This window comes from Zootoca vivipara, chromosome 1 (assembly GCF_965207765.1).
Source record: "Zootoca vivipara chromosome 1, rZooViv2.hap1.1, whole genome shotgun sequence".
Taxonomy (NCBI): domain Eukaryota; kingdom Metazoa; phylum Chordata; class Lepidosauria; order Squamata; family Lacertidae; genus Zootoca; species Zootoca vivipara.
This window is the reverse complement of record NC_142582.1, coordinates 24,364,593-24,508,771: the sequence shown is the minus strand read 5'-3', so window position 1 is coordinate 24,508,771 and position 144,179 is coordinate 24,364,593. Positions and strand designations below refer to the sequence as shown.

At 43.2% G+C, this 144,179-nt stretch overlaps 2 protein-coding genes and 1 long non-coding RNA gene across 3 annotated transcripts; 1 reads left to right on the top strand and 2 right to left on the bottom strand.

The window, feature by feature from the left end:
- The first annotated feature begins 28,568 nt into the window (after positions 1-28,568).
- LOC148687503 (uncharacterized) lies at positions 28,569-82,321 on the top strand. The gene is made up of 5 exons (XR_015946744.1): positions 28,569-28,847; positions 51,045-51,203; positions 51,686-51,851; positions 69,925-70,006; positions 82,068-82,321. It is a non-coding gene; the product is annotated as an uncharacterized LOC148687503 (long non-coding RNA).
- A 3,446-nt stretch (positions 82,322-85,767) lies between these two features.
- Positions 85,768-93,802, bottom strand: LOC148687501 (uncharacterized). Its single transcript, XM_088660624.1, has 2 exons — positions 91,039-93,802; positions 85,768-87,622 (listed from the first exon to the last, which is right to left on the bottom strand). Exons 1-2 carry the CDS (start codon positions 91,772-91,774, stop codon positions 87,039-87,041), a joined length of 1,320 nt encoding a protein of 439 aa, XP_088516750.1. The 5' UTR covers positions 91,775-93,802; the 3' UTR covers positions 85,768-87,038.
- On the bottom strand, positions 88,761-91,030 carry LOC148687502 (uncharacterized). Its single transcript, XM_088660632.1, has one exon. It carries the CDS (start codon positions 91,001-91,003, stop codon positions 90,152-90,154), a length of 852 nt encoding a protein of 283 aa, XP_088516758.1. The 5' UTR covers positions 91,004-91,030; the 3' UTR covers positions 88,761-90,151.
- Positions 93,803-144,179: the final 50,377 nt, after the last annotated feature.

The window sequence follows — 144,179 nt, the reverse complement described above, 5'->3', positions numbered from 1 at the left end:
AGGCGCTTTAACTCTCCAATGCTTCGACTTCACCTCGCAAAGGTGCACATCTCCGTTGTTTCCCGAGACAGCTGCCAACAGCTTATCAGGCAAACTTCACAAAGTAGTTACCATTAAAAAAAACCCCAACCCCCCCAAACACCCAGTAGTTTTGATGGACCAATCCATGGTGACCCATCACAAATATATATGAATGAATGCTAGATTGTGTCACTTTTCCCAGCAGTCCTGAATAGTTCTCTGGTGGCACATGTGGCAGGAAGGACATTGCAGTTCACCAGGCTATTTCTATCACAGTCCTATGCATGTCTACTCAGAATCATGTTTAATGGAATGTACTCCCAGGCAAGGACAGAAGAAGAGCCTACTGGATCAAACTAGTGGCCCATCTAGTCCAGGATCCTGGTTTCACAGTGGCCAATCAGATGTCAACAGGAAGCCCACAAGCAGGACCTGAATGCAGTAGCAGTTCTGTGGTTCTCAGTAACTGGTATTCAGAATTCTACTTCCTCTGACAGCGAAGATACATGTGTTATAAGATTGCTTTACCCATTCCCTTTCTGCTTCCTGCAGGACAAGATGGTACTCAAGTTGGAAGTTTAAAGTGCATTAAGTGTTTAGTATATTTTGCTATGGTGCTACTTGCTGAAAAGTGTTATGAAATCTGTGCTAAATATAGCTGGAATTTGTTTTCCTGTGGCATGAGAATATAGTGAACAAACGAGCCCCTCCCCTTCTCAGAGAAATGTACTACTTTCAGAAAACAAATGATAGCAACATTTCAAGATATTTAAAGATGCTGCTGCTGCTGACATTGAAATTTGTGCAACATCTGTGGAGGAAGAATGCAGAATAAGGAAGATCTTTTTACAAACTTGGGTGAGAAAGAAATTGCAGCTCCAAGTTACTCTTTTCATAATGTATTAACAATTGAGTATTTGACTGTAGCAGTTATTTTGATGGCCCATTGAGTTGGAAGTTAAACATTTAATGGAGCATCTTCAGGGATCAGCAAACTTTTCCAGCAGGGGGCCAGTCCACTGTCCCTCAGACCTTGTGGGGGGCCGGACTATATTTTGAAAAAAAAATATGAATGAATTCCTTTGCCCCACAAATAACCCAGAGATGCATTTCAAATAAAAGGACACATTCTACTCATGTAAAAACATCAGGCAGGCCCCACAAATAACCCAGAGATGCATTTTAAATAAAAGAACACATTCTACTCATGTAAAAACATGCTGATTCCCGGACCGTGTGCGGGCCGGATTGAGAAGGTGATTGGGCCGCATCCGGCCCCCGGGCCTTAGTTTGGGGACCCTGATCTAGTTCAATGTCTTGCACCAAAAAAGCATACACTGTACTTAAATCTGTCAATGTAGGTTTCTCTTCAACTTTTCAAAATATATTATATAGAAACACAGGGAATTGCTTAATATGGAGTCAGGAAAATAGGTCTATCTAGTTCAGTGTTGTCTACTCTGACTGGCAGCATCTCTCCTGGAAATCAGACAGACTTCTCTCCCAGCCATAACTGGAACTATTCAAGGTATAACACTATATCACAAAGCTCACAATAATGTGTTATTTCTCACCCATAGGAATGCCAAGGAAAATTGGCTGTGTCTGGTAAGGTTTCAAGATTTTTAATTATTAGGTCCAACATTCCTGGCGGGAAGAAACATTTTGAGAATAATTGGCCATCTTGAAGGACCTCCTCTTTAATCCTTTCCCATTGGGGACCTTGCAACTTGTAGTGGAATTCCAGACCCCCCACTGGAAAATGGCAGTGTTTTATTAATCAAAGGGAGGGCCCAGTACCACCTACCTGCTCCCCACAATAAGGGTTTTGGCCTTTGTTTTGGTGGTGAGGCTGCTAGAGAGGAATGAAATAGGATCTGGGTGGGGGCATTGTCATCTTAGACAATAAGATCTCAGCTCATGTCGTCATATAGAAGGTTGCACAGCAATCAATACAAGTCAAAAGATAAGATTTACAGGATTTATTGAGATGGAAACTCTCTGATCATGCCCTTGCTACAAGACTATAAGGATCTATTCATCCTTTTGATTGTACCATCCATAATATTTACCTTGTTGTTGTTGAATTCCAACTTATATCTGCACAATGTTTTCCTTCTTTCCTTACCCTTTCCCCTTTACTCCACCTCTCCCTGCCACTCGCTACCTTGATATTTCCAGCTATGTATAAAACTGCAATAAGAAATCTTCTTCAAAATTTGGAAGAAGATAGCTTAAAAATAGAATGGGAAAAGCAAGCACACAGAGAATTCTTCCCAGCTCTTTTCTAATTTTGGATTCTTATTATCAGTTTCATTACAGGTGGCATGCACTGCCTGTCTAACTAGCCTTCTGTTTTTTTGGGGTTTTTTTTTTTTTGATCATTCAAAAACATACTAACCACAGCAGAAAAATTAAGTCTGTCATTCTAGAACATCAGATGGGCTCTTTGTAGATTCAAAAGACTCTGTCTGTTCCTTGACTATTGAAGCTACCAGAAATTCCACATAGGTCAGTGATACAATTTGCAACTGACTTTTCATGTGTCTCTTCATCTTGATTATAATGGGCTTCACCATCAACATCAAGAGCTGTTTAAAATAAACCTGTAGGGACTTAAAAATGTGAGCAAACATCAATTCCTAGCCCATTTTCGTATATTAGACTGTTTTCTTTATTAGTGCTGATTTCATGCACTTCTTTTAAGAGTGTAACATCAACGCAATCTCAAGCTATATATAGTTTGGGAGGTTTTTGTTGGTGTGTGTGTATGAATTTTTAGTACACCTGGGTTTTTTGCCTTGGTGCTTACGTTACAGCTTGACAATAATGTGTGTTTATTGCTATAGTTTAAATTTACTAAATCATTTCTGCTACAGCAATGAAATTGTTTTTATTTTTTTGAAATCTGTCTAGCATATTTGAAAGAGTGATGTGGGTTGATTTCAACACTCAGTTTGTTTTTAATGTATGGAACTGATCACTGACTTTGATTGAGCACTTTTCCAGAGAAACCTTTGCCATTCCGAAGGTTAGACATGACAATTATATGGCCAGTATACTACTCCAAATGTATAGCGGGAAATATTTTGATGTTTTCAATTGCGGGAATTGTGAGAACTCATAAGATGGCTTTATTATTTGTTTCTCTGACTGTTTATAGCTGTAACTAAGGACGTCTCTTTATAATATTAGAGATTTCAAAGAATAAAGAAAAACCGGAACAGCTTATATTGGTCTACTTCACTATTATTGTTGTTTGGCTGTTTTTATATTGGAGAAATTGGAGTTCTTGGTGAAATCAGGAAATCAAATGGAAAGATTCCAAGAACTCGGGCCAGGAAGGAGATTAATTATGAATTCTTCAAACTGGGAATTGTAGTCCAAAACATATGGAGGTTGGAAAATATGGAGGTTGGACAAGGTTTTATAAATGGTATAAGAGCAATCTATTCAGAACAAAAAGCTAAAATTATTGTGAACAATGTGGTCTCAGATGAAATTAGAATTGAAAAAGGTACCAGGCAAGAGTGCCTACTTTCCCCTCTGCTTTTTATTCCAGTCCTGGAGGTTTTGTTGAAGATGATAAGGGAAAATGAAGAAGTGAAAGGAATAGGAGTAGGTTCGAAGCAGTATAAATTAAAAGCCTTCGCTGATGACTTAGTATTGACTTTACAGGACCCGGAGACCAGTGCAGTAAAAGCACTGGAACTGATCCAAGAGTTTGGGCAGCTTGCAGGATTTAAATTGAATAAAAATGAAAACCAAAGTATTGGGCAAGAATTTAACACCAGAGGAAGTAAAAAATACAGGTTACAGGTTTGACATTTGTTTAAAAGGTGAAATACCTGGGTGTAAATATGACTTGCAAAGAATATTAATTTGTTTAAAAACAATTATGATAAATTATGGAATGAGATTAAGCATGATTTAGAAGGGTGATAAAAATGAATGTATTGCCAAAAATTCTGTTTTTATTTCAAGCGTTACCAATTGTTGATAATGTGGGATGTTTTAAGGAATGGCAAAAGGTTCTATCAAAGTTCATATGGCAAGGGAAAAAAACAAGAATTAAATATAAACTTCTAACAGATGCTAAAGAAGGAGGTGGTTTCTCCCTACCAGATTTGAAGTTATATCTTGAAGCTGCAGTCTTTTGTTGGATGAGAGATTGGTTTCTGTTAGAAAATGTTGATGTATTAGACTTGGAAGGTCTTGACAATATATTTGGATGGCATGCATGTTTATGGTATGATAAAGTCAAAATCCATAAAGGTTTTAAAAGTCATATTATTAGAAAATCCTTGTATAATGTATGGAACAGATATAAAGATTTGCTTGAACTGAGAATACCGAGATGGATTTCAGCTTTAGAGGCTAAGATGTAGAAAAGACTGAATATGGAAACTAAGTGGTTAAAATACAAAGACATTTTTTTGGGGGGGGGAAGGAGATCATATCAAATTAAAATATTATGAAATGTTGAAGAACAATGTAAATGATTGGTTACAATATTATCAAATCAATGAAGTGTTTAAAATGGATAAAAAGTTGGTTTTCAAATGAAAAAGTCTAAATTGAAAATGGAATTGTTAGAAACAAAAACAAAAAATCTATCAAAAATGTACAATTTATGGTTGGAATGGCATACGAAAGATGAACAAACGAAATCAGTAATGATCAAATGGCCAAATGATGTGGGACATAATATTACGGTGGAGAATTGGGAAAGGCTGTGGAAGAAAAGTATTAAATTTACCGCGTGTAATACTCTAAGAGAAAATATGATGAAAATGATGTATAGATGGTATCCACCACCGGAAGATTTATCATAAACATGATAATAAATGTTGGAAATGTAAAAAACAAGAAGGAACCTTTTACCATATGTGGTGGACTTGCCCCCAAGTAAGAGACTTCTGGGAAAAGATTTATAATGAATTGAAAAAAGTGTTGGAAAACATTTTTGCTAAGAAACCAGAAGCCTTCTTACTTGGGATAGTTAGAGAGGAAATACCCAAGAAAGATGTTACATTTTTTTCTGTATGCCACAACAGCAGCAAGAATACTATCAGCGAGGAATTGGAAGAATGAAGAATTACCAACTATAGATGAATGGCAGAAGAAGATGATAGAATTTATGGAACTGGCAGAGCTAACCGGGAGACTCCGAGACCAGAGGGAAGAAGCAGTGGAAGAAGATTGGGAAAAAATTCAAAGTGTATTTAAGAAATAAACATATTATTGATAAGAATTAATAGAAGTTTAGGAGGTACAGGGAGGTTGTAGAAATAAAAAATGTTTAGATAAATATTGATATGGAGGTGTAGTTATAAATAAGCAGTATGTGTGAGATTTTGTGTTGTGATATAAGATAAGATTAGAAAAAGAATAGTTATATGGTAAATAAGGTATAAGAATAAGATTTAGAAATTACTACAGAGGATTTACAATGTAACGCAGTTGGAAGGGACATGAGGAAGTCACCGTTATTAGAATTGATACAAGTTGAAGTTTTGAATTTTTTCTTTTTCTTTTTTTTGTCTTTTTGCCTTTTGTATTCTTTGTATTTGGTATTTTGTTTATTTTTCTGTCTTTGCTTGTTACAAAACAATAAATATATTTGAAAAACTAAAACAAAACATCTGGAGGGCCAAAGTTTGGGGATGCCTGCTTTAGAGGAACAGGTCTGATTTGTATGCTTTCTGGCTGAAAGCCCATGCTACTTGTAGGTTCTAAGACCAGAATGCAATTGGAGCTACACTAAAATGTTAAGTAGTAGTGCTTAATTTCACAATGCTGTCTTATTCTTTGATAGACTCTTCCCCTCCCCGGTTCCATAGGCACATGCTCAGTTTGACAGCCTTCTAAAGCTAAGCGTGATGTACAGTATTTAGGATATATGAAAGATGGACATTCTTAATTAGAGGGCTATTACGTGGAAAGAGTGGGAGGACGTGTGGCTTTTAAACCTGTCAGCTGCCATTCACAGTGCCATTCTAAAGCCAAGAGCTATCGCTCAAGCAGAAAAGGGGAAGGTGGGCATAAGAAATGAGTGCTGAAAATAATCTGATCTGTCCTCCCTTTTCTTATTGTTTTTAGTCCTTCATTTTTTCTCTCTGATCTGATTGAATGGCAGGTGTCACTCAGTACCAATACCTTCCCCCGCCCTTTTTGTCGTGTGCCGTTATTGGTACTATTGCTGCTGCCCCTCTCGCAGTAATCTGCAACATCATTCAGTAAGGTTCATTTAAACAGCAAGCACATATGGTTATAGTCACACATAATCTGTGCTTTTAGTCTGTGGTTTTAGCAAATGTTGAGGTAGAACTATTCATCAGAGTAAATGCTTCAATGGAAGTGCCAAGGTCAGCTATTTCTAATATTGATCACCTGCCATGCCAATTTAATTATTCCCTGTATTCTGCATTGTAGCACAAAACATTTCTAGTACAATCCTATACATGTCTGCTCAAAAGCAAGTCGCACTGAACTCAATGGGGCTTACTCCCAAGTAAGTGGATCTAGGAAAAGTGAAAAAACCCTTGGGAAAAATGGCCAGGTTTTAGGCACTTAAGTATTTTGAAATCTCAATGAACACATGCCAAGGATTTCAAGCTAAAATCAACAGGACTCAACATGCTTAAATCCCCTTGATTTCAATGAGAAACTTATGCTTGTCCTAAAAACTGTCTCTCGTTCATATCAATGAGACTTCAGAGAGTCTGAGTTGAGTTGTATCAGACCAGAGCCTGGGAAGCGCATTTGAAAAAGGATCTAGTTCAAATGAAACACGCCCCAAAAAGAACTAATTCCAGTTCATAGTCATTCCTTTTACAAAAACAAACTGGTTTGGTTCATGTTCAGCTCACAGTTCAGTTCAAGTTCATCCAAATGAGCCTCTGAAAAAGAAATCAGCATTCAAAATATTATAAGTTGCTGTGCTGACATATAAAATATATTTAAGACCAGGGCTTTTTCCAGCTGGAACTCAAAATTCAACCCCCAAAGGAACTGAATTAATGTTCAGTTTACCCAGCTATTATGTCAACCAGTTTCAGCTGTAGTTCAGCCATTTTTGAACTAATTTAGTGAACTTTGTTAAAATGAACTAAATCGTTCCAAGCATTGTGTCAGAATAAGCTAGTCAGGACTAAAGTCCATTCATTTCAGTAGATTGGAAGCAAATGCTTATATTTTTACCTATCTCCTCCTCCTCAGAAAATATAGGTGCATATTCATGTTAGCTAAATCCTGCACCTCCAAACCTGATTGTATTGTGCTGTCTGAAGTATACAAAGAGGATCCTTCCCATTTGTACTGGGAAGCTGTGCCAAGGGGATGGAGGGAGTCTTTACTGGAACTCTAAAACCCAGTTCCAAATTGTACTAATGGAGATGATGGCTTGGATCCTCAACACTGATGCTAAGTTCCCTGGCATGAAGGAAGAACTGTCTGTCTATCCAGAGGAGAAGTTTCTCTTAAAAAAGAAGAAGAGAGACTTAAGAAATGACTCATTAATAAACACACAGGGACTAAGTTCTGTTGTCCGTTTCTTTTCTCGAGTAGCTGATACAAATTCCCAGAACTGTCATTCTTGCAGCTCATCAGTTCTTTTAATTTTTTTGTCTTTGAGGAAAGAAAAAGCTCAGAAGTTCTATAATGTTCTTTAATATGACTTACAATGGGCTTGGGGAAGAAATGAGGATTTAATGGGCAGGGACTCAAACAGGCCAATACATCAACTCTGTATGAAAGGTTTTGGCTCCAGCACATCTGAAAGTGACGCCCTCCTGCAGCTTTCAATACAAAGGTTAGCATTAAAAAGCTTACTTGAAATGCATCAATTTCTGCAAAGGGATTAAGTCTGCAAGCTTTACCAAATGGGAATTGAAATTTAGGGCAGATTTATATCCCTTTTCTCTGCTTTTCCCCCCATACCTTTTTCTAAGTTTGGCACTGTTTCATCTTGGAAAGTTTGAATTTAATCTTTCTGCCTTGGTACATTTAGGGATTTCCAGCTGTTTATTTATGACTGTATGATTCAACTGCAAAAGATTTTGCATCATGTCATATGCATCGTGTCCTCTCGTTCCAACCACCTGGAATCTAACCTACTATGTACATTCTTAGGGCATTTTCAACTGCCAGTCATATATTAATCTCTCTTCCTCTTTATTTTCACCCATTGTTCTTCAAATTTGACATGGAATACCTTTCGAATAAAACAAGAATAGTTAACGAGATGCCATCCAAATGTTGTGAGACTACAGTTTCCATTATCCCTTCCTCTGGCCATTGTAGATGAGGCTGAAAGCTATTGTAGCCTGCCACCACTTGGGTGGGACTATGCAATTCTGGGCTGCATCAATAGGAGTATAGCATCTAGATCAAGGGAAGTAATAGTACCACTGTATTCTGCTCTGGTCAGACCTCACCTGGAGTACTGTGTCCAGTTCTGAGCGCCACAGTTCAAGAAGGACACTGACAAGCTGGAACGTGTCCAGAGGAGGGCAACCAAAATGGTCAAAGGCCTGGAAACAATGCCTTATGAGGAACGGCTTAGGGAGCTGGGCATGTTTAGCCTGGAGAAGAGACGGTTAAGGGGTGATATGATAGCCATGTTCAAATATATAAAAGGATGTCATATAGAGGAGGGAGAAATGTTGTTTTCTGCTGCTCCAGAGAAGCGGACACGGAGCAATGGATTCAAACTACAAGAAAGAAGATTTCACCTAAACATTAGGAAGAACTTTGTGACAGTAAGAGCTGTTCGGCAGTGGAATTTGCTACCAAGGAGTGTGGTGGAGTCTCCTTCTTTGGAGGTCTTTAAGCAGAGGCTTGACAGGCATATGTCAAGAATGCTTTGATGGTGTTTCCTGCTTGGCAGGGGGGTTGGACTGGATGGCCCTTGTGGTCTCTTCCAACTCTATGATTCTATGTTGGCCACCCTGCCACAAACTATTCCAAATTGCTATTCCTAACAGTTAGTTCATCCAGAAAACTTAATTTCATGAAGGGGGAAGGGAAACGATGAGTTGGCCTGAACGTTTTTTGAAATACGCTTTCATTTTTTTAAATAAAAAAAAATCTGCCAGAAACTAAAAAACCAATGTGCACAACATTTCAGTATATTTTTTGTATTTAAAGTGTGGTTAAATTGTATAGGGCCTTTCTGACTAACAGCATTTGCAATTGACATTGGGCACATCGTAAGGAAGGCTACACTGGGTGCACTAGCCTAACACAATCAACCTTTACTCGTTCTGGCATAGTGATATTGACGTGATTAAGTGTATACTCCAGAATGAATAATTTAAAAACTGCAGTTCAGCCCTCGGTTCGTAAGGTCTGAGATGTTACAGTAAAAGTAATCAATGTTCCAATTCTCTGCAAATACATGTGTGAAAAAGTGCATCTGAAAGCAATAAGGATATGAAGGCTAGAAATGGATGCTAGGTCCCCCCCCCCCTTCGAGTGCTAAAGGCTTACTTAAAGTGTGGTGCCCAATCCACTACATACCTGCCAAGTTGCTGTCGGAGAAATAAGGGACCGGGCCGGAAGTAGCAGACCGGAAGTAGCGCTGCCGCCATTTTGGAACTGGGCGGAGCATGCTCAGAAGTGACTTTTGATGCTGCTTTGCCCAGTTCCAAAATGGCCACTGTGCCAGAAGTCGCACTGCAGCCATTTTGGAACTGGGCAGAGCAGCATCAAAAGTCGCTTCTGAGCATGCTCCGCCCAGTTCCAAAATGGCCGCCGCGCCAGAATAAACCAGGAAAAAACAAAAAAACCCATTTTTTCAGCTAGGAACAGCTGGGAAAACGGGGATTTCCTGGGGAATACGGGAGACTTGGCAGCTATGATCCACTATCATCTCTGCTCATTGACATTGCTGGGTTTGTTTGACTAAAAAAAAGTTCAGACAAGGCAACAGAACTCTATTATATCAATGGCAAATCTCTTTGAATGTTTGCCTTTCTCTAGACTCTGCTAGTAAGATAAGTTATTCATGCTTGCAGCATATATCGAGGTGCGTTGACTTAGGTTTTGCATAGGCTCCTTTTTTTGTTTTACCAGAATTTGTATGGTTGAGGTATGGGTCTAATTTACTTCTCTGTGATCCTGAGCAAATGTTTTTTATTAAGAATCTTTTCATCTTGTTGGATGCAAGCAAAGTCCATGTGGTGCAGCTTTCTTCACAAGAATTCAAGCACTAGATGGTCCACCGGTGGTCTGTATTGTTGCTTGTGCCCATGCTAATTCTGGGCGGTGAAAGTGTATATGGATTACCTAAGACAACCACAGTGGAATGAAAAAAAATGCCAGTGTGTTTATTGTACTTATGTAAAAAGGTAATGGAGATTAGTTTATTCCAAAGCAATATGAAAATTATCTCAAAGAGTCTTGGTAGTCTGTAGCTGAGAGGTGATTCCTCGCCCTCACTCAGGTTATATGTATTGACGACTTCTCAAACCCCAGTGCAGAATTACTAAAAGAGAACCATTTGGCTTGTGTGTGTTAGGGATGGCCAAGTATATCAGCTCCAGTTCTTCTTATAAGGTTTCTCATTTTCCTGTCTTATTTTTTTGTGTGAAAAAGTCTGTAGGAAAAGCTGTATAGGTGCGTGTGTATTTCTCATTTTGTGTGTGTGTATTTGCGTGGTCAGGCGGAGTCCCCCAAAGCCCCCCCCAGGCAGCCCCCGAGCGGAATGATGACACAAGACCACGTTCTATGGGATTAAAATTGGCCACAACTTTATTAAGAATTCAGATGTAGGGATCTGGGTAATTTCAGGGTTATCCAGCATGTGTGGGGGTTGGGCTAGCTCTGGAGAACATATGTTCAAGCAGATAGCCCACCCCCCCCTTCGATCACAGCCGCTGGAGAGGGAGGGCAATGACAGCCTATTGCGTCAGCCTTAGCCCCATTTACAGGAACCCTGTTATCGCTGCCACAATGGGGGCGTTGGGTCATCGCCCCATGCCCCCCCTATTTATGTAGATGACTAAAGGATTCCACCCAAGGCCTGCATCCGCCAAAGTTGTGACGAATTGCTACGGGAAAGGCGAAACCTGCCAATGCAGGGAAATTCCTTTCCGGCCCTTCAACAGCAGCCTTGTTGTAGCAGCGCCTGCGTGCGTGTACGCCTGTGGAAGAAGATAACCTGTAACACAATCATTAATTAATTTTTTATTTTGGGGAGTGGAGGGTGGGAAAGCTTCTGGAGCCGTCGACTGCTTCCCAGGAATGACTCTGCTTCAGCCATGTTCAAAGTAAGTTTACCTCCTCCTACCTGGCCAATCCCCCCCGGCAACGCCTCCCCGAGCTGCGTTGGACAGGTAACTGCATGGGCGGAGATCACCAGTATCCAGCCCGGGAAGGCAGTGCCGGCCTCCAAACTTCCAGGGCTGCCCCAGGGATCCCAGGGGGCTGCGCCTCCCCTTTTATGTGGGGAACGGTCATTCTCATAATGCACACATTTTTGCAGGTGATTTCTCCCAAAAGAATGCAATTTCCCCCGCTATTTTGCACATTTTGTCCTGTCAAAACCAAAGTAAGAAAATAGGATAATTTGCAAAACGGAAGTACCAGTAGGTATTTCTGTAAGTTACTTCAGATATTTCCAAGTTGATTTGCAAGTTTTCACATTGAGCGGTTTCTTGCATCAGTACTTGCAACATTTTGAGTGTGCACTTCCTATAGAAAATTAGCTCCTACAGCTGGTAATTTCAACCACATTTTCCTGAATTTGGCCTCATCTAATTTTCAGCTCTAGCAGCAAAGCTTTTGAGAGCAATACTGTTAATTGCTCAGAATGAATTAATGAGCATTAGATCTATGAGCCACCAGTAAATATTTCTGGCAGTTAAACGTGGTAGGTTCTGTGATTTAATTTCACTTCAGCAGTTGCTTGAAAACTTTTCTTTCTTTTTTAAAAGCTGTTGGCTTGCATACCTCAAATCTGCTGTCTTCCCTGATTTCCATGGGTCAAATTGCCATCATTTTTACAACTTAGGAGCACACAGAACAAGACTGGCATGCAGTTTGCACAAACACAAACCTCACCTAAATCACAAGAGTCTTGAGATGAAATGCACATTTTAAATACTATGAGAAAACAGAAAATTAAGAGAAACCAAACATTTGGGTGAGAGGAGATATAAATGACTAAAATTAAACTGTCAGTTTACCAAGGTGTCTTACCTTCCAAGTCCCGGACTGCAGAATCCGGGACCGGCAGCCGTGTGACACTGGAAGTTGTCAACGTAACTTCCGGTGTCGCTTTGCCCTTTTATGGGCACCAAAAATGGCCGCCGCCGGCTTCGAAAGTCGCTTGTATGCATGTCAGGAAGTGCGTCGACACAACTTCTGGTGTCGCTCCGCCCATCTATGGACACCAAAAATGGCCGCCTCTGACACCAGAAGTCGCATCTATGCACTTACGGACATGCGTAGATGCGACTTTTGAAGCCGGTGGCGGCCATTTTTGGTGCCCATAGAAGGGTAAATCGGAAAGAAAAAAATGGCCGCCGGCAGGAGAAAATAATGGAGAAAAACGGGAGACAAAGTGATACGGGGGACCACCAGGAAAAGGTAAGTAAAATCGGGGTTTTCCCCGAGAAAACGGGGTACTTGGCAGCAATGCAAGGTGTGTGATGAATGTTTGTGAGGGTCCACTCCCACAATTCACAAACTGATGTGGAAATTGGAAGAACTGAACTTAAAATTGTAAAAATGAGAAACAGAGACACAACAAAATTCACACATTCAGCCACCCCTGGGTGCTCTCGTCAGGCCCATTCCAATGGCCTTCTGTGTGCCATTCCCAGCTCCTCCTCCTGCCTGACCTTCATGAGTTCAACACAAAGGTGTGTTGAGATGCTGTTAGAACCGTCCCTTTGATCTGAAATATGTTGGTTTTCCATACATGAGGAGGATTCTAACTGTGTTCAGCTGAAAATGGTTAGAATCTCCTGGCAGATCTCCATGCCTAAAAATTAAAGTTTAGGAGAGAAGGGAGCAGAAACAATGTGAATGCCCTCATGGCCCCCCTTCCTCTGAATGCTCGTATTTTATCTGAAGGATAACACCGCTGATTTATATGTGATTTAGAATCAAAGGCAATTCACAGAAAAGGAGCTTTCAGTATAGAGAGCACTTGGATGTCACCCTCCTTTTCATGCCCACACAATGACTGGTGGTTTCATTTTATGCCTTCCATTTATTGAACTTGCAGTAGTTATGAAATAAAATAGAAAGAGATTGGTGGGACCTCTTAGATTAGTTAATTCCTCTGTTCACACAGAGCTGATCTTGTAACATATTTTTAGCTGAATCTGGCTTCAAATGTAATGCGTTAATAACGGCAATTATGACTTAGGCTTTTATGGACGTGAACTGTATGAAGGAAGACGGGGCGGGCGAGAAGAAAGAGATGTTAAGTGGGGGAGGTGGAGGAGAACTATAGCCAAATTAAGCTTTCAGTCATTCCACTGGTAATATCTGGAAATATTCAGGTGGTGTAACTGGTAAGATTAAAGGTAAAGGCGCCCCTGACAGTTAGGTCCAGTCGCAGAAGACTCTGGGGTTGCGCGCTCATCTCGCTCTATAGGGCGAGGGAGCCAGCGTTTTGTCTGCAGACAGCTTTCGAGTCATGGGCCCAGCATGACTAAGCTGCTTCTGGCGAACCAGAGCAGCGCACGAAAACGCTGTTTACCTTCCCGCCGGAGCAGTACCTATTTATCTACTTGCATTTGATGTGCTTTCGAACTGTTAGGTTGGCAGGAGCTGGGACCAAGCAATGGGAGCTCACCCCGTTGCGGGGATTCAAACCACCAACCTTCTGATCAGCAAGCCCTAGGCTCTGTGGTTTAGACCACAGCACCACCCGTGTCCCCACAACTGGTAAGATTAACTCATCATTATATTATGCTCAGCACACCAGCTGTGGAAGGAAAGCATGGACTACTCATGCAAGATCTCATGGGAATTTGGATTGCTGCACAAGATCTCGTGAGAGCATCCCAGAGCCAGTGCAATGAGGGGGCTTTGCCCCACTCCCAAGCAAGGCAGACAGCTTAAAAGTGCTTTCTGCACCGGGTAACGCCAAGGAGACCTGGTGCAATAAGAGTTTTTAAGCCTTGCTTGGATTTAACATGCACAGTTTCAGCCAGCCTGCTTTGAACCCTGCATGGTTGAAATGGTGCACATTAGATGCACATAAGATGTGATTGTGTTGTATCCCTTCATGTTGTCCACCTTTATGGATCTGATTATTGTGCCAGATTCTTTCCTGACCCAAGATGTATGCCATATTGGAGTGAGCTATCATACCTCCATGCTTCTCCCAGGTACTGGCTAAAACTAAAAGCAAGAAGGAGTTCAGAATAGCCTTTTCATGACACAACCAAAATACCTGCCAAGTCTCCCACTGAAAAATGCGGGATCAGCAGCGGCCCGGCCCCGGAAGTTGTGTAGAAGCAACTTCCAGGGCCACTCCGCCCATGTGTGAGCACCGGAAGTCGCTTCTACACATGCCCGGTGGCCATCTTGGTGGTGGCCACATGGCGGCGGCCACCACCAAGATGGCCACCACCATGCGGCCGCCACCAAGTTGGCCACCAGGCATGCATAGAAGCGACTTCTGGTGCCGCTCTGCCTGATTTCCAGTGCCCAGACATGGGCAGAGCGACACCCATAATGGAGGCTCCCTGGCAGGTAGGAAATCTGGGGGATTTCTGGGATTTTTCTCCATTCGGGAAACGGATTAAAATCTGGGGGTTTCCCGTGAAAAACGGGATACTTGGCAGCTAAGACAACCAATGTGAAGGCATCTCTTGCATTTCCTTTTGCACTATTTTGCTTGACACCCAGAGAGTCCCCCAAAATACAATATATTAACTACACACACCCGGTATTTCCAATAGGATCTAATAAAGTTTATTCTAAGATTGAAATTTTGCTGAAATACCCCAGAAAAGAAGCACAAAGTAGCACAAACGTCTTTTGGCTCTTTTGATAATCCCTGGAATAGAACTGATTAAATGGTGTGCAAAAATAGGATGCAGGCCGATGAACTTAGAAACAAAGTCCCTATAAATGTGCCTCCTTTAAAAGAAGATGTAGTTGTCATTCCTAGGGCTCTAACTACCAACCCTATGGTAGCAAGGAGTCTCCCCCCCCCTGCTGACTTCAGTATGATTTCATTTGTGCTGAATTTCTCAAAGAATCACTTGAGCCAGCAAATACTTAAAATGCTTAAGTTTATCCAAAGGAAAGTGACTTAATTCTTCATGAATCAGGTCAGCGACCACATTGTAGCAAAGCACCCATGGCTTCTGTTTTCTTACCCCAACTGAGTTTGCCGAAACTTTTCTTGGAGGATCAATTTCTGACATTTGCAGAGGATAAACTGCTGAAACCTTTAATAAAAGATAAGGAAGCACTAAGCTCTATCCGAAATTACACGAGGAGGAAGAGCAGAAGTAGCTGTCTTTGCCCACAATCCATCCTACTTACAATCACAACCAGGACACTGCTTCGCAGAAAAATGCAGGATAGGACTACCTGTAGTTCTTCCCTGGGAAGGTTGCTGTCCCACGGAGCAGCCACACACAGGTCCCAATAACTGCAGATATTCTGATTGACAGATATTCTGATTGACAGTGGCTGCCCAGGGTCTCAGAATAAGGTCTTTCCCACCATGTAATACCTGAGATGGCAGGAGGGGGCAGACCTGGGCTGGCCATCTTCTAAATCAGGCATCCCCAAACTTCGGCCCTCCAGATGTTTTGGACTACAATTCCCATCTTCCCCAACCACTGGTCCTGTTAGCTAGGGATCATGGGAGTTGTAGGCCAAAACATCTGGAGGGTTGCAGTTTGGGGATGCCTGTTCTAAATCCTAAACCAGCCCAGCTGCTCCTCCTGGCCCCCAATGCTATGCCAGCTTGGAGCAGCTGATGCAGCAGAGAAATGACTGTCTGCCCCCTACTTTTTGAACAGTCCAATATAAGCAGAAGGGCTCTGCTGCCTCCATTTTGCCCTGCTTCCTAACCGGGAGTTTGGATTCAGTCCTAAACTAGTAACCACAATCTCATCTTGTGTGTAATTGCCTTCTTCGTCTTCATCTTCTTGTCTATCCATAATCTCATACCATTCCATTTCATGGGATGACCCTGAGCTCTAGGATTATGGCAGATTATATAGCCATTCTCTCAACAACCAGCCTCCCCCAACCTCTATGGTCCAATAGTGAAGATGGGAGCTGGGGTCCAAAGCATATGTACTAGTCTAGGAGCTGGCAAGATATGGGAGCTGGGGGCACTCTAGTGCAGGCACCCCCAAACTGCGGCCCTCCAGATGTTTTGGCCTACAACTCCCCTGATCCCAAGCTAACAGGACCAGTGGTCAGGGATGATGGGAATTGTAGTCAAAATATCTGGAAGGCCGAAGTTTGGGGGTGCCTGCTCTAGAGGCATTGGTGTGGACTGAGATGGAAACTTAAACCATATAAGTTGGAATATGAGGTGGAATATATAAAAAAACAACACTGTGAAAATGTTTTTTTTAAAAAAGTTTAAATATATATATTGAATTTGCCATGAGCTCACAATCGCCATCTAGTGTCACATATGTATAATGTACTTAAAACATATTTGCAGCTGTATAGCTTGAGTCCTTCTGCAGGCTTCTGGTGAATGGTGCCCATTGTTCTGATAAGGTGTCACTTCAGTGTAACTCTGTCCAGAGGTAGTTGCTGATGCTAAATCAATACAAATAGCTGCCTTTTGCAGCTGTGTCTGATAAAACAGCAACAATACACCGAAATTCTACTGCTGCTCATGGTGCCTTTTCATGGGGCTGTTTAACCATTCTGCTTTGCTTGTTACATCCTTCTTCTTCTTCCTCCCCCCCCCCCCTTTGGGCAAGGATGGGTGGGGAGGTCAGATGCGATTTGAGGCTGAGTTCTGACGTGAGGAGATAAAACCTGTAACAGAGTGCTAGTCATTTCCTTCCCCCATGACCACCTAAATGGCTTTATTAAAGCATCTGCCAGTTCATTCTGCCCCTGCTGCTAGCTGTCATTAGTGGGATAAAGCATCCATTTTGCAGCAGAGGCTCTGACAAAGAAAAGCTTTGCTTTGCTAGGTGCAGATTTAGTGCAGCTGATGAGCTGCTCTGCCACTAAATGGGTGCCCCACAAGGGAAGGGACGTGTTCAGAGAGCAGCTGAGGGGAGCGGCATGCTCACTTCAAAATGGGAGGTTAATTGAGAGGAAGGAAATGCGAATGTTCTCTTGCACACCCTCACATATAGTCATGTTCCCATTGTTGGAAAGAAAACTCTGACCCTATAGCCCTAATAGCTGAATCACAGGAGAAAAGGGATGAACTCGTAAGGGAGGTTGCCATCAAATGAATATAATTCCTGCATAAACTACGGTAGTTATGCTAGATGTTTTATGCAAGCAACTAAAATCCATTCCCATCCGCTAATATCACAGGTAGCTTGGAAAACACTCCTTTTGATTTGCGGACTCCCCAACTGCACAAGTTTTATAGGCTCAGCGCATCATCGTCTTCACCTACATTTGAAAGGTTGGCTGATGTGTACAGAATCATAGAATCATAGAGTTAGAAGAGACCACAAGGGTCATCCAGTCCAACCCCCTGCCAAGCAGGAAGCACCATCAAAGCATTCTTGACATATGCCTGTCAAGCCTCTGCTTAAAGACCTCCAAAGAAGGAGACTTCCCCACACTCCTTGGTAGCAAATTCCACTGCCGAACAGCTCTTACTGTCAGGAAGTTCTTCCCAATGTTTAGGTGGAATCTTCTTTCTTGTAGTTTGAATCCATTGCTCCGTGTCCGCTTCTCTGGAGCAGCAGAAAACAATCTTTCTCCCTCCTCCATATGACATCCTTTCATATATTTGAAAGGTAAAATCCATTCCCAACCGCTAACATCACAGGTAGCTTGGAAAACACTCCTTTTGATTTGCGGACTCCCCAACTGCACAAGTTTTATAGGCTTAGCGCATCATCGTCTTCACCTACATTCGAAAGGTTGGCTGATGTGTACAGAGTTTGCATCTAATACTGGAGCTGAGCTACCACTTGTACCTACAGTGGTACCTCGGTTTACAAACACAATTGGTTCTGGAAGTCTGTACTTAACCTGAAGCGTACTTAACCTGGAGCGAACTTTCCCATTGAAAGTAATGGAAAGTGGATTAATCCATTCCAGACGGTCCGTGGAGTACTTAAACTGAAGCGTACTTAACCTGAAGCGAACTTTCCCATTGAAAGTAATGGAAAGTGGATTAATCCGTTCCAGATGGGTCCGCGGAGTACTCAACCTGAAGCGTACTTAACCCAAGGTATGAGTGTAATTGGTTCCGGAAGTCCGTACTTAACCTGAAACGTACTTAACCTGAAGCAAACTTTCCCATTGAAATTAATGGAAAGTGGATTAATCCGTTCCAGACGGGTCTGCCGAGTACTTAAACTGAAAATACTCAACCGAGGCGTACTTAAACCGAGGTTATCACTGTATTCTGGGTGGCATTATGCTGTCTGCCTCCCTTAATGATTGGATCTAGCGATTCTGGCAGCACATCCTTCATCTTGAGCCACAGCTGCTGGAGTGGTAGCATGGGATTAACTTGTCTGTGTCCTTCATATCTTTTCTGTGCCTCGGTGATTTTTTTTTAAAAAAATTCTTTGTATTTCCAACCTCTTGGCCTAGTATTAATATTCATTTACTTGGATTTGTACCCATCACCATTCCAAAGAGTAAAATAAGTCGCAAGGTTGTGTGTATATGCAAAATGGGACTGATGGCTCCTTTGCACTGGCAGTATTCTGTGGGAGGGATTCAAGTGCTTACTGACAAATTTAGATTTGCACAATTAAAGTGGGGATTAATGTTTTCTGTTGACATAGTGCAACAAATCCACTTTTAGAAAAAGAACCAGACTTTTGTTGTTAAGAAAGTGACTGGGAAATGTATTGAAGAGTGTAGCAGGAAGATGCATAAACACAAACACCCCATGAGCAAATAGAGGGTGAATGCTCAACAAATTAATCATCTGGAGGAGCCCTAAAATCTCAACAGAAACCAATTTAAACATTTATCCTATCTACCTGTGCTTTGCAGTATCTTGGACCAAGCAATCTTCCAAATGCATAGGTCCCTTAGGTACAACCTATTGACAGCTATTCCTATGGCTATCAGATTATATAGGATTTCTGTGCCAGCTGGAGAAATATAAGGTACCTGCAGTCTTAAGAGTTGCATTTGGTGCCCCCCTCTCCATTTTTTTTAGCCCTTGAATTTAACAGTTGTTAGGAACTCAGAAGCAATCCAGCCCGATGCATTGTGAAATGATATGTTGTTGTTTTTTTGCAGAAATATTATTTTCTGTGTGATGTTTATCTCATGGAAGATGATCATAAGGGATATACAGCAGTAATTAAGGCTTCTGGTTTTGTATTAGAACCAGCATCTCATCAGCTGCAATAGCAAACACAACCAAACCCATCCCATAAACATGCTTAGAATCAACACTAAGTATTCAATTTTTTAAGCTAGTAATTTTTTAAAAAACAACAACATTAAAATATTGATTCACTCAGCAGAGTGTTTTTCTGATTTTTTTCCTCTGTACATTACTGGGGGGGGGGATCAGAGAGAGAGAGAGAGAGAGAGAGAGAGAGAGAAAGAGAGAGAGAGAGAGAGATCAGTTTGAAGGTTTGGGAACTGTGAAAGTTTTAGCAAATCATAGTTTTTAAAACAGTTTCAGTTAATTGAATGGTAAGTTATTCCACAGGTTATATTCTTCTTTTTCTTGTGGAGCACATATACAGGAGAAATTATAAATCTTCCAGGCAACAAAGCTAATATTGCGAGAGCAGGAACATAGATTTTTAAGGGAAGTTCATAGCTAATTTGAAATGGTCTGAAATTATTCTAGGAGCTTTGCAAAGCAATTCTTAAAAGTTCCCGACCTAAAAATAGTGGCCTAGGCAAGTTGGGGAAATAGACAAATAAAAGATGCTGAAATACATTTTTTTGATGCTTTTTATGTGATTAGGCTATCAGATGGAATCATCAGGAAATAAAAGTGAAACAAAAATACACAGACCCAAAACTAAATCTTTCAGCTGGCTTGTACAAGGAATGTATGGCAGAGGATAAGGAATATGCCAGCACTTCATCCATCCTGCAACCCATGCCCTCCACAGATGTATGAAATGTTTCTCTTACTGCACTTGTTGCTATTAGATATGTTGACTGTGTTTCCTAGATATGCTGGGTGTGAATGCGAGTTGTTGGAGTCCCAAGTGGGAAAGAACACTTGACTTTCTCTTCTTCGTCTCTCTCAGCAGGATGTCAGGGACCGACAGGGCAGAGGCAAGAGACCAGGGAAGAGCCCAATGGGTTTTTTTCAGAGATGGGAACCTGGTCTTATAGTTCAACTTTGAACCTTTCTCAGTGCATTGGACCTGAACCTGTATTCAATCATTGAATGCATAGACTGTCAGACTCCTCTCTAGCATTGCCCTCGGGACTGTGATCAGTAGAACTTTCTGCTTAGACTACGTTGCTCGCCATGTACAGTATCAGGACTTAACCTCAGAGTGCACCAAGGTTTAGGACGTAAGCCAATCAATAGTGTAGTTTTCCAATCCTCTCTTAGTTTTTAAAAGAACAGTTTTTCACAGGCTGCCCTTATGTAACTAAATATGTACATTGTGTCTAAACCAAATTCTGTTCTAGTAAATGCACTGTAATAGGTCCACAACATGGGTGAATCTACACACAGGAAAATAACGCTATAAATAAGTCAGAAATTAAATCACTATAACAAAGCGCGCGTGTGTGTGTGTGGGGGGAACCTATGTAAAAACGTTATAGAAAGGTTTTGTGCTCTCTGACGTCATCTGGTGTGGCATGTTCATAACACATTCAAATCACTGTTTTCAGGGCTGGCCCTATGGCCAGGCTGGGTGGTGAAGGGTGCCAGGGCACCCGCCTGCCGCACAGAGAAACGGGGCGGGGGGGGGCCGCCGGAGGGATCGCCACACCATGGCAACAGGGCGCCTGATATGCTTAAGAAGGCCCTGACTGTTTTTGACTACTGTCGCTGAGTCCCATGTCTCAAACCATTTGTGAGCAGCTTTTCAAGATAATTAGTACTTTACTTTATGGCTTTTCACAGAGTATTTGTGAACACTGAGGACATTACCGGTGTCTGAAGCAGATCATGTCTGGGCTATTAATGTGAAGGCCGTAAATTGATTTGGAGCCTACAACATGGCTCAAGAATCCCATTGACACCCTTGCTTTGTGATCACTTAAATTGGGGATGGGCAACCTTTTGTTGGGCTCCAGGTCCCATCTGCCCTAGCCAGCATGGCCAATGGTCATTGATCATGGGACTTGGAGTCCAGTGTCAACTGAAGGACCACAGCTTAGCTACTGACTTAAATATTGCTAGTCCTCCAATGGCTGCCCACACAGCCTTTACAAGGAGTTGCATTTTCAGCTCTCTTTAGCATTCTTTATCCAAAGCTGGCACTCATCCTCCAACCTCCGTAGGCTGGTTCTCTATAATAACTTTGTGCGGCTTGTCTTTTGGCAAACATCCTGTCCTTCAGAAAACATTTTTTTTCTCCCCCCCTTTTGCTGTATGAAGGATTAATTGCTCTAAACATGGGCCATGCTTCTGTGAGTTCAGCAACATCAGTCAATTCCTGCCAAATTAATTTTCTGTTTGTAGTTGGCCCATTAACTGCAATATAAAGCCCCTGTCCCTAGGCTAAAGATGTGCACAACTTTTTAATCCCCCCCCCACCGGTGATAGAGCAGGCAAAACAGAGAATAAATACTTCTGCTGTCAACTTCAGACTAGGTTGGTTAGAACTGGGCAATTTTCCAACCTTATTGTTTAGGTGATGGGCAGGCTGTAAATACTTCACTTTCACAAGTTAAGCTCATAAATTATTAGTTTCAGGCTTGTCTCTCTAAAATATTTGGTGTCAAACATCTCCCGGAGAACAGAATAACATTACCATCCTCAGAATATGATATCTTTGTTTTTTGTTTTAAGATTGTAGGAACATACCGATTGTTCCCAGCCATGATGGGAGGTGGGGGTGGGAGCTGGAAGTTTTGTTTTTTAAACAGCTGGGGGGAGCGATTCCAGCTGAAGAAGGCCGCGAATGGTTTAGAATGCATATAGTGCAATACCCCCTGATATAGATGAAAATAGGGACACTTTCACTTCCTCTTAATGTCCCACTTGTAGATCAGGTGCTGTTGCGGACATGGACATTTATAAGCAAGAAGCAGTAATCCAGTAATAGTTCTGCTAGGAAATATTATTAGGGGGCAGAACAGGAGAGAAAACAACAACAACTATTGGTCCATGACTCAATTTGGAATGTGAATTATTCACGCATGAAGCTCGGAAAATCAAAGCGATCAATTCAGTGTTTGTTCACAAAAAAAGCCTTGTTTTTGTAGTTTTTAAAATGATGCGTTCAGGGAGCAGAGTGTTAGGTTGTAGTCATTGGGTGTAATGGATGGTGAGAGGGAGAATGGGTAAGTAGTGAATAGCATGTTTTATGCTGTTTGGGATTTTACATTATGATTCATTGTAATGGTCTCTGGTGTTATTTATATTGATATCTTTGTTTTTTTATGTGATTAGGCTATCAGTTACATATGGATCTTTTGGGTTTTATTTTTTACATACTTTTTGTTGTGCTTACTGTGCGTGTCTTCAGCCTAAGGGTTAGAACCAGCCTCACTTTACCTCAGCCTTCTAAGCATTCCATTCTTCAAAACTCTATAATTGTCACCTTGGAATTGCCATCAAGAGCCATAGTTACTCCTCTGCCATTTACCCGAGCACCATTTTTATCAGAGCAACTGATGAAGGCAGAAGCCAAAATATTGATAGAGGAATTAAGAAGTTCTCTTTTGCTCATCACTGTGTGCGTGCTGTGTGTGTATTGCAAACGGCTTCATGATCTCCAGATAGTAAAAGCATTCTATAAATAGAAATAATAAGATTTTGCTTATTGTAATTTTCAGTTTCATTGTTTGATACGTATACAGAATGTCTTGTAGGTTAAAAACTGATGGCCCATTAACACATGAATGTACACCACTAGATTTGTCACTGCTAGCTTACAGTTGTGTCTGTGGTTTAAATGTGACTCCATTGAAAATAATTGTGTTTGAGGTCGTAAGCTGACATAAAGGTTCTGTGTGTGGTGTTTGATCCATATCCGTAATATCTCATTCATAGATGCAAGAGATGAATTCACACATTTGACCCAGTCACTAGTGTAATTTGTAAGACAATAGATAGTGAATTAAAATTAATTATTGAGCTAAAACTGGCCTTAAAAACCCAGGTATATGCAATATTCAGTACATGGAACAGGGGCATGCAAAACTGGACGTCTTCCTCATAGGATTAATTCAGTTTACTGTGCTGCTGTAATAAAATAATGGCCTAAACCTAGGGTTCCCAAACTGTGGTCCCTGGATGATTCATGAGCTTCATTCAGATGACTGGAGGTATTTCTGGTTGAAGATGGCAGATGATACACTAAATATTCAAATTAATGTTTTGTTAATTTTTACTGCTTCTTTTCTTTCTCATATATTGCATTTTATGATAACATGCAACTGAAAACCGTACAACATTGAGCACAGCACATTACAATTGTTACAACAGGAAGAAAAATGATTAAGTTGTTCACCAAGACCCTCAGCAATTTTCAAGTGGTACATGGAGGGAAAGGTTCAGAAACCACTGGTAGGAAATCATAAGGAAGAGGTAGAAGAACAAAATCTGTAATTTATTGCACATGCTTCAGCTGTGTGCCTTGGATCCGAAGGATATGCATGCCTTTCTCCTATGTGAAGGAATTTATACAGGTCCAATAAATATATTGCGAGTTCTCTGTGTTTCCAGCTCTATCTTATCACGTCTTGTAAAAGCTTTCACAGATTCTATTCCTTCTCTGCTGAAATTGGGATTATATTTAATTCATAGCAGGAGCTGCTAGTATAATAACAAGATTCAGTCTTTCAAAAATTCTAGTGGCTAGGGATGGCAGCTGGCACAATAATGTAGCACTGGAGCAAATGAGTGAGGAATTGCTATGTTATATCAAAAGCAAACAATCCCACAGCATCACACGAGAATCTTCACACCGAAGCATTTATCGCCTTTTCAGTTTTTCAAAAACTGAGCTTTTTCGTTGTTGTACTCTTGTGGGCTACATGTGTCTGCTAATGTTAAACCAAACAGAATTTGTGCATATATGGGGTGAACAAAATACTGCGGAACAAAAAGATAATTGGATCATGTAAATAATATCTTATACTAATTGATGGGGCAATTTTACACTTGCTGATAAATCACCTGATTGTTTTTTTTTTAAATTTAACATAGAACCTTCTGAAAAGTAGACCATAATCCAGGTTGTATGGAGCTAGTGATTGTTTGTTGTTGTCATTTAGTCATTTAGTCGTGTCCGACTCTTCGTGACCCCATGGACCAAACTCATGTTCGTAGCTTCGAGAACACTGTCCAACCATCTCGTCCTCTGTCATCCTCTTCTCCTAGTGCCATTGCTTACAACATGCATATTACCGAGGCAAAATAAAAATAAGCTGCCCTTTCAAGTCAAAAAAGTATAGTGCGGGATACATCCACCCACCACTCCCAATGCTGTGGGGAGTATGTGAACAGGGCCGTCTTAAGCATATCCGGTGCCATGGTGCAAAGATCCCTCCGGCATCCCCCCCAGCAACTCTAAAACAAGGGAGGGGGCAGTGGAAAATTTCCTCTGCCTCCCCCACCACCCCGATCCCTGCCGTAGTGGCGGTGATCAAGTAGGAAAACGTGCTGGCGGACATGCTCTCCAGTGTTGGGGCGCCCGGGAAGGCCGCCCAGGAGGGCTGCGCGCCGCCTTTCGCCAGGAAGCAGGAGGAGGACAATGACTGGGAGCAGGGCTGTCTTTAGCAGATGCAGAGGCTTGGGAAGGAAGCTGCATGCCTGCTAGCCATATAGTTGGCGGTGCGCAGCTGGCAGGCGTGCAGGGAAAGGGGAGGCTGCCAGCAAAGCCGCGCAGCTCCCCCACTCGCTAGAGTGCCCCTGAGAGGCGGGTGCCCTGGCCCAGCAAACCACTAAGACCAATGGGAAAGACGGCTCTGTATGTGAATCTTCTGAAACAGAATGGGGAGATGATATCCAGGCTTCAACCTGGAGGGAGAAACTGGTGGAAATCCATTCATGGCAGCCTCCATCCTTTTACCGAACTTTACGGTTTCCGCACATTACCTCCTCCACTCAGCTTGACATCTCTCTCCACAGATAAACTTGGCTCCCAAGCATGGCTCTGTCACTGGGTGCTAGGCCCTTTATCAGTTTGCCTTCTTTATAGCAGTAGTCATATTTGCCTGACCATCCTGGGGAAGGATAGCTCAGCTCTATGACCTATTGACAGCCCACCCTGCTTTTCCAGGTAGGCAGAGAAAGCAGGAGATTTGTTTAAAAGGACCCCACTAATAACTGCACAATTTCCCGTTTATCCTATGAACAAATCAAAAATTGTAGTAGTGATGGAGAACTATTGTTGAATCACTTTACTCTCACAATCCAGGCCACAACTGTTTGGGGAGTCTGAAATGTGCCACTTAGGTGTTCGCCTATTAAGAGAATATAGTCCAGCAAAAGACATCTTTTGGTGTCCTTCCTGTATAAAGACAGTGCAGCATCAGTATACCAACCCTGGAAGGTGCCATCTTCCTGATCCTCCTTGCTACCAGTAGTTTAGATGTACCTGTGTGGTGAAATGGTTGTTCCTAAACACCTTCTGTTTCATCTGAAGCAGAACTTTTACATCCCCCCTGATTCTGATCACACACACACACACATATTTAAGCGGGGAACTGTGACCACTGTATTTAGAACAACAAAACAAAGTCGACTTTGTGCAAGTTATAATTGACTGTTTCTCTGAAAATCTAAAATGATGCAGAATGAAGTTTAGCCACCTCTCACTTTTCTATTATGAGCTTCTGATTTGTTTTGCTTTGATGTTAAAGGTCGCCACCAGGTTATTTAGTGGCGATCAGAGTAACATTGTGGAAAAAGCAATCCAGCCCAAGCGTACGGTGGAATTTCAATCCTGCTATATATATTCGAGTTGTCACCTAGGGAAATCTAGACTACAGCCTCCAGTAAAGATCAATTTACCCTCATGGACTCAGTCTCTGGTATAGATTGCATGCATCATTTTTATTAACTACCAGATATGTCAGCAAAGGCATAGCAGCACATTGCCCATAATCTTTATATTTAATTACATTTAAATTTTTAAGAAAGCAAATAAAGCCGAGTGTGAAATGTGGATTTACGGTGTCTTCTGCACAACACCCTGGCTTTATTAAGCATGCATAGAATAGCCTTCTAAGAATGTAGATGATTTCTATGAGATCTATATCTATATATAGGCAGTACTTAACATTTTAAGGCACACTTAGCACCTTGGGTTTTCACAGTAAAATTACCATGCCAAGCTGATCCAAGCTGCAGCTAGCATAGCTGCCAAGTTATCCCTTTTTAAAAGGGATTTTCCCTTATGCTGAATAGGCTTCCTCGCAAGAAAAGGGAAAACTTGGCAGCTATGGCAGCTAGACATAGGGCACCGCGGAGCCATTTACACACGCCTTCCCCTCCTTTGCCATCCATCAGTGCCTTTATCTATGGCAGTGGTTTTGACCTCTGCTGATAGAGCGCAAATATATATTTGTTGACAATTCAGATGGTTATAAGTCTGTGAAGGTCTGTCGAGGGAGAGAAGACAAATGTGTGGGAATATACATACCTTTGTTCTTCAAAGAATAAAGTAAGGAGAGACCTTTAAAAAGAGAGACAGAAAATAGAGGTGAGGATTGTAAATGTGTGATTCATGTGCGGCTGCTTTTGTTGTTGATATTGTTTCATACATTAGTCGATGCTCTCCTGGAAGCAGAGTAGTTTGGACAATAACACCTACCAGTACTAGAAATATCCACTACATTAAAACATACTAGGAATACAGTCATACCTCGGGTTACAGACGCTTCAGGTTGCGTCTTTTCGGGTTGTGCACCGCGTGAACCTGGAAGTACCTGAATGGGTTACTTCTGGGTTTCGGAGCTCGCGCATGCACAGAAGCGCTAAATCATGCTTTGCGCATGCGCAGAAGCGGCGAATTGCGACCCGCGCATGCGCAGACGCGGGGCTGCAGGTTGCGAATGCTGCGGGTTGCGAACGTGCCTCCCACACAGATCACGTTCGCAACCTGAGCGCCCACTGTAATAAATATTAATAGTAGTAGCAATTACACATTTACCATAAACACCCTGAACACATGACACAAATGCATAGCTATCAACTTTCGGATTTGAAAATAAGGGATCAGCAGCAGCCTTACCTGTCCCAGAGACAGTCTACGGTATATCTAACAATCCAGGATAGCAGCGGGAAACGGTGCTGGAATAAGGGAATTTCCAGCAAAAAAAGGGAAGGCTGACAGCTGTGGCTTGGAATAAGGGAGTTGGATTGCATAAAAATTGGCCATTGTGAACTTTCACCAGGCTTCATGGACACAATATTTATCGTGCTCCATTGCTATGTCTTGGCTTAGGGACACAGGTGGTGCTGTGGTCTAAACCACCGAGCTTCTTGGGCTTGCCGATCAATAGGTTGGCAGTTTGAATCTGCACAATGGGGTGAGCTCCCGTTGCTTGGTCCCAGCTCCTGCCAACCTAGCAGTTTGAAAGCATGCCAGTGCAAGTAGATAAATAGGTACTGCTGCAGTGGGAAGGTAAACGGCATTTCCGTGCGCTCTGGCTTCTGCCATGGTGTTCTGTTGTGCCAGAAGTAATGCTGGCCACATGACTTGGAAAGCTGTTTGTGGAAAAACGCCGGCTCCCTCGGACTGAAGCAAGATGAGCGCCACACCCAAAAGTTGAAATCGACTGGACTTAACCATCCAGGGGATCTTACCTTGGCTAATGTAGGGAAACAATATTCACCATCATCCTATATTTCCATGGCACTGAAGCTGCATCAGAAGCAGATTCAGAGCTTTGGTTCTGTGACCCAAAGAGGGGCAGACTTGCATCACATGCACACCCCGCTCCCGTAGTTCAGCCTCAACATATTCCAATGGCAGGCACCTTTTTCTAAGGAAAGATAATATTGCTTTAATTATTATGTGGCTCTTGAATACAGTTTGAGAAATAGGTTTCTGGTTACATTAAAAACATCGCCGTTCTTCTTTCCTTATCTGGCACGAGCTCCCCCCAGCCCCCACACTTTGATTTACAATAAGCTTTCTCATAAGGTGAACTATGATCACACAAAGAAAACTTTAATCATTTCAGAGGCCCACAGCGCCTCTGAACATTGTGATGCTGTCATGGTAACAAGCAGATCCACACAAGGGACATGGCAGGCTCAAGTTCTGGATTGTGCTGTTTGAGTGAGAAAAGACAACAGCATGTTTAATCTTGGAACCCCAAATGGAGCGGTTTAGAGGTTTTTTTTTTTAAAATAAAAAGCACACTAATCCCAATGCACATTTTTTGTTTCTAGGCTTCATCTGAAATGATTTAGCTTCCTTCTCAGTCGGTGCGACTGTTGGAAAGAAGGCTTGGAGGACAGCAAGAGCGGAAGAAAGCCTCAACCAGCCTGATTAAAGTCTTCCCTCTGAACTACAATGCTGTTGACATCTCCAATGATTTGGGTGAGTTTAAAGCATGCAGCGCTGGAAGGAGATGGCTGTGCAAAAACAGAAGAAAAAGCCGGCCAAGACCATAGCAGTAAAAAAATGTTATGATAGATTGGGCGAAAGATGTGGGACATAATATTAGGATGGAGGATTGGGAAAGGTTGTGGAGGAAGAATATGAAATTTACTGCGTGTAATGTTTTAAGAGAAAATATGATGAAAATGATATTTTCATTCCCCTTTAATGCACAGCAAAAACGGTTGCTCAGGCTTGCTGAAGCCTATAGAATAATATATATGTTTCCTGGTATTTTCCCCTTTATCCCTCTTAAAAGAAAATACACGACACAATGCTCTTTAAAAGTATGAAAATAGTTTACTTATAGACTTCCTGAGATACAGCACAACTCAAGAGGCAGACTAGCTTAGATAAAAGTATTTACATGCTGAATCTGCTCCATAGGGGAAAGCAGATTTGTTGTTCTCTTGGCTGGAAGCCAAAAGATCTCTTCCTTAGATGTTGCTTGCTTGAAGTCCAAATCGAAAGAGGCTGAAATGGCCACTGGCCAGTGACTTTACCTGGCCAGGTAATGCCCACTTCAATTACAAACAGAGGAAATCCCTCCCAGATCAGTGGCAGGAAGTTTTGATGCTGACCTGGTCAGATGTCCTCTATGTGGTCACTCTAGGAACTGTTGTGACTTGACTGCACCTAGCTTTACATCCCACAGAGAGGACGCAGGTGGCGCTGTGGTGTAAACCATTGAGCCTTGGGATTGCCGAGTGGAAAGTTGGCAGCTTGAATCCCCGCAATGGGGTGAGCTCCCGTTGTTTGGTCCCAGCTCCTGCCAACCTAGCAGTTCGAAAGCACGTCAAAGTGCAAGTAGATAAATAGGTACCGCTTCTGTGCGCTGCTCTGGTTTCGCCAGAAGTGGCTTAGTCATGCTGGCCACATGACCCGGAAAAACTGTCTGCGGACAAACGTCGGCTCCCTCAGCCAGTAAAGCGAGATGAGCGCCACAATCCCAGAGTTGGTCGTGACTGGAATTTTATTATTTGTACCCCATCCATCTGATTGGATTGTCCCAGCCACTCTGGGCAGCTTCCAATGTATTTAAAAACAGAAGAAAACATGAAACATTAAAAAACCTCCCTATATAGGGCTGCCTTCAGATGTATTCTGAAGGTTGCTTAGTCAGTGGTCCTTTTAGCAGGAGGAGAATACTCAGCACTAGTTTAGCTGCAAACCTATATTTTGAACCCTATGGAGTGGCATATAATAACAGGAACAACTGGTCTATGGGCTAATCTCCCCATGAGCATGGCAGCATCAAAGTAGAGCTGAGTCACGAAAAAAGCAGACTAGGGGGCTTGGAAGTTGCCCTTAGCACCTGGGCAGACTGAGGCATCAGGTTGGGGAAGGCTGTTCTTATGAGTAAGGAAAGATTGTTTCTCACTTTATATCAAAGAATCCAGTTTCTGTTAAAAGGGCAGACCTAAAAGTCCAATTCAGAGTGCTCACTGGCAGCATCTCTCATAAAGCTCAACAAGCTGGAGGTGCCATTTATTTGTAACTGTGTGTACTCACCGTTGTAGCTGATTCTCCAGCGAGCCATTCTGGTCAGCAGCAGTATAAATTGATTTCCCAGTTCGCACATAGCTTTGGAATAAATGCTGCTGGAACCCAGGTATACTCAGCTCCTGTTCTGCAGCGGCTGCCCAGCAGAAAAACTAATTAATTGTCGTGGCCATGGCAAACAGTGCACGCTGCTCGGGATGTTAAGATCTCTGACTGGGGGGGGGAATGCTCTCCAACCTGTACTTTTAGGATATGCTGCCATTGGGCTTGCATAAACATTTGTGACAAATAATTTATAAATCTATATTTAAAAAAATAAAACACCAGAGGCAATTCTATGTAAAGCCCCCATTCTTAATTTTGATTTTAAAAGTCTCGCCTGAACAGCAGGTGCTCCAGAGAGCCACCAAGCCTCATTCTATTCCTTCAGTACTGAACTATACAGTAGTTATTTCTCATATAAGCCTGTTCCAGACACAGAAAGCGCAAGATAAATGCTCGCTTTTCAGCGAGAGCCTCCATATTAACATGCTGCCATGTTGCCCCGCATTATTTTGGTACTAGATACTTTCATGTAAAACAACCACCGCCACCAGAAATATAGATGACTAGCTTGATTTGAAATGAGCATCTAATCGCCACAATGCATTTAAAGGAAATTGGCCATGAATTACTTCTGAACATCATAATCTCCTCTCCCAAAACAAAAGCCCGCCTATCCTAGAAACGTGAATGAAGTTTGTGCTTTGTATCTAATGCAGTTTCACCCACACACATTAGTGTGGGAGTGACTGATTGCTTTGGGTTCCATTTGCCGGGCCTCAAGAAACAAGTCAACGATAAAATAAAATGGAATCTCAGCGTTGATGAAATCCTGGACTGAAAGATAGAGGCGACAGAGGCCTGATCCTTATACGTTACTTTTCTGGTGGTGGCGGCGGCTGGATGCAGTGGTGCACTGGAAGAATCTTGGAAAGGCAGAGGCCTTGTGGGTGGGTGTTCCCGTGCCCAAGAGAGAGGTCAACTGCCTGTTCTGGATAGAGTGGAACTCCCTCTGCAGGAGCAGTGCTTCTTGATCTATCACTTGCAGTAGGAGATCCAAGTGATGTCTGTGTCCAGGAGTGGACAGCTGTGACTGACAGCTGGACTATGACAGCCTGACCACAGTGGTCCATGGATTGGTAACTTCATGGTTTGGTTAATGCAGACCAGGGCCGGCTCTAGGTAGACCCCCGGTGGCGCGGTGCGCCAGGGCTGCGCCCTGCGAGGGCAGGGGCACCAGAGCGATCTCCGCCCCTCAACGCCAGGGCGGCCGACCTGCTTGAGACTGCCCTGATGCAGAACCTCCAAGTGTCCCTATTTTCCAGGGACAGTCCTGGATTTTCAGAAGCCGTCCCGGTTTCTGATTTGATCCTGGAATGTCCCGCTTTTACTTAAGACAGAGAAATGTTGGAGAGTATGGAGTTATGCAACTCCCGAGCCAAGGAGATAAGTAACTAAACAACTTTCAGAAGACATCTGAAGGCAACCCTGTAAGGTTTTTTTTAATGTTTAAATGTTTTCTTCTGTTTTTCTATATGTTGGAAGCTGCGCAGAATGGCTGGGGCAATCCAGTCAGATGGACGGGGTACAAATAATTAAATTCTTATTCTTATTCTGGAATAGGACATCCCTATTTTCATCGGAGAAATTATAGCGGGTGTGTTCGTGTGGTTTATAGCTGGGAAGCTTCAGCTAGTGCAGACTGCTCACAGGAGCAGATTACCAGCAACATGTTACCCCACTGCCGAGAAAGCTGCACTGTTTAATTTGCTACCATGCCCACTTCAAGTTTCTTATGTTAATTCACAAAGCCCTGAACAACTTGTGTCCAACAACTTGGAGAACTGTCTGATCCCTTATGGCCCACTTTGATCACTGAGATCCTCTGACAGGGTACTTCTGGTGGTTTCCCACCCCCCTGAGGTTCAGTTGGCCTTCACTGCAGACCGAGCCTTTAGTGTGGAAAACCCTGCCCTCTGGAACTCCCTACCACAAGGAGTTTGGCAGAAACCAAACCTTCCTTCAGATGTCTTTTGAAAACTTCTTTGTTTAGACAGGCCTTTCCAGCATGAATTTTCTTCTTTAATCCAATCAGTATTGAGGCTTGCCATGATATTTTTAAAGATAATTTTAACATATTCTATTCTGCTTTGCTTTATTTATGAAAGTACAGATTATAAATTCATTTGTAAATAATTGAGTACTACAAGCTATTTTGAGCATTATTCTTTGATATTCTTTTGCAGGGAATTGAACTCCCTTGATATTAATATCAGGCAATCACTTCTTGTAGACGATTTTAGAACCTGCGAAAGCCAGTTGGATAGAGTCTGGTGCCGATAACACCAAGGTTGCAGGTTCGATCCCCGTAAGGGACAGCTGCATTGCAGAGGGTTGGACCAGATTATCCTTGGGGTGCCTTCCAACTCTATGATTCTATGATATGCCAGTGCTGGGTGGAGCCAGAGTATCTAATGTGAATTTCACCTATGTACCGTAAGCTAGTTTCTACTCACGCTCCTTTCTATCCGGACAACGAAAAGGCCTTGTTCAATGACAGTGAGGGCTGTGGCCTGGAGACAATTCTGAGGGCCAGATACAAAGGATTGAAGGGCCACAACTGCCCCCTGGGCCTGAGGTTCCCCACCCTTGAATGACAGTCTTACAGTCGCACTTCAGCTTTTCATAAAGTTGCCACTCCATTCCGAGCAACGCCACAGACTGCTACTGCTTGTCCAGTTGCTCCTCCGTTCCTATCAAAGTGAATATATTTCACAGTTCATAAAGGGTTAACTATTCAGTTGGCTGGAGAAGGATGAGGGGCAAAACAACTCCATATGTGGACCATGAAGGAAGAGGTGAAATTATATGTACTGTTCCCTTCAGCTCCTCTGTTATATTATTCTCCACAGCCTTTCCCCAAATTTATTGAGCTATTTCACTCGACACATAAAAATCCCTCTTTTGGCTGTGCGCTGAGGTCTGCAAATAAAATAGAGCCTGAATTGGGAAAGAAAAGCTCTTGGTGTGCCCCTCCACCCACTAAAAAAAATGGTGCAAGCATAGCAATGCTGCACATAGAATAAGTTGTTTGTGAATGTTTTCTAAAGGCAGGACCATGCTTGGAGCTATATCTGAACTGCCAACCGTACAGCTCACAGACCTGCTGGAGTATTCATGGGGTGCCCAAAAGCCACCATAACAGTGTGACTGCCAATCTATCATTCTACTAACTCAAAAGTTGCAGTTTTACTGTCATGCAGTGGATTAATTTAGCTCTGCAAAGGGGAGAGCCTGTGGTTCTTCTGTCGTGGGCAGTGAAAGGTTTGAGCCAACATTTAAGCATCCTGCCTTGGTCCTCTGTCAAAACAAAACAGCAGGGGAAGGTGAGGTGGGCCTCTGCTTCCCCCGGAGAAAGAGTGATTTAGGAGTAGGTTTGTTACCTTTTATGTATGTACACATGAGTATCAGACACCATTCTCTTTGGTTCCGATCCTGCCTAAGACCAGGCCTTTGGTGAAATGAATGAGAGACTTGTTTCACTAAGGGGCTGAGGTTTCTGACCCCAGCGACAGTAGGTTTGAGATATTTGTGACACTCTTGATCCTTGGAGAAAACACTTCTCGCTGTGCTGCCATACAGGTGTGAGCAATTGACCCTGGACAGCCATTCTTTATTGGTTTTTATTTTGTCAGATGCTCTTTCACTTTAGCTATTACAAGGAGTAATTGCTTCAGACAGGCAGGGCTGAGATGATTGGCTGTTGCCTCTTTTTTCCCAGAGTATCACAATCATACACTGGTTGGAATTGGCTTTGCAGCACAACAGCTGTCTTATGTTTCCTGAAACCAAAAATCTGAACGCTTCAGTTTCTTTAAACACATTACTTATTACATTCATAAAATTAAGATTCAGCTTTCATTTATGTGTAACTTTCATTTTTTTGAATTAATTCGACATTAATGAAAAAATACTGAACTATATAGACCATTGGTGCAACTCGATATAAGGCAGCTTCCTATGTTCCTAATTTTGGTGAGTGTAACTAACAAGGTGATCTGTGTGTAAATTCAGGAGATCACCACCATTGGTGTTTAGGGAGCAAATTAATATTCTGTTTGGTAACACACACAATGCAAGTCTTCATTCCCATCCTAATCACTACTGGGATTTTTATATGGAGAACTAAACTTAGTTTGAATTTCTACATCCACTAATGTTGCTTCAGTGATAATATTTAATTTATTTTTATTTCTGTTTATATTGATTTAAGAGTTTTCTTATTTTTTTATAAAAAATACTTTATTGTTTAAAATAATACAAAACATAACATACGTATGATATAAGTACAACATAAATTTTTCTTCTCGTCGAATTGTATACAGAAAAAATACAAAAAACAAAATACATAATTCAAAATAAATTCTTCTTCGCAATGTGAACAGTATGCCATCCTTGTATTTCATCCTATTTCTTCCCTCTTAGATACTTAATAATAATAATAATTTATTATTTATACCCCGCCCATCTGGCCGGGTTCCCCCAGCCACTCTGGGCGACTTCCCGTCCTTCTAATAATACAATAGCAGATTCTTTCTTTTCCACGGGCTTGCATTATGAATAAGAGTTTTCTTATTCTAGAGTTATTAAAACATTCAAGATTAGGCAGGCTGATGGGAGTTCAAAGGTGAACCATAAATAGCTTGTTGGATTCAGCGGTGAGGGAATGAATGGTACGGAACTATATGCACAGAATTCTAGCTAGCGCCTTCTTTTGTTTCCTTTGTCTTGAGTGACCCAGAGTGAAATGAGCTTATGGTTTTCTTCTTCTTTGTGATGGGTCGTGTGCTTCAGATACAATATTAGTAACCAAATACCAGTAGGGGGTGAGCCAAAACTCAGTGGTACAACAGAGAGTAGGTTGGGAATGGTTTCTGCTTTCCAGATTAGACTATTGGCATTGCTGAATCAATGACCTGACTCAGTATAAGTCAGCTTCATAGGTTCTTAAAAGATTATATGAATTTTGAGAAAACCATTTGTTAAAATATAAAGAATCAAGAAACAAGCTTCCCAGTACTAAACTTGCATATACACTGGCTCTATTCACACATTACACTAAACAATGGTTTCATGGTATGTCCATGAGCTGGAACAAGTCCAAACAAGTTTTGTCTTCATGTGCTCCCCCCTCAGCCTCCCATATGGTTGGAAGGAGGACTTTGGAACCATGTACTTTGTAGTTCAACTTTCATTGTGTCCAATCCTGGGATCACGATTTAGCATTAATTTATCAAAAGAAAGTCAGGTTCAAACCTTGAATTGTGAAGCTGGCTTCTTTAAATTAAACATAGTATATAAACCACAGTCCACAGTTTGAATGAAATTACAAGCTGCATTGAATGAAGGGAGACTGAAAATAAATTTGTCTGAAGTTGTCATCCAGAGTGGCTGGGGCAACCTCATCAGGTGGGCAGAGTATAAGTAATATATCATCATCATCCCCCTCCTCCTCTTTCTCCTCTCCACTATGTGGGAAGAGAAGGCACAAGGAGGAGCAGGGGAGCCTAGGGCTTGCTTATTCCCATTTGTGCATGTTCCACTAAACTGTGGTTCAGCTTGACATGATGACATGGCTATTGAGTATATACATAAGTGTATGGTTCAAATTTCATCCCAGGCATGAACTCACTGAGTAGTCTTTGGCAAGCTCCTCTCTTTCAGCCTCCATCTGCAATAGGGAGATGAAGACGATACCAGTCTACAGTGGTACCTCGACTTACAAATGACTCAACTTACAAATGTTTTGACTTACGAATGGAGCTCCGTCCGCCATCTTGGATGTGGTTTAGATAGGATTTTTTCGACTTATGAATTTTTTCTTCCAATGCATTCCTATGGGATTCAACTTACGAATTTTTTCAACTTACGAATGTGTGTTTGGAACGCATTAAATTCGTAAGTCGAGGTACCACTGTACATATTTGTTGAAGGGACTTCTCAGTTAAAGAAATGTGGATCACGTGTCATATAAATTAGTGCTGTGCCTAAACCTGTTCTCCAGTTTCTCAAAAGTTTTCTTCCCTAGCCAAGGAGGATTCTGGTTCCCTGTCTCATTTTCATTGTACAGTCATACCTCGGTTTAAGTACGCCTCGGTTTGAGTATTTTCAGTTTAAGTACTCCGCGGACCTGTCTGGAACGGATTAATCCACTTTCCATTACTTTCAGTGGGAAAGTTCGCTTCAGGTTAAGTACAGACTTCCAGAACCAATTGTGTTTGTAAACCGAGGTACCACTGTACATTAGACTTTAAAAAAAACACACACACAACAACAACTTGGTGTGGGATGTAGCTTACCTTATGCTTGTGAGATGGCTGGCGGTGGTGTATAACTCTCACCGTGACTAAACATTTATCTGGCATTTTTCAGCCTCACTGGCTGTCCCTTTTTCCTGATCGGGGAAAAATTTCTACAGTTTAGTGTGAGGTGTGAATACATGAGTTGCCATATGAAATATTCCTGGTCTTTTAAGTGAAATGTTCCAAGATGAGAGGTAATACACTTTCCAAAAGATATCCTTGGCTTTTGGATGAGAGAGAAATGTAGGGAAATGGTTGTTGTGTCGTGTTAGTGGAATGTTTTTGAAGCAAACTGAGTAATATAGCCTTTTATTTTTCTTTGGAATTTCACTCCCACAATATGTTGCAAGGGAAATTAAAAGGTGTTGGGAATCATCTACAAAACCACCCTAATACAAGTGTGTAATGCCAGTGGTGAAGTTGGAAACTGAACCAAATAAAGTCATGTATGTTCTGGCACACTTGCTTGAGAGTCAGCCTCATTACACTTGATGGGATTTACTTCTATATAAACATACATTGTACTGCATGGCTCCGACCCTACGCATGCTTCCTTGGGCTCATGCCCACGGTGCAAATTGACTCATCCTTCAGAGTAAACATTCATGGACTTGAGCTGCCCAATTTGCCCACCTTCCTCCTAAAGCGCAGGTTGACAAATTATGCCGTGTCTGATGATCGTTAGGTGGCAGATGGCAGGTGATCAAGATTTCATTATCAAACACCGATTTTCTTCTAAAGGTGAAAAGATGACCAGCTGTTCTCTGCTGCAGTGCCTAAGGGAGCTAATAGCTCTGGTTTAGCCAGTTACAAAAATACAATAACAAACGTCCCTTAATTAATTTACATGCAGCATTCAACTTGGATTATTGCCATTCTGATATCATTTCAAACGAACTGAGGTGAAACTAATTATGGCCCGCGTAATGCAAATAATGACATTTCCTAGGTACTATGAGCAATTGACTGAGGAACATTCTTATTTGTTCATTCTTCCTCTTGAAGGAAGCATTGCCCATTATATTAAAAGGTGACAGATATAAAGACCAGATTGCATCAGCCTGAATTCTAAAATGCCATTGTGATAATTTACTTAGGAGATTTACAGCTGCTGCTTCTCAATTGCTCAATGCATGTTTATATAGAAGTTTGCTACGTCTTAAGATTCTCAGGTGGCGCTGTGGTTAAACCACTGAGCCTAGGGCTTGCTGATCAGAAGGTCGGCGGTTTGAATCCCTGTGACGGGGTGAGCTCCCGTTGCTCGGTCCCAGCTCCTGCCAACCTAGCAGTTCGAAAGCATGTCAAAAATGCAAGTAGATAAATAGGAACCGCTACAGCAGGAAGGTAAACGGCGTTTCCACCTGCTGCTCTGGTTTGCCAGAAGCGGCTTTGTCATGCTGGCCACATGACCTGGAAGCTATACGCCGGCTCCCTTGGCCAATCATGCGAGATGAGCACGCAACCCCAGAGTCGGTCACGACTGGACCTAATGGTCAGGGGTCCCTTTACCTTTACCTAAGATTCTCAGAGTCAGTACTTTGTGAGGCTGGCCACAGCAGTATTTGCCAAACTACCAGGGCCGAGCTAGATGCTATTTGAAATGCTACAGACATCATCAAGAAACTAAAGCTTTCCTATGTATACTTCATGTAGATTATATACTTGCTGTCCAGTTGTGGCAGCTAGCTTGTGTGACAGCCATTTCACTAACAGGGACCATTCTTAGCATAGCACAACAGATAAATCTGCTTGTGCAAAATATTGCACAACTCATAGTGCAACTGCTATTGGTGGCAGTTAAGCTTTGTGCATTACCTCCTCTGCTTCCTGTATTGTCATGTGTATTAGTGAAAGACCTTGATGCCTTATCATGACTTCTTACAGTTTATATAATTGGGTCCCTTTAAATAGTATTTTTTAGTCATTAGTGAATTTAACTATGATCGGAGAGCTCTTCAGGCTGCTTACACATTTTATTCTGATCCAGAAGATATAGACATATAATTAGTCTTTAGTTATTGAGAATTTATGTGATATATTGTCCCCTCTATAGCCTCTGATGAGGGCCTAAAATAACTACAGACTGAAACATGTTTTTCTTTTGTTTTACTAATATATTTCATTTGCCGTATCTTGAGATTTTCTCTCTTTCTTGGTCATTTTGCACACATAACATTTCTCCCTCTATTTTTGGAATCATTAGCACAGCAACATCAACTCTCAAACTTCTTGTTGCTAGCATTATGTTGGATCTCATCCTATGAGCTTAACAGGGGAAGTTCATGGTTCCCCCCCCCACACTATTAGAGAGGGGGAGAAATCAGTATAAACTATGCAAGACGGTGGCAGGCAATCAGGCAGGGCAGGATGATAAGACTATGAGGCTTGTTGGAAGTGCTACCATGCCCTTTAGTTTAGTACCAAGTCATGGGTGTGGTTGATGTTGATGTTCACGCAGTGCCTAATCAGGTTGACTCAGAAGCCAGTCCCATTATGTGAAATGGGCCTTACTCCCAAGTAGGTACAGGCCCGTCTTCCCTATTGGGGCTACTGGCGCATTGCACCAGGACGCCACCTCCTCAGGGGCACCCCAGCGAGAGGGGGAGCTGCGTGGCTTTGCCGGCTGCCTCAACCTTTCCCTGCACGCCAGCCACCATGCCGCGCTGGACCTCTGGCAGCCACAACTCGGCGCCCAGCCGTGTGTGTGTGTCCTCGCCGCCACCTCCCGCCTTCCTGCAGCTCCTACGAGGTCGGGCGCGTGGACTTCTGCGGAGTGTCTGTTCCCCTCTGCAAGTCTCTCCGGCCGCGCACACCGAGCTTAAGAAGTCCATTAGCCTCTTGCTCGCGCTCTTCTCCCGCCCTTGCCAGGTCGGCGCGTGGCTCTGTGTGTGTGTGTGTGTGTGTAATCCTCTCGGAGTACTGTCCCCACCCAGCCGCAGCCCTGCCGACGCTGTCTTGGATGCTTCTCATTGCCAGCCCTGCCCAGCGTAGCCCCTCGGCTGCTTCCTGTCCCTTCTGCGCTCCCCGCTCTTCCAAAGAGGGGTGAGCTCGTTGCTGGAATCAGACAAGCTGGGAGTGCAGATGCAGCAGCGGTAGGAACTTTGGCTCCGGGAAGACTTGCTGTTTGCCCATTCGGAAGCCGGCAAGGAACTTCGTGTTTTGAAGCATTAAAAAGCAGGGTCAAATCATAATATGACTTCTTCTTCTCCCCATAAATGTGTCCCTCTTGCTGAGAAAGTGGCTAACATTTTTTCTCCACCCTGACACATATCCTAAAGTGGGGAGGCTGTAGGTTTTTTAAAAGGGTGGGCACTGCAGCTGGGAAAGGGGGAGCGGGGTGCTGGAGGGATCTCTGAACCACGGTGCTGGATAGGCTTAAGACGGCCCTGAGTAGGTATGTGCAGAATCGCAGCCTACGGCTGTGATCTTAAAGACCACTAAAGTAAAACACAAAATCATTCGCTCACAATTAGGTAGTTATGCTGTCATCAGTTGATTTCCTGCAAATGCAAGAGCTATTGTCAGGTGTATAAACAGCCACTCCCCTGATCATTCTGCATGGAATATTAACAGCTAGGATGGTAACCAGGCCTCATAATTGAGATAAGGCTTCGCAACAAAACTGTGATCATTAATTTTTCTTTTCTGATTTTTCCGGGTTTTGAAGTTCTGCCAAAGCTTTGTCCCAGATTATTGCCTGAGGCACCACTCAGGGAAATGGTAGCTCACTGAACTACAAAAAAACAGACACCAGAGTAATTTTTTTACAACCTCTTTGCCAGTTCCTTTGCTGCATGAGAGACAAAAGTAAAACATGGTATACTTTCCAATAACAGTAGACATGGGAATTGGAATTCAAAAATATGAAGCAAAAGCTTTAAACTTTCCTTGCAATTTGCAAGCAGAGATAAGCATAAACTAATAACTTGCTTACTTTTATGCTTATTCCAATGAGGATAAGAAAGACCTAGAGCTTAAACAAATGCATCCCATAAACTTTCCCCGGGAATCTCTCTTGTAAAACTTGAATTTTCAACACCAGTATTTTAGACCCACTGATATTTAATATAATATTTTTCCATTTCACTGTAGTAAGTGTTCGGGATTTGAAAATCTCTGATGGGTGGCCTTCAGTGGTAGATAGTATTTCTCACTATTTGATAGTTTTTACTAAGTTTATGTTGGGGGAAGTGGGGGACAATTGCTACATTTTGTGGGCAAAATCTGGCCTAAGGAAAATTGCTACAAGACACCATGATTAAGCTGGGAGTGTTGCTGTTTTTGTCTTGGTCAACACTATAAATTAAGACAATGTATTGCTCCTGCTAATAGTGAACTTAAGTAGTGAGTGCAGATGGTTATACAACTAAAACAGGGGACTCAGCTACATTAGAAAAACAACAACAACAACCACAGCACTTTGTTATAAACATGCAACACGAGATGGCTCGAGAGAGCAAAAAAATTCTTTGCGATTTCCCATAGCATTTTCTTTCTTTTGTTTTAATGATTTAATTTCTGACTTACTTATAGCGCCCCCCCCCCCCGTGTGTAGATCCACCTCAGGTTTCTGAAAAGCAACAGAAGAGATGCCTGCATGCTTGGTAAGTGGAAACATTACAGTGGTGCCTCGACTTACGAATTTAATCCGTTCCGAAGGCACCTTTGTAGGTCGAAAAAATCGTAAGTCGAAAAGTGCCATTGGAAACGCGATTTCCTATAGGAATGCATTGGAAACGGAAAAATTCACAAGTTGAAGCACCCTCATCTAAAAATTTGTAAGTCAAAAAATCCCTATCTAAAACCGCCGCGGTTTCCTTTTGGATGTCGAGACATTCGTAAGCGCGCAACCATTTGCCCCATTCGTAAGTCGGAAAATTCGGTTGTCGAGTCATAGAATCATAGAATCATAGAGTTGGAAGAGACCACAAGGGTCATCCAGTCCAACCCCCTGCCAAGCAAGAAACACCATCAAAGCATTCTTGACATATGCCTGTCAAGCCTCTGCTTAAAGACCTCCAAAGAAGGAGACTCCACCACACTCCTTGGTAGCAAATTCCACTGCCGAACAGCTCTAACTGTCAGGAAGTTCTTCCTAATGTTTAGGTGGAATCTTCTTTCTTGTAGTTTGAATCCATTGCTCTGTGTCCGCTTCTCTGGAGCAGCAGAAAACAACCTTTCTCCCTCTTCCATATGACATCCTTTTATATATTTGAACATGGCTATCATATCACCCCTTAACCTTCTCTTCTCCAGGCTAAACCTACCCAGCTCCCTAAGCCGTTCCTCATAAGGCATTGTTTCCAGGCCTTTGACCATTTTGGTTGCCCTCCTCTGGACACGTTCCAGCTTGTCAGTATCCTTCTTGAACTGTGGTGCCCAGAACTGGACACAGTACTCCAGGTGAGGTCTGACCAGAGCAGAATACAGTGGTACTATTACTTCCCTAGATCTAGATGCTATACTCCTATTGATGCAGCCCAGAATTGCATTGGCTTTTTTAGCTGCTGCATCACACTGCTGACTCATGTCAAGTTTGTGGTCTACCAAGACTCCTAGATCCTTTACACATGTACTGCTCTCAAGCCAGGTGTCACCCATCCTGTATTTGTGCCTTTCATTTTTTCTGCCCTTACATTTCTCTTTATTAAAATTCATCTTGTTTGCTTTGGCCCAGTTGTCTAATCTGTTAAGGTCATTTTGAAGTGTGATCCTGTCCTCTGGGGAATTAGCCACCACTCCCAATTTGGTGTCGTCTGCAAACTTGCTCAGGATGCCCTCAAGCCCATCATCCAAGTCATTGATAAAGATGTTGAATAAGACTGGGCCCAAGACAGAACCCTGTGGCACCCCACTAGTCACTACTCTCCAGGATGAGGAGGAGCCATTGATGAGCACCCTTTGGGTTCGGTCAGTTACAAATCCACTGAATGGTAGCATTGTCTAGCCCGCATTTTACCAGCTTCTTTACAAGAATATCATGGGGCACCTTGTCAAAGGCCTTGCTGAAATCAAGATAGGCCACATCTACAGCGTTCCCTTCATCTACCAGAGTCGTTCGTAAGTCGAGGTACCACTGTACTTGAAGGGGTTGGCTGGCTAGTTCCCTGGAAGCACTCTTGTCAAAAAGGACAATATACACTTGTTTGATGTTGGTTTGATGGCCAAATGGATGGAATGATGGAAAGGTTGCACTGTCAAAGGAGAGGAAGGAAAAACAGAATGAAATATTTGTGTATGAGTAGGGCCCAGTGCTTCCTATTGATATGGATGGTACTGTGTTTTGTTTCATACGTTTGCTCGGTTGGGAGAAGTGTGGGAAGCTGTATGCACATATACTTTCATTGCATTCGGGGCATATGAGGATACCGCCAGTCTAGAATAGAATCTAAAATACCCCTTCAAGCAAACAAAATGACTTGCTAAAATGGCCATCTTGAAATACGTATGAAAGTAGAGGGCAAATGAACATGATAAAAAGAAAACTGCACATCATCTTAAATTATGCATACCAAAGCAAGTTAACGAATTACCATTAATTTTAGTTCATTTAAATTAGATTTTTGATGCCATGTGTCTATTAAAAATACACACAGTAGCAGCAGCAGCAATTAACAACAGTAACAACAAATAAAGCACCAGAGAGCCGTTCCTTCCCTTGGAGGTTTTTAAGCAGAGGTTGGATGGCCATCTGTCATGGATGCTTTAGCTGAGATTTGGACTAGATGACCCTTGGGATCCCTTTCATCTCTACTATTCTATGAGTCTATGGTTCTAGGAAAACATCAGTCAGGAACACTATCATTAGCAGCTGAGAAAGATTGGCAGAACAGTTTTCAGATGTATAAACAACATGATCTTGTTTCAGATCTGCACCTACAAGACCCATAGCTGCCAAGTCTCCCGTTATCCCCAGGAAATCCCCGTTTTTCCAGCTGTTCCTAGCTGAAAAAACGGATTTTTTTGTTTCCCCCCGGTTTATTCTGACGTGACGGCCATTTTGGAACTAGGCGAAGCAGCATCAAAAGTCTCTTCTGAGCATGCTCCGCTCAGTTCCAAAATGGCGGCATCGCTACTTCCGGTCTGCTATTTCTGCCCGGTCCCTTATTTCTCTGACAGCAACTTGGCAGGTATGACAAGACCACTTATTAGAACACACACACACACACACACACACACAACCCCCAGCAACTTAATATATTGAAATGTTTCTTTTTTATTATTTAGGACAGGTGGGGGGGAACTCCAGACCTACAACTCCCATCAACCCTGGTTGTTGGCCATGCTTGCTGGGGCTGTTGAGTTGTAGTTCAGCAACATCTGGAGGAACAAAGCTTCCCGTACCAAGTTCAGGGCATAGGAGAACTTATTTCTACAAATGGGCTAGCTTTGCTTGATTTACTAGATCTGGTACCCTTGTTGAACACACGGTTTGGTGTGACTTTGGGCAGTGTTGCTGCACCTGTTTGAGAGAGGAAGGGGAGGGGAAGCAGGATTCCGTCTCCCTCACCCTCCTCCACCTCCAACAGGTGATTGGCGCTGTCATCTTTGATGGTGCCAACCATCTGCTCTGCACAGAGCACAGCGCTGCATGCAAGGTTATCTGGACAGGAGCCAATGAAGATGATGGATGTGATCCATGCTGCCAAGTTTGGGCTGCTTTCTCGAATATGGGGTCAGAAGGGGGAAAGCCTGAGGGAGAAGCAGTCCATTTAAAGCTTGCATATTCATCTCTGCTAATTACTTATACATTTGGGGGATAGGGATTATTTTAGTGTTTTCCTTCTAGATCCAGCTATATATCTATAAAGAAAGATGATGGATATAATGTGTGGTGAAACAGATATTATTTGTCATTTTATCCTCCCTTCTTCACCTGCAACCTCAATGCCTGTTACTATAACTTCCTTATTTCAAACTACATGGCCTCCATGCTGTGAAAGAAAAATTGCTATGTGTAGGGGTGCCTTTTTGCTGTAATTGTCTACTGAGACCTTGAAAGCGTCAGAATAGAAGACATTGCAGTGGTAATGGATCACAGAGAGAGAGAGAGAAAGAGAGGGCAGGAGGAATTGGTTGCAGGCCTAAAATGCTTACTCTGAGGAAATGATGTAGAAGACTCCTCTTTACTTATGAGTAGGAAAGAAAGGTATATTACATTTCATAGCTGCCAAGTTATCCCTTTTTTAAAGGGATTTTCCATTATGCTGAATAGGCTTCCTCGCGAGAAAAGGGAAAACTTGGCAGCTATGATTACATTTTACAAAAAAAATATGAGTCACAACGATTAAATATTTTGCATATACAGTGGTACCTTGGGTTAAGTACTCAATCCATTCTGGGGTGCCCAATCCGAAAAGTACTTCACCTGAGCGGCGCTTTAGCGCATGCGCAAAGTGCTGATAGAGTGCTTCTGCGCACAGAACGCTTTTGCGCATGCGCGCACAGCGGAACCCGGAAGCAAACACTTCCGGGTCCGCCGAGTACGCAACCTGAAAGTACGCAACCCAAAGCGTACTCAGCCCGAGGTATGACTGTATTAGGGTTGCCATATTTCAAAAAGTAAAAACCTGGACACCCCAAATAAATTATTATTATTACTGCAATTTCATTACAGCCTGGCATACATCTGCCAGCATCTTGACATGCTGTTGGTGCTCTGCCTCCATCTGTGGGAATGTTAGAAGCTGCCTTCTACTGAGCCAAACCATTGGTCCATCAAGCTCAGGGTTTAGCAAGGTTGGGTCTCCAGCTATTTTTGGACTACAACTCCCATCATCCCTAGCTAGCAGGACCAGTGGTCAGGGATGATGGGAACTGTAGTACAGCTGGACACCCAAGTCTGGGAAACACTGGTCTAGCTCAATATTGTCTATGCTGAGCAGCAGTAGCTCTCCAGGATTTCAGACAGGAAACTTTGGAGATACTTGGAACCAGTGGCTTTTTCTGGAGGGACGCAGGGGTACACATACCCCTAAACATTTTGCGAATCTAAGTTTGGCCTCATTGAGGGGCAGTATTTCAAAATGAGTAGGAAAATGAGAATACCCCCTAAACATTTTCTTTTCTGCATGCAAAACACATAGCCCTTTATCACAGAGCTATGGCCTTCCACATTCATCCTGGCCATTCTTGGGTCTGTTAAAACACCAGCTGCATATTATGCGTCCATGTTCTTTGTGGGAGTGGGGGCACAATAAGCATCTCATTTCTGCAGAGGTTAATATGAGAAGCAGCTCTGATTAAAGCGTAACGTGACCCTCCGAAGTTCACGCCACTGGTCTCTCACTGGTCCTGTAGGGGAGTGCCAGCAAAGGATTAGAGAATTAGCTGCATTCCAAGTGTCTAGTTTCTTTAGCCGAGAAATCTAATAATGCAAAATGAACTGGCTGCGGTAGACATCACAGGCTGATGTGCTCCCGAAGGTACTGTGCTCAGCAAAGGATATCAGGATTTTAAACAGCTGCATGGGCGAGATACTGCTTTACAGAACCTGTAAACACATTACTGCAGCTGTCCCTCATGGTATTCTTTGCTCTCACCCTCCATTCCAAGCTCAGCTGTTCTGTGCATTTAGATAAAGCCATGCTGCAGGCGACTGTGGCAGGTAGCGGGACCCTGAAATTAAGGTGATGCCTAACACACACTGTTATTTGCATATCCCACACTGCGCTGCTTAAGTCATCCCCATGGTGAAATCCTTGTTGGCCCCGTTCTCCTCCTTTGTTATCGAAAAGTAACTATTAAAATGAGTTCCATTTCTCTCTGCACCCAATCGTTCCGAGTTTGTACCACGGGCTTATTAGAGCCAATATTCACAGATGGATTGCTGGCTTTACTTAAGAGACCTGCAAGCACTTGTCCTGAATCTTCAAGGAGAACAAGCATTTTCTCTTTCTTTCCGTGTGTACTTTTGTTTGTTTTGTTTTGATTTTTTTTTAAAATCCAATCTTTTTCAAACACTTGGGTTAAATAGTTGTTGCCAGGGCTCCAGGCAGCGTGAGTCAAATTCACTGCACTTTTCAATTACCCAGGTTTCTCTTGCAACACACATTCTGGGATAAGAATGCAAAATGGTGCAGAACCTTGTCTGAAGAAACATTTATTTCATTTGTCAAGACATCATTAATGAATGGAATCCACTACCATGAAATGTTGTGATGTCCACTAGCTCGAGTTCTTCTTCTTCTTCTTCTTCTTCTTCTTCTTCTTCTTCTTCTTCTTCTTCTTCTTCTTCTTCTTCTTCTTCTTCTTCTTCTTCTTCTTCTTCTTCCTCTTCCTTATAAAAGGTGTTAGTTCAGGGGTGGGGAAGCTGTGGCCCCTCCAGATGTTATTGGACCCCAACTCCCATCAGCCCCATCCAGTGTGGCCAATGGTCAGAGAGGATTTGAAGTCCAGCCCCATCTAGAGGGCCACAGCTTTCCCATCCATTGGCTACATAAAGCCATGGAGGACAGGTTTATAGATGCCCACAAGTCATTGAAACTAGGTGGAACCTTCATGTTCCAAATGAGGAAGGGAACAAAATAACGTTACCCCTTTCTGCCCAACAGGTCTGTATTCATTTGTGGTGCTGGCTCAGGAACCTCTAGAAAGCAGAAAGTTCTGGGTCCATTCTGTAAATCTTAACACCCCACGTCCTGCTTTAAATGATGGTTCTGGTCTGGATTCCTGAAAAGCTGAATAAGATAGGGTTGCCATATTTCAAAAAGTGAAAATCTGGACACACTTCTGACACGGGTTGCCATACATCTGGGTTTCCCCAGACATTTAAGCGATTTCTGCCCGGACATTGTTTTCGACGGCCAAATCCCAGCAATGTCCTGGAAATTCCAGATGTGTGGCAACCCTAGAATACGATTACGTATTCTTAAGAATGAGAATTAGGCTGCCTACACACTATACCTGTGAAGCACATTCAAAGCACATTTGCTCCCTCAGAGAATTCTGGGCAGTGTAGTTTGTTAGGGAAATTTTTTTTAACTCTGTGAGGGATAAAGCTACAGTGCTCAAAATTCTCTGAGGGAAGGAATGTGGTTTGAATGCACTTTAAAACTATATAGTGTGTATGTAGCCCAGTCCTCATCTTTAAGAATAAGCACCTCTGTTCAGTATTTTTAAATCAACAGCCCCACATTTCTAGCCTCACTGACTTTACTTCTAACTGAAGCTCTGAAGAGGAATTTGAAGTGAATTCATCGGAGTGCTTAGAGAAACATCTGTCTGATTGGAAACCCTGATAATATTGATTTACCAGTTGTTGGGGAGGCTTCCAAGTGTGTTCAGCTGAAGCCCCCTTCAGACCGCATGGATTGTGTTGTTGCACCCCACCCCACTCTCTGAGCTGTGTGAGTTTTCGGAGGTTCCAGGCTTTTTCCCAGGGTTTGGTTTCCTCTGAATGATGAACAGTGGAGACTGGTGTCTTTATGATATATGATTTATTTACACATGTAGACAACCTGAACCTACAATGGAGGGGCTCACAGCATTAACACACCAAGCATTTCCCATAGCAAGGGGTGAGATGGCTGAAGAAAAGCAAGGGGTTAGAAGGCTGAAGAATGCCATCTCACCCCTTGCTTTTTCCTGCAAGACCAATTGCAGTCGTTAACAGTCATTAACAGTCGCCAACAGGTTTACCACTCCTATCAGCCAATCACCTATTCCCACCACCCTTCTGAGTAATACCCCTCCCCACCCTCCCACTATATATAAGGGTCTGGTGACTTCTGTTTCAGTGTATCTGAAGAAGTGTGTATGCACACGAACACTCATACCTATGACAAACTTAGTTGGTCTCTAAGGTGCTACTGGAAGGAATTTTTTTAAAAAAATTTGTTTTGACTACGTCAGACCAACACGGCTACCTACCTGTAATTAGACTTTTAGGAGACATCTGAATGCAGCCCTGTTTAGGGAAGCTTTTAATGTTTTGTTGGAAGCTGCCCAGAGTGGCTGGGGAAACCCAGCCAGATGGGCAGGGTATAAATAAATTATTATTATTATTATTATTATTATTATTATTATTATTATTATTATTATTATTAGCCTAGAATAACATTTGCCTTTTTTTTGCTGATGACTCATGGATCAATGCCTTGTCGTGGCAAAGGGGCTTGAATAACTCAGAGAAGCTATGAGCTATGCCATGCAGGGCCACCCAAGATGGACAGGTCATAGTGGAGAGTTTTGACTAAACGTGATCCACCTGGAGAAGGAACTGGCAAGCCACTCCAGTATCCCTGCCAAGAAAACTCCATGGATAAAGCTATGGTTTTCCCAGTAGTGATGTATGGAAGTGAGAGCTGGACCATAAAGAAGGCTGATCGTCGAAGAATTGATGCTTTTGAATTATGGTGCTGGAGGAGACTCTTGAGAGTCCCATGGACTGCTAGAAAATCAAACCTATCCATTCTTAAGGAAATCAGCCCTGAGTGCTCCCTGGAAGGACAGATCGTGAAGCTGAGGCTCCAATACTTTGGCCACCTCATGAGAAGAGAAGAATCCTTGGAAAAGACCCTGATGTTGGGAAAGATTGAGGGCACTAGGAGAAGGGGACGACAGAGGACAAGATGGTTGGACAGTGTTCTCGAAGCTACGAACATGAGTTTGACCAAACTGCGGGAGGCAGTGCAAGACAGGAGTGCCTGGCGTGCTATGGTCCATGGGGTCACGAAGAGTCGGACACGACTAAACGACTAAACAACAACATGCTAAGCTTGTGGTCCACCAAGACCCCTAGATCCTTTTCACATGTACTGCTAGTAAACTAGTAAACCATCAACAATATAGATTTTGAAGTAGGCAGAGAGAATTTTCACTGCTAAGCATTGAGGAAAAACAACAACAAACACCTCTGAATATTTTTCTTTATTTCCCAAAAGCTTTCTTGTGCAGATGTGGAGCACAGCTGTTTTCAAAGCTATTGTTTCTCCCCATTGTTCCTGTTCGTTAATTCTCATCCCAAAATATCAAGCCCAAGAAGGGCTCCATTTCCATTTGTCACCAAGGAAGAGTTTATAGAGTGTTAACTATAATAAATAAGAGATTAACAATGCCCTCTTGTTCTCATGTAAAAAATTCTATTTTGCTGAAATATTTATAGTTAATCTTTTTTTCCTGAGCTGCAATGAACATTTAATGAGCTCTGAGGAACACTGCTAACCATATTGATTAATAGATCAAGTGAAAATGTTTCAATTTTGCCATGATATAATCAACGTGATTATAGCAGCATGTTTGTCATCTCCCTTTGTATACGATTAATAATTAGATTCTGCAAGAGATGAGATGCAGTTGACAATTTGGAAGCAAAATGATTAGTGGTTACAAATCAATTCTTACTGTTAAATTATAGAAACCACTTAATAAAAGGCATCCAAAGCAAGATTGCCAACTGTAATTGAGTTTTTCTGGTACTTGCTATACTTTTAAACTTTATAACTATGATACATTTATTGTTTCAGTGTAAGATGTTCTTCAGGCACTTATAAGAGGGACTAGCAACTAAATATTGCAGTGTGTTACCATCACACCTAACAGGACTACTCCTGTTCAGGGTTCCTGCTGGGCAGACAGATATACTTTCCCCTGGCATATAAACTGGAACAAGCCAAAGCTGAACTGGACCTTGTCAGAGGTTCCTACCTGAGAGTTAGCCACCCCCCAGAAGGTGGGAATCCAGAAATATTATGAAACCTCAAAATCAGTGCCGGATTACCAGATAGGCAGATTAGGCACCGGCCTATGGGCACCACGCCTTTTAAGGGTTCCGCGACAATGGATCAAAATAATATTGATTTGATCTTGAATTTTTTTTTACAAAAAAATGTTTTAGGAGATAATTTGCAAGCCCCCCTCCCCCAAGATTTTGACTGCCAAGGGGCCTCCACAGGGTTTAATCTGGCACTGTTCAAAATTTCCAGGTTTCCGAATGATATATAGTGGTACCTCGGGTTACAGAAGCTTCAGGTTACAGACGCTTCAAGTTACAGACTCCGCTAACCCAGAAATAGTACCTCGAGTTAAGAACTTTGCTCCAGGATGAGAACCTAAATCGTGTGGCGGCGGCAGCAGCGGGGGGCCCCATTAGTTAAAGTGGTACCTCAGGTTAAGAACAGTTTCAGGTTAAGAACGAACCTCCAGAACGAATTAAGTTCTTAACCCGACGTACCACTGTAGTCTCAATCGAGAGAGTTATAGTTATCGGTTCCATTTCTTTACTCAACAGTGACTTGGACCAAAAAGAACCAAATGTGAATTCTTGCTCAGATATGGAACTTTCTGGGGTTACCTATCTCACCATCTCACAGCCTAACTGGGCAAGTTTAGACTGGGCAAGCTGGGGTTCAAATCCCTACCTAGCCAGAAGGCTCACTAGTGGTCTCAGGTCAGTTCCTATCTCTCATCATAATCTTCTTTACAGAGCTGTTGAGGGTATAATATGCGGAGGGTGGGTCTGATTTTGTTGGCTCTAGTTCCATGGAGGAAAGATGGGAAAGAAATGCAGTAGTGTGCAGAAATGCACACACACACAATGCAAAATGAGCCAGATAATAGTGTGTCATTATCAGATTATAGCATGCCACTTTCAAAATGAAGGAACAATGTTTCCCATGTCAAAGGATGCCTCGTAGGCAAGGAATATGTTTATCAAAACAAATCCAAATTACTGATGGGAAAACTCTCCTCAGCTTGATTTGAAAATGGGTAATCAATTGCAAGTATTACTTTTTGTTGAGAACTCTCAAAACAATCTTGCTTTCTGCTCTCTGTCCTCCCCACTGGGGGTTCCAAATTGACTCATAATGTTGCTTGTGCTAAATCGTGTTGACTTAACATGCCGCTTATTTGGTTGTCTTTTTCTCCCAGGTCCTGGGTGTTAACCTCAGCTCAAACAGGATTTGTATTTCTATGCTAGAAAGCACGAAACTCAGAAAAGGGCCTTAAAGCACAGTTTTCCTGTTGCACTTTTGGAACCAAGCGTGCTGACTTGGCCCCCACCCCGTGATGTGAGCATGCCACGTGCTGGGTGTGAGTAAGTATGTTGCACGGCGTATGCACATGGCTGCCGTGGAATTTTGAGGGGGCCAGATCCCCTTCTTGAAAATTTTGTTGAGGCCCTTGGCCCCCAGCCCCCCCTAATTTGGCACCTCTGTTTGGAATTGAAGCCATAGTTTGGGGTTGCTAAACTGTGGTTAGGACAGTCTGTGGTGTCACATCCACATGCCTGTCTTATATGACAGGAAAAAAGCTTTATCCTGATTTTGAACATTATGATTATTGGATAAAGTACTACAGTGCAAATGTCAGTGTTAGACGATTACCACTGGCTGGGTGAATACAGACAACAATTTAATGGCACATTCTGCTACATCCTTTATTGAAATCTACTTTTCAAGTATGGCAAAATACATCATGTGGCATAGTGATACTGATGGCTAATCTATGGTAAAGTGAGAGAGCTGTTGCTGAGGTAGTTTGGTTCTCTGGTCAAGTCAAGTGGGAAGAACTTTACCAATCTAGATGCAGATAAATGTTTGAATAAATGCAAGCATGTGATTAATCTCTCTTCAACTCCTCAGAAAACCTTACAGACAAGCACCGCACTGTGGTGAACTATTACTTGATAAGATTTGTAACAAGTGTAAGCACTGCAAGCAGCTGGCCAGATGCTATTTCGCCTACTGGTGATTCTGTTCACATCTTCACTTTGAGTCTGGCCACCATTTTGCCAGTTTAGAAAACAAGGAAGGCTGAGTTTAGTGTTAATTGTGGTTTTTGCTAAGGCATTAAAACTGCAATCTCTATGCACACTTATCTGGGAGCAAGCCCCATTGCGCTCAGTGGGATTTACATCTGAGTAGACATCACTACATTTGCACTGTACTTACCTTCCAAGTCCCGGACTGCAGAATCCGGGACCGGCAGCCGTGTGACACCGGAAGTTGCGTCGACGTAACTTCCGGTGTCGCTTTGCCCTTCTATGGGCACCAAAAATGGCCGCTGCTGGCTTCGAAAGTTGCTTGTACGCATGTCAGGAAGTGCGTTGACGCAACTTCCGGTGTCGCTCCGCCCATCTATGGGCACCAAAAATGGCCACCACCGACACCGGAAGTCGCGTCTATGCACTTCCGGACATGCGTAGATGCGACTTTTGAAGCCGTCGGCGGCCATTTTTGGTGCCCATAGAAGGGCAAATTGGAAAGAAAAAAATGGCCGCCGGCAGGAGAAAATAACGGAGAAAAACGGGAGACGAAGTGATATGGGGGACCACCGGGAAAAGGTAAGTAAAAATGGGGGTTTCCCGGGGAAAACGGGGTACTTGGCAGCTATGGCACTGTAAGGTTGCAATCCTATGCATGCTTCGTAGGAAGCAACATTGAAATCACTGGGATTTATTACTGAATGCATACATAGCACTGCCTTGGAGGTCTTTTTGTGACTTTCCCGGAATTCAATCAGATGAAGGATTGACATCTCTAGAAAAGTTCTGTTTCCTGCTTGTTGTTATTTTGAAGGGCTTCAATCCAAATAATGATTGCATTGTAGGAAATTGTAATTAGTGCATAGATAATACTCCCCAAGCAGAAAAAAAACAGATTAAATATAATGAGTTGGTAGAAATTGCTCATTCAGCTGCAGAGACAACTTAGGGGAATTTTGCAAACCAGAAAGTTTGTCTATCTGTCTGTGTAGGAACTGAGTTGCATTAAGAGGTTTAAAAAAGCTTCATCATGGTACATATTCCACACTCTGGTCTCTACCATCAGCCAGGGACCAGGGGCCACTGGAAGAATGGGTTTTCCTGTCTCCCTGGAAGAGCATCGTGGCCAAGAACAGATCAATCTGATCCCATCCATTGGCCAAAGAGGAGCAGATGAAGCGACTTTGCTTCCAGAAAGAAAATGCTGCCCGAAGTGGCTCATTAGATGGGGCAGAGCTGCTAATCCAGCTTCTGTTGCCGTTCAGTTCTGGGAAGGATGAAGTGGTGGGGATGTAGCATACAGGGGCCAGGGGGGCTGTGGCGCCGAGCACAAATTTCTGAGGGGTCCAACCAGGCACCCCCACAACAAGTTCCCTCATCAAGGCTGGAGCTGTGGGAAGGCAAGTCATGCCTGGGCTGGGCCTTCGGGGCTGGAGCAGTGGCAGCACCCACCTCTCCTTGTGGTTGGTGAAGGGACGCCCTCATGTCTGGGCTGGTTGAGAGGGAAGGCGGGTGAGAGGCCGCCGCCCACCGAGGGAGAAAGAGGAAAGCAAGAAAGCATTGCTAGAGCCATGTGCATTGCCCAGAGCGCCTTGCTGCCAGGACAGGAGGGCGAGGAGACACAGCAGCACTTGTGGTTTTGCGTTTCTCGGCCTTATATCTGCTCCCAGGTTGGGGCTAGCTTGCAAGGAGAGACTCCCCTTTATGCTGGCCAACGAAGGGACTGTCCACTGTCCAGTCCATGGGGGGGGCGCAAAAACTGCCCGGGTGCCAGCAACCCACCCTATGCCCGCAGACGAGGAGGTCACTGTGGTACAAACCCCCATGCTGTTGCTTTTGCACTATGCCAACCTTCTCACCATCTGACCCCCTTCTCAGTCTAAGCAAGCAACAGCGATCCACCTTCCAGGAAGCTAGTGTAGTGACTCCACCCCACTTCTGCAATCTGCTCCATAAGCCAGTTGCACTGGGCCTGCAGAAGCAAGGGGGGGAAAGGGCCCCCAGACCCCCATCCCTTTGTCAAAAGGAAGAGAGCTACTAACCAATTTAAAAGCAAAAACGCTAGCAAGGGAAAGAAGATGAGCCTGGCCTGAACTGAATACAAATGCCTGTTTATAGCTCACCCCTTCGTTCTGCCCTTCAATAGCTAATCTCCTAAAACACTCTTTCCAATTTGGCATCTAACCTTGGACAAAAGTCATCAAACTGGATAAATAAGTTTGCCCCCTACAAAAAAAAGGTGGCAATTGAATAGGGAGAATCCATGGAGCATATCTAAACATATACAGTGGTGCCTCGACTTATGAATTTAATCCATTCCGAAGGCACCTTCGTAAGTCGAAAAATTCATGTGTCGAAAGACGCCATTGGAAACGCGATTTCCCATAGGAATGCATTGAAAATGGAAAAATTCGTAAGTCGAAGCAACCCCATCTAAAAATTCGTAAGTCAAAAAATCCCTATCTAAAACCGCCGCAGTCCCCCCCCCCCGGATGTCGAGACATTCGTAAGTGCGCAGCCATTACCCCCATTCATAAGTCGAAAAATTCGGTTGTCGAGTCATTCGTAAGTCGAGGTGCCACTGTATTGGCTGTCTTGTCTTTCTGTCCCCCCCACCCCAAGAGTCCTGGGAATTTTAGTTTGGGTGAAAGTGCCAATAATTCTATTAGAGATATCTAGTTTTTCTTTCTGAACTAGAGTTTCTTGGGTTCCCTAGTAAACTTCTTCAAGCCTGTGGCGCTGATATGTCCACAAATGCCCCATATTCCCTATTTGGATTGTGCTATTTTTATTGATAGAGAAATCAGTCGACTGACACAGATGCTCTTTGTTCGAGAACGACAATGTGAAGTTTATTTCGCGTGCACACACAAAAATGCAATCCCAAGCTCATGAGCAGAACAATGCTTACAGCAGGGCAATAAGCTCAGTGCATTAAAAGCCTTGTATGAATTATTTAAATCGGATCTGAAGGATTTATTATTTTAATAATTATCTGAACAATTATGCAGTTATTAAGGCACTCTGCACTCATCTGTTCAACAGGCTTTCAATTTTTAAAAAGGTTACAGTCAGAAAATGAAGGTGATTGATGAGGATATAATGAATACGAGAGAGAAGGGGAGTGGCTCTGCATGTTCTGCACTGCAACACACACACACACACACACACACACAACCAAATACCCAGGAGTCATTAAGTTGCTAGGACTGCAGGGGCCCTGATGCAGTTGACACAATTTCCAAAGGTCATCCCTCCACCTTCTGAATTAGCAAATCCTTGGAGTCTAAAGTATGAAGGATCATGGTTTGTTTGTTAAATTCATCCGTAATTCTACAGCATATTGCAAAAGGATCCCTTCCCATACTTAGCAGTGGGTCTGGAGTCGAAACCTAGCCCTCCCCACCCCCCTAATCTCCCTCACAAGCTGTCTCTTGTAGATGCTACGAGAGCAGCTGTCTTTTCCACTGACACATATTGCAAGAACATACAGGGTGAAGCGTTGCTTGAATCTTTTCCAGTTTTCTTCCACGTCTCCAGAAGGATTCATGTCTGGTAACTTGCTTTTACTCGCCTCCATCATTAACCCTTTTTGTGGCCATTTGAAATTGTTTCTAGTATTTCCAGAAACGTGCAGGCGTTGGAGGGTTTCTCACTCATGCAGCTGGCTAGAGCCAATGTGTACTTAGGATAGGGATCATAGAATCATAGAGTTGAAAGAGACCACAAGGGCCATCCAGTCCAACCCCCTGCCAAGCAGGAAACACCATCAAAGCATTCCTGACATATGCCTGTCAAGCCTCTGCTTAAAGACCTCCAAAGAAGGAGACTCCACCACACTCCTTGGTAGCAAATTCCACTGCCGAACAGCTCTTACTGTCAGGAAGTTCTTCCTAATGTTTAGGTGGAATCTTCTTTCTTGTAGTTTGAATCCATTGCTCTGTGTCCGCTTCTCTAGAGCAGCAGAAAACAACCTTTCACCCTCCTCTACATGACATCCTTTTATATATTGGAACATGGCTATCATATCACCCCTTAACCTTCTCTTCTCCAGGCTAAACATACCCAGCTCCATAAGCCGTTCCTCATAAGGCATTGTTTCCAGGCCTTTGACCATTTTGGTTGCCCTCTTCTGGACACGTTCCAGCTTGTCAGTACCGGTATCCTTCTTGAACTGTGGTGCCCAGAACTGGACACAGTACTCCAGGTGAGGTCTGACCAGAGCAGAATACAGTGGTACTATTACTTCCCTTGATTGAGATGCTATACTCCTATTGATGCAGCCCAGAATCGCATTGGCTTTTTCAGCTGCTGCATCACACTGTTGACTCATGTCAAGTTTGTGGTCTACCAAGACTCCTAGATCCTTTTCACATGTACTGCTCTCAAGCCATCCTGTATTTGTGCTTTCATTTTTTTTATTTTTATTTTGCCCAAGTGTAGTACTTTACATTTCTCCTTGTTAAAAATCATATTGTTTGCTTTGGCCCAGTTGTCTAATCTGTTAAGGTCATTTTGAAGTGTGATCCTGTCCTCTGGTGTATTAGCCACCCCTCCCAATTTGGTGTCATCTGCAAACTTGCTCAGGATGCCCTCAAGCCCATCATCCAATTTTGGTTTCTCTCAGTTTCTCAATTTTCCAGTCTTCTCCACACTTCTCGTTCAGTTTTTTTTTAAAAAAAGAATTCCTCACAAACATTCACTTACATTTTAGGCACATCTCCTCCGTTATATGTATTTTTCCATGCAATTTCTCTTACTATGTTGCATTTGTTGAGGGTACATTATTTTCAGTAACATATCCAGTTTTATGCAAACTGTACCTGAAGTGCTTTGTATGCAGATGGTTCCAGTTTCAATCCCTGGCATCCCTAGGTATGGCTAGGAATGCCCCCAGTCTGAAACTTTGGAGAGCTTCTGCCAGTCAGTGTAGACAATATTGAGCTAGTATGAGGCTGACTCAGCATGAGGCTGCTTCATGCGTTCCTATATTGCAATTAGACCATTGTACATTCTTATGTGCGTGCAAGCGTGAGCGAGATTTGCAGGTGAGTCCGCAAAGCAGAAGAGGCAAACAGTTTTCAGAGGCGGAGGACTAAGGTGATGGAACATTGAAAATCCATCATCTTTATCACTCGCAGTGTGGCACTTTAACCTCACTATGTGGCAGTACTGGCATTTGTTGAAAAAACGAGATGAAGAGGTGGGAAGGAATCTACCTGAGAGTCTTTCAAGACGTTGCTTGTGTTTTGGAGTCTATCGATTTTGATGGGTATTTTGTCACTGGCTTTAATGAAGTTAAGACTCTGTCCGAGACATCTATTGAAATGCATTGCCCAATTCTCCCAATCAGTCTTCTGGTTCTCTTAAATCCATCACTGTTCCTTCATAGCCAGGAGTGTTTCTGCTGCATAAAATGGCAATGGCTTTTTCTTTGTTTGTTTGTACCTATCACACTATTGTCCAAGGTTTTTGTAACCCTAAGGCAAAGCTCCTGTAATGTAAGCTACATCTTTGATAAAATATATGGAGCCTTTGGTTGATGTTCACTATTGTGCCCAGTCCACTGATGGGAGAGGGAGCATGTAAGCAGCAGATGACATTTTCCTCCCATGTCATCAGGGTGGTTGAGCCTTTGGCAGCTATGGCCCTTATTTATTTATTAAAAAAAAACCTGCATCCTGCTGTCTCCTAACACACACACACACAAAAGCAGTTTACAAGAACCACAGAACAAACCATATTATAAAAACTGCACACAAAAAATAAAATCTGAGATCATCAACTACCTCTCACAGAAATACATTTTCGTAATTGTCTGCATAAGTTTGGTAGCATAGATTTGATTTTCAGTCAAATGCTGAAAATCTGTTGAAAGAGCATTTCACAGGATTGGGCCCATGACAATAAAGGTTCGGTTTCATGTTATGGAGGAGGTCTATACACAAGTAATCAGCAGTCACTGGGAAAAGGTCAGGTGGGCCAAAGGTCAGAATGAGCTCATGGACCTGCAGCAAATGGACTTCCATTGACTTCTTCCATTCTCTCAATAGCTGCAGGGCCGGCTCTAAGGCAAGGCTGGGTGGCACAATGCGCCAGGGCGCCGGGATGCCAGGGGGGGTGCCGCGCTGCTGTGCCCGTGGCAGCCGCGCTGCGCACACCAGACAGCCGCGCTGCAAAATGGGGCTGGGTGGGGCGCCGGAGGGATCTTCGCACTATGGAGCCAGGGCGCCAGATGAAAAAGTATTGAGAGTAAGCAGGGGACAGACATAAGGGACTCTTTTTCTGCTGCTTATTTAATCTTTGGTCATGTCACATGCTTGATTTGATAGGACTATTTTCCCTCAGACGTTATAGTAGCAATATCTCAAAGATCCATTGGATATCTACAGCCCCTTGTTGAAATGCCATTGTCTGGATTTTGTACCTTGTCTTTCATATAAAAGCATTCCTCCTGCCCCGCTTTTCTAATATTCGCAGTTGCTGTTTCCCATTATTTCCATCACTCGCTTTTCATTCTCATTGTCTCTGCTTTATTAGGTTGTCATATTATTATTTGATCAAGTGTGCTCCCTTCTTTTGCACTCCAATTATTGTAACACTTAAATTCCCCTTGCAACTCAAAGGATATTAGTCATGAAACAAATTGATGGCCCAGCTCGCTATTCTGGGCTTACTATTGTGCGAGACAACTTTCATCTCTGTGATGGTTCTGGCATGACCCACACCTATGAAATTCTTATTCTCTCCTCATTTCAAATGTGGCCAATCACATTGTTTTGAAAGGATCAAAACAGACCCCTCAGGTGTTGCTGGACCACAGACCCTATTAATTCTAGCCACTGACCATCCTGTCTGGGGCTGTTGGGAGTTGAGGTCCAATAACATCTAGAGGCCCATAGGTTATCCACCCAACATCTAGAAGCTCCTATAGCAGAATCTGATTTCGACGGTATGGAGGTGGCTTAAATAAAGTGGAGATTTTCCTTTGATGAATTGGTCCAAACAGTAGTGGCAACAATTTGAATAGAGCAGCAAAGAATCATGTGTGTGGTTGGTATAATTTCTGCAGAAATAATTTTCAATAAAATGTTAACCTTGAATGACTTTGCCATCTTGGTTTTCGCCTGAATTTAAGCGCTTTTAATAGTCAAAGGGACTATTAAATAGTCAAAGGGACTAAGGGACCCAGGTGGTGCTGTGGGCTAAACCACAGAGCCTAGGGCTTGCTGATCAGAAGGTCGGCAGTTCGAATCCCTGTGACGGGGTGAGCTCCCGTTGCTCGGTCCCAGCTCCTGCCAACCTAGCAGTTCGAAAGCACATCAAAAGTAGATAAATAGGAACCGCTATAGTGGGAAGGTAAATGGCGTTTCCATGTGCTGCTCTGGTTTGCCAGAAGTGGCTTTGTCATGCTGGCCACATGACCTGGAAGCTATACGCCAGCTCCCTCGGCCAATAATGCGAGATGAGCACGCAACCCCAGAGTCGGTCACGACTGGACCTATTGGTCAGGGGTCCCTTTACCTTTATCTAATAGTCAAACCTACTACACTGATTATGTACCAAGACACTAATTTTACTGATTGAACCTTTTACAGGTCCCTTTCAGCCTAGGCTATCCCCCCCCATCTTTGTTAAGAACATGATCACATATTAGGGTGCAAGGCACTTTAACTCCTATGTACAGCTTGCGGGGCAGAGGCAGCGATGTCTTCCTGGTGGAGCCACTGCATTCATGGGAATGCATTCATGGGAATGGGACGGGGTGAGGCAGCAGCAAGGTCGCACAAGCTCTCCTGGTTTCATTGTCTTATCCCATCCCTCACCCAAAGAGCATAACTCCAGTAATTTGGCACGGAGCTCCCCGTTTCCTTTCCCCTCCCACTCTCCCTCCTGGTAAGAACATTTGCCTTAGAATGGTAAGATTCTGAAGACAAGTATGTCAGATATTCTACTAGGACTGCTGATTGACCAATACAATAATGGATCTAGCTGGCTCTTTAGAGTTTGTTTTGCCAGAATTCTGTTGCCAGATTTATTTATTTATTTGTCAGAACCAGATGCCTGCTGCTTGTTTTTAGAAGTAAATATAGATATGTTGTTAAGTAAAAGTCAGTATACATGTTTGAATAGTTGTAATAAGCACCTGTACCAGGGTTTCCCGAATTTGGATCTCCAGCTGCTGTTGGACTACAACTCCCATCATTTCGAGCTGCCTGGCCACTGGTCAGGGATGATGGGAATTGTAGTCCAAAAGCAGCAAGAGACCCAAGTTTGGGAAACCCTGACCTATACAGTAGTAGAGCATGGAAAGGGATCCTGTGACCCCGAAGATGATGATATGGACTACAGCTCCCATCAGCCCCAAGCAGCATGGCCAATCATCAAGGATGATGGGAGTTGTAATCCAACAACATCTGGAGGCTTCCACGGGAGCCATTCCTGCACTAGAGTGCTAGGTGGTTGTACTCAGTTTCCATGCACCACTTCACAATGTAGCAAATTCGCTGCTTACAGCATCCCTGGTGGGTGAACATCCTGCCTCTGCTCAAGAACCTCTAATGAAGGAGACCTTGCCACCTACCAAGGCAGCCTGTTCCACTGTCTTGTGCAGCTTGTACTGTCAGGAAGTCAGTACAGGATTTCCTCAGAAGGTTGTCAAGGATTCTCAACGAGAGAATCAATCATAATGGACAAAAATTCTGGAAGACAGTTTGCCTGCCACTACATCTTTTCCTCTGTAATCCAGATCGAGAAAGGAGGGTTCGGCAAGTTCCAGTGTGGGCTTGCAGTCCATGTGGGTTGGTGGTCTGGTACAACAGGCCAGGCCTGTGTCATGTATGGAACAGCTGCTTCCTACCAAGTGAGACCATCTAGAAAAGTATTCCATAGTGACTGGAAGCTTCAGACAGGAATTTCCCACTCTACCTGGAGATGTGATGTGTTGAACCTTTTATGTGTAAAGTACAGTGGTACCTCTACTTACGAATAACTCTACTTACAAATGTTTCTACTTACGAATGGAGCTCCGTCCGCCATCTTGGATGTGGTTTAGATAGGATTTTTTTCTACTTATGAATTTTTAGATAGGGTTGCTTCGACTTACAATTTTTTTCTCCCAATGCATTCCTATGGGATTCAACTTCCAATTTTTTTTGACTTACAAATGTGCATTCGGAACGCATTAAATTCGTAAGTAGAGGTACCACTGTAGGTGCTCTCCCATCAAGCTACAACCCTTCCCAAACTATGAACTCTCTCTGTATGCTTCAGAGCATATCCCAGAATCCTCTGGAGGGATCCATAGTAGACATACATGTTTCTCAACAGATGGGTTGAGAAAGTGTTCCTGGATGTAGAAAGTTTGAAAACCACTGCCTCAAATCTACCATGCAGGACAGGTATTTGTTTCCCTCCCCCTAAAATTATGAAAAAAATATTCTAACATAGTGTATTTAGGGAACTTTAACAAATGATAAGTGGGCAGAGGAGTTAAAAATAAGCAAGCTTTCTACTATAGCATAATGAGCAGTAATGCAATGAATTTGTCATCATGCAAGCTCTGAAACTTAAGGACATAATTATTTCTCCTTGTCTTCCTAATAAGTGGTAGGCATGGATAAATTCCCTTCTGAGTGTGCACTTAATCAGGGCAGCCGTAATTGGTGCTTTACAGTGGAAAATGCAGGAAACTCAAATACCATATATTTCTGTGAAAAGACATCATTCTGATCTCCACTAACTAAATAAATAGTGGAACGAAGATAAAGCACTCATCCATCTACCCAAATTCACTGTAGCTCATGACTCCTCTGAGTGCATTTGAATGGTTTTGTTCAGTTTCCCCTTAGAAAAAAATTCCTGTAATAAAATTACTGGGTATAAAAAGACATGAGAAAAACATTAGGTTTCAGGCAAACAGAATGCTTAAAGCGTTGCTTGCAAGGAATATGAAGTTGGGGGGAGGGAGTTGACTCCTTGATCATGAAGACAGCTGCATCAAAGTACTGAGCTCCACTTTTTTTACTTCAGTGGCACAGTTTTCCTGCAGTGTACAAAATGATATTACAAAATATAGATAATACCCAAGTGACGAACAGATCGGTCCATTTCCAGTCTGTGTATATTTTACATGTGTTCTTTCATAAATCCAAACTGTCCACGTTGTGCATTTCCCTCCAAGAAGCCAGTGTCAGTAGTTTTCTCTCTCTTAAACTAATGTTTCTTTATTTGCCTCTTAACATATCACTCACTTTTCTGACCTCCTCTCAGATCCAACAAGCCTCCACTGTGCCTCATTCCAGAAGGAAGCATGAACCATGGGAGATTGGGGTGGCATGTAACAATACAGAATTTATTACGCACCCCCATTACACTGAGTTTCCTTTGCAATGAAATGAATGTGGTGGAATACAGTGGTACCTCAGTTTGCGACCGCAATCTGTTCCGCGGAGGTGGTCGCTCGCCGAAACGGTCGCTCACTGAAGGCACGCTTCTGCGCGTGCGCAAAGTACCGATAGAGCGCTTCCGACGCTGCGGAACCTGGATGTAAACACTTCCGGGTCCGCGGCGGTCACTCACCGAGGTAGGCGTAAACCGAGGTTTGACTGTAATGCAATGGCAATGTGCTTTCCTTAATTACATAAGTTACATAATTTCACCATAGCGGGCAGGGAGACAAATAACATAGGTTTGGGGGAGAAGTTGAACTGGGGGAAGAAAGATAAGCTCCCTGGTGAGAAGGTCTACTTTTCTGTGTATGAAAAAAATCAATTCTATGAAGAAAAAAAAGAGGTCTTTTATATTCATTATTTTTCTTTGTGTTTGTTCTTCTGCCTCTCTACTTTCCTTTTTATTATTATTATTTGGGTTTTTCTTTTTTTCTTTTTCTTTAGATGACTGCCTTTTATTGTATGCTATGCTGAAAACTTTCAGTAAAAATATTTAGGTACAAATGAGAACTACACCATAAAATTCAGAGAAATGTGAATTTCAAAGAATGGCTGCGTTGTTTGGGAAGGTGCAGATTAGGCGGGTTTCTCTTTAAGTGCAAACAATCACATTCTTCCCCCATTCCTAGTTGTAAACAGGACTCAGTGGTTCGGTGCAGTCTAAGTCCCACATTCCTTCCTACACATAACCTTCATATCTGTTTGTACACATCCATGAAAAATTAAAATAGAAGTGGAGCCCTTCAGAAACATACAACAACTTTCATTTCTGGCCCACCCTCCAGACGGTGCAGTATTTGTAGTGGAGATGAGCTCCATGAGACATCTTCAAGGCTTTGTTTGTGCAAAGCATCGTTGTGTCGTCGTTTCTTCGCAGAACTAAGCCCATCTGGACCTACTGCTTTTATGCTTCCAGTCAAGTGATTTCCCCCCTCCTCGTTTCCCAGCCACCAGGATAATATGAACAGACATCTGTGCCAACTTTGAAAAACAAACAAGCATATGTTCCATCCCAAACAAGGATGCATGGAAGCATTCAAACGTACAAATGCTTCATTTATGGCTGAATGAAAGATTCATATCAAGTTGCTATTAATAACAATAATGTAGCACTGGATTATGCATGGATAGCTCCTGGAACGAACTGGATGCATTTGGAGGCAAAAACCTGATCTTCTTCCTTCCTGCGGAGAAGCAGGAAGTACAATCAGTGTTCCAGGATACCCTGTGGTCCCTTTGAATGTTACTGGGGTCCTTCATAGAGAATAGTAGCAGTGGCAAACAAGCTTCCCTGCAGCTGAGGTCACCACCTCTTCTTCTCTTGCAGTGTGCCTCCACCAAGGCATGCATGGAGTGTGGGAAGAATTCTCGGAAACACTTCCGACTCAAGCAGCTCAGCGGTGAAACTCGACACACTTTACATGGAACGAGTTGTGAAACCCTTTTGGAGCATGCCTCAGAGTCCTTTGCAAATGTGCCGTGGTTCTGTGCCAGACATGCAAGGATTCCTTGTCCGCAGTAGCAGGCAGAGGGTGTGGAGTGAGGCTGCTCAGCTGACTTCTGGTCACTTGGATCGCTGCTGCTTATGGGGAGGCAAAGGGGAACAGGTGAGGGAGGTGTGGGGCAAATGCACCAGTGGCCAAAATGAGTGGCTTCAGCCCACTGTGCCATCCATCCACTCCTCCTTGTCAGATTCACTAGTGAAGAACGGGCTCTTGACAACAGGAAATTTGAAAACCATGCCAGTTTAACAATTGGCACTCCGACTTGCTTTCTCCCTTCTCTCACCTCCCGATTCCTTATTGATTTTGTGCTCTCTTTAAGATTGTAAACCTGAGGGCAAGGGATTATCTTGTAGACCACTTTGTCTTTTTGATAAGGAGTGGAATAAAATGCTTTACGGTCATACCTTGGTTTAAATACACCTCGGTTTGAGTATTTTCAGTTTAAGTACTCTGCGGACCCGTCTGGAACGGATTAATCCACTTTCCATTACTTTCAATGGGAAAGTTTGCTTCAGCTTAAGTACGCTTCAGGTTAAATACAGACTTCCAGAACCAATTACACTCATACTTCGAGTTAAGTACGCTTCAGGTTGAGTACTCTGCGGACCCGTCTGGAACGGATTAATCCACTTTCCATTGCTTTCAATGGGAAAGTTCGCTTCAGGTTAATATGCTTCAGGTTAAGTACAGACTTCCGGAACCAATTACACTCATACTTCAGGTTAAGTATGCTTCAGGTTGAGTACTCCGCAGACCTGTCTGGAATGAATTAATCCACTTTCCATTACTTTCAATGGGAAAGTTCGCTTCAGGTTAAGTACGCTTCAGGTTAATTACAGACTTCCGGAACCAAGTGTTTATAAACCGAGGTACCACTGTATATTAAACCACTGATATGCCCTAATGAATGAAACCACACTGAACCACCCTACATATGCCATTAACATGGAATAAATGAATGGTCATTTAAATGTTTGTTCCCAATTATCCCCACACTAAATATAAGCACCTGGGTGAAGATTTATCTGCTTACATTATATTATATCTGCCCATGAACTTGCTCCAAGCACCGAGGACTAAAGTGACCTGGGGTCAGTTTCATGATATACACAGTAATATTTTACTTTTCAATTTAGTTTTCAGCATGCACAAAATGATAGGAGGACTGAATTTAAGAAATACGCTTCTTTGTATTTGGGGATTCATAGTCTTAATTTGCTAATATTTGGACAGCTGGTAGGCTATTCAGGGAGATATTTGCAAACTGTGAAGCTACAATGTTATTTAGCACCATTAATGATTTATATGAAATTTCACAGATTTGGCTACTTGTGACTTATTAACTCATTAGATGATAAAACAATGGTTCCTTAATTGGGTTTAAAACTGCAAACCTTGGACAGCTGATGAAACGTTCCCTCAGAAGTGGGGGGGGGCAAGAGAGAGAGAGAGCAATCACAGAAATATAAATAGGTACGGTTTGAGGAACAGAGGGTTGTAAATTCGTTGTGCAGTGATTTGAAAACAGATATAGATATAGGTAGATATATGCTATAATCCTCCAGTGCCTTCTTAGTGCAAATAACCATTCTGAATCGCTATGATACATAGCATGGTGCCTATTCCATGCATGCAAAGCTTTCCATCTGGAAATGGGAGGTGTGGTTGAATTTTTCCTAGACAGCATGAAATGCCAGTTTACCAGCGACTTAGGTGTGTGTGTGTACAGAGGGGGGTTGCTCCTTGGGGTTCTGCTGCAGGAAAGGATGCTTTGGATAATTCTAAGCATTGCATTCTCATAGCTGCCAAGTCTCCCGTATTCCCCGGGAAACCCCCGTTTTTCTAGCTGTTCTCAGCTGAAAAAACGGATTTTTTTTTGTTTTTCCCCGGTTTATTCTGGTGCGACGGCCATTTTGGAACTGGGCGGAGCATGCTCAGAAGCGACTTTTGATGCAGCTCTTCCCAGTTCCAAAATGGCTGCAGTGCGACTTCTGGCGCGGCGGCCATTTTGGAACTGGGCAAGGCAGCATCAAAAGTCGCTTCTGAGCATGCTCCGCCCAGTTCCAAAATGGCGGCAGCACTACTTCCGGTCTGCTACTTCCGGTCCGGTCCCTTATTTCTCCCACAGGAACTTGGTAGGTATGCATTCTATTAGGGGATTCAAGGACCCTTTTCTAGGATGCAACACACATCCCATTTCGTCGCTAAAGTCCCGCACATAGTAGCTAACCTCATTCACAACAGTATTCAAAAATGATGAGGATGGTGATTATACAATATCTAGAACATGCTTAAACATGTTTTCAACAGGGAAGAAGAAAACCCTGCTTCCTACATCAAAAAAGAACCATTGTATGTTGGCTCTTAATGTTTCAGTTGACACGAGAGCTACCGTATAACAGATCACAGCGGTAGAGAGCAAAACTCAAATGCATCTCTATGTAACACACATAAGAAAAATGTTGGTAAGCAAAATAAGGTCTAAAATAAAAGGAGAATGGATAATAGGAAAAATGATGTGATACTAAAACATCCTTCTTTTGTAGCAGCCGCAGTTTCTAGTTTGGAAAATGATATATATATGATATTAAACAAAACTATTACCAAATGTTTGTTATGTCTCATCCCTATAAATGTGTTTGTGTATATTGCTGGCTTCATTATAGTTATTCCTATTTTTTTTTAATTCTTCCTTCACATGATCTCAGCTCTTAAAAATCTTCAATGTTGTAAACCCAGGTGCTGGATGCTATGAGAGCCACAAAACTGCTCCCATTGTGCATCCCTTTCTCATTTCTTGTTGGCAATGAATGACCAAGCATATCTAGGGATAGGTGAATCTGTCGATTTAAATCCCCCCCCCAATATTTTCTCTCAATTTTTATCGTCAGTGTCTGCTACCTTCAAGGTTAGATTACTGCAATGTGTAGGGCAGGATCTAGAGTTGGTTCGAAAACTTCAGCTGAAGCAGAATTTGGCGGCCAGGTTTCTCACTGGGGCAAGGCGGGTTGGGCATATTACACTGATCCTGGCAGCCAATTAGTTTCCGGACCCGATTCAAAGTGCTGGTTTTGACCTATAAAGCCTTACACAGCTCAGGACTGCAATACCTCAAGGACCGCCTCTCCCCATAAGAAATGAATTGGACCCTGCGATCATCATCCGAGGCCCTCCTTTTTATGCCATCTCCATGAGAAGTCAGTGGCCTTTTCTGTGGTGGCTGTCTGGGGAGCAAAAATGTTTTTTTCTTTTAACCAGGCCTTTGGCTGATTAACATTCTGTGTCCTTCTAAATGTGTTTGTGGAAGGAGGGTTATTGGATTGTTTCTGTTCTTGTTTTTTATGTATTTTGTGTTATCATTTTGTACAGTCATTCCTCGGTTTAAGTACACTTCGGTTTGAGTACTTTCAGTTTAAGTACTCTGCGGACCCATCTGGAACGGATTGATCCACCCTCCATTACTTTCAATGGGAAAGTCCGCTTCAGGTTAAGTACGCTTCAGGTTAAGTACAGACTTCTGGAACCAATTGTGTACTTAAACCGAGGTACCACTGTATTTTTATGTTGTGGATGAAAGGCAGAATACAAATTTCAATAATAATAATAATAATAATAATAATACAGTAATAATAATAATAATAAGTAGTAGTAGTAGTAGTAGTAGTCGTAGTCGTTGTCTTACTACACATATGATGTTATTACATGGTGCATTTCTTCAACACATTTCTCCAGGGGGGAATAATACAGAGAGAAAACATATTGCATCATGCTTGGTGTGATACTAGATATTTTGTCCTCTCTTGTGACTGCTGCTGGCTGAAATTACTCTTTACATGGCAAAATTAATTTCCTACAACATCCATTTTCTCTCTTTTGTTTCATTTGCTGGGGTTTTCATTTGCTGCATCTCTTCAACAAGCTGGTGAAACAATCTTCCATGGCCTTGTTATATAACTAGCAAAAGCTACTATATCTGGAATTACGTTTGTCCACAACATTTGCTGCAGAGAGGGCAAAATTATGTGTTTTTATTATTTCATGCAGTTTATTTTGTGCCTTGGTATCTTTTTGCATATACTATCCTAATCTAGCCTATAAGCAACGAAGAATCTTGTGTGGTAGGCAAGTTTCAGCACAGAGGCCTTAGCAGTTTGATAACATGCCCTTTAATAGACAATGTGTTGGCTTGTTATAAATGTTACTTTGAAGTTCTACATATTTCAGTTATTCTTACTGACATATGAGCATGCTTCCTTTAATGAAGCATTATGGAATCTAGATATTAAACATGAACTAGTGGTAATTTTGGAAGCAAAACAGAGAGAGAGAGAGAGAGAGAGAGAGAAGGAGCGCAAAGGTAGCCTTACAAATGGTAGAAATTGACTATTCAGCAAATATTGTTTCAGTGTATTGTTTACCATTTATGAGAGCTGGGCCTTGTGCAGTATATCTTGCATATTAGTAGAGTAAAGGTCAAGCAATTTTCATTTTGCAAGGAATTTTGTAGATAAGCAGGGTTCCTAATGGTTTTCAAGAAGGTCATTTAATAATTGGGCTGTCTTCAAGACTTATCTTGCAAAGCTCAAGGAGGGAAGGAGGCGGCAGTTAGTTTCTGAAGTGAGATGCCAGGATTTCAAGCAACCTTTAAACCACATCCCCTGACTTGCCACACCTGACCTGAATCTCAGGTATCTATAGAGGTGCCCAGGCTTATTTGTGAAAAGCGAAAGACATTCCCATTCAAGAGGCATTCCTATCTTAGTCTAACCTGCCTCACAGGGTTGTTGTGAGGATACAATGAAAAGGGAATACATCCCACCTTGAGATCATTAGGGAATGGTGGGATGGAAATATGATAAAATTAAAATCTCAAGGCTAATGTGGCATGCCCCTCCCCAAATAACCTAGTTAAGACTTCAAGAGGGGGAGCTTGCATGGGGGTAGGGAAGTAGGTAATTCTATGCATAACCAGGAACCATTGACTTAAGAGCCATAGTATCTTTGTAGAAAGAGCTGTCTAATTTTTTTTCTTATTAGCATACTGCCACACGTTAACGATTTCTGGAGCACCCTTTACATAAAAGGCACCTGCTGAAAAGAGAAAATAATAATAATGAAAATAACGACAGCACATCCCCTAATTATAAAATGAGAAGTCTTTCTCGTAGGAAGTAATTAATGCTGGTTAATTATCTGATGAGGCTTACTCAGATTTTAGGTGTTCTAAAAGAAAAGAGAAAAACAACAAATCACCTCTAAAGCTAACAAGATCACTGCCTTATTAAAAATGCATTCATTACTGAATTTTAAATGTAACATTTGTCATCTGAAAACTTCCCTCGTCCTCAAAACTAGAGCTATTAATATGAATAATGCCTATTCAAATTACTTTTAAATATTTAAAACACTCTACTGTTTAAGCCCTTGCCATATTTTATTTCTTTGCAGCGCACAGGTATTGTAGCTGCAAAAGGTGAAAAATCAATGGATGAAGTCAAGTATTAAGAGAGTTCCTGAAGGTAATTCAAAGGTAATTCAAAGTTCACAATTCCATTATAATTCTAATGGGCATTAGATTAAAAAAAGATCACCTAGTTTTCTGAGTTTGGATAAGAACTGTTCTGCTAATGTAGAAAGATAAGATAAGAACTGTAATGCTACTGTAGAAAGGTAGCAGAAAGGTGGAATACATATGTTTTGCTGGTCCTGCATGGAGTATAGCTTTGAGAGATGCTGTGGGGAGAAGGTGCTTAGCTCAGTAGTAGAACATCTTCTTTGCATGCAGAACGCACCAGAAATGGGGTTAGAAAGGTGAAAAGTGAGCTTAGTACAGTAGTTCCATGAAGGGGAAGCTCTAGGGAGTTGACGTTGGGGAATGGCAGGGGGGGGGTTGATGAGTGGCACAGACAGGGACACAGCCCCTAGGAATATATATTTTTTCTCTCTTATTTTTTTTTATGATCACCCATGTTCATTGAGCTAACATCTACATTGTACACCTCTTCATTTTGAGGAGTAGAGTCACGTTGTTCTAAATTATCCTTCTTGTGTCTCAGATCTATCAAAGAAAGTAGGTAATTCTTAATTTCTAATTTGTCTGTGCTACCAAGATGTCTAGGATTCCATTTAGAACCAGGGACTCAGCACCATTAGTAAAGAAACAGAGATTTGAATGCGTTATAAACATGCAACACTAGATGGCACCAAGGAGCAGGAAATTTTAAAACACGGTTTTCCATAGGGATTTCTTTCTTTTGTAATAACAATCTAATTTCTGACTTATTTATAGCGTGTTTCCCCCCTGTGTCCAGCTCTACCCCAGCTCTACCGATGCTTATATGTTAATGTTTCAGTTCAGAATTCCACTTCACTTTCACCATTATGTTCTTAAGGTTGCTTTCTGTTTCGTGGTCCAGGGAGTAACATCTGTGGCTGAGCTTTACCATGTGATATTTGTGCTTTTTTTATCTGCAAAAGTGCTGATTGGAGCTCTACTGTGTTGAATTAAGCTAATGCATCAATAACTGCCCTAAGAATGTCTGTAGATATGAGAAACTTGAACTTTATCTGTTAAATCTCTGGTTCCTCACTGGGAAAGTAGAAAATGCCATTTTAGATGAGACCAGTGATTCAGATATAGTTACGCTGAAATTAGTGGCAGATGCTTCAGTAACTAGGCGTAAAAAATGACACAAGGGACAGATTTTTGGAATTAACTTTCTGTGGGGGATTCCTCCTCCAATCCTATTCCCTCCCAATCAGATTTGATCAATTCCCCCCCCCTTGAAATCTTTTGTGGGTTTTAGTATCATTTACAGTACGTCCAAAAAATAGTATCATGGATTTGTGGAGGGGCAGGAGTAGAATAATAATAATAATAATAATAATAATAATAATAATAATATAGTAATATTTATTATTTATACCCCGCCCATCTGGCTGAGTCTCCCCAGCCACTCTGGCCGGCTCCCAATCGAATATTTAAAAATACAGCATTAAATATTACAAGCTTCCCTAAACAAGGGTGCCATCAGATGTCTTTTAAAATTAAGATAGCTGCTTATTTCCTTGACATCTTGTGGAAGGGCGTTCCACAGGGCGGGTGCTGCTACCGAGAAGGCCCTCTGTCTGGTTTCCTGTAACCTCACTTCTCGCAATGAGGGAACCACCAGAAGGCCCTCGGCCCAGCCAGAATACAGGTGGACTGGCATGAAGGCAGGTGATAGAAGACCATTCAGGAACAGCAAAAGAATTTCCAGGTGTTAAGAGCACTGTTTGCCTGAATTGTTATGAGGTTTGAGGATGAGGGAGAAAGCAAGCAGGAATGGCATGGCTCTTTACAGTCATACCTCGGTTTAAGTACGCCTCGGTTGGAGTATTTTCAGTTTAAGTACTCCGCGGACCTGTCTGGAACGGATTAATCAACTTTCCATTACTTCCAATGGGAAAGTTCACTTCAAGTTAAGTACGTTTCAGGTTAACGTACCAATTGCACTCATACCTCGGGTTAAGTACGCTTCAGGTTGAGTACTCTGCGGACCGTCTGGAACGGATTAATCCACTTTCCATTACAGTGGTACCTCTACTTACAAATAACTCTACTTACAAATTTTTCTACTTACAAATGGAGCTCCATCTGCCATCTTGGATGCGGTTTAGATAGGATTTTTTCTACTTACGAATTTTTAGATAGGGTTGCTTCGACTTATGAATTTTTTCTCCCAATGCATTCCTATGGGATTCGACTTACAAATTTTTTCGACTTACAAATGTGTGTTCGGAACGCATTAAATTTGTAAGTAGAGGTACCACTGTACTTTCAATGGGAAAGTTCGCTTCAGTTTATGAATGCTTCAGTTTATGAACAGACTTCCGGAACCAATTGTGTTTGTAAACCGAGGTACCACTGTGTTAGAAACCAGCAGTTGTGTAATAGGATAGAATCCCCGAGGGGTCTCTTCTGATGAAAAGGAGAGTCCAGGCAGCTGGAGGAGAATGAATGCCTTCTCGCTAGATCAGGGAGGGGGAAGCTGTGGCCGTCCGGCTGTTGTTGGACTTCCACCAGTCCCAGCCAGCATGGTTAATGATAGAGATGGTGGAAATTATGGTGCAGAAGTACCCCTGCTCCTGCCATTGCTGCCTGGTTCATGGGCCGAGTTAATGATGTTGCACTATTAAAATGAAGACAGATCCTTTTTAGAGTTTAAGCACTGCTTCCCTGTGTGGCGGATTAGTGCCTACTGAGGATTCCGGTGCGTTGGGGGTTAAACTATCCCTCCAATGATAGGCAGTTCTCCAGGAGGCGGGACTAGACTGTGTTTGAAAACAAAAGAGGGATAACGGTTAGTAGGAGTCAGTTGGTGGGAGAGGAGTTGGTTGGGGAAGGTGGAGAGTGGGATAGTGGGGAGTGGGAGGTTAGGTTTTGGAGGGATGAAATGCTCTAATAAGACTGCGTCCTATAATGAAAGGAATGCGCTAGAAGTTACCAGTGAAATCCATGTTCTCAAGTTAATAAATAAAGTTAAATGTGCTTAAACATTAATTGGCTCCAGCAGTGTGTCAGTTCTTCTAGTTGTGTGACTAAGAAGAGAACCAAGCTTCCCTGGGGTCAGGAAAGGAAGCTAGTTCAAGGTACTTCTGACAAACTAAGGGCTGGTCAGTGAAGCCAAGAAAACCACAAAGTGGTCTGAGGGAGAGGCTAACCAGAGCAGTAGGGATCTATGAGAGGGAAGACCCCACTGGTAGTAAGGTGGTGAGAGGCTTTGGAAAAAGTGCCCTGAGGTAACCTAGAGCCAAGCCCTATCTTTTGTGAAACTGGAGGTTTAATCCTGTTTTTGCTGAAAGCACAATGGGAACCACTGTCTGGGTGTTAGAGACTTGTTGTCTTTCACACCCTGCATTTCTATTTCAGCATTGGGGAAGGGGGGGAAGCAGGGAAGCAACCTTTGTTGATTCCCATCTGTGGATATACACGTACATACTGAAATACTAAGGGCTCAGATTTTTTATTTATTTATAATAATATAGATTGTATTGTAAAACAAAGACAAGAGAAAGTGGTTAGGTATGTGAGCTGCAAACCACTTGGAATTTCATAGGTCAAAGCCAGTGTCTGGGAATTGTGGCCAGAAGGCTACTGGAATCCATTTGAAGTCAAGGAGATATGTGCTCCAGGTATCATTCCTGTTAAGAGATGGGCGGCCAATCCCCCCCCCCTCAAATCATTTGCAACTTCCAGCAAGTTATCAAGGTAAGCCTGAAGCATGGCTTATGAACACTAGTCCAGCCTCAAGGCTTCAAAGGAGATGGTATATAAGTTGCCACAACAAAATCTCAAAGGAAAGAGCCAGAGTCTTCTCATCATACATATGGCAGTGTAAAGTGCTTCCGGCCTCTGCTGATGCCTAAAGCTCCACTAGATTTAGAAGAACCTAAAAGCTCTGATCTTGCGCACGGGTACATGAGAGAAAAAGTTCAATTGAACTCAGCTGCAATTTACTCCCGAGTAACCACATACAGTATCACATATAAGCACATATATAGTATCGGCAGCAACCACGCAAACAAAATCCTCTTTTGTTTGGATTGACGCTGTGCTCTGGAACGTTAGGGTTTTATCATTGTTGTTAACAAACCACCTGTGAAATTCTATTTACGGTACACTTTTACTCCTTGGGAACGGGCAAACAGATTGCGATTGATCAAGACCTTTTCTGGAAGAGTGGCGTGAAATTGCCTCCATGAACAAATGCAAAAGGGTCACAAACCCACCTAGTCTGCTGAATTTAATCAAGCAAACTTGTCTTCCAATGCTTGGTGTGTGTGTGTGTGTGTGTGTGTGTGTGTGTGTGTGTGTGTGTGATTGGGGGCTACTGTCAATGCACATACAGTGGTGCCTCGCTAGACAAATTTAATTCGTTCCACAGGTCTTTTCTTATAACGAAAAATTCGGCTAGCAAATCCCATAGGAATGCATTGATATTTTTTTTTTGCCCATAGGAACGCATTAATTGAATTTCAATGCATTCCTATGGGAAACCGTGATTCGCTAGATGAATTTTTCATAAAACGAATTCGTCTAGCGAGGCAACTTCCGCTCGAAAAATCCTTTTGTTAAGCGGAAATTTTGTTAAGCAGGGCATTCGTTAAGCGAGGCACCACTGTATGTCACTATGCAGACACCACTATGATGGCCTGAAGGTGGCTCAGTTGGTTAGAGCATTGTTTTGATAATGGCAAGTTTGTGGGTTCAATCCAGCTGCATTTTCCTGTATTGCAGGGGGATGGACTAGATGATTCTTTGGGTCCCTTCCAACTCTACAGTTCTATGATTCATTCTATGATTCTATAATACCAGAAGCTGCTATGATTCCTTGAATTCTATAACCAAAAAAGAAAAGAAAAGAAAAGAAAAAAATGTTGAGGCGCTAACTTTGCACAGTTAGTTAAGGAGCTTGGAGTATTTTTGGCACATTGTTAATTTCCAGTCCAAAGTCTAGTTTTCCCGTATTCTTAGAATTTTCGCACTATGCCAAAATAACTAATAATTAGCACACTAAACCCATTACAAACCTCTTAACACCAGGCAGAGAATACTTACGAATTCTCTGCAACAAAATACAAAACCTACTCATTAGCAATTATATTGAACGGTTTGCTTCCAAGATGCCACAATGCAGGCATAATTAGCCAATTAAGGAACAAAATAAATAATTATCAAATATAAAAGTGAAAGGGAGAGTGTGGGCAATTTCCCTCTGGGAACATAAATACATTTCCAAGAGTCCAGGCGACATTGGCAGCCCCTTTCATTGTGTGAAGCATCATGCTGATTTTTTTAAAAATAATAATAATAATACAGATAATTCTGCAGATGCATGAGAATTTTCTCTGCAGATATGGGGCAGGAATATTTGTGCATGCAAATAGCCAAATGCCCCAAAATCAGGCATGTATAATTTATTGGACTGGATCCAGACTAAACATGAACACTGATTTCCATGGATCTGCTCTTAAGCACGACTAAATCTGGATCCAATCAACAACTGTTGCTATTCCTTCTTGAACATGTTTCTGATCACATGGCACCGAAGGCAACATACAATCACTTTTTTTAAAAAAAAAAAACCAACAGATAAGCCAGCGTTTGCATTTTACTCTCCACCCTGGAGACTAGAACTGCATTCCCATGGCAGTTTATTCCTTTTCTCTAATGTTTCCCTGGCTGTAAATTTCCACATTATGTTTGAGCTTTCATATGACATACTATTAAAACAACTTCTGAAAATCTAATGGAATATAGCTCATGTTTAGTTCTCATTGTCCTGTTATTTGATTCCAGAATACAGTGGTACCTCGGTTTATGAACACAATTGGTTCCGGAAGTCTGTTCATAAACTGAAGCGTTCATAAACTGAAGCGAACTTTCCCATTGAAAGTAATGGAAAGTGGATTAATCCGTTCCAGGTGGTCCGCAGAGTACTTAAACTTAAGTGTTCATAAACTGAAGCAAACTTTCCCATTGAAAGTAATGGAAAGTGGATTAATCCATTCCAGACGGGTCCGCGGATTACTCAACCTGAAGCGTACTTAACCCGAAGCATGGGTGTAATTGGTTCCGGAAGTCTGTTCATAAACTGAAGTGTTCATAAACTGAAGCGAACTTTCCCATTGAAAGTAATGGAAAGTGAATTAATCCGTTCCAGATGGGTCCGCGGCGTCCGTAAACCGAAAATTCGTAAACCGAGGTGTTTGTAAACCGAGGTTCCACTATATATATATACAGTGGTACCTCGGGTTACGAACGCGATCCGTTCCGGGTCGCAGTTCGTAACCCGAAAAGGGCCCGAACCGCCGTTTTGTGCATGCGCAAAGCGCTATTTTCGTGCTTTGCGCATGCGCAAAGGCACGCGGCGCTTCTGCACACACACGCGTGGCGAAAATACTTCCGGGTTTGCGAAGTTAGTAACCCGGGTTGTTCGTAACCCGAGGTGTTCGCAACCCGAGGTACGACTGCATATATGTGTATATGTGTGTGTGTGTGTGTGTGTGTGTGTGTGTGTGTGTGTACACACACACACACACACACACACACACACACACACACATATGGATGTACTTATTTCCAGATGCCCAGACCTTAGTATTGCCCCCACCCCCTGCCCAGGTGTTGATCTTGGGGAAGTCACCCTGATTTGACAGATGTTATAAACTGAAACCAGGATTGACCCTGCCAAGCAATCAACCAGCAGATGGGTTAGATGATTCAAGATACACACCCAATACCTATGCCAAAGCCTACTGACATCGTAATCAACCAAGTTGTGGGTTTGGGGTGTAGAGCTAGTGTGGTGTAGTGCTTAAAAGTGGTAGACTCGTAATCTGGGGAATCAGGTTCGCGTCTCCGCTCCTCCACATTCAGCTGCTGGGTGACCTTGGGCTAGTCACACTTCCCTGAAGTCTCTCAGCTCCCCCTCACCTCACAGGGTATCTGTTGTGGGGGTGGGTGGGAGAAAGGAGATTGTTAGCCGCTTTGAGACTCCTTTGGGTAGTGATAAAGCGGGATATCAAATCCAAACTCTTCTTTTTCTCTTCTCTTTGTTAATCCTAAGATATTTGTCCTGTGTTTCTCACATCTCTCATGCCTGAGCCCCCACTGCTGGTTGGTTCACTGGGCCTGGGACTGCAAATCACAAGTGGGAAGGGGGGGTAGTTCTATGAAAGAGCACCCACCTTGCATTCTAAGGCACCCAGGGTTTATACCCCTGGTATGCCCAGGTAGGCATGGGAAAGGCTCTGTCTGAAGCCCTGAAATAATAATAATTAATAATAATAATAATAATAATAATAATAATAATAATTTATTAATACCCCATCCATCTGACTGAGTTTCCCCAGCCACTCTGGGTGGCTCCCAATCAAGTGTTAAAAACAATACAGCATTAAAAACTTCCCTAAAACAGGGTTGCCTTCAGATGCCTTTTAAAAATAGGATAGCTGCTTATTTCCTTGACATATGGTGGGAGTGCGTTCCACAGGTTGGGTGCCACTACTGAGAAGGCCCTCTGTCTGGTTCCCTGTAACATCACTTCTGGCAATGAGGGAAGGAACCGCCAGAAGGCCCTCGGCGCTGGATCTCAGTGTCCGGGCTGAACGATGGGGGTGGAGACGCTCCTTCAGTGTAGACAATGAAAGTGTAGACAATACAATATAGAGCCATATGCACCAATGGTTCTGCTCAGCCCAAGGCAGCTTCCTTTGTTGCATTCTTACAGAGAAGCAAGGCGACCAAAAAAGAAGCTTTGCTTCGTACCCCCCCCCCAACATTTCTCTGATGAAAATAGGAATGTCCTATTCAATAATAACAATAACGATATTTTTATTTATACCCCACCCATTTGACTGAATCGCTCCAGCCACTCTGGGTAGCTTCCAACATATATAAAAACATAACAAAACATTAAGCATTTTAAAACTTCCCTGTACAGGGCTGCCTTCTGATGTCTTCTAAGGGTTGCGTACTTACTTATCTCCTTGGCTCGGGGATCGCATAACTCCATACCTGCCAACATTTCTTCAATGAAAATAGGGGTGTCCTGGGGGAAAGTGGGGCTTTCTGAGAGCAAATCAGAAACTGGGATGGCGTCTGTAAATCTGGGACTGTCCCTGGAAAATAGGGACACTTGGAGGGTCTGTTGCTTGGCTATGCACCATCAAAACTCATTTAGAGGGTTAAGATGGTTGAAGTGGAAGCCAGCAGCCCAGTGTCTATTTCTTATTTCTTTTTAGTACCAGGCAAACTTAGCAGATGATATTTTGATTTAGCTGTGGGTGTAAGAGATTTTCCCCAGGCGCTCTCTTTTTATAGTGGTTATATCTCCCCCCCCTTTTTTTTGTTGGAAAACATGCTGCTTTGGGGAACAGGCAGGAAAGCTCTTAAAATGCATGAGGATTATTTCTATGACACATTCTATACAATAGACAGCCTCAAAATATGGTAATGCTCCTAACTTCCAATGTTTTTACAAAAGCCTCACTGTTGTCAAGCGGAAAAACGGCCGTTTTTAAAAGAACAAGAAAGCGGATTATGTACAGACTGCCAGCATTCATCTGTGATTTGTGTGAAGGATTTATAATGGCAATCCTCGGATCGCTCGCTCTGGAGAAATGAGGCTGCACATGGGGCAAGGGGTTTGAGGGCTGCCGTCTCTCTAACCTAAGTTACAACCGGATTTTCAAAAGTGAAGATGGACTTTGGGTCTTGATCAATCCTGTGGAATAGGATAGTGTTTTTTTTTTTAAGAGCATTCAGGTTTTAGTTCTGGTGAGAGAACTGGACTAAAATTAACATGCATCCAACTGGATAATAGAAATTAGTTTTCTTCTCTGGCTCTGTACTCTTTTAGTAAAATGATTAGGAATGGCAGAGAAATTCAATTCAGTTCACATTTAAAGGCTCATCAAACCAATCTGCACTTTCTAAAACAACATCAAAGGGGAACACAGCCATCCTTCAAAATCCACACTTCTCTGTATCTTGCAATGAAGTTATCCAGCCAAGAAACATGTACCGAGTGCATCTACTAGGATAAAGCGTGCATAAAAATGCATATATTTGGAAACTTGCTTTGTAAAAATGTGTGTATCAGGAGAAATCTGCAGTAAAATCTTGATAGAGACATTTTTTTTAATGCAAACTGATGTGGAAATGTGGAGAAATGAATTTATTATTTGAAAAATGTGATTCTTTGCAGTGTGGACCTCAAGTGCTTTTTTAGATCTGACCTTCTCTGTTGACAAATATCATTATGTCAACAGTTTGCTTTTGCTTACCTTTGCACTGCTAAATAGGTCAGGGATAGGTCAGCGGGTGGTGCTGTGGTCTAAACCACAGAGTCTAGGGCTTGCCGATCAGAAGGTTGGCAGTTTGAATCCCCCTGACGGGGTGAGCTCCCGTTGCTTGGTCCCAGCTCCTGCCCACCTAGCAGTTCGAAAGCACATCAAAGTGCAAGTAGATAAATAGGTACCGCTCCGGCGCATAGCTGCCAAGTTTTCCCTTTTCTCGCGAGGAAGCCTATTCAGCATAAGGGGAAATCCCTTTAAAAAAGGGATAACTTGGCAGCTATGCTCCGGCAGGAAGGTAAATGGTGTTGCTGTGCGCTGCTCTGGTTTGCCAGAAGCGGCTTAGTCGTGCTGGCCACATGCCCCGGAAGCTGTCTGCGGACAAACGCTGGCTCCCTCGGCCTGTAGAGAGAGATGAGCGCCACAACCCCAGAGTCATCCGCGACTGGACTTAACGGTCAGGGGTCCCTTTACAAAGGTTTTGCTTGTAAAGCAAATGCACCTTACTTGTAAAGTAAATGCACCTTACTTGTGCATTTGTTAAATGTATTGTTGTGGAGGTGATGACTTGGCAGGGAGCATCTCTGACGAGGCAATATTGTTGTGCTCCTGAAACAGTTTAAAGGGCCAATACTAGAATAGACACATCTAAGGTTGCAATTATAAGCATACTTACCACTAAGCAAAAAACCCTCGATGAAATTGATTCCCGAAATGATGTGTTCAGGACCGTGTGGTAAGAAAACAATATTATTATTGCTTTAATCAGTTAACATTCACCTCCAGTAGACATGCCTGTCCTTGAGAATGTGACCACCAAATGAAAGCTGGACATGTACAAGAGGTTTGAACAGCGTAGTAGCGAAAGCAGCAAATTAGCCATCCCTTGGATATTTTATGATTTTTCTGCAGCCTTTGACCTCTGCTTGAATGAAATAATTTAAATGGAAATGGACCTCTTAGCACAATATAGCGGTCGGCTCTAAATGAAAGGGGGGGCTTTACATTTTTTGTGTTTTCTTTATCTTGCAGTGACATTCGGGGATTGAACAAAAATAGCCAATTCAACTCATCCCTAAGGAAACCTTACGAAAAAGACAATGTTGTGCAAGGCTGCAGAAATATTGGCTTGCATCTAACCAAAGTCACTTGATAGTGGGCTTGTTTACTGGAAACTAACACAGGGTTGCTAACTTTTAAGAGGATTTTGTATCTGTGCCTTCAACAGTATATTCTTTTAAAAAAATACCCACCCCCCCAAAATTAAGAAGGGTGTAATGTTTATTTACCCTGTAATTTTCCCAATCAAGCAACTTTTAAAGGGAAAGGAGTGGATTGAGCTCCAATACCACCCCCAAGTCAGCTGGCAATCTGACCCTAACAGAATATTTAGGGTGGAATTCAACAAATGTACCCATACAGAATATTTAGAGAGGAATCGTTCCATTGGCACAAGCATTTTTGCTTGGCAGACAGAACAACAGATGTTGTCCCCCCAGTGCCCCCCTGTTCAATGGGTTCTCCTATCCCAAACAGATTTGGGAAGGGCACAGCGGGTGCATGGAGGAAGAAGAGGGGAGAAAGCCCCACTGCAGTCGCGGGGACTCATTGCACTGGCTCCTGCTCTGGCTCTCTACAAGTACCAGTTAAGCCACATATGTTTGGGTGGAACTTGCCACTGTGATGTCACCTCTCATGCCCATATATGCACATTCACTGAATACATTCTGATTGATTCAAGCTAACTCATCATCAGAGGAGTCCTATGCAAATTTAGACTGCTATTAAATGGAATAGGATTGCAAAGGGCGCAAGGCCATTTGATCCCTGAACAGGTTTGAAAAATTGCACTCCTTGCAAAATTGGAGACCTACCTGCCTTTGTCAGTATCACAAAAGCCTAGAATGTGGTGGTGGTGGCTAGATCAAGGGAAGTAATAGTACCACTGTATTCTGCTCTGGTCAGACCTCACCTGGAGTACTGTGTCCAGTTCTGGGCACCACAGTTCAAGAAGGATACTGATAAGCTGGAACGTGTCCAGAAGAGGGCAACCAAAATGGTCAAAGGCCTGGAAACGATGCCTTATGAGGAACGGCTTAGGGAGCTGGGTATGTTTAGCCTGGAGAAGAGAAGGTTAAGGGGTGATATGATAGCCATGTTCAAATATATAAAAGGATGTCATATAGAGGAGGGAGAAAGGTTGTTTTCTGCTGCTCCAGAGAAGCGGACACGGAGCAATGGATTCAAACTACAAGAAAGAAGATTCCACCTAAACATTAGGAAGAACTTCCTGACAGTAAGAGCTGTTCGGCAGTGGAATTTGCTGCCAAGGAGTGTGGTGGAGTCTCCTTCTTTGGAGGTCTTTAAGCAGAGGCTTGACAGCCATCTGTCAGGAATGCTTTGATGGTGTTTCCTGCTTGGCAGGGGGTTAGACTGGATGGCCCTTGTGGTCTCTTCCAACTCTATGATTCTATGATTCTATGATTCTATGGTGGGGAACACATAGACCGCAGAGTTGTAAAACACCTCCTTTAGTGAACACTCACATACAAGCTTGGGATGAAGTTATGTACAAATGTACTCTTCCCCTACCAACTGCTTCTGAAGTCTCATTTCACACTTAGAAAGCCAGGGCTCTGAAACAATCCCCAGTTTACCTGCCATGAAAATTAAAACAGCTTTACAGTGAGCAGCAGCTATTGAATCCGTGCTGCAAGCAAAACACAGAAGGTCACAATTCTGTTTTGCAGACAGTTCTAAATTGGCATTCAGGAGACCCGTCTTCCTCACATCCACGGTGACATTTAACCCTGTGCAAACAAGGTCTGGAGTCTGACTGAGAATTGCATAGAAGGTGACAGAAAAACGTTTTGACCACAGGTACTGTCTCTCCCCGCCCCCACTCAAAATGGAACTGAGTGAAATAATTCTCCCTTAGCTTTCATCACAAAATGTATGTGTTTTGGAAAAGATTGCATTGCTAGTTCTGAGAATTGATGCCTATACCTATATATGTTCCTCTCAAGGGCCGCTTGCAAATCAGTGAACTGCTGGAGGCAGCTTCTCAGGGGAGGTACCTTCAGGCCTTAGACCAGGCATCCCCAAACTGCGGCCCTCCAGATGTTTTGGCCTACAACTCCCATGACCCTAGCTAACAGGACCAGTGGTCAGGGATGATGGGAGTTGTAGTCCAAAACATCTGGAGGGCCGAAGTTTGGGGATGCCTGCCTTAGACTGACTTTGTCCAATCAAAGTGGCCATTGGATCTTCCAGACCCTCCAAGCTGTCCTGGTTTCTGATTTGATCCCGGAATGTCTCAGTTTTCCTTAGGATGTCCCTAATTTTACTGGAGAAATGTTGGAGGGTATAGAGTTATATGACCCCCGAGCCATCTGCAGGCAGCCCTGTATAGAGAAGTTTTAAAATGTTTAACATTTTAGTATGTTTTTATGTACTGTATGTTGGAAGCTTTCCTGAGTGGCTGGGGCAACCCAGTCAGATAGGTGGGCTATAAATAGTAAAATGATGGTGATGATGATGAAATAGGAGATCCCTATTTTCATCAGAGAAATGTTGAAAGGTATGATCTTCCTGAGCAGCGAGGAGTATTAACTATTTTCTATTTCAATTTAACCTTGCATGAACAACAAGGTCTTCCTGAGCTCTGGTGTGTTCCTGTATCCTTGGCTATTCTTCGCTCATACCTCCTGGTTTGTCCCTTGGTCCTGACTACTGTCTTGGCCTGTGACTCTGTGGATCAGCCCAGAATGCTGACAGAAGAAGCAGCTTGGTGGCGGTCATTGTTGCTTACTGGGAAGTGGCAGCAGGGGGGTTGGCTGTTGCAAATGTACTGACAGGAGTGCTGGCTTGGCTTTGCCTGTGCACTTGATGCTTGGAGCAAATCTATTTGTCAGAATGCAGCTTTCTGGAGCAAACGTATACTAACTCCCCCCTGCACTCCACCTTTCTTCTTAAAATGTGGTTTACCTGATCAGTTGACCTATCTTGAAACTTTTTTTAAAAAAGAATCTGGATAACTTGAAAGAGAGGTGTCATGTTGAATGTAACTTAAATTGATTGCATTGACCTTTATTTGAATTCTTTGCTTCAGCCAGGGGAAGCACTGTGAGAGTTTAACAATACAACAAAACCAGCAGGTTGGTGTTTTGTTTTGTTTTAAATTATTTCATATATATGTGCCACTTTTCCAGCAACTCGACTGAGCTCCAAGCAACGCATCAAAAACTTAACAAGTAATAGCATTCAATATATATAACAATATATAGTGATGTTCATACAAGGATGGAGTAGTGTCCAAACATCTTCCATCAGCTTAGATAAACACCAACATTACTTGCATTTTGGCACTTATTAAAAAGATTTCCCCAGTCTATTCTGGATACCTGATACTAATGGTTTGCTTGTGATTTTAATCTTGCTCAGGGTTATTAGCACTGTTTCACTTGTATTGCATTTCCATTGTTTGAAATCTATTTTTAAAATGCTATTTTATACCACCTCAACATCCGATGTGAACGGCAGTACAGAAATGTTTTAATAAATACAAATAACTAATAAATAAAATCCCAGGTTTTGTTACTGTTTGGCTCTCTGCTACCCCTACCCAAGAATTCAAAAATACTGTATCTGCTTAAAGAAGTCAAAGCTTTTGCAGAACAGAGTCCTGTTTCCCCCTTTGACCCTCTCTCTAGCTTGCTGGATTTTACAGGCTCCCACTTTTCCTCTCTAGCTCACATCACAGGAAAACCCTAAAACTCTACTTCAAAGGCTTTTGTTTTTCTATCTAATTCTGAGTTGAGGGAGGGGCTCCTCCCACTTGCCCTCTGCCACAGAGGCACTCTCTTTGTGCCCCTAACAACCCATCTTTAGTGGGTCATTACCAGGACAGCCTGGCTATTTCGGCAACTGAATTCCTGGATCCAGGAATTAGAAGTGGGGAAGAGGTAATAATTCAGCCTAAGCCATTCCCTGGGCAATTTCCTGGACACAAGACGCCAGCCTGGCTTGTGCTTTAACATGCTAAATCCAGTGTCTGTCACCCAGGAATTAGAGGGGAGGTCCAGGCACCCCGCAGACTCATAACAGTACATTTTTGCTCTAAGCATTTCAATGATGACAAATAAATAGACAGAATCAATTATACTCACAGCCTCGCCTTTTTTTTTGTCCACCAAGAAAAAAAGACTGCAATAGATCAATGAGGAGCACCGTAAGTTTGGCAGCTGACATTTAACTAAGCAGATGGCTCATCTGATAATTTGTTAGACCTTCTTTGACTTGGGCCTTCATGTGAGACCTTGAGAGACCTCCACAGGCAAGGATCAATCCTTCTCATATAATTACTGTTTCCCACGCCAAGTCCTTGGCATGCTTAGATTTAAATGTATTGTTATAGTTGCAGACATCCAATACAGGCTCACTGGCCTAAACTTGTAAATAACAAGAGAGCTGTGTTATATGCGGCAATGTGAAGTAGTACATGCAAATGTAGCATTTGCAGTTTTCTCTTAATGATGCCAGTCACTGTTGATTGGAGCAGTTAAACTGAAGATGAGTGGACAGGAGAACACTCATCAGACTCCTGAAGGAATGTCACATAAGGCTTGTCCTTACGTTACGCTTAACACAGTTCACAAGCTGCCTCTACACATGTACAAGTGTTTCCGTGAAAGAGTGGGCACTTCTTGATTTGTGCAGCTTAGCTACTGTGTACACAGGCTGTGCGCTCATTGAACATTACACCTGAACAAGGGTGTATACAGGTACAGACTGTACATTTGTTGAATATCATGTATGAACATGCAAATAGAAAAGGGCAAAGACATTTTCCCTGCCGATCCAGGGGCCACATCTCGATCTAATCTAAGTTACAGGAAGATAGATTTCAGCTGAACATTAGCAGCAACATGCTAGTGAGAGCAGTTTTACGATTCAACCAGCTTCCAGAGATTAGAGATGGACAGAGGAGACTATTTCCTTGCATATGTTTATTTATATGTCCTTTCCATCAATCTGTGTTATGATCTGGCAGGACGATGGGGAGGAGGAAGAGGATCCATGCAAAGGGTATAGCTGGGACTGGGACACACTGGTGCAAACTGGGGATGGGAAAGGAGGTACTCACAGGGTGGAACCAGAGCAGCAGGTTCCATCACCAGAAGGGCCCGTCTCCACAAACACAGTGGACTCTGAGGCATAGGGAGCAGTGGGAGGGGTGCTCTAGGAGGCTGAGGCAGGCAAAGGCCCACAACCCAGCTCCCTAGCTGACCAGGTGGGGCTCACTAGCTCTAGGAAGAGGTGTGTGATTCCTCAGCTGGAGTAGGCTTGGAGCAAGCAAGGGTCACCAGCCTCGTCAAGCCCGCATGCTGCAGTCAGCATAGGAAGTACAAAAGGAAGCAGAGCTGGGGTGCTGTGTCTACTTAGTTGCGATCCAAGACCTCCCAGAAATTCCCCCCAAAAACTCAGACAGACACATCATTTTAGGTTTTGTTTTTGGCATAATTTTGGCCACAACTTTATTTAAAATTACAAATTAATTTTGAGTGTTGGCCTTAGGCTTTGGTTAATCTTCTGCCCCACGATGGGACAGGACCAGCTCTGACTTCCTACAATAGGAAAGTCAAGTAAACACTACCTTGGTAGAGGAGATAGCTGCGACCAGGCAATCTCCCCCACCAGAAATGCTCCCCAAGGCTCGTGCTCTGTACCGGCCCCAGCCCCGCCCCATTGCGGGGGTGTAAGGACTAGAGCCCCGGAGCCCCAGGATTCCTTTAACGGAATACTTCTATAGAGCAGCACTGAGGGGCATGCACCTCCATGCCATGCCCCTCCCAAACTCATCAACCAAAGCCTAACCCGCCAACCCTAACAAGTTGTGACTATTGCTAAGCAGTAGGCGAAAAACCAGATGGCAACAGCCAATCAGCCAAATGGAAAAAATTCCTACCGGCCCCCGAATACAGGCGGCACCATAGCAAGGTCAACCTAAACCTGCAAGAAAAAGAGGGTGGGTGGGTGGGAGATTAAATCAATAGCAAGAATGGCGATCGTCCCAACACGCTGAGTATTTAAAGCCTTCCCCTGTCAATCAAAGAATAGATACATCCTATTTACCCCAGCAACTCGCCGCCCTCCAATCAGCCGCTCCCGGTGGGCTTAAGCCCGCCCCCCAACACCCACACTCATTTCTTAGAGGTCCGTTCGCAACCCTCATTAATCTTTATGTATTAATGAGCTTTGCGATCCAAGACCTCCCAGAAATTCCCCCCAAAAACTCAGACAGACACATCATTTTAGGTTTTGTTTTTGGCATAATTTTGGCCACAACTTTATTTAAAATTACAAATTAATTTTGAGTGTTGGCCTTAGGCTTTGGTTAATCTTCTGCCCCACGATGGGACAGGACCAGCTCTGACTTCCTACAATAGGAAAGTCAAGTAAACACTACCTTGGTAGAGGAGATAGCTGCGACCAGGCAATCTCCCCCACCAGAAATGCTCCCCAAGGCTCGTGCTCTGTACCGGCCCCAGCCCCGCCCCATTGCGGGGGTGTAAGGACTAGAGCCCCGGAGCCCCAGGATTCCTTTAACGGAATACTTCTATAGAGCAGCACTGAGGGGCATGCACCTCCATGCCATGCCCCTCCCAAACTCATCAACCAAAGCCTAACCCGCCACAGAAGCCGCAGGCTCCCGCCAACACTCAGAACCCTAACCAACTTTTTAAACCCCAAGCCACCGCCCCCAGCCACAAATCATTCCCTGTGGGAGACAGATGGACCCCATCATCACGATAAAGGGAGGTGGAGCAAGATTTAATCCCCGGGTGCCCGATTATCGACCCCCCCAGCTCAACAATCTGTTTTGAAACTGCACTGTTGATGCGCTTCCTCGTGCGTTCAAAAGCGGCATGACTAGCTGTGTCAGTGCTGCCGCGCCAGGCTCTGCGTTGTAGCAATTGTGACCAGAAAAGGTGCACCTTAGGCATCCAATTCTTCAAAACCACCAAGTCCTTTTTAATGGCCAACCGTAGGGACAGACAATCCCACTCGTGAAGATCATTTTCCCCCAATTGAATAACTAACGCGTGGGGTGGACCCTCCCTGAGAACCTTATCCTGCAGCAAAGGGAGAAGTTCCCCCCAACGCATTCCTCGCTGACCCATCCAGGAGACCTGCACATGTTGGGGGAGACCAAGTTGACGCCCGAAGTCAGTTTCACCGGCCCTTATGCCGGCCCAATAAACGATAGAATGGCCAGCCAACCAAATGCGCACCGGTGCAGGTCCTGGATGAAAACAATAAGGACAAAGAACATGTCAGCGACGCTTGCGCACATATGACTTGTAAGCCGCAGACTTCCAGCGACCCAAGTCCTTTATCTGATCAACAGACAGCCCCCAGTGTGCGGCAGTGGTGGCCGCCCCAATCCTGAATGAATGAGGAGCGTAATCAACGGCCTTACAACCGCAAGCCGCTATTACTCTCCTCATCACCCTAGCGAACTGCTGCCTGGTCAGAGGCGAACCGTCGAGATGCTTCAACAAGGGGCCATCCCCCGGGGGCCTGCCTGCTAAATATTTGGCCATATCTTTCACGGGACAGGGGCCCTTCTTGCCGGTGGCCAAGAGGCGCATCACAGCACCCCGACCCTGTTGGTCGGTTTTGGAACTCCTAATTGTCAAGTGCAATTTGGATGGCGAAAGACGCACGTCTTGTAAAAGAAGACCCTTGGAAGTCCCTGCTCGTGCTTTTTCAAAAACCACCTCTCCAACCCGCAGGGCCCCAAAAAAGGCCACGGCAAAGGCAGCGGAAAAAAGGCGCGCCTCATATTTTGACCAGCATACGACCCGCAACTGCGAGCGCATGCTAGTCAAAAGCTCAAAAGTAATAGGGTTTCTCTTAGCGCCACGGGGGGGGGGGGGCAAAGTCTGCCCCAACCCTCCAAAGCCTTGCGAACTACAAATTTAGCGCATGGGTCTTTGTCGAAAAATGATTTACTAAAGAAAGAAATGGCTGCAGAATGGAGTTTTATAGTCTGAGCCGCCCTCCCCAATTGAAACAGGTGAGCCAGATACTGCAACACCTGAGCGGTGGTGGGACGGACCGACCCGCTAACTGCCATGGACTGCTGTCTGAAGGACAAAAAATCAGTCCAGGCTTTCTGGTAGGCACGCATTGTGGAGGGAGATACAGACGCAGCTACTCCCTGCAAAACTAGGAGCTCCCAAGGTTCCACAGCCTTTCCGGGAAATATTCCGGCTGCGTCTGGGTGTCCGGAACCAGGGACCAAAATCGCTCCATCTGGAAACGGGACAAAGCATCAGCAATATCATTAGACAGTCCCGGAATAAAACGCGCTGTAAAAGCTATATTGAAACGTAAACATTGTAAAACGAAAGCCCTGAGAAGGGCCGATACCCGAGGGGACCTTGAAGATTGTTTTGCAAGGACGTCAACAACAGCATGATTATCTGACCAAAAGCAAATGCGATGGTCTCTGAAGTCCTCGACCCACAGGTGAACAGCCACAACTATCGGAAAAAACTCAAGGAAAGTTAAGTCCCGCGTGATGGCCGTCCCCTGCCACGCAGGAGGCCAGCGCTGAGCGCACCACCTGCCATTCCAAAATAAACCGAAACCTAAGGACCCAGCCGCATCAGAATTAACTTGAAAGTCGTTGTGCAGGGTCAAGACATCCTGCCACAAGGACACCCCGTTAAAATCATTCAAAAACTCAAGCCACATCCTAAGATCGGCCTTCTCGCCCTGGTGCAAACGCACATGCTGATGCGGGGAGCGAAGACCCACTGTGCGTTTGTTCAAACGCGCGCAGAAAGGGCGCCCAGGCGCCACAACTCTGCACGCGAAGTTAAGATGGCCAAGCAAAGACTGTAATTGTCGCAAAGTGACTTTTTAAACTGATAAAACCTCCTCGATGACGCCCTTCAATTTAACAATCTTCTCCGGAGGCAATGATGAAGTCTGGGCCACGGTATCCAATAGGATACCCAAATAGGTTAGCCTAGTAGTGGGACCCTCCGTTTTTTCACCGGCCAGGGGGACACCCAATTCTTTCGTGAGGGCAGCAAAAGCCTGCAACAGGGCCACGCAATCGCCCGTGTTAGAGGCGCCCGATAATAAAAAATCATCGAGATAATGCGTGACCCCCTCCAAACCGGTCCTAAAACGGAGGGCCCACTCCAAGAATGTGCTGAAACTTTCGAAGGCAGCGCAGGCTACTGAGCAGCCCATTGGCATAGCCTTATCAAAATAAAAGGCGCCTTCAAACTGAAAGCCCAAAAGCCAAAAATCACTAGGGTGGATGGGAAGGAGGCGAAAAGCTGACTCGATATCGCATTTTGCAAGCAATGCCCCGGGGCCAAATTTTCGCACTATTTCTACCGCATGGTCCAGAGAGGCGTACTTTACTGAACAAAGCTCGGGGGGAATCATATCGTTAACTGAGGACCCCTTTGGGTGCGATAAATTATGGATCAAGCGAAATTCCCCCGGAGCTTTTTTGGGAACGATGCCTAGGGGAGAGAGATGCAGGTTGGGGAAAGGAGGGGTCTCAAAGGGACCGGCTATGCGATTAAGGGCAATTTCCTTATCGATCTTCCTCCTTGCCACCCCCGACATCTCCCTCACCGACTTCTGGTTCAAAGGATTCCGCGCAACGGGACGCGATGCCACCGGAATCCGGAATCCAGAAGAGAAACCGTCCCTCAGGTAAGCTGCCGCTCCCGTGTTGGGATAACGATTTAACCATTCTAAAAGGGGTGCCAGCCTAATGGGAGAAAAGGCCAAAGAGAAATTAAGATCTATTGGAGGCTGCGGCTGCTGGGGTGGCTGGGGGAGCGGGGAGGGCAAGATGAGCCCCCCTTGAGGATGATTTGTAGCCCCCCCTTCCTCCCCGAAAGGGCCGCCGACCCCCAAAACAGGAAGTTGCGGGGTGATTCCCGCCGCAGCGATCACAGTGATGAGCAAATCTACAAGGCTGACGCTGACACAGCCCTTTGTTAAAATCCCAACAAACCAACTTGGAAACAGGCTTTTGGGGGGTCGCTTTTGACTTTGGTTGCTCAGTTGGCTTTTTCTCGACGAGCGGAGCCACGTAAGTGGTCCAAACATCGAGGTCTTTCCTGTCCCATCTTGCCGAATTAATCTTGGCAGCCCGGTGGCGAAAGCGTTCGTCATACGCTATAGCCGCCGCCTCGCCCGCCATTGTATATGCGGAGCGCACAATTGACAAATATACGATAAGGTGCACTGCCCGGCGAGGGTAGGCAGCAACTACAACACCTGCGAAGACCTGAAAACAATCCAGCCATCTCTCAAAAGTCCTCTCGACCTTGCGAGACTGGACCCCTTTTTTAGGTGCTGTCACCTGCTTACCCTGGACCGGGACCTCTTCCTCTGGGGGGGCCAGTTCAAATATATCTACGAAACGCCCATCAAGAATGCGAGACCGCAACCTTGACGACAGATGGCTGCCAGGGATGATGTCCCTGGCCCTATTTGTGGACACTGTGACCTCAGGGAGAAGTGTGCCATTCAAACAATCTTGCACCGCGCCGTAGCGTGCACGGTGAGAGTTGGCTCTACGTTTCCAAACCCAAAGAGGGAAGCCCCCAGCCCGTTCACCAAACCCCCAATAGAGGCCCATTGACGCGTCAGATTCCGCGTCAGAAGTGGACGAACCTGTCGAAGAGGTTGCGGAAGTGTCGTCCTTGCGACGCTTAGCTCGCTTCTTGGACCTCTTCTTATGACGACGCTTCCCGCCGAGCGAGGTCTTATCCGGCACAGGCAACGCGTCCTCGGCCGAGGACGTGGAAGATAGATCCTGCCCCTCTAGCGGAAGCGCCACCTGAGGAGAGACAACAAGAGAGGAGACAGGAGCGGGCAATGCCGCAGGTTGCATGGCCCCCCCTGACCCCAAGACACCCTTCTTCTTGGCCTGCTTTTTGGTAGGCCCACGGGCCTGCGGCACCTTCTTCTTACTAGCAACTGATGGGGGAGAAGGAAGAAGTACCGCAGGACCAACCTGTGTGGATGTCGTTATCACCCCTGAAGGGTGTACAACATTGTCCTCATCTGAGGAGGACAATTCGGGAGGGGATTCCGGAATTACTGAGGGGGAGGCAGCGTGGACCTGTGCCACCGTTGTGACAGTAGCGGAAGCCGCAGCTGACGTGGAGGCCGAAGGTGCACTTGACAATGAAGCTGCAGCCGTGGCAGTCTGCTGCATGAGCGCGTCCAGGCCAGAGCCAAAACTGGCCAAGGCCTGTGCATCACCAGCAATGCTGGCTAAAAAGGCCTGCACACGACCCGCCGATGACGTTGAGGGAGGAGAGCGAAGGGCCTGTGAAGGACCCTTAATAATCCTCTTCGATAGAGCCTCGCTAGGCGGCTGCGCGCCCCCTTGGCCTTCAGCCATGATGGAACGTCTGCAAGAAACAAACTAAAAAGGCAACAATAAACTACTAATGAATTAAGAAAATGCAAAATGAATCGCAAAATTGGTGAGAAATAAGCACTCACTAGATGTAACCCATACAATTGAGGAGGTTGAATGAATCGAGCTCCCACAAAATGGCGGCCGCCTATGAGGCACCAACAAAATGGCCGCCACCCAAAAGGATGACTCAGGAATCCGACGGGCCTAATCAGCGGCCCACCGTGGCTGAGACTGAGGCCCAAGGAAAAGAAATTAAAATCCCAGGTGCGATTACCCAGACCACCCACCAGAGGGAGCGTACAGCCGACAGCAGGGTGCTAGGTAACTAAATTCACCTGCGATGCAGGCAACCGCCACCAGAGGGAGCACTGGGCCCAGCCGCACCAGGCTCAGACCAGATCTGGAGTAGAAGGCTGCAGCTTTCCCTCAGGGGAAGCAGGCAAGCCAAAAAATTGAGGCCGAGGCCCCACAGGGGCCTACACCAAAAGGCCCCCTCACCGCCTCAACAGGCCCCCCCAAACCACCCACGGCAGACCCGGAAGGGGCCTAGAAGCCGCAGGTGCGCCTTCCCCCCCCGCCCCGAGCAAACAAGGGGCGGTGAGAGGAAGCGCTGACCCGTCCGCGGAGCGGATGGAGGGGCGAGAGGGGCAGCAAACGACGCCAAGAGAGGCCGCGGGCACCCCAGGCCCTGCACGACCCCACCCTCGATCTTTATTTTCGCGGGGGCCGCGCGATTCGACAGCGCGATCCTGGGCCTGGCTGGAGGCCGGCGCGAGCCTCCGCACGCTCCCGGAGGCGCCTCCGCAGTCGCAACAGGCGATCCCGCCGATCAGCTGTGCAGCGGGATCGCCAACAGCAGGGGGAAACGGGCGGCACGCTGGCCCACCAGAGGGGAAGCCCAAATCCAGCAACCCGTCCCCCAGGCACTATAACCCCCCCCAGCTAAGGCCCGAAGCAGCAGCGGGGGGAGGGAAGCCAAAAGCGGCAAAAGCCCCTGCAGCCGAGGCCGGGCTGCTGCGTTGGAGCAGAGCTCCGAAGCACCCACACCGCTAGCAAATTGCCTCCGTAGCCCGCTAAAACAAAAGTGGGTCCCAATATTCGGGGGGGGGGAGGGGAAGGGGAAGAATGAGGGAAAAAAGAGGGGGGGAAAGGGGGTATTTAACAAATAAAAGAAGGAGAGAATGGGATAAGAAAAGAGTTGAGAAAGGAGAGAACAAATCAGCAGTAAAACAAGGAAATTTCCAACCGTAGTTGAGCTCCAGCGACGTGCTCCCTGCTACAGATTAAATCAATAGCAAGAATGGCGATCGTCCCAACACGCTGAGTATTTAAAGCCTTCCCCTGTCAATCAAAGAATAGATACATCCTATTTACCCCAGCAACTCGCCGCCCTCCAATCAGCCGCTCCCGGTGGGCTTAAGCCCGCCCCCCAACACCCACACTCATTTCTTAGAGGTCCGTTCGCAACCCTCATTAATCTTTATGTATTAATGAGCTTTGCCCATGTTGATGGACCTTGATTTGGATGCTCCTGGACCTCTTTGGGGGACTGTGCTTTGGATTTGACTCTGCACTGCATGCTGACTGCTGGACTTCAGAGTTGGCTACTTGGATTGGCCTTGTACTGCATTTCCTGGCCTCCGGATTTTGGACTTTGCTTAAATGGATTGACCCCTGGACTTTGAACTTTGGATTTGGCATAGTGTCTTGCTGCCAGGCAGGCCAGGGGTTCAGGACAACCTTCCTTCCTTCCTTCCTTCCTTTCTTTTAAAAAACTGCATTGAAATTAGTATTACTTTTAATGTATTTCCCCTCTGGGGTAGACTCAACTAATTAGTTGCACTAGATCACCTCTCCTTCCCCTGTGGCACCCCAAAATTGGCTCTGGAGTGGGGTGGTGGTAGTAGAACCCCCAGAACACCACACGGGGAGAAGAGGGGAGACTGTTTCATCAGCCAAGCTGAAATGCTTATGTTGGTGGAACCTTCACCTTTGAGCAGCATTTAATTCCTCCCTCTATATTCCAGGAGCAGGAGGCTCTTAGGGGCACAAAAGCTACCCAAGGCTGACTCAGCTCCTACTGGGTGTTTCCCCATCCATCTCAAACCTCTGTTATCATTAGACTCATGTTTACTGCTGTTGGGCAGCGTTATAGGACAGAGGTAATAAATAAAGATGGCTATGAGTTATAACTGCCAAGTCAGACTGGAATGAAAGCTCATCCAAATGAAAAAGGGATCTGTAGTCAAATAGCCCAATGATTTATGGGCCACAGAACGGGCTTTAGTGTATATCAACATTTGATTCCCAAGGTTTATTTTAGTCAAATGCAGTTTGATGTGACAGCTCTGAAATGAAAAAGGTGTTCAGGCTGGCCAATGGATGATATATAACAAGAAAACATTATGCACTTCCAGGGGGATTTGTCAAATAAAGCATCTCATGAATATATTGCCTGTGTTCCCTTTTAAACTCTCTCATTGTAGAGCATTTAAATAAGGGCAAGCCTTAAAGAGTTTGCACTTTTCTCGTGCTGACACCGCTGGGGAAGAATCCTGTCCTGTTGATGAATTGCCAGCACAATTGGGAACAATGGGGGACGAATAAAACCAGGGGCCTTAGAAATATCTAACCTCCACTGAGCTAAGCGATCATAGATTTTAGTGATACAAAGACTACAGTAGGAGAAGAAAAATCCCCCTCTCTTCTCTTATGCTTTCCATTTCTATCTCAGGATCCAAAAAAGAAAAAGAAAAAAAAAGAAGTAAGGGCGAAGCTGCCTATAGGAAAAACAAGGTTCAGTTTCTTCTCATCCATCCTGAATTCTCATTGTATATAGTTTCAGTGCCCATGGCATCGTTTTAGGGGGTAGCCCGAGTCTTTTCTACTGTACCAAAACCCAATAAGTAAAATGTCTCTTGGAAATTTGAGTGGGACAGAAATATAAAATCATTTTTTTATACCTGGAATTGAGAATTAGAGAAGTGTTACAATCTTTCAGGTTGTTTTTTGGTGTATTTTTTAACCAAACAACGAAATTTTTGTGCATCTCACAAGCTTCTGATCCCTAAAGTGGACATGTGAGTATATGAATAGCTTTGGGTTGCCATATTTCAAGAAGTAAGAATCTGGACACAAATAGTTGTTGGAACTTTTTTGAAAAACCGCCCTAAGCCATTCTGGACCCAGAAAATTCCATTTCCATACTGCAGTTCATAGTAAACCCCCAACAACAAACACCGAGTTTGTATTTATCCCTTTTGAAAGTCACCCTAAAGTTGTACAGTGGTACCTCAACTTACGAAGACGATCCGTTCCGTGGCGCTCTTCGGAAGTCGAATCCTTCATAAGTTGAAGCGTCCATTTTGCGTATGCGCAAAGCGTGATTTTGCGCTTTGCGCATGTGCAGACCACACGAACACGTGCACGGCAAAAATACTTCTAGGTTAGCAGACTTCAGAAGTCGAGGCATTTGTAAGTCGAGGCATTCGTAAGTCGAGGTACCACTGTATCTACACATACAAATTAGCATATGCCTATTTTGTGCAAATTTATGTCACTCATGGGGTTGTGCCCAATTCTTTTAAGCATCTAGAAACACCCCTGCTTAGTGCAATACCTCATCTATAGTTAAAATATCTTATTTTTCTCAGCTTGAACTCTCTTGTGGATTTACATGATGTAATTGTACATTTTTCTCTGCATTGTGTGGAAGGGGGAGATCAATGGTAGGACCAAAATATGAAGCTTTCTTTTTCATAAACCGCCAAGATGTTGGGCAACAATGGAGAAACAAGATGGATCCCTCCCCAAACTTACTTGCCCTCACTTTAACTTTCTCCTCCATGTGCTGGAAATGTAAAGGATTACTGCAGAGGCTCCTACTGCGTTGAAGGATGGGTAAACTCTATATAGGGAGCTGTGCTGTGCTGACAAGATAAGCAAAACTGATTCCTATGACCGCCTTGACTCAGCAGCACCCCAAACACGATTGTCATGGTGAGTCATTTACAAACCAAGGACAGTCAGCTGAATTCCAAATGAAATATAACTTAAAACTACATGCCTTTGCAACACTTGGACATTTAACACTGTTTTAAAGTTTTGTCTATTAGTACACAGTACAAACTTTGAACTGCATAGCGATAAATTAGAAGGAATATTGACAACCACCTTTTGATTTTTTTTTCTAAAGGTGAGTTAGGGTGGAACTAAACATGCTCTCATTTCCATTTCTGTTGAAATTCTCTGACGCTATTACACAGGAGAGCTGATACTGTATATATGGGAACTCCTCAAAAGTTTTGCATGTCAAGTTTACAGACCCAAGGTAAACTTAGGATTGGAAGGAAATTCTCTCTTCTTGCTATCAGGAAGAATCTTTGGGCAATAGAAGCTGTGGAACCTTCCTTGCTGACTTTTCAAAGCAGGTAGAGCATGTTCTGGAGATGGTCTATATCAGGGGCCATGGACCAAATGTCCCCCCCCCCGGCTCTTTACAGGCCCTGCATTCTCCTCAGGCTATACACCACAAAGGACTTACTCCTTGACTTCTTGCATGACTTGAATGTAGTGACATCTGTTCCCACCCACTTGCCCCTCATCCTACCCACCACCAGCATGTGGCCACCATGTGACCCTTGAACTAAAAAAACTTTGCTTCCCTCCTAGTAGTATGAAGGGAATAATAATAAGTAACTCTCACTCTGCCTCAGTCGCTAATTCATTTTATGATTTTTCTCTTTATTCCTTTTAACTCTGGGGTGTGAACAAGTAATCAAGTGCAGTCCCAGTGGAACAGAAATTGTGTGGGTTACTTCTCAGTTCCGTGCTACGGTATCTCCAAAGTGCTGTTGCGATTTTGCTGGTATATTTTGAAAGCTATAATAAATATGCATCATAGTGACTGACAGTCAACATACTAGTCTCTCATGTATGATTGCCTTTTAAAAATACTGTCGACTCCATCAAGTCTATGTTACAACCTAACCTACCAACAGTGACTTGATTGGGAGAGGGGCTAACTGAGTCAGTAAGTGCCACCAGACCCTGGACCAGAGATCTGAGACTTCTAACTTAAGTCCAGAAGTCAAGGCCCCCAGAGACTTCAGCATCTGAGCCTTCAGGTCATCCTTCCCCCAAAAGGTCACATGTGCAAAGTGTTTCCACTGCAGGCAGGGGGCAATAGAGAAAAAACATGGTGCCAGGCTTCATTCCAGAAGCCCATCTCTTTAATGATCTCCATTCTCCAGTAAGAGGGCAGAACCTGGGAGGGCAGTCAGGCTGAGGGACTATATTCGATCTCAGCCAGCAAGGACCCCTTGTTGGAAGAAGTTGTCTCTACCTTTGAACCTGTCAATGATTCTGATCTACCAGTCTCTGACTACTCTTGTTTTTTGCTCTGTGACCAGCAAGCAGATATGTCCTCATTCCCTGTCAGTTCCCTACTCCTGCTATTTGGAGCCTCCAGCCTCCGCTGCATCCTCACCATACCGCCTGGCAGAGCTTTTTCGGGTAGTACGGGGCCTTTTACAGTCTGGCCCAAGGGAGGTGGTAAAATCAATGGTGGCTTGCTGTGACTTGTTTGCAAAGCATCTGGGGGATAAAATTGCTTGCATCCACTGGGACCTTGACTCTACTGTTAGAGCAGATGAATCTTGAGATGTGTCTAGAGCACTGTCTTGTCCTGTTATGCTGGATGAGTTTCAGTTAGGAAGGCTTGAGGATGTGGACAAGGTGCTTGGATTGGTTAGGCTTTAGGGCAATCACTTGTGCTCTGGACCCTTGCCCCTCTTGGCTGATAAAAACTAGCAGGTAGGGGACAACTAGCTGGGCCAGGGAGATGATTAATGCCTCCTTGCAAGAGGGGGTGGTCTCTGCCTGATTGAAGGAGGCAGTGATGAGACCACTCATCAAGAAATCTTCCTTGGACTCAGAAAATCTAAATAACTACTGGCCAGCATCTCCACCCCCATCGTTCTGCCTGGACACTGAGGTCCAGTACCAAGGGCCTTCTGATGGTTCCCTCGTTGCGAGAAGCTAAGTTGCAGGGAACCAGGCAGAGGGCCTTCTTGGTGGTGGCGCCTGCCCTGCGGAACGCCCTCCCATCAGATGTCAAAGAGAAAAACAGCTACCAGATTTTTAGAAGACATCTGAAGGCAGCCCTGTTTAGGGAGGGTTTTAATGTTTAATAGATTATTTTATTTCATTTTTCTGTTGTAAGCCGCCCAGAGTGGGCGGGGTATACGTAATAAATTATTATTATTATTATTATTATTATTATTATTATTATTATTATTATTAATCATGTGAAGGGAATGAGCCTACAATGGAGTCCATGAAGCAGATCCATAGGATTGTCACTCATGCGAGTGAGAACTCTGAAACAGAGCTTTGATGAGAGCTGCTTCTGTTCCTAGGAAATACTGAATCACCCACACTTTTGCTTGACCTGAATTTTTTTTTATTACATTGTATACAGATTAAGCCACCCAGGTCCAAGTTCTTTCTTCATTGTTGTGTGGCTCTGCCTTGTGAAAATCCAGCCTTACCTGCTGAAGCGAAGCTCAGTTAAGCAAAATATTTCTTTGGATTTCCTGTGAATCTTATAAGATCCAATTCAGTGGGTAAGATTGGAGTTTCACTAGCCACAGCTGCAGAACAACAAGAGATGCTCTCAGACCTGGGGGAATTAATTGGTACACAAAATACGGGTCAAGCGAAAGTGTGGATGAACTCTAACACAGTTCTTCACCACGTCTTAAGTCTGACTATATTCCACCTCAATGTTTTTGTTGGTTTTAAAGGTTTGTGGGATAGTTAAGGGTTGCTTCCCCAGTAGGCATTTAGTATGGAGTTGCAATGCTTTGTTCATTTACTATTTCAGTGACATCACCCTCAAATTCTCCTGTGTTACCCTCCATCCTTCTGTTTGTTTCAGATAAACTTGTGCTTGGGATGGTAAAGCTGTTCAGAAGGACAGTTAAATTTGATTGCATGCAGATAAGTGGGGTGGCTGTTACTATAGAAGATGCTTCAGTTTGGGGTGGATTTTGCTACCCAGTTGAGCTTTTAAATGGATTTGAGATTTGAGCATGTGTTTTTATTTTATCTAATTTTAACTCCTCAGTTGAGTGTGATTCTCAATGATATTTGTTTGAGTCCCATGCAAAGGGAAGGGAGTAGAGGGGCTATAAAAATTGAAGGGGGTGATCAGAACACATGAGGCATTTTCATATTAGCTTTCAGAATTAAGTAAATGGTGCGCTGGTTAAGAGACAGCTAAGTACTGTTATGCAGTTGTCAGCCGAGACAATATAAGCTGTTTGAAAGGTCAGGAGGGTGAATTAGTGTAATTTAAGTAAATAAATTGGATGAACTTTAGTGTCAGAAAATTAGTCTTTGTACAAATTAATTTGCATGCTAGGTTGAAAGGTTCTGAGCAGTCTTTGCATTCTTTGTGCGAAATCTCCTGCCTGTACAGAGCTTGGCAGTGAGTGTATGAACGAGAATTCTCCCTTCCGTATCGTTACTACATTACCCCCCTGTAAACTTCATGTCCTGTCAAATCTCAGCATGTGCTGATTCTGTTTTTTGGTAGAATACAAAAGTTTTCAGGAGGCTTTCCAAGTTGGTACATAAGGGAGGACAGGGGTTCCAACTTGACTAAAATATTTGGAAGGGGCCAAGTAAGCCCTGCCCCACATAATCAATCTCATAACACGGGGCACACATACCATTTGAATGGCAATGCCCATCAGCTTTGTAGGGGCGTGGGTCCCCACAAATATTTTATTGGGGGGAGTACAAAGACACATCAGCCCCTAGGAGGTGACTCCTATGAGGGAGGATATGGAAGCATTGTTGCAAAGGAAGGATATATCTGCAGTCTATAGACACACTGAAGAGTCTTCCATAAGTGGGGAATGTTCAGGTGGCTTTCTTACTGATCTGAGAAATGTAGTGTTCGGATTTATTCCTCCCAACAATACAACCAGACAAAGAGTATCATGGGACAAGTTGATGAAGTCTCCATGGGTGGATCCACACAAAGGGGAAAAACAACACTATAAATAAGACAGAAATCAAACCGTTATAACAAAAGAGGAAAAAACGCTATGGAAAATCGCATTGAATTTTTTTTTGTTCTCCAGCGCCATCTGGTGTTGCATGTTTATAACTCATTCAAAATGCTGTTTTTTGACTAATGTAGTCCATATGTCCCTGAGGGGTTAAGTTATAAACAATGGTGAAAAGCGAAGTAATGTTAATTTGAGAAAACAAGAGACTTGTGTAGTATCTGTGTAGTGTTTCATATTCACACAGAACTGTACAAATATTATTCCTCATGGCAACCCTCAGTGATAGTAAATATTATGAGGTTGTGTGTGTGTGTGTGTGTGTGTGTGTGTGTGTGCACGCGTGTGTGTTAGGCTGAATGCTTGGTCCCCGTTCTAATTCTTGGAGCAGCCAAGCTAGCTTCCTGGTGAGGCGATAGCCTAGGTCAGGGGTGTCAAACTCAAATTCATCGGGGGCCGCATCAGCAGTTTGGTCACCCTCAAAGGGCCAGTTGTATCTGTAGGACTATGTGTCCACTCTTTATTATCATAAATTATTGTCACTGCATTCAATTATTACTGTTTTTTTGTAATAATGTAAGTAATAACTAGCTCTGAAAGCAGAAACCTAGTCAGAATAATGGCAAGTAGATATTCAAATGTACAATTATTGTACAATTTATTGAAAAATGATTTTTGGTAACTGCACTGGGTGGTGGAGGCTCGCTAGGGTTTCATGCAGGAGCTTTGCAGAGCTACTGGTACCTGGAGATGCTGGGGTCCTTCTGCATGCAGGACAGATGTTCTGCCAGTGAGCCACCACCCTTCACCAAAGGGACTGGCTGAGGTTGACTCACTGGAGCTGCTCTCCTGGTTCCAGGGTTTAAGGACCAGAAGTATAAAGCAGCATCCTATGTTTCTGAGGAGAGGGAGAGGGAGGGGAGGGGAGGGAGGGAGGAAGAAAAGAGGGGAGAGAAAGAAGAGTAGGAAAGAAGGGAGGGAATAAAGAAGGAAAGAAAAAGAAAGAGGGAGAGAAGACAGAAAGGGAGAAAGAAGGAAGGAAGTAGAGAGGGAAAGAAAGAATAAGAATGAGGGAGAGGAAGAAAGATGGGAAGGAAGGAAGGAAGGAAGGAAGGAAGGAAGGAAGAAAAGAGGGAGTGGGAGGGAGAGAGGAAGGAAGGAAAGAGGGGAGAGAAAGAAGAGTAGGAAAGAAGGAAGGGAATAAAGAAGGAAGGAAAAAGAAAAAGGGAGAGAAGACGGAAAGGGAGAAAGAAGGAAGGAAGTAGAGAGGGAAAGAAAGAATAAGAATGAGGGAGAGGAAGAAAGATGGGAAGGACGGAAGGAAGAAAGGAAGGAAGAAAGAAAAGAGGGAGCAGGAGGGAGAGAGGAAGGAAAGAGGGGAGAGAAGGAAGAGTAGGAAAGAAGGAAGGGAATAAAGAAGGAAAGAAAAAGAAAGAGGGAGAGAAGACGGAAAGGGAGAAAGAAGGAAGGAAGTAGAGAGGGAAAGAAAGAATAAGAACGAGAGAGAGGAAGGAAGGAAGGGAAGGGGGGGTCGCCACCTTGATTCAGCGCCAGAAAAGAGCGCGAAGGGACCCAGGGGCAAAAAGCATTTCCCGTGCAGCGTGAGGCAGCGGGTGTCCGTTTTAGGAGACGTGCGTAAAGCCTCAGAGTTGCACGTTCATGAGGCTGAGCCGCTGCTGAGCTCACGTTCATGAGGCTGAGCCGCGGCACGAGGAGGTGGAGGTGGAGGTGAGGCAAGAGGAGGAGGCAGCTTGCCAGGTCAGCGCCCAGCAGCGCCGCATGGAGAGTCCCGAGCCTCTGCGACGCAGCAGTGCTCTGTAGCACTTTGAATCCTCCTCCTCCACCACGCGGCACTGCTGGGTGCTTTGTCTGTGCTTCAGCAGCAGCAGCAGCAGCAGCAGCTGTTTCCAAGCGCCGAGCCGTGGCAGGAGGAGGAGGATTCAAAGTGCTACAGAGCACTGCTGCGTCGCAGAGGCTCGGGACTCTCCATGCGGCGCTGCTGGGCGCTGACCTGGCAAGCTGCCTCCTCCTTCTCCTGCTGTGGCTCAGGGCGCTCCACGCAGCGCTGCTCCGGCTGCCTTTCTACCCCCCCCTCAGGCCCCAGCTGTTTGTCGGCGCTTTGTCGGCTGGGTCCCGCTGGCTGGGGCGCTCGGCGGGCCACATGACGAGGTCTGGCGGGCCAGATTTGGCCCCCGGGCCTTGTGTTTGACACCCGTGGCCTAGGTAATGAGCCATTACTGGAACAAATAAAGTGGCTCTTGCTCAGGTTGCATATAAATAAACCATGTGTCATAAAGACACCACAGTCTCTGCTGTGCCTCATTCCAAAGGGAAATACGAACCCCTGGAATCTTGCACCGCTCAGAGATTGGGGTGGCATGCAGCAATATAATCCATTTAAGGAATGGGGAAATTTTGAGCAGAGGGGGCTTGTTCTTCCCATCTTTGTGCTTCTTCAAAATGGGAGCTTCCCACGGAGGACATGTGTGAGCCTCCATTTCAGACATGTCAAAGCAGCATGAAAACAGGGAGCATGACTCAGTTTTACTTTCTGCCCAGGTTTCTAATTACTCTTTTTCTAAGCAGTTCACTAATAAAATCTTCTAAAATGACAAAATTGCTTATCTTAAAACGCCTCAAAATACCATCTGGTGAGTGGCTGATTTAGTTATATTTTTACAGGAAAGCAGTTATTGGGGACAGCTCAGCCTGCTAGAGTGTGGTGCTGATAACGCCAAGGTTGCAGGTTCGATTCCCGTAAGGGATAGCTGCATATTCCTGCATTGCAGGGAGTTGGGCTAGATCAGGCACCCCCAAACTGCGGCCCTCCAGATGTTTTGGCCTACAACTCCCATGATCCCTAACTAACAGGACCAGTGGTCGGGGGAGATGGGAATTGTAGTCTAAAACATCTGGAGGGCCAAAGTTTGGGGATGCCTGATCTATACTATGCTGCTTTTCCTTGGAATCATTTTACATGATTTTTTTAAAATCATACATAAACTGATATATTTCTTTTCTTTGTTTTTTAATTGCATGATTGTATTACTGTAAGCTGTCCTGAGGCCTTTTGTTGAAGGGCAAGTAATGAATCTTTCAACTAAATAAATATTATGAGTTCCTTGGGAAACACGGCATATTTCGTGTCCATGTGCATTATTATTTTGCAAACATAGCAAATGGAAAATAATTTCCAGGGGACAGATCCACCCAATCATTCTTGTCGCTCTGATTCTACCTATAAGACTTACATCACACTTTGAATCCAGCTCTGATAAGTTCTAAAATATGGAGAACCAATATTCCCCCACCTCCTTTAGATGGAAATGTCCGAAGAGAAAGAGCTTAAGTGACCTGCCAAACGACTACATTTCCCATCACCCTGGGCTACTGGCTAACTTCACTGGGGCTGATGGGAGCTGTAGTCCAAAACCGCCCTCTTTTAATGTGACCTTTATGTAGAAATATTTCCCAGTCTGTTTTTGTGTTAGAGCTGTTGCGTACCCAGCAGCAGAGTAAGTAGGAAGGGACCAGATACTTTGCATTCACTGGGCAGGATCCAGAGAGCCTTTTATACGTATGAAAGCCACTCTAACTCACACTTGGAATCTCTTGCTACTGCTGCTGCTTCTCATGGGGAAGGTGGTGGAGCATGTGACTTGTATGCAGTGCTTTTTTCAAGAAAAATAGGTGCCAGAGCTCACCATGAAGCTCTTACAGTAAGTCACCAGGAGACTTGGGGGCAGCCCTGAACAGATGCCGGTTTGACGATGGCTGCGTTCACCACTCACTGAGGTGCTAAAAACCACGGCAAGCTGGTTTTTGGCGGGGTCGCCCCCTGGTTCTGGTGCAGGTCAAATAAATGTGCCCCCGCCTCCCTCTTTCTTCATAGCTGCCAAGTTCCAACCTGAGAAATAAGGGACTGGAGCGGAAGTAGCAGACCGGAAGTAGCGCTGCCGCCATTTTGGAACTGGGCGGAGCATGCTCAGAAGCGACTTTTGATGCTGCTCTGCCCTGTTCCAAAATGGCCGCCGCACCAGAAGTCACGCTGCAGCCATTTTGGAACTGGGCAAAGCAGCATCAAAAGTCGCTTCTGAGCATGCTCCACCCAGTTCCAAAATGGCCACCGCACCAGAATAAACCGGGGGAAAACAAAAAAATTCATTTTTTCGGCTGGGGACAGCTGGAAAAATGGGGGTTTCCCGGGGAATACGGGAGACTTGGCAGCTATGTCTTTCTTAGATTCAGGCAGATGGCGAGGGCAGCTTGGAAGGGTCCTTACACAAACTTGTGTGTGTGCAATGGTAGAGGCCTGCCTGGAAAGCTTAATCTGCTGCTGATACACGAGAAAAGGATAGAAGAAAAGGAAATATAAGTTGGCCCCGCCCCATCATGGCTAGGAGTGGGCTGGAGTCATAAATCTTTTTAAAAAGTGTAGGACTCACGCACGCTGGCCAGCTACTGCTCGGACTTGAAACGTTCGTTTGGGGTGTCTCAGAAGTATGTACAGGAAAGAAGCGGGCAGGGGAGCCCTGGACCATGATGGCACCCACCTGAGAGGTGCCGGAACTGTACTCTGGCACACACTGGCTAGAAAAAAGCACTGCTTGCATGCGGAAGGTTGGGCTGGGAGAGGCCCTTGTCTCAAACCTTGCAGAGTTGCTGCCAGTCTTGATGGAGACAATATCTGACTCAGTATAAGACAATTTCTGGTGTATGCAGCCCTCCAAACCACATCCTGTGTCATTGTGCATGTGTGTATGTGTGACCTAACCCTCAGGAGCAAGCTGCTTTGTGTGATCATAATAGGCTGCAGGGTGGAAGGAGGAGGCAGGAAATCCCCATTGCAAAAGCATAGCTTGGCTCTTAATTCTTTTTGTCCTTTTACTGAAGAAAATGAGCTTGGAAGTGTGACAGTCGTGAGGTTATCTTCCCCTGTTACAGATCCTATTTCCACACTTCTGCGTCTCGGGCACAGCAACATCCCCCCCCCCCCTTTGCACTTAATTCTTCATGAAAATAATTGCATGTAAATGGATGTTCTAATAATATGTTGATTAAAAATGCATTAATTTTACATCACCAAATCATCATCATTAGTTGAAGCCCAATACACTACAAAATGCCTAATTTTTCTTCAGTCGTTTTGCATTTGTTGGTAACCGAGATTAACACGGCACTGAAAAAGCTCATTACGCATTCCTAGAGATTTTCTTTTGCTAATTTGTCCCAAAAAAGACTGTACATTTAATCCATTTTCCACAAAAAGCTATGCTAAAATGATGCTAAACTATCACTAATTAAACCAGCTGTATCGAAAAAGGGAAGAGTTGACAGCGTTTCATTTCTGCTTTGGGTTTCCTCTTGCAGCTGGAGAGAACAGAAGAACAACATGGGGAGTGCTGGTGGCAATTGTAAATGCTGCTCCATTTATTGAAATCTCACCATTTGAGGGGTCACTTTCTTTAGAGCTTCAGATTCACAAGAAGGTCAAAAGAGCCTGCTGAATTGAGCCAATGGCCCAACTAGTTCAGCATCTGAGTCTCACAGTGACCAGCCAGTTCCCTCTGGGAAACTTGCAAGCAGGACCTGAGCGCAAGAGCACTCTCTCTTCCTTTGGGAAATTGTCAATGGGATGAAGCTACTTTTTCACAGGGAAGTTGCTTCTTCCCTTTACAATTCTGGTTGCCCTTTTATTGTAACTCTACAATTTCATTTTTAAGGGAATGCGACCAAAACTGTACACAGTATTCCAAATGTGGTTGACCCATAGGTTTAACAGTATTTTGATATTGGTTTAATTTTCCATTCCTTTCCTAATGATCCCTAGCGTGGAATTCGTCTTTTTCACAGTTGTCATACACCGAGTTGACATCTTCATTGAGCTAACTATCGGAACCCCAATGTCTCATTGCTAGTCAGTCATTTTTTTTTGCCTTGACATGCATTATTGAATAGGCTTCTGTCATTTTACTACCCTTTCCTCAGTTTGGTTATGTTCTTTTGGAGCTCTTTGCCATCTCTTTTTGTTTTAAATGTCAGTAACTATTGAGTATCAAAAAACTGGGCCACCTCACTGCTCACCCCTAACTCTAATTACTTTAGTAACCAGTTAAAAAGCACAGGTCTCAATATTCACCCTTGTGGGTCCACTTTCTACATACCTCCATTTGAAGAATAATCCATTTATTCCTACTCTGTATTCTGCTACTTAACTAATATCCCATATGTTTCTGCTTACTGTGTTACTTTGACTCATTTTTGAGTCACTTTGAGTAAAATGACAAATAAATAAGTTACTATTGGAAATATGAGAAGAAGCATAACTCACACTTCTCTCACGGCTTCTCGTGAACATCTGAAACCATTTATAGATTAGAGTCTTATCATCATGATTACTGCACCCATTGGTGGAGAGGCAAGCAGTACATTGATAAGCTTATCTTATCGCATGTAGCAACAATTTCTTTCCATTTTCCTAAAATAACTGTACATACTTTCTCTCCCAGTCCTATTGTGTCTGCTTCTACATCATGAATGACCACTTTAATGTAACATCTTTCCTCTTTAAAGAAAAATGGGCATCTCATTCAAATTGACTTTGCTGAAGTGTCCTCCTATTGTGTCCCTTTTTTTGTTATTATTGTACGGCAGACAATTGTTGAAATTTGTATTCAAACATGTACCCATTGTGCACTCCTGTAGATAGTTGAGAATGGTTTTGCATCTATTCAGAGTATACCATGTGAACAATGAGAGATTTCAGTTTGCTTTAATATGGTATATTGGGTGTCATTTGATAGATAAAGACTGTAGATGCCATACAAAATACTGTGCTTTGGAAGATTTTTTTCAATGACTTGGGGAGGATCTGCTTTCAAAATGGCATTGCCATTCAAAACCTGAAGACATGCTCAGTCTCCTTTTATCTCTGTTTTGGAAGAATGTAAGCCTGGTGTATTATTTTGGAGCAGGGGAAAGGCTGCACCATGCTAAGTCAACAAAGATGGTTTTGGAGCTTAGAGTTAATGATATCATAGAGGGTAAATGTATGATGAGGAGCTCTAATAGAGAGAAACAGGCATCTCTTCTGAAGATTAATGTGTGGGGTGAGAATCTGAAATTCATGGAGTGGGGATTGGCTTAAATTACTTAGGATGTAGCTGAGTTGGTAGCATTCTTTTGGCTCTTCTGATTTATGTGGTTTGGTTGTGTACAATTCGATGGTTTGTTTCTTGTTTATTACTACTTTTGTTGTGTTTGTAGTTTTGCAATTTTTTTAAATATGTTGTAAGCTGACTTGGGCATGGTTTTAACTTTGGAAAGGTGGCATACAAATAAAGTGATTGATGATAAATAGGGACAAAACATGCTTACTAGAGGAAATTCATTGCGTTCAAGGGATAATAGCTGGAAGAGAGGTGTCGCCTGTATTAGATTTTGGCATTTGTTCTGGGGGATTAAATAGGTATGCATTAAATGTCATGGCCCATGTGAAGTTCTAAGTTTTAGGTCAGCGTAGGGAAATCCCCCTATACAACCACCAATATGGTGGGGTGCTGTGAGGGTTGGCAGGAACCTCGGGGACTTTCCCTGAATATATGATACATAGCGTACTCTGATTACTCATGCAATCTTGGCTCAGAGAAAATCCAGTCCCATCATCTCAGGGCATGTGCAGACATCTAGCCCAGGCACCCCCAAACTTCAGCCCTCCAGATGTTTTGGACTACAATTCCCATCATCCCCGACCACTGGTGCTTTTAGCTAGGGATCATGGGAGTTGTAGGTCAAAACATATGGAGGGCCGCAGTTTCGGGACGCCTGATCTAGCCAAACTGAGCTTCTTGAGAACAGCAGGCTGCCCATGAAGGATATATGAATGGTGGAACAGGAAATGTAAGGGAGTTTTCAAGTGTGAAACTTAGAGGGTTACACAACATTGCTACCAGTTTGCAAACACACTATGCACACACAGCAACAATGTACATTCATTACAAGCACATGTGTGTGTATATCTGAATTGCCTGTGCACATGCGCACACGCACGCACACACACACAAACATACAGTGCTAGAATGTTTGTTCCTCTTTGAAAATGCTAATTTAAAACTTTGCTGCATGCTTTAAGTATAAACTGGCTTGACAGTAGTTGCACCATCTGGTAGCCCTTCAGGGATTTCCTTTTCCTTTTTTATTTAAATATGCACTACCAAATACTGGGAGAAGCAAATCAGATGGAAATGCAATAAAAGGCAATTCAAAACAATGTGATCTCTTTATCAAATATGGCAAAAATTAGAAGACAAACATCTCCAGGGCACAACAGTAAATGAACCATAACTGGAACAGAAAATGATAGAATTTAAACTCACTACTGAATATTACTGAATTTAAACTTGGTATAAATATGTTGCTAAAGCTGCAAACAATGTCTGGTTTCATTACAATTAGAAATGTGTGTTGTTTTGCACTTAGTGTGGAAGCAGACCCTCTTGAACAATCTTCCTTAAACTCATTATTCTCTGTTATCATCATATTTATTACAGGAACATCCTCAGCTGTCCTCTTTCTCACATTCAGGGCCCTGTTTACGCTGTTCTCTGTTTAGCCCGTTTTCCAGCTGTTTTATATGTGAAGCCCCCAGTGAATTTAGAAGCCCTACTCTTTACTTGAAAATCCATCAGCATGTAATTGATTGAGAAATAAATTTTGTCATAATTAAGAGCAGAATTATAAACAGAACGCCAAACCCTGAGAATTACAGGTGACCTGGATTACTTTTAAATACACAGTTGGAAAATAATAAGCATGATTAACAAAATGATATTTGCTTGTAAATATTTCTCAGGTAGCTTTATAAACTTAGGTTCCAGGTCCTAGAATCTTTATTCTCTTCCCGTGCCCTCAGTTCATCCTTCTCAGGTGTAACACTTGGAATGCTAAGACTGTTAAAGGAAAAATGACACATTGTACTTTACTGGGTTTTAGTAACAGTCAAGATACAATCAATCTGTTTAGTGATATGCTTCTTCTAAAGAAAACCATGATTCTCAGAAGTGTCACATTTTAAATCTAGAGACTTGGTGTTGATGCCATATTGTAATCTGTACCTGTATCAGTGTTAGTTTCGAGATTCAGTACTCTGATCGTCAATTCTTTAAGCGCTGCTGAGGGGTGTCCCATATCTTTCCATAGACTTTATCATAGAATTGTAGAGTTGGAAGGGACAATGAGGACTGTCTAGTCCAACCACCTGCAATGAAGGAATCTTTCACTCAACCTGAGTCAATATTCCAGTGTGTCTATGGAATTACTTTTGCATGTCCTACCATTTTTTGTTTTGTCTTGTTTTTACAGTTTGCCTTCTTCTTTTCATTTGTCTATTCTATATATCATCATTACTACAATCTCTTTATTAGTGTGTTAATCCTTTGGTCTTCCAGTTTCAGGCCTACATGTTATCATTAATTTTAAACACACAAATGCCTCCATGTGGCATTTCCACTACTAGTGGCTGCCTTAATTTACACTTTAAAAGCCTTAAAAAAACACACACAACCTTTTCCTCCTGTTGGTAATCATTTACAATTGGAATCTTGTACTAATGACTCCAGACTTCAAAATCCTTTCCCCCTTTTGCTTAAACCATTTGCAAGCTTGAAAGGATCAGAGAAATGTGTGTGGGAAGCTCTTGATTGCATTAGAAGGCCAAAGCATTGCTCTTTCTGCAAAAAGCAAATGACTTGATCACTGCATCTCACATACGTTTTGGTTCAGCATAAAAAAGAAAATGAGATAATACAATAAGAGCAACACTTGATCACTTGCTACAGAAGCACTTTGCCATTTGATTCTATTGTTTCCTCTACCTATGAGGTTATTTTGAGCTTCTCCCACCCCAACTAAAAATTGCCTATTGAAATCCAAATAAGGTTTTTAATTGGAGGGCTGCCTCACCTTTAAGAGTTGCAGAAATGCAGCTCCGTACAAGTGAAGGGATCACATTATATTTTTGCTAACCATGCAGATTTTTTCATCTTATCAGTGCAACAGAAATACAGACACTCATGTACACACGTTTATATTATAGTTTTTTGGGGGAACCCCCCTAAACCCAAGAAATTAATAAATGGCAGGATTTCGATTATTTGGGGTGAGAAGGGAGAAATACCAGCTGCAGAGGAATTCCCGAGCTAGCCTATGCAAAACGACCTGGCCAACCTAGGACCAATGAGAAACAATATGGAGCCGTTGAGAACCATTGGAAATGCAGGAGAATTGTCCTTCCCCCTTGCCCTAATGTATGAACAGAGTCTGGGGGATTGGAAGCTTGCCAGGGTAACTAGACTAGGTGTGAGGTGACAGAAAAAGAGTCTTTTAGCAAGGTGTTCTGGTAAGAAGAACAAGGAAGAAAGACTGGGATCCATCTTGGGCAGGCTGGCTGCTTGCTGGTTGGGGGAGATGACTTGGATTCCAGGGCTACACTGCTGTGGAGTACAAGCCCCCTTTGAAAGGACTGTCCTGTAAGATCTGGACTCCCTCCATACAGACTGAAGGTGTAAATGGATGAATAAATTGTATTTCTTAAAGCTACGGCAGTCTCTGCCGTGTCTCAATTCTCCAAAGCAGGCATAGGCGAACTCAGCCCTCCCAATGTTTTGGGACTACAACTCCCATCATCCCTAGCTAACAGGACCAGTGGTCAGGGATGACAGGAGTTGTAGTCCCAAAACATCTGGAGGGCAGAGTTTGCCTATGCCTGCTCCAAAGGAACACAGATCCTGCGTGAGTGCCTGGAACCCCATGGGCACTTGCCACTGCTAGGCAGAGAGAGGGGGAGAAAACCAACTTTTATAACAATATAATCATCGGATCTGTGTGGTGAATGAATGGCTGACCAAATAGAGGGGGTCTTCTGTTAGAAATTCTAAAACAACAGCAGGAAGACAGTCAATCACATAGTTCTTAGGCTTCACAAGTTTGTCCTCAGAAAATTATACCCACTGAGCATTACAAAGGGTAATGCAAAACATCATTTATTTGTTAAAACTATTTCTATACCACCTGTCATGTAAACAACACAAGGCAGAGTAGAAAAATAGATTTGAAATTAGGTTAAACCTTATTTATCAAATAAATAAGGTAATTTTTAATTGAAAATATTTCTTTTTACTGACTGCTCCCATATGTAGCCCTCTGTCATGCCAAAAGGTTTTTGTGTCTCCAGCAACCCCCCATTTTTCCTTGACAATGGGTCACAACAATATTTTCACTCTGACCTAGCCCACTTGTATTTTGTAGGGTTGCTATACATCTGAAGAAGAGGAGGAGGAGTAATTTGGATTTGATGTCTCACTTTATCACTACCTGAAGGAGTAGCTGCATGTGGAGGAGCGGGGAAGTGAACCTGGTTCACCAGATTATGAGTCTACCGCTCTTAACCACTACACCACACTGTCTGGAACATAGCTGACAATCGGCCATCGGATACAGTGTCCAGGTGGAAATTGCTGAAAAGTCCAGGGAAATAAATTGGGATGTATGGCAACCCAAGTCGAGGTTTTTCCTAGATATTGCAGAAAAAAAGAAAAGAAAAGAAAAAGAAGCTCAAACCCTATATTTAGCCACACCTACCTTGACATGTGATCTCCTCCACCCAAGAAACATCACCACCTCTGATGTATACAATAGGCAGTATATGTTCTAGCAGAATCAAAAGGTAAGCTTAGCCATTTTGGGGATTTATACACACATACCCGGTACATAGTGGAAGCAGAAAAGCTTATATATATATATATTATACTTCTCCGCCCCCTCCAAGTGGCTAATAGCAGATTGGGGGGAGAAGACAATTTAAACTGAGGGGAAAAGATTGGGATGAAAGGCTGAAACACTTCTCCCCACTTCTCTGATTCAGTTTGCCTTTAAGTCTAAAACAGAAAAAAGAAGAACAAAGCCATTAACTGACCTGTGATCAGATTGTCTATGTTATGCCTGGGCTGGCCCAACTGCAAGAAGAAATAATCATGTTTTATGTCTGCAGTGTGAAACCACAAGCCAGGTGAGATTTTTACCTTGAACTTGTCAGCTCTATAGTGATGTTACTTCTGGGGGAAAGCAAGCTGTAGATTTCATGTACGTGTGTGTAGCAGTGCATGAGAAACTTCTGCAATGTACTTTACGCACCAGTGTTGTCAATTGCACTTATTCTGATTATTCCGTTTCAATGAGACAGACGTATCATTCAAATATACTGCTATGTGTGCTGAAGTATGGCAGCCCTAATGTTCATGTTGCTTCAGCTGGGTTTGAGGTCCTATGTTGTTTTTTGTGGAAACACTGCAGTGTATTGAATGCATATTTTTCACCTTGCTCCAAAGCCTGTTTACTCGTAAGAAAGTGCCATTGATGCCAGCAGGACCTACTTAAAGTAAATAGATTGTATCTCCTTTAATACCTTTGGGTGCAGCTCGTCAGGCCCTGAAGATATGAATTCATTTAAAGTAGCTAGGTGTTCCCTCACCACCTCTTTTCCTGTCTGGGGCTGCAGCTCCCTCTGTGCATCATTTATTCTGTTATCACCAGGTTGAACACTGCTTTCGTTTTGGGTGAAGACAGAGGCAAAATAGAGGTGGAGCAGTTCTTCCTTCTCTCTGTCACCCAATAGCATTTATCCATCTTCTCCACACGGAGGACCTACTATTTGTTTGTTCTTCCTCTTGCTTCAAACATAGCTGAAGAAACCTTTTAGAAATTATTGTTAACCTCTCTCACCATTCTGAGCTCATGCTGAACTTTGGTCCGCCTTACCTTCTCCCTGAAATTATTGACTACTTGTGTAAATCGGGTCCTCCCTTAAGGAGGGCATGTGTTGCGGTGAGACCTGGCAACTGAACCCTTGTGTTGTGGGTGGGTACGACTGGTCAGCCACAACACCCTATTGGTAGGTCCCCATTCTGACCAACGGGGACGCTAGCCTAAATGGATCAAGGGACCTATATATGCCAATGCATGTGACCCAGAGCTTTCTCTCTTGGTCAGTGCATCGGAACACCCGCCCACCTCTCCATATATTTAGGGCTTGCGCACTTGACCTTGCTATGCCATCGTGTGTTGTCTGTCTTTGGGACAGGGGCACGGCAGGAATTTTCCCCACTTGGCTGATTGGCTGGTGCCATTTGGGTTTCGCCTGCTGCATAGCAAATTGTCACAACTTGTAAGGTTGTGGATAGGCTCTAGTTCAGGTGATAGGATGGGGGAATTCGCCATCCCTGTGCGAAGGGGTATTCCATTAAAGGAATCCAGGGACTCAATGGTTTGGTCAACCCTGTGAGGGGTTGTGCCCATGCCTGAGTCCAGGGGGACATCTGGGAGGTGGACATACTATGTCCCCGGCTTTCTGCCATTCCAGGTGTTCACCCTAGGCTGACCTATGATGGAGCTCTGGGTCAGCACTACCTGCCACGGTGCAGGGAGCTAGTCGAACCAGAGGCTGTGCAACCACTCACTTGCTGTAATCAATAAAGTTGTGGCCTAAATTCTGCCAAAAACCAAACCAAAAAGTTGAGTCTTGTCTGAATTTATTTAAGAGGGAGGTTTAAAGGTTTTCACACGCAACCATAAGCTTAAAATACAATGAAAAGAAACTTTCCCCAAAGATTTGAATCCTGGCCAAGTTGATAGATTGGAAGCTAAAGAGTACTATGGAGAGGAACAGAAAGCTCTGAAATTTCATTTCACTGATCCTCTTCCAGTTGTTGGTTATGCAGAAAGCTGCCACATCTAATTTTGTTTGTGTAGTCCTTCCATTTGCATGAAAGGAGATAATGTAAACGAAGAGGAGGGAAAAACTCTCCGGAGGATGACAAGTTCAGATTACTAGCAGAAGCGAGCCAATTTGTTATTCATTAAATGCTAATGAACTCAGCACCCATGTTTTATTTGTTGTACCTTGCTTCAGACTATGATGGTCATGAATCACAGTCAAAGTCCATGATAAACAAATATGTCAAAACAAGGCTCCCCTATAGCACAATGTGTCAGTCCTCAAATTCTAGGGAGCAGAGAGAGGCACGACCTTGGAACCCTTTGTGATGTTACCCATAGCTGCTCTTTTTAGGAGACGACTGTGGCATGATTAGGCTAAAATGGGAATAAATGAGGAGGGTGGGTACAGGGCTCCTGGCCTTCCACCAGTTCCATTCGGTACCAGCCACCACTGTAGATATGTTATAACCATGGGGTAGAAAATTGTCTACATAAAAAGAATAAATAAGGATCCCTATCCCTGGGGTGGGCTTTCTCCTTCAGAGCCTCCATTATTATTATTATTATTATTATTATTATTATTATTATTATTATTATTACCCCGCCCATCTGGTTGGTTTCCCCAGCCACTCTGGGTGGCTTCCAACAGAAAAATAAAATACAATAAAATCCATGCCAGCCCTAGATAGCAGCTGTAAGCCATGCCTGATGGGCATATGGGCCTCTGCAAGGGGGAAAACCCCCACTTTTTCTTCTGTGTGGGGATTGCCTTCATGTGCCTCCCTAAGTGATATTTGCTCCTTTTTTTGTTAAAGAGCCAGGGCCATTTCTGGACCATTGGCTCCTCTGAGTATAGTTTGCCATCTTTTTACATGGCCGTCCCTATTTAGGGTAATAAGCATAATCTTATTGCTAGTAAGCAACCTAATGTTAAACCATTTAGCTTCTCCTAGATTACATCAGTGAAATGAGGACTAATATGGGAAATTAATAATACAGCAAAGCTTTCATGTTATGCTAATATAGGTATGTCATTCATGCCAGCTGGCTCTCATTTAGTCTTGTTGTGAAAATGAACAGGATGGAAGGCTTCAGAAACAGGAAGCCTTTGGATATCCTTCTCAGTCACTTAACAAACACATCATTTTTGAATTCAGTAGCGTACTGAGACTACAAACAATAATTGATAATTAATACTGAATTATTAATATATCATTACTGTTATTATTATTTCTGTTCTCATCTTGAATCTAATCAGAGTTGGGTTTTGCTTTTCTATATTTCACTGAAGGAGGATTAAGTGATGCAAAACAGAAATCATTTATAAAGGTTGAATGTTTAGTCCAGAGAAAGGCAGAGAGGAATATATTTTTAAACATGTACTGTAAATGGGGCACCTAAAGATGAGGGTCAATTGTTCACCTTGTCGATCGAGGACAGGAAGCAATGGGTTTTAGCCCTCTTTCCTATTACAAGGATTATGTAGATTGCAAATCTGAAAGACTAATTTATGCATGAAATAATGGTTCTCTAATTTGCATTTGTGAAAACTGAATATGTTCCATTCATAATTGTTATTTATATAAGTTTGAAAGTTAATCATGCAATGATGTGATAATTTCATATTTCCTATATTTATGGAATGCTTGTAGTTCATAAATATAAATGGTGATATTATCTGCATATCAACTGCAAAATTCAGTGGATGCCTGCATTAAAATTCATATGTAGATACATAAGAAATGGTGTTTGTTCATTCACTTTTTGCAAATGAATTTCCCCCCTATTACTTATCATGGTAATAGCACTGGCCCACAACATGTTTGTAAATGACCCCCTAAATGTTTTGAAGATTAATAGGCAGTATCTACTGTTTTCTCATTGTGTGAAATTATATTATTAAAAGCTAACAAAAACCAAATTCTTAGGACAATGTTTTCATAAAAGTTCTACAAAGGCAAATTTCTTACCCAGGGCCCCCAGCTTTCAAACTGATTGCTCACAAAAGACATGGGGAGGGAATGCCATTTCTATTTTCCCACCCCCAAAGGGTAAAATCTGTCCTGGTGGAAGAACTTTTGCTCTCATCTTTCTGAAATTTGGCAGGCTTTATCCTCTCAGAAGGGCCAACCGCAAGAACAATTTACATCCAATTCTTGGAGAAAATAAAAAAGAGACTTAAGAAACACACACATTAAATGTTTCCTACATGAAAACTCCTGGATAGATCTGCCTAAAATTTTGCTGGCTTAATCTATTCTGCAGGAATTCCTTTGCCTGCAAATTTCATTCGCTTTTGTGCAAACAAAGCTATATTTCACCTGCAAAAGTTTCAGGCTGAGAATTCTGCTCCATTTCCAGTCAATGCATGTCCTGTAACTTTCTGTTGGTATCCTGTAACTTTTTATACCACAAATGGAAGAAGATAGGCCTAAAATTTTGCTGGCTTAATCTATTCTGCAGGAATTCCTTTGCCTGCAAATTTCATTCGCTTTTGTGCAAACAAAGCTATGTTTTTTAGATCCTCCATTATAGGCAGTAAGGATGAAACAAATCTTTGGATTTTCATTATTTGGACCTGAATAATGAATCAAATCAGAATGATATAGAATAGATCCAAAAGAAATTGGGCTGCTTCTGGATGCTACATATCAGGCCAGTGCAGAGCTTGTCTGAGGCCCAGAGTAGGAGTCTTGTTAGCATAAAGTTATAAACTCAAAGAAAAAAAGCAGCGAGTCCCTGGTGGGCCCCACCATCCAGTTTAGCCCTCCGGGGCCCAGGGCAAATGTACCCAGCTGCCCCCACCCTCTGCACAGGCCTGCTGCAGATAGAGATACAAGGTGACTCATATGGTTGCCGAACACCCGTCATAAATAAAAGGGGGAGTGCAAAAAGGACAGGGAAAGAGAACCGTAGGAAGGGAGAAGTGTTGATGCAATACTTCTGTTAACAATTGAAGTTATGCTGTTTGCCTAAGCATTTAACAGACTGATCAGCTGGTTCATACCATCAGGTTAATAGAGACAAATTGCCATATATTTAACAGTCTCTCCATAGGGTATTCTTCACTACTGACAAATGTCAGGAACAAAGATCAGCCAAACAGAAAGTCATATTTTGTTGTTTCTGAAACAACAGCCTTTCATCAATTAAAACCATTGTCATCTATTTTAAAAGCCCTTTGAAATAATAAATATAAAATAATGTGTGATTTATAGTTGCATTATACTTTCATAAAGCTCTTGGTGGAATGTATACTGTTCTTTTTATCCATGTTGCTTTTATAATTACTGTGTTGCTTACCACAGCCAGTCTTTCTTAATGGCCTGTTTGCATTTAGGACTCATTCAGCACAGGCTTTTTGAACGGGGTGGGGTGGGGTGGGGAAAAAGAGAGAGAGAGAGAGAGAGAGAGAGAGAGAGAGAGAGAGAGAGAGAGAGAGATTCTGTCATGAAGAACTCAGTTTGTCCTGAGTTCCTCAGCATATTCCCCACTGTACCTTCCCCAACCTGGTGCCCTCCAGATAGTTTGGTCTTCAGAATTCCCATTAGATGTGCTGGCTTATAGTTCAAAACATTTGGAGGGCACCAGATTGGGAAGGCTGACTTCAATCAAAACTCTAATGATAGATAGTAAAATTCTCTATTTCCTTCTTTTGCTCCATGGTACATAGGTACATAGAAGGCTGTCATAGTCTAGGTCTACCGTGTTTCTCATATTATAAGACACGTCTTATATTTATTTTTTCCTCAAAAAAACACACTATGGATTATTTTCAAGGGATGTCTTGTTTTTTTCCTCCTCCTCCTGCCGTGGCCGGCATTGGTGCTGCGCCTATCACTATGTCTTATTTTCGGGGTATGGCTTATATTCCTTGAATGCTTAAAAATCCTGCTATGGCTTATTTTATGGGTATGTCTTAAAATATGAGAAACAGGGTATCTGGCTCCGAATTTTCTGTACTGGCTGCCACCAACTCCCCAGGGTTTTAGACATAGGACAATCACTGGAGAGATGTAGAGATGGCAGGGATTGAACCTGGGACTACACGCTAAAATGTGTTTTGTCACTGAGTTATATGATAGTTTCTCAGGAGAAACAGCTAAAGAATTCTGTTTCTTACCAGAACATAGCTTACTTTAAATAAAGGTTTCCACATGCAATTACTGTTGGGATATGTGACTGTAATAAAAAGAGAGATAAAGAAAGACACAAAAGGGGAAAGATGCAACAATGGTGGTGGCAGGGTCAGGATGCTATTCCTGAGCACCTAGCCCACATGCCAAATCCCTGGTTCTGCTTTATGTTTGTGTGATGGAGCCACAGTCTAATACAGGCATCCCCAAACTTCGGCCCTCCAGATGTTTTGGCTACAATTCCCACCATCCCTCACCACTGGTCCTATTAGCTAGGGATCATGGGAGTTGTAGGCCAAAACATCTGGAGGGCCGCAGTTTGGGGATGCCTGGTCTAATGGATGCCGAGGTGCATAAAGACTCAAGCAATGCAATTGTTGCTCCAGAAATGGTGATGACTGTGTGGATTGGGCCTAAGTACATTGGACACGACACACCTAGAACCCTATTCTACTGTGACATTTCAATGTGCAGTTGTCAGGTGTGGTCTAAGGTGGGTGAGGGAAGCATTAGAGACAACACAATCTGGATATCCTGCTGCCCATAGGTTTTACAGAGAGCTGTGTTTGCAGGAGCTGGGGCGGTAAAACTTCTCTGACTTCCCTCTGGCCTAGCCACAGCTGCATATTGGGATGGAGAGGAAGAGAGGTTAGGTTGGAGTGCTGCAGACATGCTGGCAGAAGCACTGCATTGGCTCTCTGGTTGCATTTGCAATGTGTCTCCTCTCCCCTTATCCACCCCAGCATGCAGCATCAACTTGGCAGAGGTGTGTCAAGTAAGTAGCACAGACCCACCATGCCACCCCCTGCCACATGTTTGCAATCTGCTCTTGATTCAGTGACCCTGATACTGGGTGTTTTCACTGCTTTTGTTCCCAAATAAAACTTACTGAAAAGCAGGGTGGGGGGAATCACAGCCCACAATCAATATTGCCTCCATCTCAAAATTGCACATAAATAGTTTGTTTGTAGCTTGAACTGAGCTGAGCCGAAGCATCGGCCTCCGATTTCCATTTAGTAGCCCCAGCCAGCTTTTCGCCATGACCTGAGTGTTTTTTTAAACACTGTTGTTCTGTTTCATGTATTATTATTTCTTCTAGCCGTGTTTTGGTCTGTGTTGGCTGTTTCTTTCCTGACCTCATTTGCTCTCTTGGCTGCCTACATTGTCGACTGCTGTGCTTGCTGGTTGGAAAGTCTGTTGTTGCTGTGACAGATTTCCCAAACAGATTTCTGACTGACTACTTTGCCCTCCTGGATGCCTTTCTACGGTGCTCCCTCTGGATTCAGAATCTTCAGTACTGAACCGATGTAATCATTGCTGTACTTAATTCCCCCAGCACCCTTCACTGCAATGTATCTCGCTCATGGAATGAGGACATATAGCACATTTATTGCTTTTCACTAAATATATCACACACAATTATTCCACAACAGCACTTACTTGATCATATCCAATGTTGCAGCCCCTCCAGATGTGTTTTTTATTTATTGTTTGTGTTCATGATGGTTTGGAGGTGGTTATACTGCCTTCAGGACTGCTTTCACCTGCAAAAGTTTCAGGCTGAGAATACTGCTCCATTTCCAGTCAATGCACATACTGTAACTTTCTGTTGATATCCTGTAACTTTTTATACCAACAAAGGGAAGGTGTTCGGAAATTCCATTTCCCCTGAAAGAAGAGAGGACTTTAGATGTGGAACAACAACAATGTAACATGTTTGCTCCACAACAAAAACACAAACAGAGAAGATGCTCACCAATGCTGGTTGGTCAGGTGGTCTACCCTGTTTCTCATATTTTAAGACATACCCATAAAATAAGCCATAGCAGGATGTTTAAGCATTCAAGGAATATAAGCCATACCCTGAAAATAAGACATAGTGATAGGCACAGCAGCAATGCTGGCCGCGGCAGGAGGAGGAAAAAAATAAGACACCCCTTGAAAATAAGCCATAGTGTGTTTTTTTGAGGAAAAAATAAATATAAGACGTGTCTTATAATATGAGAAACACGGTAGTCACATGGTTCACAGGAAACAACGATAGTTTCATGGAGAGTACTGTAAGCGTTTACCTACAAAGTGGCTAGCTTTGCAGTCCATGCAGTTTCACAGCAAACAACAAGCCTTTAAATATGAGGGTTAATTTTGCACATGTGGCTTCTACAGATTTACTAGCCTCGAGTACCTGGTCTACTTAGTGCTCATGTGCAGAATGTCTTTTAGCATTCTGAGCCACAGACGAGCTACATGGGAAGAATGTTGCTCTATTCATCATACAATCAAGCTCTGTAAGATGGACTAATTCGTATACTGACTGCCATGTGAGTATTGTTTTGCACCACCCCGATCTCCAAGCAGTACAAGATTCCAGGGGTTCCATGTGCTTACCCAGGATTGTGTTTCCTTTTAAATTTGAGACACAGTGGTGACTGTGAATATAGTTTATTTACATATATACACAAACTGAGCCTATGCGGGAGGGGTTCATAGCATTAACGTTCCAAAGGGGTCTTGTTCCTCCCAGCCTTGGAGTCAAACAGAAATCAGACGTTGCTCTCAAATGTTGCTCTGATTCTCTGTCCAGCTTGTCACATCACTGCAACCCAACTCTAAACTCTGCTCCATCCTTCTAACTAACCGCAAGCCCATTTGCTATCTCACACAGAGCCCGTTTTCTTTGTTTCCCTTAATGGCCCATCACCCAGGCTATCACTTCAACATAGGAAGCTAGCCTGGCTTATATTTTAACACTTGCCAGATCCAGGGGTTAGAAGGATCTCACATAGAGCCTACTTCCTCTGCACCCACAAACTCATAACAGTATAAAGTTCAGCAGCCTTACCAACCATGGCTGCTTTTTTCAGGCTTTTACGGGAAGAGGAAAGTCCTAAGACATGGGCCCATTTAGGGTTAAAACACAAAAAGAGGTGTTCTTTAAGAATGCTATGGCAATACGGCACACTTGATTCCTGATGCAGATAATGTTACATTATTATAAATCAATGAAATGCAGTGAACTGCCTCTGTGTAGAATCCTAAAGGCTGCAGTTCTATACTCACTTGTCTGGGAGCTACCCAACAGGGCTGACTTTTTAGGAAACATGCATAGTATGTGTCAGGGGGACTCCTTACAAGGAGCCTCCCCCAGTCATCCTGACCAGCACTTCACCCAGCGATAGCGTCAGCAGCGGGTCAGGAGGGAGCGGTATGGAGGGAGGGCTCCAAGACGCAGCGGAGTCACAGCAACGTCCCAGCCAACAAAGGGGAGATGGGACGCAGCCCCTTCCGGCGCCCGATTTGAGGCACGTAACCCAGACGTAAGGCGAAGGGTGGGCATTTTGGGGTCCCCAAGCTCTTATGTTGGACCAGAAACCGGAAGGCGGTATTGCTGGATTCTGAGAGCGACTAGGCAGTCATGTTTTCTGATGTTTCTGCACTGTAAATAGTATGCACAATAAAGCTCTTAAAGACAGAGCGGACTGGAGCGTCTTTACTTGGGAGTAGCCACAACAATCCCCTGACAGTATGCATAGAATAGCAAAGTTCACAGGTAGGAGAAAATGGCTTTCATGGTGTGTGTGTTTATAAAGAAGGTAACTATTATCCAAGATCATTATAAACCAAGATCATGGCCACTGGTCCCATCACCTCCTGGCAAATAGAAGGGGAAGAAATGGAGGCAGTGAGAGATTTTACTTTCTTGGGCTCCTTGATCACTGCCGATGGTGACAGCAGTCACGAAATTAAAAGACGCCTGCTTCTTGGGAGAAAAGCAATGACAAACCTAGACAGCATCTTAAAAAGCAGAGACATCACCTTGCCGACAAAGGTCCGTATAGTTAAAGCTATGGTTTTCCCAGTAGTGATGTATGGAAGTGAGAGCTGGACCATCAAGAAGGCTGATCGCCGAAGAATTGATGCTTTTGAATTATGGTGCTGGAGGAGACTATTGAGAGTCCCATGGACTGCAAGAAGATCAAACCTATCCATTCTGAAGGAAATCAGCCCTGAGTGCTCCCTGGAAGGACAGATCCTGAAGCTGAGGCTCCAATACTTTGGCCACCTCATGAGAAGAGAAGAATCCTTGGAAAAGACCCTGATGTTGGGAAAGATTGAGGGCACTAGGAGAAGGGGACGACAGAGGACAAGATGGTTGGACAGTGTTCTCGAAGCTACGAACATGAGTTTGACCAAACTGCGGGAGGCAGTGCAAGACAGGAGTGCCTGGCGTGCTATGGTCCATGGGGTCACGAAGAGTCGGACACGACTAAACGACTAAACAACAACAACTATTATCCATACCAATAGGTAAATAAAATGCTCATGTTCTTTGCTGTAAGAAGAAGGAAGCCGGATGAGGGTAGTGTTGTGGAAGGAGACAGCGAGATTTATAGTCCAAGTTGTTTTGAGAAAATCCTAAAACAGGTTTGTGGCCAGCAAAAAGTCTCTGTTTATAGATTTGAGCAAAACCACCATACGATTTTGCCATGAGATGGCAGTATTATGTTGTTGCTTCCTTAATTATGCAACTTATGGCTTGATTGCTCCATGTGTAATTTAGCTTGTAAACATCTGGTTTTGCCGTTATTGTTAGATCTTGTAGTTACTGACCAATCCATCCCCATACAGAAGCTGTCCAAGTCCGCTATAAAGAGTAATACTGCATGCACCAGGATTCACTTGCTCAGAGTGCAGAATGGGGAAAAACAACCCCTCTGCATGCAGATCAGCTTTTATAGGGGTGACTATGTTGGTAGAGACATGCAAGCTTCCCCGTCTAAAGAAGACCCCCTAACACTCTCCCGACAGTGGTGTTACTTTTTGAATCTGATCACAAAAGCACAAATTATGTGTTGCATGCAAAATATGATTTAAAAGCTGAGCTCTACTTTCATTTTCATATTCAGTGGATGATAAAAAGGTAATGGGACCCCTGACCATTAGGTCCAGTCGTGACCGACTCTGGGGTTGCGCGCTCATCTCGCATTATTGGCCGAGGGAGCCGGCGTATAGCTTCCAGGTCATGTGGCCAGCATGACAAAGCCGCTTCTGGCAAACCAGAGCAGCACATGGAAACGCCGTTTACCTTCCCGCTGTAGCGGTTCCTATTTATCTACTTGCATTTTGACGTGCTTTCGAACTGCTAGGTTGGCAGGAGTTGGGACCGAGCAACGGGAGCTCACCCCGTCACAGGGATTCGAACCGCTGACCTTCTGATCAGCAAGCCCTAGGCTCAGTGGTTTAACCACAGTGCCACCTGGGTCCCTCAGTGGATGATAGTCGACACAAAATAAAAAAATTCCTTCCAGCAGCACCTTAGAGGCCAACTAAGTTTGTCATTGGTATGAGCTTTCGTGTGCATGCACACTTCTTCAGATATTTCATCCAGTGGGTGATAGTGCTTGCTTCTTAAATGCTCTAAAGCAGGCATCCCCAAACTGCTTGCAATTTTGCAACATCTGGATCATACATAGGAAATATACCGTACTTCAGGCATCCCCCAAACTGTGGCCCTCCAGATGTTTTGGCCTACAACTCCCATGATCCCTAGCTAACAGGACCAGTGGTTGGGGAAGATGGGAATTGTAGTCCAAAACATCTGGAGGGCTGAAGTTTGGGGATGCCTGCTCTAAAGTTTATGGATCTGTAGCAGTTTTTAGATTATTAACTTTTAATGATTGCATTTTTTATTTTTTAAAACCCCTATATTTAGGGAAGTATTCAGGAAGTTAAAAGCTAGCAAAAATAAAAATAAAAATCTGAGTCAACTCTAGGTGAAGACCCATGTTACATAGTAGTATTTCCGCCCCGCCCCCGCCTTTTTAAAGCAGGCATGTAGATGAGACAATTCATTGCTCTCACAGCATAGGAAGAGGTGATAAAATTCCCTCTCATCACACTGATTCTCCAGTGCAAAATCCTCACCCAGAGCTGGCGATACAGCAGAGGTAATCCTTTGGCCCAGCTGGCTGGGGCTGATTGGAGCTTGACTCCAGCAACAATTGGAGGGCCTCTATCTCTGAGGTGGAGACACAATAGTGACCCCCTCCTTCTGCAGTTGCCTTCAATTCCCCCACTTCAGCTGGATTCCCCATGTAATAGGGAATTCGGTCCCCACTCTGTGTCATTAAAAGAAGAAGAGTGATTCTGGTGACTTTAAACAACAACGTAAGAGTTTCTAGGCCAGGCCTGTCAAACCTGTGGCCCTCCAGATGTTTAGGACTACAATTCCCATCTTCCCCAACCACTGGTCCTGCTAGCTAGGGATCACGGGAGTTGTAGGCCAAAACATCTGGAGGGCCGCAGGTTTGACATGCCTGTTCTAGGCTGTAAGCTACCATCGGGACATGAAGTAGAACTAATAACAGATTAGTATTTGAAAGCAGTTGCCAGAACGTTTTCTATATGGGAACATAAGAATAGCCCTGCAGGAGAAGGCCAGTGGCCCACATAGTCCAGCACTGTGTTCTCACAGTGACCAGCCAAATGCCCATGGCCAGCCTATAAGCAAGATCTGAGCACAAAGCATCCTCACCTTCTGAGGTCCGGTAGCTGTTATTCAGATGCATACTGTCTCCACAGTCCATGAAGGCAGAGCATAGCCACTGATAGACTTCTCCTCCATGGATTTGTCTGACCCTCTTCTAAAAGCATCCAAATTGGAGCAAATCCCATAGTTTAACTATGTGTTGTGTTTATTTTATTTACTTTATTTTATCTGTCCTGAATGTTCCAAGATCTTCATCTTCATTCAGTGTCTCCAAGCTCTGCTATTGTGAGAACGGTAGTGTCAGAGGGGTCATCGTGGCTATTCTAGAGTAACTCCGCCTGAGTCCAGTTTGTCTTCAAAGACGTTTATTGTGCTATTTATTTATAGTGTAGGGATAGCTTAAAACATGACCTCTCATCCCGAATCAGAATCCGGCAATGGCATTCCTACGCCAGCAAAGTAGTCGGGCACCCCAAAATGCCGCCCCCTTGACTTGCGTTGCAGCGCTCTCCTTACTTCTTGCGCGGGAAGAAGTGATGCCCTTTCAGCCTCCTCCCTGAGCGGTTGGTGCCCTGGCTCTCCAACATCCCTGAGCATCTGCCTGCATCCCTCCGCCCCCCCAAGTTTTCCCATTGTTCCTCCCTCTGATTTCTCTCCTCCTCCGAGTCTCTCCCTCCCCCTCTGGCTGCTTCAGAACCACTGGTGCTCTCTGTACTTGACGAGGTGGACGTCAGGATGATGGGGGTTGGCTCCCTATAGGGAGTCACCCTTACAGGTAGGATGTCTGTTTCTAAGGCCTGTACATTTTGAGCCCAAATTATTCATTGCACACCAGGAGCGGAATGCTAGGCAGGCTCTGGCCCTTCATCAGAAACCATCAGTTCCTTATTGCCATAGGCAATAAGCAGGCAAAACTATGTGTAACCCTTGCCTTAGACTGTCATTGAACTTGACAGCAATCATAGAATCATATGGGTAGAGGTATTCATTTGGCTTTAACAGCCAACTCTCATTAAGCAACAGATGTGAGGTGAAATTCTTCCAGAGAAGAACTTTCTGTCAAACATTTTGAGTATTTTCTCTTTTTTAATTCTTCCTGAATTAGTGGAAGAGTTTGGCAAGATGGCCTCCCCAATTTCACCACCCATGAAATGGGGGCCCAAACAGTCAATCCTGCTTTAACAGTGCTAAATATAGGGTTGTGATACGTCCGGAATTTCCCAGATTTGCCCATTGGAAGCCGTGTCCGGGCAGAAATCACTTAAATGTTCGGAAAAATCTGGACGTATGTCAACACATGTCGGAAGTGTAGTTTTTGGCAAATTTCCTTCAAAATAGCACAAAAATAGCTCTCTTCTTCTTCTTCTTGAAAATCTCAACAACTTTTATGTTTGGATTTTGACTTTTTGAAATATGGCAACCCTACCTTATCATATTTTCAAATTGTTGAAGAAAGCAATGGGCTTGGCTCCTGCTCCTTCCACTCTTCCTCTCTTAACCCATCATTTCCCTCACCCACCTATATGAGGTAATGGCAATAGGGCTTCATATCAAGTGAGTCAAAATTTCTCAGGGGAGAATTTGGCAAAATGACAAATAACATGGAGAAATCGGAGAAGCAATTTTTGTTTGGTCCTATTTAGCAATAATCCGATGCCAACTTTATAAACTGTTCTCAACTGTTTAACACAGAAGTGGTTTTCTTTGTGTAACTGTGACTAATTTGCCCTTTTCTCTGTATGACTAGAAAGGAAGATAACACATTTTATACAATTCAGTTTTTAATTAGTCTGTTTTGGTGTATTGAGGTTTCTGTTTTCCTCCCTCAGCTGACTGCATTTGGTCATTGAATTGCAGCCTCTCCTGTCCCGTCCCTAATTTATTATGTATCTTCAATGAATGTCTAGACATCTGATGGGCAAAGCTACTCATCTGGTGCTAACTCTCCCCCTTCCTCATGCCATTTTCCTGGTCTAAATCCTGCCCCCCCCAGCATAAAATGTTGTTTTCCCCACAAAGAAAGGCATGCAGGTGCCTATAGAAGTTAGGAGTAGGAATTTAGATAGGAAAAATAATATGGGGGATTTTTTTTTTTACAGCAGAGTTCTATGAATGTTTGCCCAGAAGTAAAAGTACCTCTGTGTACCTTTCCTGCAACTTACTCCCAGGAAAGTGTGCATATGATTAAACCCTTAAACTCTGTTCCCTTCAGTACTGTAGCCCTGATCCAATTCAGGACTCCCTGCCCACCAACCCTCAAGAACTTGTACACAACTTTAATGACTTTATGCTATGAAGTGGTCTATAAATGAAATGGAATTAAATGAAATTAATAATTGCAACAACTTTTAACATGGATCCCCTGACATCCTGTCTAGTTTGGTGCTTAGGTTATTTTAGAAGTGGTGGAAATGTATGCTTGGGTTAGTTCTTGCAGTACATTGAAGCTGGCTCTGCGATGGAAAGAAAAATGTAGGACTGAGCTGCGCACTTCAGACGCTAGCGTAGGCTGAGCAACACCAATTTACCGAAACCTACCTGGTGACCCCCCATAGTATCCTGCAGTGCACACAAATCTAAGCATGGGTTCAATAAGTTGTTCTCTCCTTGTGGTAATTGAAGAAGAAGAAGAAGAAGAAGAAGAAGAAGAAGAAGAAGAAGAAGAAGAAGAAGAAGAAGAAGAAGAAGAAGAAGAGGAGGAGGAGGAGGAGGAGGAGGAAGCGGAGGAGGAGGAGGAGGAGGAGGAGGAGGAGGAGGAGGAGGAGGAGGAGGAGGTGGAGTTTGGATTTGATATCCCGCTTTATCACTACCCGAAGGAGTCTCAAAGTGGCTAACATTCTCCTTTCCCTTCCTCCCCCACAACAAACACTCTGTGAGGTGAGTGGGGTTAGAGACTTCAAAGAAGTGTGACTAGCCCAAGGTCACCCAGCAGCTGCATGTGGAGGAGCGGAGACATGAACCCGGTTCCCCAGATTACGAGTCTACTGCTCTTAACCACTACACCACACTGGCCGCATGTATGCAAATGATTGAGTCATTACTATTAAAACACTCCCCCTATTTAAAAAGAAGCAATTAGTGTAAATTAATATTCATGCTGTTCCTTAAAAAGGAAGCAATGCTGCACATAACAACATAGGTGTGCTGGAGTATATGTAATTTGTCATTCATTAACACTCATTTCTCACCTATTTCATTGCTTTTAAGCGGACTCAAAGGCCTATTGAAGTTATTCTGTTTGCAATATTGTAGAGTTTCACCCACATGTTTCCGCCTTGCTGTTTGCTGTGTTCATAATGCAGATTATGAAGCCCACGTTCTCAAGCCCTAGCATCTGTGTATAATAATAACTTTCACAGTAGACAGGGGTGGGTGCGGGTGAGGGTGGAATCTATATTTCCTCTCTACTAAAGCTTTATTCAAAGGTAAACATTAAACAGCATGACCATAACAGTGAAGTGCTGTTGAAATCTCCTTTTGAAGGCTACAGAAGGGGAAAAAAACCCTTATTAAAATCTTTGAGTGCCTGCTGGCTATTGATTTTTATAGTTTTTGTATGCACCTTTGGCAATTTCTTTTGCATTTGATTAAAAATGATAGTCTTCCATCAGGCAGTTTTATTGCTTTTCATTAAGTTTCTTTAATAAAATGTGAGATGCTCAAAACCAGAGCAAAGCATCTAGGCTTGCATGCAAAATTTGGAACTGAAGATAAGCTGGGTTGAGTGGGGTGCAATTTCCAGAAAAACAGCAGCTACAACTCCCACCGGCCCCTGCCAGCATGGCCAATGGCTAGGAATGATGGGAGTTGTAGTCTAGAAACATCTGGAGGGGCTACACACTCCCCATCCCCATTGTAGGCTTTCAAGAAAATTGATCTGATACCTCTAAAAAGCACCCATGCTTCAAGATGGTGTTAATAAGAAATGAAATTAAATTTGTGGCATCAAGAGGATAAATGACCTTAAAGAAGTGACACCAAATAGACTCCTTATTCCATGATATCTAATCCACTGTTTTCAATGTCTAGACCCGATTATTGCTCATAATTAAGTTCATTAGTACCTCAGAGCCCTATAAGACATTTGAATCATACTTGTTCTAATTAATATTTCTTCTTGAAAGCTGTTTAGAGTCCCCCAAACTTTCTGAAATGGACTGGTAATTGCTGCTTTAAATTTGCCAGCTGTGCAAACACAGAGCTACGAGGACTCACGAGGGCTTTCGCAGATGCAGTGCCGCATTGGATCGGTTAATTAACTATTTGCATGCTGCTGAGACATTTAACTTACAGGTGCTCTCAGACAACCACCCCCTTTCATTTTATATTTACTCCATGAGGGATACCATTTGAGGTTTCGGCAGGAGAGTTGGGACTAGAGAGAAGCTGCTGTCAAATGACAAGATAGTTTAAACTAACGTGTTATTGAAGATTTCATTTTTTTAATAACACATACCACACCCTTTCCCACCTCCTCTTTCATTGACCCATTGCTATAAAATATAAGGAACTCATCTGTTAACAATCGTTCAGATTTTTGGAGGGGGGGGGATGGTACCCACTACAAAAAAAGTCCAGCCACTATTGGGGTCTGCAACTATAGAATTCTCTGGAATGAAGCAAAGTTTGGAGCATTGGAGGGGGGTTGCGTTGTGGCGATCAGGAACAGTCACAGAAATCAGCTGTGCAGCTGTTAGCAAAAGTACCTGCAGAATCAATAAAAAGCCCAGGAAAAATGCCTAAAAAGTGAAGAACAAAATGAAAGACGACCTTTATAAGAAGAACTAATGGAATAACAAACTGAAACAATGTACCTTGCATGCCACTAATATATGTATCTGTGAAATGGTTTCTAATTTTGCAGCATCTGGATCATACATAGGAAATATACCGTACTTCAGGCATCCCCCAAACTGCGGCCCTCCAGATGTTTTGGCCTACAACTCCCATGATCCCTAGCTAACAGGACCAGTCGTCAGGGATGATGGGAATTGTAGTCCAAAACATCTGGAGGGCCTGCCATACTTGCTATCCTGCTGGATTCAGAGCCTCCATTAGTACTTGCTGTTTCCTACTCCCAACCATCCCCTTGCTCACTCTTTCAGTGGACTTAGTTTAGTATTAATCAGTGTGGAGTTTGGCATGTTTACTTCAGTCTGCAGGTTGTTTTTAAGTGGCTATGTGTTTCCTCCTTCCAGCTTTCCAAGATATCTAGCTGTGAATTGTTGTTGTTGTTGTTGTTGTTGTTGTTGTTTAGTTGTTTAGTCATGTCCGACTCTTCGTGACCCCATGGACCATAGCACGCCAGGCACTCCTGTCCTCCACCGCCTCCCGCAGTTTGGTCAGACTCATGCTCGTAGCTTCGAGAACACTGCAAATTGTTGCCTTGCATTTGGCTTGGCAGCTGACTTCACAATACTGTGTGCAGCTCCCCTCCCCCCAAAAGAATGTTCCTTGAGTCTCCCAAGTCATTTCCTTCCTCCATATTATTTTTAAGGTCAAGGCAGGTTATAGTTTCAAGTTATAGTAGGAAAGTACATCTTGAGATTTCCACATGTTCTATCTTGAAAGCTGCACTTCTTTGGCATAGACCTAATCTGTACAGTCGGCTGGAGTTTCCCCCTTAGAGTTTAAGCAACCCCCCCCCCTACCAGTATCCATCACATCACTGTATATGAAAGTAACTCTCTCTCTCTCTCTCTCTCTCTCTCTCTCTCTCTCTCTCTCTCTCTCTCTCTCTCTCTCTCTCACACACACACACACACACACACACACACACACACACACACACACTCTACAACAGTTGATTGGTAGGGTAGTTTGCTGTTTAGTGATATGACACCACATCCATTTGAGGCAGGGTATTAGCTGATAAATAAGGATAACAAATTTCTCTTCCCTATGCTATCCATTATTAATCTGTGGGGTTGTCACCCGAAAAAGAATGACTTTAAGCCAGGCATCCCCACACTTTGGCCCTCCAGATCTTTTGGACTACAATTCCCATCTTCCCCAACCACTGGTCCTGTTAAGCTAGGGATCATGGGAGTTGTAGGCCAAAACATCTGGAGGGCCGCAGTTTGGGGATGCCTGCTTTAAGCTTTAATCCCCCAACCAGAATCAACAAGAAGCAATGAAATTCAACAAACGTTCAAATTGTAAAGCTTTCGTAGCAGTTATGAACTAAAGCTATGAAACATGTAGGAGGATTTTGGCCATGGGGCGTTGCTGAATAGTAAGAAGATAAGAGGAGCCCAGCAGGCTCAAAAGTCCACCTAACCCAGCATCCTGTTCTCAAAGTAGTCAACCAGATCCATATGGGAGGCCTGCGAGCAGGACCTGAGCGAAACAGCACTCTTCCCACTTGAACGCTTGCCTCCCCTCAGAAAGGATATTGTAGAGTTGATGGTGATTTCTTAAACTGACAGGTGGCCAGGATCTACTCCAAGAGAAACATTATATTAAATTGTGGCTATTATCTTTCCAATCTCCATTTCCACACCTTAGCTCTGTTAGGTTTTGGAGAGATTTCTATATACTGTACCAACAATTCGAAAACAGGGCAAAATAGGACTTTTGGCTAAGCACGGAGCCTTATGTTATATCTTGAAGACATACAATCTTTTTTTAAAAAGCTTTTATTTATGCTTTTCAGGTTTCTGCATTTCATTAGTTTTACAATCAATTTAACATTTCAAAGTTTGACTTCCTTCCCTCTCTTTCTGCGTCTCCTTAAATTTATTTTTTAATATCTTCTGCATATGCAAATTCATTTAATTTGCTCAGTTAATTATCTACTTTAAATATATACTCTTATGAAACTGCAGGTTATTACAAAAATCCTGCTAATGTTTTTATCTCTTTGCAATTTATCTGTAAGTACTCAATAAACCATTCCATTCTTTTATAAAAAGTTTGTTGTTTGGTTTCTTATTTTTCCAGTAAGTTTCACCATTTCTGCATATTCCATAAGTTTTTGTATCCATTCTTCCTTTGCTGGGACTTCTGCTTCTTTCCACTTTGGGGCAAGTAGCATTCTTGCTCCTGTAGTAGCATACTGTACATAAATAAATTTCTATACAATTTAGGTAGTTATGTCCCTGCAATTCCAAAAAAAGCAGCTTTAAAAAGGTTTTTTTAAAATAAATAAATAAAATAAAAGTTATTTTGAACATCCTTTTCAATTCATTGTATATCATTTCCCAGTAAGCTTTAACCTTACTACAAGACCACACATGATGAAAAGAACCTTCTTTCTCTTTGCATTTCCAATACTTGTTTGATTTAGATTTCTACATTTTTGCCAGTTTACTCAGTGTTAGATACCAACGATATATCATTTTCATACAATCAATAAAACAAGTCAGCCTTTTGCATTGGAAAATAAATATTTGTTCAGAACCAGAGATAGGCAAGTGAGGTTCCACTTGCACAATGGGGTTTCTCTGACCACCATTGCAGCCACCTGTGCCCTTCAACTCACTGCCAAGATCAAGGGAGCCTCTGGAATGGCAAGTAATTTTTCACCAACACAAAATATCTCTGGATCCAAGTCATTATTTAGAAATATATTATTCAGAGCGTGACGATTTAATACGGTTTACTCAAGCCCAGTGCAATGGTTTTCAGAGTGCATCCATTTTGTGTGCAATAAATTGAAGCTGGGACAGCAACAGCCCCTACAGTTTAAGACTGTAGATGACCAACAGCATGGGATCAACTGGGAACTTGAAGAGGCTGAACTACTGTCACACACTTACGATGCATCTGTGCATACCGTACTAGGTAAATAATTACTACTAGCACCCCTCAAAACAGTATCATTGATCATTTTCCTGCTTGAACTGCCTACCTAGGCTTTATGAGACACAGACAGAATTCTGCAATCACAAGGCCCCAAGGCAGGAGTACACTTATTGTGTATGCTATCTGTCTCATGTCCTTTGGGAGATTCCTTTGCAGATTTTCTTTTTTTATGTCATCCTGCAAACTCAGTCAAAGGGATGAGTGCATATATCTACGGCCCTTTCAAGCAGCTGTTACGTTTCAGACCTGTTACAGAATTCTTAGGACAATTCAACTTGAAATTTAAATCCAGCAGGTGGCCGGCTAGTACGTTTTATATGGATATTTGGTGTGTTGATTACTGTGTGCTCCACCAGCACTCTGGAGACAGGAGGGCTGATTCAAAAACTTATTGCTATTGGCAAAACACTAATACTAAAGTAAGAATTTACTGAAGGTGGAGAAACCATCATGGCCCAGAGCTAGGATATTCTTTTCTATATAAAGTCTCCTCCACCTGTCTCTGGCAGTGTCTCCCTTATATATTCTTTTGTCTGCAACAGGGCTGAAATGACCCGGAAAGTAGCTGTCTTATTACAGAAAAATTTCAGAAACAGACTGGAAAGAGAAGTTGCTGAATTGCAACTCATTACCAAGCTTAAAACCATGGAGAGACCTGGTCTGAATAAGGACATGATAACGCTTTCTTTAGCACCTCAGCCCTTGCTTTTTCCTGCAAGACCAATTGCAGTCGTTAACAGTCATCAACAGGTTTACCACTCCTATCAGCCAATCACCCATTCCCACCCCCCTTCTGAGTAATACCCCTCCCCACCCTCTGACTATACATAAGGGTCTGGTGACTTCTGTTTCAGTGTACCTGAAGAAGTGTGCATGCACACGATAGCTCATACCTATGACAAACTTAGTTGGTCTCTAAGGTGCTACTGGAAGGATTTTTTTAATTTTTTGTTTCGACTACGTCAGACCAACACAGCTACCTACCTGTAACTTAAAAAATGCTGTAAGTCTTGACTTCCCATGTCTCGAAGGCAGCTGTGAATTTAGGGCATATCATCAAATTACTGCTCACTGAATATTTACAGTGCTGCTTGTAAGGGAGTGTCTCTAAATTATTAACTCCCTCTTTCCACACACACTCTCTTCCTTATCAGTGTGCACTGGCTATTTATATATTTATATAAAGCTAAGGCGAGGCTCTATGTGACTGCAAGTTCTTCTTAGCATTCATATCCTCCTTGCCCAGATCCATATTTCAGAAGAAAGGAGTTTGCAAATGCTGCAAGAGGGATGGAAGCTTTCACTCTGTTATCGCAGACTCCCACTCTTGGTACAGTCTAAAGTGTACACAGATAAGGGGATGGGGGCGGGGATATATCTGTGCAAGTTTCTTGCTTTCTGGAGCCAATACAGTGAGCCAGAATCATATGTGCTAGACTAGCTGTTATCACAGACTTTCACTGCATGTACTAATTTCATGTTCACTGATATGTAAGGAGGGGAAGGGATGTAATGGCTTTTTCTTGAATTTTAATTCTCACAAGTAAATAACCAAATTAACAATGAATATGCAGCTACAATAGTGAACCGTAGGTAGTTTGCATGAGAAATGATCAATACTAGATTATAAAACAACTAAATGTTGAGTAGTAACAAATAAGTTTGCTTTACTCTAGCAAGGAACTTTTAATCTCAAGGCTGCACATTGTGTATAATATTCATATTAATGCAGTCATGCTTCTTCTCTTATTGGAAAATCCCCCCCCCCTCAATTGCAGATTGGTCAGTTACAAGCAAATGCAAGGCAGCCATTTCATGGGTGAGTAATACCACTGAATTACCGTGTGGCTCAAAGCCCCAAACCTAATTTTGGCAGTTTAATAACAAGTGTATTACAAACCACCTTGCATATGCAATCACAAAATATATGTTTAAAATATGATGTGCCTGATTCCCACTGGTAGAAACTAGCAGGCAACCCTGATTAAGTCTCCCGATTAATGGAGCTCTATCCTCATGCATATTATACCCATGTATTACACATAGAAATATACTGTATGCTGAGGGAGAAAAAACCACCTATTTTAGGCATCCATGTTAGAAGAATGCATTCATATGTGCACAGACACCAAGCTACTCCACTTGCAATTATTCCTCATTGTGATGCTACCACTACAAAATGTGGTAGATGAAATAATGTTTTTTTGTTTTTGTTTTTTTGAAGCTACATTTCCCTGTTATTTGTGAAACTCTGCCTTCCTATCTTGAATCTGCTATGGAAAATCTCTTCCCATAGAAGACAGATTTTATTTATTTATTTAACAACTTTTCTAACCTCTTAGTAAGAGTACACTATGTCTGGGTATATAATAAGATTGTAAGGTTGTTGTCATGCTGCAGTTTGCATGGCAAAAAGTAACAGCTGGCAAGCAGCCCAGGTAGGCAGGATGGAGCAAACAGTGGGCAGCCTAGGCAAGCTGCAGAGGACCAGGCAGACCAGGCTGTGACTGCTCAAAGGCAGCCATCTTGCTATGCTGCTGCTTCCCATCTCACATCTTTCTCCCATTCTCCTTCCTGCTTGTAGTGGGCGGTGGCGGTGGCAGAAGTAGTGAGATGAAGGGTAGAAGCAACTTATCTCCTTCACTTCCTTTTCTGTTGCTGCTGCCACCACTACTATTGCCACTGGTGGTGATAGCAGAGGCAGATTTAGGGCAGCATGGCTGGTTCCCTCGCACAGGGTGCTGGAGCCAAGGGGCCCACTTCCCAATTCATTCCCAAAGCCTAGGAAACAGTGGGATTTGGGAAGAAGACATGAAAGCTTTGATAGGGTCCTAGAGTCCTCCTGTCTGCTTCCCAAAGCCTAGTTAGCACTTGGCCAGCTTTGGAAAGGATGCAAAAGACAATATACAGTGGTTGAAAGAGACATAATGCTCTATGCATAAAAAAATGAAAAACCTAGGTGTGCATGTTCAGAACATTTTTTAAAGTTGAAATATTTTGTGTTTTTATGTTTCCCAAATGTTGTTGTTAACACCTAATCCTGCTGAGAAATGTGAAGTCTGACAGCTTGTTTTCAAATGTTGGTTTGTTTTCGTGTTTTTTTTAAAAAATGTATTCTCTCTTTCTCTGTGATTCTCACTTTTTCTTTGACTCTCTGTTATATTAAGTTTAGGATTCTAGTTATGTATGCTACAGTAATTCTTGGAAAAAATCTCCTGTCTGAATGACATCTGATAGTGGCTGAATGACAGAGATGTAACTGTGCAAAGGCCCCCTTGACCTTTCCACCAAGTTCGACTATTATATCAGTGCCCCACTGAACTGTAAAGCACATCTGCGGTCATGAAATTGGTGGATCAAATTGGTGGAAAGTGCTCTAAAATAGAGCATCAGACTTAGAGCCATCATGTCTCTTCCCCAGCCCCTTCCAGAAACCTCTCCTTGTGGTAAAACTATTCAAGAAATCTCTGTCAGCTGCATTTCTGTGATGCAGAGTTAGTCCAAGTGTTTTGCCATTCTCTTTGGCATTTGTTGTTGTTGTTTAGTCATTTAGTCGTGTCCGACTCTTCGTGACCCCATGGACCAGAGCACGCCAGGCACTCCTATCTTGCACTGTCTCCTGCAGTTTGGTCAAACTCATGTTCGTAGCTTCGAGAACACTGTCCAACCATCTCATCCTCTGTCGTCCCCTTCTCCTTGTGCCCTCCATCTTTCCCAACATCAGGGTCTTTTCCAGGGAGTCTTCTCTTCTCATGAGGTGGCCAAAGTATTGGAGCCTCAGCTTCAGGATCTGTCCTTCCAGTGAGCACTCAGGGCTGATTTCCTTCATAATGGATAGGTTTGATCTTCTTGCAGTCCATGGGACTCTCAAGAGTCTCCTCCAGCACCATAATTCAAAAGCATCAATTCTTCGACAATCAGCCTTCTTTATGGTCCAGCTCTCACTTCCATACATCACTACTGGGAAAACCATAGCTTTAACTATACGGACCTTTGTTGGCAAGGTGATGTCTCTGCTTTTTAAGATGTTGTCTAGGTTTGTCATTGCTTTTCTCCCAAGAAGCAGGCGTCTTTTAATTTCGTGACTGCTTAGGATAACCTGAGATCTGTATGCTTAGTTTCTCTGATAAGAAAATAGCAAATGAGTCTGAAAGCAAGAAGGGTTCCTGCATCAGAAAAAAGATGACACTTAGAACTTACCATTTTAGCATCAAGGATTGAATGCTGCAATTGGTTTTTTGGTGGTGCTACTCTTCAAGTCTTCATAGTTACATACTGTTGCAGTCCATCTTCCCATTACTACTTGACTGTGCCCGCATTCCTGCTCAAATTCTTACAAGCAATGGTGCTATTAGGCTTTGGGACCCAAATCCATATAGCACAGGGCCCCTCTAAATGATGCCAGTCAACAGATGTCATGGTGTTGGGAGGCACAATGGGAGTAAATCACAGCAGTATTTGGAAGGAAAACACTACTCTGGCAGCCTGTCATGTTCCCTGATTGATTGATTGATTGATTGACTTGAAATATTTCCCAAAATGAGAGGGACATTGAGCTGAGCCAAACACTACCTTCCAGGGACATGATTCTGTTTCTTCCCATGTCTGCATTATTTGTGATTTTTTAAAATGAAAATTTGCAGGACTTTGAATATATTTCTTTAGGAATCCCTTTTTCTTTTTCTGAATTTGTTTCTCTCTCTCCAGGCACCCATTTGTGTCTGCATTTTGTTCTAAAAATCCACATTTTTGCAGACAGTTTACTCCCAAATATACATTTTGGCAGCATTTTTGAGCCAATAAATGTATCGCAAAATTCAGAGATGTGTGAAAGTTGAAGGACAACTGTTTTTCAATCTGTGTATTAGACCTGGAAGTGTGAACCAGATTGCGTCAGTTAAAAATGTAGATGAAAAGAAATCCTCAAGTCTCCCTGGTGTGTGCTGGTGCAGAGTAGATTAGGGAATTGTGATTTCATGCCCAATTCCCTAAATGGCGACCATGGCAGCTTTGCCTCCCTGCACAGATGGCCTCTAGTTGGATTAGAGTGCAGGTCTAGAAACATTTGGTAAATTCAGAGTCTTCCTTTTGCTCCCTGCTCTCAAATTCATTTGTGCAGCTTTTGCTGGGGATGGCAAAATTTATAGCTTTAGCATTCACTGCTTGGAGAAACAGCCCAAGAAGTTTGAAGCACCAAAGCCTAAAATCTCTAGTGAAATATCAGAACAGTTGAAAGATTAAGTTTCGGTGCTTCTTTTTTGGCCACTTCTCAAATGTATTTCCTCCTGTCAGGAGAAAACCCATCATGGAATGTTAAAACACATTTCTTTTTTACGTTAGGGAATCAGCTTTTAAAATGTTTCTCATCCACCTTATCTGCTGTCCCCCTACCCTCCCTTCTCTGGCTGCAAGTCACTGAAAAATGAATATAATCTGAGTTGGCCACCCTTTTGTTCCCTGTTCCTCTCTCCTCCCCACCCCACCCCGTTTGTCACTCATCACTCAGTGAATAAGAAATGTATGAATATTATTAAATTGCTGCTTCGGTCATTATGTATCTAAAGGAACAACTGCTTGAAATATTTGGGCAAAGGTTTTCTCTTATTCAGAATGACTAAGAAGGATTTCAGAGATTAGCCCCAAAAGCATCTTAGAAAATCTAGCGTTCAGATATGGTAATGCCTTCTTTTCTATCGTCATTATTCTAATCTCCAGGTCTAGTTTTGACAAACTTTTCAAGTTTTTCCTCCTGGCTGAAAGACCTATCAAAGAGACAAACAAAACCCTATTTGCATGCAACTGGCAGTCTAAATGGTGTAAAGAAATCAATCATGGGGGACGTCTTTCATAAGTTTGCTAGGGCATGTATTACAATGCACGGGCTTGTATTACATTTGAAGTGGCAAGATATCGCTGCAATAATCGTGATGGATCTAGCGGTGGATAAAATGGTCTATCTCTGCTCTTTGTCACTTTCACATGTATTCACTCACTAAACTGTTCCTTCTCATCTACAGTATGCATTAACCTGCAGGAATACAGTCATACCTCAGTTTGAGAACGCTCCGGTTTGAGTACTTTCAGTTTAAGTACTCTGCGGACCTGGAAGTGTTTACTTCCGGGTTCCGTGGCACGCGCATAAGCTCTCTATCGGCGCTTTGCACACACGTGGAAGAGGCGCTCAGATTAAGTACTTTTCGGGGAGCGAATGGCACACCGGAACCAATTGAGTACTTAAACCGAGGTACCACTGTATGTGCATTTTTGCACAAAACTGCCAGCTGGAAGCATCATTTGTGGCCAGCAGGGTGTGTGATGCGGTATGTATCTGGGGTGTGTGGCTTAGAGGGCTATTTAAACCCATGCCTGCTTTCTCTCCTGCTCCTTGGATTTCTGGCACTGACCTGGACCACTCTAGGCTGTTGTACATATCTTAGTGTGCCTATCTGTGTGGGGCTGAGAAGGATTTTTGTTGTTGTTCATCCTCAAATTGGCTCTGTCATGCAGGTTTTTTCAACTACTGCATGCAGTGGCTGTAAGGGTGTAGGTAATGACTGTGGCCAAATTGGTAACATTGTCAGCTTTGGCGTTGAGGGGTGTTTTTAGAGGCAGGCTCTTCCTGGCTGTGTGACCTGTGGTGCTGGCCGCAGGATTCATTGGGGGCTCACCCACCAGGAGTTGCCTGGCCCTGTGGTGGGTCTGAGAGGTCTCCCAACAGGGGCTCAGATAAGGAGTTATGCCCTTGTCAGAAGCAGACTGACTCACTCAAGTTTGGCTGAGTTATGGTTGCTGTCACATTCCGTTCATCCTCTGCTGAGATCATATTTCAAAAAGTGAAAATCTGGACACAAAAGTTGTTGAATATTTTCCCCACCCCACTTGCAAAATTGAAGTTTTATACTTTTTAAAAAAGGGAAATCAGGATACCATGAGCCCAGGTTTCCCCAGACCTTTTAGCCGCTTTTGGAAAAATCTGCCCAGACACCATTTTCAACGGATGAATCCCGGCTATGTCCGGGAAATTCTGGACGTATGGCAGCCCTAATCTAGAATTATTTAAATGTGCCCTAATTCAACCCCACATGCTGCCTCTTTTTTACTCACTCAGGTCACGAAAATACCTATTTCTACATGTTTTGCACTCAAAGTACATTTGCACATTTTCAATTATTTATTTTTAACCAAGAGCTCTATTGGAACGAAATATGTTGTGATCTTGGTAGTTTTCAATCCATTTCCTGATGATTCCCAACATGAAGCAGTCAAACTCTGGGTCGATACTTTCATGAAATTATCTGTTATAACCCTAAAATCCCTTTCCTGGTCGGTCACTGGCAGCTGAGTTTACAACACAGTAAATGTGAAATTGCGGGGGAGGGTACCTCATACCACATCATTTTACGTTTGTTTTCATTGAACTGCATTTGCCATTTTAATGTCCACTCATCTAGTTTGGAGAGATCCTTTTTGAATTCTTTTAAATTCCTTTTGTATGTCTATCTCACATACCTAAGGTATAAGAATTCCCAGATTGATATATCTGGAAGAAGAGAAGACTATACTGAGCCAGTCCTGAACAGGGATGGGGTAATTTCTCAATTTAAGTTTCTCTCAGTTTGTGGCCTTTTTAAAAAAGTCCAAATGAAGATTCATCCTCTGCTGCTCTTGCTCTCTCATGTTTGATATCTTGCTTCACCTTATTTACTGTTCTTAGTCCGTCTAAATTCCTTTTGTATTGATTTTATGTTACATTTGTTGTATCATTGAAAATCAATACAAATAGTGTTAAAACAAGTCACGAGCATCTTAATGCCAGTGTCTCCTAACATATGTAGTTACATGCACACTTTATCCATGTTTATGCATTTTGGTACACATCACTTTGCTGGAGAACTGCATCGCAAAATTCAGAGAAATGCAAATTTTGAAAGGTGACTGACTGTGTTTCTGTTGGAGCATTGTTTTGGAAAGTGCAAATTAGCTAGGTTTGCCTCTAAATGCAAACTGAATTGAAATTCTCTCCATCCCTAACTCCAAAGGACTTTGCTCAAGGGAAGCAACAACAAAAAAATCCCCTTTATGTGCCCTGTATAAGCTTCCAGGGCATAGAGGGAAAGCTCTCAGTTGACTTTTCACAGGGCACTTCTGAAATTGTGGAGAAAATGGAAGAGAGTTTTTGAGAACCTCATCTAGGACACATCTGGCGCATTAAGTGAGAGTTCATTCCAGTCTCACTGGAACTATGCACTGCATTTTAAATACACTTCAATCAAGTAAGGCCATATGTTTTCAGATTTGGTTAAATGAACTTTGCTGTATTCAATAGCCCCTTTCCCCAGCATTTCAACTGTATTTTCTAGCTAAGGACAACTGATTTTCAGGAAAGAGCAAAGCATTTTACTGCAGTACTTTTTTTAAAAAAAAAGTGCTTAAATGAGTCATTTATTTGATTGGAACCTATCAAGCAAAAGAAGTTTAAAAAAAGTGGAATGATAAATTGTACTTAATAAGCTCAAAGGGGAAATAGGCAGGGATGAAAAGCGGGCTTGGGTTTTACCATGTTCTTTAGATTCTCATTCTTTAAACAACTTTATTTTACAATGCATGGTTTGCCGTGTAATCCTTAAACCTAAAATGGATTAAGGTATATTCTGCCACATGTTTAAAAAAAGGTCTGATTTTATGCTTCCTGCAGCACGAGATGCTGAGAACTGAGACTACTGTCGGTAATCTTTGCATTTAAAAAAGGGGGGCTGTGTATAGGCAGATTGTGCTGTATCAATGCAGCTTATAATGACAGGCGAGGTTAGTGAGAAAGGTTGTAGACTGAGAAATCTTTTGAATGGAGTCACAATACAGCAGGTAAAAGGAACCATTGGCGCTCCTGGTGTTGCTGGACTGCATCTCTGGCCATTGGCCGTGCTTGCTGGGGCTGATGGGAGTTGCAGTTCAGCAACATATTAGGGCCAAGGATTCCCCACAGCAGCCCTACATACTCTGTCCATAAAGTCCCTACAAGGGCAATTGCTCTCTGTTCCGTGAGTATCAGAGGAGCATCACCACTAGAGCTCTTTCCGCTCTGCATAGCACCACCTTTCATCCACACAATCCCATCATTGGTTCAATTTCGTTGTCAGTGCTCTTTGGGCTGTTTTTGGAATGTTTCCACCCCTCTCCTTTTGGCTTTGTTTTTTTATGGTGGCAGAGGTTGCGTGGACACCCTTGTGCACAATCTCAGCTACATTGCAATATTGGATTTCTTCTTTGACATCTAGAGATAGCTCTCTACTAGGTCTGGCTGACATTTAAAAATAGCCTCTCAGGTGGAATCAGTCATAAAGCGACCTCTTCAGCCAATCAGATGGTTCTTTCTACACTTTTTCATATATCGCTGTGTCTCTTCCTTCCTTCCTTCCTTCCTTCCTTCCTTCCTTCCTTCCTTCCTTCCTTCCTTCCTTCCCAGCCAGTCAATTCCATGCCCCTTCTGACCTACGTTCAGTTTTTTCTCCTATCAAGGGGCACCCACACCTTACATTTTAAGCACTATGATACTACCTGAAACAACCATGGTCCCCCCCCCAAAAATATGGGAGCTGTGGTTTGTTAAGGGTGCTGAGAGTTGTTAAGAAGTCCTTATTCCCCTCCCAGAGGTACAATTTCCAGAGTGGTTTAACAATCCATACGTTTTCAGAATGTCAGAGACCTTTTTATAAGAGAAAGGCATACCTCCTTAAATATCAACCATTCACTAAATGATACTGATCTTTGGAAGGTTGGAGTATCCTATCTGAATATTGTTCACAACCTATATATTATTTATTTTTGCAACTTTCCTAAAGAAAGAAAGAGAAAAGCTCATTTCAGGACAAGGTATGGCGGGTGGCTATTGCTCTCTCATCTGAATTTGAAATCACATTGATTTGGATCTCAGGATATTCCTTGATGTGGAGATGCAAAGATGACAGGAAATTATTGACGCAGTTTTTTTACGAGAGCTGAAATTCAGCAGTACGTTTTAAAAGGCAGAGTGGAGATGTAGAAAGTCAAGTTATGCTGAGCAATTGTCTGAAATTCAGGGATAAGGACAGTCAATGCGCGCTTCTTTTTATTCTGAATATCTTGTACATTGCTGAATCAATATGGATGAGTCTTGATTTAGTACATCATGGTGATTTTCCTGACAAAAATCAAGACAGGCCTATAAGAAGCATGTTGCTTCACACCTCCTTCCCTTGGGCAAAAAGGGAATGTTATTTACTTTCACTGATGTTCCTGTGAAACATTTTACTAAGGAGTAGACCCAGCTGAACAGTGGAACTTAGTTCTGAGTAAGCCTGGATAAGAACTTAGGAATTCAGTGCAAGCTACCATGTCTGAAGCCCAGCATGATACATTGTAAGAGATGGTGCAGTGGCTGGGTCTCCCTTTAATCAACTGAATAATCCATCACACATTTCTGTGACATCCATCCTAAGAGACATGGCTTTTTAATAAATACTTTTGCTCAGGTTCAAAGGTCTGTGAGCGCATATTCTCATTCCCATTGCTAAAAGAGGGGGAAATGGGTTGATGCAAGTGTTTTTCCCCCCATGATGATTATTATAATGTTCATATAACCAAACTGAGTTAATAGCATTCTTTTCTTGCACTTTTGAAACTACTGTGTGTATATATATATATATATATTTCTACTTCCTTCACCTTCACCTTCTAATCCTGAACTCTGGCTGATGAATATACAAGCTCAGGATTATCACGCAATGTACATTCATGTGTAAAATGAAATTCCTATTAAAAGTTCATTGCTTCAAATGAAATATGCTTTGTAGCAATTCCTGTAGCGATCCCTGCTGAGTTCTGTCGTGATATGCTCACATTTGGTCTTGCTCCTCTCATCCTTCTACTTAACACTGTGAGATTTTTGACATCATTTTGTATACGATGCTTTGCAAAAAATAAAAAATAAAATAAAAATGACAGCGGAGGCCAGAAGCTGTTGCATTATTCAACAAGTGCATTTGAGAGCAATAGGAAATGAGCAACGAATGACATTTATTGAAAGGGAAACATTTCTTGAGAACCTTAACTGTGGGTCCTTCGATAATTAACGTGCCTTAGCCTTTGGTTAAATAAATACAGCGATCCTAATCTTGTTACTCTTTGGAACCGTTCTTAGGACAAATTTACACATTCTGGCTGTCAGGTAGGCACCACTTACAAAATTGTCCACATACTGTCAACTTTTGCAGTGGATCATGGGAACAAAGGAAGCTGTCTTATGCCGAGTCAAATCACAGGCCCATTGAGTTCAGTACTGTCTACAGTGACTGATAGTGGCTCTGTGGGCCAGGGGGCGGTACTCCCATTCTGTTGCCTGAGGCAAAACGGGAAGTGCCACTCTGCTACTGCCACCATTGCCACCATACTTGCCGCTGCTGCCACCGCCACTTGCACCACACCATCTGCCACATAGGTAATAGCGGCAAATGTGGCTATTTAAACTTTCTTGAGTGGGCAGTTTAAATGATTATTTTGCATTGTTTCATCATATTTTTGTGTTTTCTTGCGTTCGTATATACTTTTGCGTACGACCTTGATAGCTTATGCGAGTTGGCAGTATATAAATAGGTTTATAACTAAGCAAATATGTGAACTTGTTCCCCTTTTGCACTAAAAAATGGACACCCACTTACACCCTGCCCCCATGCCAGGTTTGGATTTATCCGAAAGAAAAATGCAAACCCATGAGCGAAAACTATCTGCCTTACCATAAGTTGGGCTGTGAGATTTGGTTGGCACGCTTATCTATATTATCTATATTACGACAAGATAAAGGCACATAAAGGGTTTAACAACCACATTTTCCGGAGGACTCTCTTTGAAGTATGGGACAGATATAAAAATCTCCAGGACCGGAGTGAAGAAGCAGCGGAAGAAGATTGGAAGAAATTCAAAATTTATTTAAAGAATAAGTGTATAGTAGATTAGAAATAAGGGAAGTGAGGGAGAAAAATTAGAGGTTGTAGATAATATAACGCCAAGAGATAAGTACAGTTAGAAATAAGGATTTTATTTTTAATTTTTTGAGAAGATTTAGATAGAAT

Coding starts and splice junctions, on each gene's coding strand:
- LOC148687502 (XM_088660632.1), bottom strand. CDS start 91,003: ATGGGCCTCTATTGGGGGTTTGGTGAACGGGCTGGGGGCTTCCCTCTT.
- LOC148687501 (XM_088660624.1), bottom strand. CDS start 91,774: ATGGCTGAAGGCCAAGGGGGCGCGCAGCCGCCTAGCGAGGCTCTATCG. Junction 87,623..91,038: donor TTCCGCAACCTCTTCGACAG/GTTCGTCCACTT, acceptor GTTTTCATCCAG/GACCTGCACCGGTGCGCATT.